General features: G+C 35.1%; 7 protein-coding genes across 9 annotated transcripts; all 7 read left to right on the top strand.

Annotated features, from left to right (window-relative positions):
- The first annotated feature begins 985 nt into the window (after positions 1-985).
- LOC100248934 (receptor-like protein 9a) lies at positions 986-9,446 on the top strand. Its single transcript, XM_002264645.5, has 4 exons — positions 986-1,395; positions 2,097-2,243; positions 5,009-5,155; positions 7,077-9,446. The coding sequence occupies exons 1-4, from the start codon at positions 1,047-1,049 to the stop codon at positions 9,269-9,271; spliced, it is 2,838 nt and encodes a 945-aa protein (XP_002264681.3). The 5' UTR covers positions 986-1,046; the 3' UTR covers positions 9,272-9,446.
- Positions 9,447-31,525: 22,079 nt separating this feature from the next.
- On the top strand, positions 31,526-37,263 carry LOC100264230 (probable glycosyltransferase At5g20260). The gene is made up of 4 exons (XM_002266454.5): positions 31,526-32,118; positions 32,242-32,396; positions 36,012-36,363; positions 36,500-37,263. Exons 1-4 carry the CDS (start codon positions 31,714-31,716, stop codon positions 37,160-37,162), a joined length of 1,575 nt encoding a protein of 524 aa, XP_002266490.3. The 5' UTR covers positions 31,526-31,713; the 3' UTR covers positions 37,163-37,263.
- Positions 37,264-41,007: 3,744 nt separating this feature from the next.
- Positions 41,008-43,793, top strand: LOC100250648 (probable glycosyltransferase At5g20260). The gene is made up of 4 exons (XM_002264844.5): positions 41,008-41,302; positions 41,395-41,549; positions 42,074-42,428; positions 43,002-43,793. The coding sequence occupies exons 1-4, from the start codon at positions 41,072-41,074 to the stop codon at positions 43,662-43,664; spliced, it is 1,404 nt and encodes a 467-aa protein (XP_002264880.4). The 5' UTR covers positions 41,008-41,071; the 3' UTR covers positions 43,665-43,793.
- Positions 43,794-61,525: 17,732 nt separating this feature from the next.
- On the top strand, positions 61,526-66,514 carry LOC100259059 (probable glycosyltransferase At5g20260). Its single transcript, XM_002266610.5, has 4 exons — positions 61,526-61,891; positions 62,015-62,169; positions 65,254-65,605; positions 65,742-66,514. Exons 1-4 carry the CDS (start codon positions 61,529-61,531, stop codon positions 66,402-66,404), a joined length of 1,533 nt encoding a protein of 510 aa, XP_002266646.3. The 5' UTR covers positions 61,526-61,528; the 3' UTR covers positions 66,405-66,514.
- A 3,704-nt stretch (positions 66,515-70,218) lies between these two features.
- Positions 70,219-72,985, top strand: LOC100245529 (probable glycosyltransferase At5g20260). The gene is made up of 4 exons (XM_002264886.5): positions 70,219-70,535; positions 70,630-70,784; positions 71,305-71,659; positions 72,194-72,985. The coding sequence occupies exons 1-4, from the start codon at positions 70,305-70,307 to the stop codon at positions 72,854-72,856; spliced, it is 1,404 nt and encodes a 467-aa protein (XP_002264922.4). The 5' UTR covers positions 70,219-70,304; the 3' UTR covers positions 72,857-72,985.
- Positions 72,986-79,341: 6,356 nt separating this feature from the next.
- LOC100250870 (uncharacterized) lies at positions 79,342-121,406 on the top strand. Its single transcript, XM_059740709.1, has 16 exons — positions 79,342-79,789; positions 80,502-80,569; positions 100,200-100,355; positions 100,435-100,602; positions 101,160-101,310; positions 102,207-102,286; positions 111,476-111,748; positions 111,830-111,973; positions 112,745-112,879; positions 113,192-113,290; positions 118,909-118,965; positions 119,220-119,424; positions 119,943-120,061; positions 120,306-120,374; positions 120,754-120,852; positions 120,949-121,406. Exons 1-16 carry the CDS (start codon positions 79,666-79,668, stop codon positions 121,186-121,188), a joined length of 2,187 nt encoding a protein of 728 aa, XP_059596692.1. The 5' UTR covers positions 79,342-79,665; the 3' UTR covers positions 121,189-121,406.
- Positions 121,407-134,687: 13,281 nt separating this feature from the next.
- LOC100252433 (putative clathrin assembly protein At5g35200) lies at positions 134,688-143,629 on the top strand. Of its 3 annotated transcripts, none has more exons than XM_002285412.5 (17): positions 134,688-134,936; positions 135,476-135,540; positions 135,805-135,926; positions 136,013-136,082; positions 136,271-136,368; positions 138,602-138,743; positions 138,832-138,932; positions 139,504-139,587; positions 139,748-139,798; positions 139,931-139,996; positions 140,079-140,144; positions 140,237-140,317; positions 140,410-140,487; positions 142,024-142,185; positions 142,303-142,378; positions 142,618-142,730; positions 142,988-143,629. In XM_002285412.5, the coding sequence occupies exons 3-17, from the start codon at positions 135,828-135,830 to the stop codon at positions 143,366-143,368; spliced, it is 1,668 nt and encodes a 555-aa protein (XP_002285448.2). In that variant the 5' UTR covers positions 134,688-134,936; positions 135,476-135,540; positions 135,805-135,827; the 3' UTR covers positions 143,369-143,629. The 3 variants fall into 3 exon arrangements, with proteins under 3 accessions (XP_002285448.2, XP_059596690.1, XP_059596691.1); XM_059740708.1 differs by lacking the exon at positions 134,688-134,936 and adding an exon at positions 135,171-135,195; XM_059740707.1 differs by lacking the exon at positions 135,476-135,540 and having other exon boundaries at positions 134,750-134,936.
- The last annotated feature ends 550 nt before the right edge of the window (positions 143,630-144,179 follow it).

Below are 144,179 nucleotides of genomic sequence, written 5' to 3'. Positions count from 1 at the left end.
ATTATCAATTTACCATGGATTATTTACATGTGGAATGAACCTAGTAAGACGTGTAGAAAGTAGAACTTCAATGATAAGATAGGGAAAATAGTAAAGAGGAGAAACATGTTCGCTCCTATGAAGTTAGGTGCAAGGATTTCATGATTGAATTTTATTGAAATATAGAATCTAAATTTTGAAATAAAAATTAAAGCTCACAAAAACATTAAAAAAAAATTATAAAATTATAAAATAAGTAATAAAAATTATAAACCGTTTTTAATACAGTAGTGTTAAAAAATATTTATAATCTTAATTACATATTTGTTTTGTATTTAATCACTACAAGAAGAAATAAATAAATAAAAAAACCAGTTGAATAATAGATAATCAGAATGATTTTTAGATTTCTAATCAATAGTTTAATAGAATTTGACTATAAAATAGCAATAATTTGTTTTATTTATTTCTTTATAGTATAAAGAGTTCTTTTTTGATCTTTGATCATTTTTGTATAAATATAAAATTAGTATTTTAGGAAAGGTAAACTAACCTGATTTTTGTATTTTTGTTGCACTTAAATAACATGATTTCCCTTATTTCTATTACTTTTTTTTTGTTTATTTTACACTTCCATTTACCAATTCATATTTCATTAAAATTTATCTACGTCTTAATTTTTTTTTAAAATGAATATTACTCTTTATGTAAAATAAGTTGATTAGGTAGTCCAACTTTTATTATCCAAATCCAATTTCTTGGTTCCTTAAATTTTTGAATTTGTTAACTCGCTCAATTTATGTGCAATCTAGAAATATGAAATTTTGATTGATCTCAATTTTAACTTGAATTTAAAATTGAAAAGAGATAGAATCAAAATTTTATAATAAGTTAAAGTCTTATACAAATATCTTAAATGGAAGTATCTTAGCCACTCAAAATTTCAAACTCGGCAGCTGCAAAATTTCTAACTTTGAATTGACCGTCATCTGCCATGTACTTAAACCCCATCCCTAAGTATGAGAATATATACATTCGACAGTCAATAGCAAACTGGGAGCTGAAAGATGGAAGTCCCTTCCTGTTTGTATCTTGCAGTACTTTATGGGACTTTCTTAAGTCTACTACTTGGTTATGGAAGTTTAGGGTGCATGGAGGAAGAAAAAGTTGGTCTTTTGCAACTTAAAGCTTCCTTCAATCACCCAAATGGCACAGCCCTTTCTTCTTGGGGAGCAGAGGTTGGTGATTGTTGCAGATGGGAATATGTCACATGTCATAACAAAACAAACCGAGTGACCCGACTTTCTCTCATTGATATCAGACACTTTGAGTTCGGAAAGTGGTCCTTGAATGCCTCCCTACTTCTTCCCTTCCAACAGCTTCAAATTTTAGATCTGTCTTTGAACGAATTGACAGGTTGGTGGCTCTCTCTCATGCCTATGTTTTTTTAATATATTATCATTCCATCTTCCATAAATTAATATGATTGACTTTTGACTACATGGATTGAAAAATCATCATAATTTTTGACAAAATATTTTAGGCTGGTTTAATCTAATGTTGAAGAAAAAAATTATTTATTCGAAAGATGAAAGAAGTTAAAAATAAAAAATAATTTTTTATTAATTTAAAATCCTTTTTTTTTATTCCACTGTACAGTACTACCTCATTTCTATACTCTAAATATATATATTAATGTTATTAATTATTTATAATATTGTATACGAGAGCTAGGGATTAAATCTTTTACTTTAATTCATTAGAAGTAATGAGGAAAATTTTACTTTCTCATCATTATTAATAAAAGAATTAAATAATTACTGTTATTATCCTTTGTCATGGTTTTTCACAATATATATTATCATTTTTTTTTTCTTCTTTTTTTCCACATCCTCATACTCTAGTTTTTATTCATTTTAGTCCTTAATATTCTCAGCTAAAATTTTAAGGTAATCTCAATTACTCTTTGTTTAATTTTGTAGTAACTATTTTGAAATATTTTATTGTCTTGCATATTATCATCAATGTTTCTATTATACCCACTAACTAAAAATTAGTTGGAACTTTCAAATCCACAAGCAATAAGTATAAATATTATTTATTTATTAATATTGCAGGCATTCAAGGCTTACTAAGATTGAAAAAATTACGAGTTCTGAATGTTGGAGTGAATGATTTGACAACAATTCCAAATTTAAGTGCCCTACCTTCACTCAAGGTTTTGGATCTTAGCTTCAATCATATAAATTCTTCCCAATTGCAAGGTGTGTGCATCTTAACTCTAATAAAAGCATGTGGTATATCTTCCGTGCACTCCTAACACTAACCTTTGTATCATTGTTTGATAAAACTAAAATATTTGAGCATGTTGGAGGTGTTGAATCTAATGTTTAATAGTTTAATGGGTAGTATTCCATTGATTATGTGTGAAAAAAGAAATTTCACAGAATAAGAAATGATACACATCTACCTTATAAATAGAATGATACACATATGGATTTTAAGGGAACCCAATGCCCAACCCATTATAAAGAACACAACTATCTGTAGGGGTAGAGGGGTAGAGCTCACCAGCTCCTCAAAAGTCTACAAAAAAAAATTCAAAAGAAAGTGATTACCAATTTACCATAAATTATTTGCGTGTGGAATGGAGAAAATAATTTAGATATGTAGAAAGTAAAATTTCAATGAAAATTGTAAAAAATAATTAACAAGATGGGGAAAATGGTAAAGATAAGGAGGAACAAGTTCAGTTAGTACTTGTATAATAAATGTAGGTGCAAGTATTTCATGATTGAAATATCCAATCAAAATTTTGATTTAAAAAAAGACTAAAATATATATATATATATATATAATAGTCTCTTGATTTTTTTTTTTCATAATAAAATGATGATCTACATAATTTCAATTTATTTAAGAATATAAATGAAATAATTATACATGTATGATTTTTTTTTTAATACGATAGTGTTTAAAAATATTTAAAATTTTATTTAAATATTTGTTTTGTATTTAATTAGTATACAAAGAATTAAAAAAAATAAAAAACAGATCATTAAAATATTATCAATATAATTTTTAGGTTTCCAATCAATAGTTTAATAGAATTTGAAGATAAAATAACAAAAATTTGTTTTATTTATTTATGGTATAAAAAGGTTTATTTTTTATATTTGATTTTTTTTTTGTATAAATTTAAAATTAGTATTTTAGGGAAGGTAAACTAAGCTTTAGTATTTTTGTGGCATTAAATAACATCACTTTCCTTATACCTAAGGCACCTTTCTTCTATGTTTTACACTCCATTTACCACCTTTCTAATTTTTTTCCATCTTTCATTAAAATTTCTCTAATTATTAACTTTTTTAAAAAAATGAATATTAAGTTTATTGGGTAGTAGTCCATCTTTTATTGTCTTCTTTATGGGTTCCTTAATTTTTTGAATATGCTAGCTCAATTTAAGTGAAATCCAAGAATACGAAATTTCAATCGATTTCAATTTTAACTTGGAACAGTAATAATAAGTGGCAATTATAGTATTCTTACAACTATTTGTTATTTCTTCTCTTGGTCTTCTCTCCATCCTTTTTTCATCTCTCTTTAAATACTTTTAATGTAAGATTAGATTGTGTGTTGCCCAGGAAATTAGTGTATTATTATACTTTTTCAACTAGCTTGTTACTTTTTTGAACAATTGGTAAGCAATTTGAGTAGGAGTTGTGGTAACTGGTAAGAAACAAAAGTGCTTTTATGTGCCTTAGGGGGCTTGTTTGTCTGATTTTTAAAAAGTTAAAAAACTCTTTTTCATGCTCAATAAGAGTTTTTATGTCTAAAAATTGTGACGGTTTAAAACAAAAATAAGAAGCCATCGCAAAGACTGTCCGTGCAGTTTCTGTACCCACACCATGTAGGGGTTTGATACCCTGGCCTCTAGGCTATGTAAATGAATCTTTCATTTATATATAGCCGGCCCAAGAGTTGGCAAAAGGCCCACATGCAATCATAAGGCCTCGGCTCTGATAACTAAGCCTGGGCCTTGGGCCAGGAACAATGGATTGGGCGTGGGCTGCATCAAATATTTTTCGCTTGGATGGGAACGCAAGGAACCTAAATTAGAATTTCAAAAATAAATAAATTTCAGGACAAGTCTTATTTAATATCACCAGCTCCCAACTATAAAAATCATAAGCAAGATAGGCTGCCCAGGGAAGCAATAACACCAGCTACAACCTGTTTTCTATAAAATTCCAGATAATGTATTTAAGAACGGAGAATCAGAGGAAGGTGTTGTAGTAGAATGATGGGCTTAAGTAAGCTACAATAGCTTATAATGCCTTCTAACTTGCATACCAAATTTTAGGCATTTTAAGTTTATTTGCAATTGACATAAACTATTTTGTTTTCTAATCAAATTGAATAGAACCAATTTATATAGGCTTTTGGTTGAAAACGTAAATTGTTATGTAAATTCTACATTTTATATTTTTGTTTTCTTATTTTCTCCTTCCTATTATTATTCTTTATTGTAATTTTTCACAATCAAATTGACATAAACTAGTTTTTTTTTTCACAATATATAATTAAGGTAATCTTAATTACCCCTGCTTTGATTCTGCAATAACATTTACAAATATTTGCTTCAGATAATTAAGTTATATTTAAAACTATTTTGAAATATTTTATTGTCTTGGATATTCTTATCCATATTTCTATATGCCCAATAACCTAAAATTAATTACGAGTATAACTTTCAAATCCATAAGCAAAACATATGAATATTATTTATTTATTAATAATGTAGGCTTTCAAGACTTACTAGGATTGAAGAAATTACGGATGTTGGATGGAATGATTTGAGAACAATTCCAATTTTAAGTGCCCTACCTTCACTCGAGGTTCTAAATGTTAAGGCCAATAATATAAATTCTTCCCAATTGCAAAGTGTGTGCATCTAAACTTATATAATATCATGTGGTTTATCTTCAGTTTGCTGGTAATACTAATCTATTTGCCAATTGCTTGATAGGACATAAATATTTGAGCAGACTGGAGGTGTTGAAGCTATATGGGAATGGTTTAATGGGTGGTATTCCACCGATTATTGGCACTTTGGGCTATCTTAAAGCCTTATCTCTTGGCTACAATAATTTAAATGATTCTTTTTCCATGGAAGGTAAGTGGCTAGGATTTTGAATTTTATTATGGATTCCAAACATAGATTTGTTAACTAGTTCCCATGTGAGTGCTATTCTAAGTTGCAAATATACTTATTCCAATTTGTAAAACAAGCTTTATTAGAGTTAGAAAATAAAATTGAAACAATTGAATTTTCTTTAATTACATTTCACATTGCACTTTTTATGATTCATCATATTTTGATTTAAAATTATATTTTTAATCATTTAATTTTTACCCTGTACTTCCTTTATGATTCATCAATTTTTTTTTTAAATCTAAATTGAACTTTTAACCACACACATCATGTTGAGTAACACCTATATACAAAAGTATGACTTATTCACAATTCTAAATTTGATTCATAATTTTAAGTTTGATGATGCATGCACATGTATAGACATCATGTTGAATATCACAAACAAGTATGGTTTATGGAAATTCTGAGTTTGATTGATTGGCGATTTTGAGTTTGATACAAGGAACTCAAAAACACAAATGTGACTTATTTGCAGTTCTATGTTGAACATTTCAAATCTATTTGGTAATAATTCTATGAAGTATTTGTAACATTTTTAATACTTATTTTCTTCTTTTTTTCTTTTATCAAAAAAAGTTGTTTTCAAGTGGTAAAAATGTTTAAAATGTTTTCTAGAATCATTGTCAAACAAGCTTTTAACTAAATTTGAGTCCCTTGATTGGTTGTAGTTACTTGATTTGCATGTCAATTTTAACTCTCAAAACTTGTCCCTCCTGACATGAAGTTACATAGAATCAATGAGTAAAGTCCATTCTATGGTCAATTTAATCATGTTCAAGGTTGTAGTATAGTAAATCTTAGGTTATGTTTGGTTCTTGGAAAGTTCTAAAGAAAATAAAGGAAAATAATTTTGTCATGTTTGATTGTAATGTGAAAAATATCAAAGAAAATTAATAAAATATAATTAAAATTAGTAAAAAACTTATACATTTTCAAAACATTTAATCTTTATATAAAAAGTTATAATAAGTGAATTGAGTTTGAAGTATTATATATAAATAATTTATTAACTTTAATATTATGTTTGGTTACTGGAAAGTATTAAGGAAATAAAAATAAAATGTCAAGAAAAATGATTTTTTTCATATTTAGTTTTACTATGAAAGAAAATTATATATATTTTCATTATTTAATTTTTATATATAAGAGTTAAATAAGTGAAAAGAATTTAAAGTTTTATTAACTTTAAAGCTATTTTTTATTTTGCTTCATTTTTACTTTCCTTTTACCCTTCTCTATTTTTTTGTCTTTACATTTTTAATCAAACTTTCTAGCAACCAAATATAGCATAAATCAATTTTTTATTTTTCTATACTTTTTTCCTCTCTAGTTTATTTCCTAATGGTTTTTTTTTTCTTTTTTTCTTTTTTTCATATTTTAGTATTTCATTTGTATCTCTTTAATTTGTTTTTTACCACTAAAATTTCCCACTTAACTCTATCACACAAGTTTAAAAAATTTAAACAAAATAATAGTGTCAACTAGTGGATGTAATTGACAAACATTATTTTAAAATAAATTTTAAGAATTAAAGGAGAAAATAGTATGAGGAATAATATGTGCAGTAATTATAAATGTAGATTTGAATGATGAAATTTTCTTTGCCATTTTAGATATTAACAGGTACATGTTTGGCTTCTTAAAAATGCTAGGGAATTTTATTTTCTAAAACAGGAAATAAAAAGATTGAGAGGGTAAACATATTTATTATTAATAAAAATAAAAATATAATTACAAAAATATTTAAAATTATCAACAAGTTACCTTAGGAATTGTGGTGACATTTATCAGCCAAGATAATCCAGAATATATTTTTCCCTTAGTAGTTATTGCCACTACTTTTAATTGTAATTATAAATTACATGTTTCACTTTTACAGGCTTGTGCAAACTCAACCTTGAAGAGCTGGATCTTAGTAATAATGGATTTGAGGGTAGTCTTCCTGCGTGCCTCAACAATTTGACATCCCTACGTTTGCTTGACCTATCCAGAAATGATTTTCGTGGAACTATTCCTCCATCTCTCTTCTCCAATCTGAAGTCACTCGAGTACATTTCTCTTTCTTACAATCATTTCGAGGGCTCAATCTATTTTGGTTCACTTTTCAACCACTCCAGACTCGAGGTCTTCGAACTTTCTAGCAATAACAAGTATTTGAAGGTTGAGACTGAAAATCCAACATGGTCATTTCCTCTATTTCAATTGAAAATCCTCCGGTTATCCAATTGCACCCTCAATTGGCCAAGCCAGGTTGTACCAAGCTTTCTTTTGAGTCAATATGATTTGAGAGTGGTCGACTTTGGCTACAACAATATGACAGGAAAAGTCCCAACCTGGTTATTAGCCAATAATACTAAACTAGAATACCTAAGCTTTGAAAGTAACAGCTTGACAGGTGTTCTTGATTTGGGCTCAAATTCAATACATTACTACATGTGTGTGCTTGATTTCTCCTTGAATTGCATTCATGGAGAGCTTCCACCTTTCATCGGCTCTATTTTTCCAAGGTTGGAGGTCTTAAACTTGTCTGGAAATGCATTACAAGGTAATATTCCTTCCTCAATGGGTGACATGGAACAGTTGGGATCTTTAGATTTGTCAAACAATAATCTCTCGGGACAACTACCTGAGCACATGATGATGGGTTGCATCTCATTGGAGGTTTTAAAGCTATCCAACAATAGTTTACATGACACTCTTCCCATAAAATCGAACTTGACACTGTTATCCTCTTTGTCTTTGGATAACAATGACTTCTGGGGAGAGATTTCTCGTGGATTTTTGAATAGCTCTTCCCTACTATTGTTGGATGTCAGCTCCAACTCGTTGATGGGTCAAATTCCAGATTCGATTGGAGACTTCTCAGCCTTGAGGACACTTATCTTGTCTAGAAATTATTTGGATGGTGTTGTGCCAACAGGCTTTTGCAAACTCAATGAACTACGCTTTTTAGACCTTTCTCACAACAAAATTGGCCCAACCCTTCCTCTTTGTGCCAATCTAACAAACATGAAGTTTTTACATTTGGAAAGCAATGAACTAATAGGACCTATACCCCATGTTCTGGCTGAAGCTACCTCTCTTGTGACATTGAATTTGAGGGATAACAAACTATCAAGCCCAATTCCCCCTTGGATTAGTTTACTTTCAAAATTGAGGGTTCTTCTCTTGAAAGGAAATCAACTTGAAGACTCAATTCCTCTTCATTTGTGTCAGCTCAAATCAATCAGCATACTGGATCTTTCTCATAATCATCTTTCCGGATCCATACCTCCTTGCCTAGATAATATAACTTTTGGAAGAGAAGTTGCATTAATGGATGACACATTTTTTATAGAAGGCTTTGAGTCGTGGTGGGGTGCTTCCCCAGAAACATATTCATATGAAAATCAACTTTCTGTGTACGTGGATATGGATTTCAGTTTTGAGACATCCGCTGAAAGTGAAGAAATAGAGTTCATAACAAAGAGTAGGTCCGAATCTTATATGGGAAACATCTTGTACTTCATGTCTGGATTGGATCTTTCAGGGAACAAATTGGCAGGTCCAATTCCTCCAGAAATTGGAAATCTAAGTGGGATTCATACTCTAAACTTATCGTACAACCAGTTGACAGGATCTATTCCACATACATTTTCCAACCTAAAGGAAATAGAAAGCTTGGACCTATCCCACAATAGATTGACAGGTCAAATTCCACCACAGATGGTAATAGAGTTAAACTTCTTGACGATTTTCACTGTCGCTCACAACAATTTATCAGGTAAGACTCCAGAGAGGAAGTTTCAGTTTGCAACATTTGAACAAAGCAGTTACGAGGGCAACCCTCTTCTATGTGGGCTGCCATTAGATCAAAGTTGCACTCCCACTAGTGCCCCACCTGCAGTCAAACCACCAGTTTCAGACAACAGAGAAAATAGCTCTTGGGAAGCCATATTCTTATGGAGTTTTGGAGGATCATACGGAGTGGCATTCTTATGCATCGTTGCTTTTCTCTACTTGAACTCCTATTACCGAGAACTGCTCTTTTATTTCATTGGAGAGCATGTCCCTTTTCTTCGGTTAAGGGGTTGATAAGCTAAGTCCAGTGTCCGAATAAATGAACTTTTGTATGTTTGATTCTACTATTAAAATGTAGTTGCTACTGAATAATTTTATGTTTCATTAGAGTGCCAAGCGTGGTTTCTACTTCACGACTTTATGTTTCAAAATTCTCTTTCAATAAAACTTCCAGGGATGACTTGACTAATGCTGTTATTATCTAATTCATCCCATTAATTTATCCCATTTTGAATATGAGAATTTATGAAAATATGAATACTTGGATTTAGGGAAACAAAGAGAAATATTGGAAACAAGGGACCCAAATTCAAATAAAAAAAGATCAGTAAAACGAAAATTGATCAAACTAAAAAATATTGAAACTTACAGAAAATGATAAAACAACTACTAATGCACATATTGAAGCTAGCTTAGTGAAGAAAATAATGTATATTAACTTATAAAATATGTGACATTTGATAATAATTTAAGGAATTTGAAAACACACATTTAATTCTTAGTTTGGATAAGTTTAAGGATATAAAAAAAAATGATAATGATGATATGTATAATTATTTTTAAAACTATTTATAATTATATTTATAAGTATATTTATTTTGTATGTAATTATTATACAAAATATATAAAGTAAGATTTATTAAAATTGGACCTTGAGTGTCCTCTCTTTCAAATTCAAGCCCCTTAGTGCACTATTTTTTTTTTTTTTTTTTTTTTTTGTGGGGGGGGTGTGGTGGTGTACAAATTTAGTACTTGAGAAAAAAAGGCAACAACCACAAACAACTATGGAATCCACAAGTCTACAAGAAGTTATGCAAAGAGAGCTATTGAGATTAATTTTTTTTTTATTTATAAGTAAATGATAAAATTGTATTAAAAAATTGTCAAAGCAACGACTTAAAGATTACAAAGAAGAACCCACTCCTTAGTTGGATGCTAAGGACGGAGGTGCAGCCCGAACCCCACCCTCAATAGGTTCCCACCCAATCAATAAAATCAACTAAAGTCCAAGGACCATCTTTTATAAATAGTTTCGTCTCTAACCAAAGGAAATATATAAAAGAATTCTTAAGTCTTTGGATTGACAACTCTTCTTCCTCAAAGACAACTTTGTTTCTTGCCGACAGCGCCCACTGCACCCTAAAAAGAGAGCAAAGCAACGCCCAAAGAGTCTTTGCCTTGGCACAGTGGAGAAAAATGTGATCTATTGATTCTTCGTGCCTTTGACAAAGATAACATCTGTTAGCTAAAGGTCATCCTCTCTTTTGAAGTTGATCCAAGGTAAGAGCCTTTCCCCACATTGCTTCCTACCCAAAAAAAAACTCACTCTAGATTGCACATAAACTTTCCAAATGGCCAACGAAGGGAAAAAGGCTGGAAGGCCTGAAACTAATGATTTGTAGAGAGACTTAACAGAAAAATTCCCACATTTAGTCTCTCTCCAAATCACCCTATCTTCCACTGCCTGTCGAACTCTCTTCCCATTAAGGCCCAAAAAGAATCTGCACACCTCATCCATCTCCTAATCTTTAAACGGTTTGGAGAAGTGTGGGCTCCAACTCCCCCCACCCTCATTGGAACACCACACATCTTTTACCCAAGCATCCTTGAAGACAATTAAATCAAATAAAGAGGGAAAAGAAACACAAAGAGGTTCATCCTCACACCATCTATCTTTCCAGAATTTCACCTTTTACCCATTTCCCACTACAAAATAGAGTCTACTACTTACAACACTCCACTCTTTCCTAAATGTTTTCCATAACCCCACACCATATCCACTCTTCACTTAGAACACCAACTCCCTTGCTCCTCCCCATACTTTCCCCTGATCACTTGATTCCAAAAGGCCTCTCTCTCTTTTTCAAATCTCCAGCTCCATTTACACAAAAGTGCCTTATTGAGGGTAGAAAGGTATTTTACCTCCAACCCCTCTTTGCTCTTATCTAGGCAAACCAAACCCCACCGAACAAGTTGAGGTTTCTACTCAAGGGTCTCACCTCCCCACAAAAAATCCCTCTGAATCTGCTGTATCCTCAATCTGACCTTTCTAAGCATAAAAAGCACAAACATGAAGTAAATGGGCATACTCGCCAAAGTGCTCCGAATCAAGGTCATCCTTCCTCCTTTGGAAATGTATTAGCTCTTCCATCTAGCCAATTTCTTCTGCATCCTCCACTCCATCCTAAACAGCCACAGATCTATGAGGCGTACCTAATGGCAATCCCAAATAAGTGGACGGAAGACTTCCAACCTTACACCCAAGATTTGTGGCCAAAGCCTCCGTGTTTTCCACACCACCCATTGATATTAACTCACTTTTATCCAGATTAATTCTCAACCTCGACATGGCCTCAAACCACATTAAAATCCAACTTAAATACAACAATTGATCCTTAGAAGCTCCACAGAAAACCAAAGTATCATCAGCGAAAAGTAAATGAGACACCTGAACCCCCTCACTTCCTCTACTCCTCACCTTAAAGGCTAACAAAAAACCCTCATTTACTGCACACCTTAAGAGACAACTAAGAACCTCCATAATCATCACAAATAGGTACGAAGAGAGGCGATCCCTCTACCTTAAACTCCTAGAACTTTGGAAGAAACCTGAAGAAGACCCATTAACCAGAACATAAAAGTTGGCTGTGGAAATACACCACTGCATCCACCGGATCCATTTCTCCCCAAAACCCATCATACTCATGACTGAAAACAAGATGGACCAGTCCACATGATCATACGCATTTTCTATATCCAACTTACACATCACCGCCCCTTCATTGCTCTTCAATATCGAGTCTATAACTTCATTAACAACAAAGACAACATTCAAAATTTGTCTTCCTTCCACAAAAGCATTTTGAGCCTTAGAGACCACCTTACCCACCACTAGCTTTAACCAGTCACTTATACAACCCTCCCACCAAACTAATAGGCCTGAAGTCCCTTAAGTCTTCTGTTTTTTTTTTTTTTTTTTTAGGATCAAAACAAAGGACGTTGCATTTAGACTTTTAACAAACCGACCATGGTTATGAAACTCCCTACAAAAAATCCATGATCTTCTTCTTCACAAAATCCTAAGAAAATTGCCAAAAAGCCATAGGAAAACCATCAGGCTCAAGCGCTTTGTCCCCACAAAAGCCCTTAAGAGCTTCTAGCACCTCCTGCTCTGAAAACGGCTCATCCAGTCTAGTTGCATCCATAGACTCCAACTTCTCAAAGGACATCCCACTTATATTGGGTCTCCATCATCTTGCAACAGACATCAACAACTTAAACTCATTCACCACACCATTTCTAACCCCATTCTCCTCTAGAAGAAACTAGTGTTCCTATCCCCCTCACTCAGCCAAACTTTCCTTGATTTCTGTCTCCACAAAATTTCTTCCAGAAAAACCCACTTTTTAAAGTCCTCATTTGCTTCTCTCCTTGCTTCCAATTCATGAACAGTAAGAGGCAAGGTTAACTTTACCTTGTCACAGAAATCCACCTGATTCAAAGCCAAAGTCTTATTGACTTCCATTTTACCGAAATCCAACCTATTCCAGTCTCTCAATAATGGCTTCAAAGCTTTCAACTTAGCTACCAACACAAAGCTAGCAGACCCACTAAAACTGAGACCTTCCCACAAAGCCTACACTTTTTCCTTGAAACCTTTCTTCTTCAACCACATATTTTCAAATCTAAAAGGCATCGGGTCTCTTCTCACTCATCCCCCATCTAGAAGAATTGGAAAATAATCTGAAACCGGTTTAGGAAGAACACACTGCACAACCCCTGAAAAGTGACATTCCCACTCATTTGAGACCAAAAACCGATCAAGCATAGAATGAGATTGATTATTCAACCCACCATTCCAAGTGAAAGAGCCTCCCTGCAAAGGTAGGTCCCTTAACTCTAAATCCTCAATAATCTCCAAGAATCTCTTCATTGAGTAGGTTAGTCTGCCTCTCATACTGCTTTCCACAGGGAACCTAACCACATTAAAATCACCTGCCATGCACCAAGGGCCACCCCATAACCCTCTCATAGCATTTAATTCATCCAAAAAATCTTCCCTCTATTTTTTCAACGTAGGACCATAGACCCTAGTGAAGTTCCAACAAAAGTCATCCTCACATATTTTGAACCACTAAAACACTGAGAAAATCCCTACTTCTGCCTCCAATAACTGTAACACCCTATTATCTCAAAACACCAACACTCCACCAGAGGCCCCTCTCGAGTTGACGGCCTCCCAATCTAAACATCTTCCCACACCAAGGCTCCTGACTATCTGTAGACCCTCAATTTTGTCCTCCTAGCACATGTCCTATTAGATACTTATTCGATACTTTATAGTAGTTCCTTGGTGGCCCATAGCTACTCATACTACTTATCTTTCTTGAGCCACCTCAGAGACTTTGGTTGAGGGATTATCTGACCCCTTATTGTGACCTTTGGCAGCCCTAATTTAGAATTAGACTTTTCATTCATTTCTAGGATAGTTTTGAGATGCACTTGGCCCATTAAGCACCATCTTAAGTCCACTTAGGCACCCTGGGCCCACTTAGGCACTTAAGCCCATTTAGGCACCCTAGGTCCATTTAGGCACCCTAGGCCCACCTAGATTCACCTTGACTCGCACCGAGACACCTCCTTATTTACACACGTCACTTGGGTCACTTAGACACCTTTTTCAGAATAGGTCCATTTAGACATTTCATTGAGGCTCAACATTTTATTGTTATTATTTCTTATATATACAATATTATTATTATTATGGCATGTATTTGATAATTACATTTATTTTGTCTATTCATTTTTTACTTTTACTTTTTATTATTTATTTATTCATGTATTTAATTGTCTTTATTTATTTATTTATTTTTATTTATTTACTTAATAAAAAAAATTGCTTGAATTGTTTATACTTTAAATACGCATGTGACCCTATTATTGAAGGAGGAAATGATATTATCTAAGCTCTCATTATTCCTTTGCCTTTTTTTTTGAAATCATATTCTATTTTATTACTAATTTCATTAGTTTCTTTAGTTTCCTTTTAATTTTTTTTTATACTATTATTCTATTATATTTTGCATGGGAAGAGGAATTTTAAAGAAGGATGAAGTTGATGCAGCTGTCACGTGAGCAAGGCATAGGAGGTCAGGCATTTTTGGAGTTTCTCTGGAAGTCTCTGGAGAGGATGATCTGGCGTGAAGAACATGTGGACATGGGGGCATGCATACCACGCCTGAGGGTGAATGACAACTGGAGTTTTAGTGACTTCTGATGCCGATATAAAAAAGAAGCCGCAACAGGACTGCTAGTGCTTCTGGAATTTTGCATTGAAAAAGGGGAAGTTCACAACTGCCGACAGAGTTCGCCACCATCATCGCCTCCACCGCGACCAACATGAAAAGGCTCACCTTCTTGACTAAAACCCAGCGTGGACAGGTATCTCCTCAACGTTGCCAAGAAGAAATCGTCGAACCGGAACTCCACGCTGAACAATAACTACCCAAGCTCGCTCCTCTTCCGGCGACCACTGCTTCTGCGCTGCCTCCACCAACAAACCTCACTTCTCCTGCTCCCTCTCTCTCCTCTTCTTCTCCTCCTCCGGACCCCAAAAAAAAAAAAAAAAAAAAAACCAGCTATCCCCGTCTCTACTGCCGATTACTTGATCAAGCGGCACCAGTTCTCCCAAGAAACCGCTCTAACGGCCGCTTCTGTGATAACATTTGAAAAAGCCCGAGAAGTCTGATTCCATACTAGCATTCCTCAAGGAAAGCGGCTTTTCCCAGACCCATCTCGAGAAAACAGTCAAACGAGTCCCCCGTGTTCTCTCTGCCAACCTTGACAAGACCATCAAGCCCAAAATCAAGATTTTCCAGGATTTGGGCTGTACGCCCACCGACATTGCTTATATTATATCGCAAGACCCGTGGATCTTAAATAGGAGTGCTAATAATGGCTTGCTGCCATCAATTGTAGCATTGCAGAGTGTTATGGGTTCGAACTCGGATGTCTCTAAGGTTTTGAAGATTTGTGCGCGGTTTCTGAAACATGATTTAGGGAAGACCTTGAAACCTAATATTGAATTCATGAAGAGTTGTGGAATCAGCACGACACAGATAAAGAAAGTTGTATTTAGCTTCCCGAGATTTTTGCTGCATAAGCCGGAGAGTATTAAAGATTCTGTGAGGAGGGTTGATGAAATGGGGTGTGATAGAAAGTCTAAGAGGTATCTTTATGCAATTCGAAATTGGAGTTCAATGACACTAGAGAATTTATGGGAAGCTGAATTTTTAATAAGAAAATATTGTGGTTGCATGAGATATTTTTTTGGAGGACAGAATCATGCATTCGGTATATTGGCAATCACATTTTCCATACTAGGAAAAGCCATGCACAATTGGGAGAAGACGAACTTTCCAAATAAAAAGAAGGCAACTCATATATGTATAAAGGAGGAGGCTGCCATATAGGAGGAAGGATTTTTTTTTGGAGATCCACACGGAGAGATATTATTTTTTGGAAGCAACGGAAGGATTTATTTTTTTAGAGATTGACACGGAGAGATATTATTTTTAGGGAACAAAGAGAGGCCGGTGAGAAGGAAGAGGAAGGAGGCAGCCACCACACATTCACCATTGAGCACTAGCAGCCGCACCACCATAGAGGAACTCTAGAGAAGGTAAGTTAGAATTTCTAAGGATTTTAGTTTTAATTTTTTTATTGGATTGAAAGTTAGAGTTTTTATGTATTAATTTTGATTTTTTTTTTTAATCGGATGAAAAAGTTAGGATGTAGTTAGTTTGATTTTGATTTATTGTCATGGTTTCAAAAGTTAGGTTTTGTTTAGTTTAAGTTTAATTCATTATGTTTGTCTCGAAAAATTAGAATTTTTGTTTGATTCAATTTTTTATTCATTGAACTAGATTGAAAGGTTAAAATTTTATTTAATTTATTTTTTATTCCTTGCGTTATTTTTGAAATGTTTGAATTTTGTTTAATCTAGTTTTGATTTTTTTTATATTAGATTGAAAAGTAAATTTTTTTTTGCTTAGTTTTGATTCATTACTTTGGTTTAAAAGGTGAGAATTTTTTGTTTTATTTTAATTTTGATTCATTATATTACATTGAAAAATTAGAATCTTTGTGTAGTTTGGATTTGATTCCTTGCTTAGTTCGAAAAGTTAGAATTTTGCTTAGATCGGTTTTAATAGATTTAATTTTAAAAGTCAGTTTTTTTATGAGTCAGCTTTTTATTTAGTTCAAGTGTTTTATAATTTTTAGTCTATCATTCTAATTGATCCTATGTAATAAAGTTTATGTTTTTAAGTTTATTTTGATCTTGTTTTGGTTCATCTTATTTAGTTTAGATATTTTAGAATTTTAGCTCATTAGTCTATTTGATCCCATCTAATTAAATTTATGTTTTTTAAAAAAAAAAATTGTAAATCATTTTTCTGATTCATCCTTTTTAGGATTTAAGTTGATTAGTTTAAGAAATATTTGGTTAATTCTTGGTTGATCCACTTTTAGTTTGTATGTTTTCCAAAGTTTTAGATAACTAATTTAATTAACCCTAAGTCGTATTATTCATGTTTTGAGTATACTAATCTTCATTCTTGGTTTATCAATATTTAGTTCATGCTTTTTTTTTTTTTCTAATAGGTTAATTAGTTTAACTAATCTTATGTTATTTTGCTCACGTTCTAAAATTGATGATTCTAGTTTTTGATTAGTTAATATGTTTTAGAATTCTATGTGCTTGTGTTACTATATTCACATTATTATAATTACATGTTTAGGTGTTTGGTTGATTTTAAATTAGTTCTAGATTGTTTATCTCAATTTATGTGTTTGATTGATCCTTATAAATTCCCGATTAATATTTCATTAGTTTTATTTGATCTAAAGTCGTTTGGTTTGTTGCTTTGATGAATATTTATTAAATTTGATTTTTAGAGGCCATTGGAAAATCATGAAGATTGGTCTCTACCATCACCATTATCATTTTTGTTAATTACTAAAAAATTTTACTTTGAGGTTTCATTTTTGTTTTGTTTGGTATTTTATTTCTTATATTTTATTTTTTCCAAATTAATTCCTTTTATTTTAAAATAAAATACTTTTCTCAAAAAATCATTTTAAAAATTTATTTCAAAAACTCATTTAGAGTCCTCAGGATCAAAATCTTTTTTTTTATTTTAAAAAATAATATGCAACCATATTTTGTTCGGTTTGCATCCTTCTCGGTTTCTAACAAAAAGTTTGGTTTTGAACAAAAACACGAATCAAAGCTTGTGGTCCCAAATAATGGGATAATTCTGGGCTAAATTTGTGTATATTAATTTGGGGAATTGGTGAAACCCCTACATAAGAAAATCTTTTCAAAAATTATTTTTATTGCCATTTTTGTCACTTGTTGAAATTATGTCTATCTTTTTTTTAGAAATGGTATACAGGATGAGTGTGATAATTATTGTTTTCATATATTTTGACAATTTCTGCTATGATAATTAGATAACGAGCATGCTAGGACTTCTTATTTTATTGTTTGTTATCTAACCTCTCATGTTTTGTGGAAGCGCATTAGGAGTTAAATATGCTATCCAGGTACGTTCCATAATACCCACTTTCTAAACCCTATGAATATGTATGTCCATGCTTGCTATCCTCTTTAATTGCCTTGATATACATTTGATGATTGTTTGATTATCTTTGATAAAACAAATGTTGTGTGATGTATCTCCAAACTAATCTCTTATGTTTTATGATAGCGCTTGGGAAGCCGTCCAGGTACGCATTTTTAACTCTCCTTAATTGTGATTTGATCTTGTTTGATATGTTATGTTTTTTTTTGGAATCACCTAGCCTACTTAGGTATCCAAGATCAACCATTTAATTGCCACGCTTCCCTTAACTTAGTCAGTAGAGACCTCTTTAGGGCTTAGAGGGGTGCTACCTCCTAGAGGTACCTTCCCAATAAGTAACCTGATCCCCGGACTTAGACTCGGGTTTTTCAAAGACACGCTTTTCCAAAAATTATGGAGTCAATTTTTTTAGGGTTTTATTTCTTGTTTTATTTTCCCTTCAAAAATAAAAATAAAATAAGTGGCGACTCCAACTTTTTTTTCAAAAATCAATTTTTCACAAATAAAAAGCGAGTCTCGTCGATCGAGTGGGGACGCACGTGAAAAATGCGGGTCCACACTATCCTTTCTGACATCTCCTGCATCTTAGTCTCCTGCAAGCACACCAAATCCACATTTTGATCTTTAATCAATGCCTTGATCACCTTTCTTTTCTCATAATCATTAGCCTCTCTTACGTTCCACGATAATATTCTTAACTTCATTACACAAACCTAGAAAAACCTCACTTACCTCTCAGCACCAAAAAGACACCAACTTTAGTTAGCAAACTGAAGTATCCCCGCATTTCTCCTAGCACCACTGTAATTCACTGAGCACTTAAGTTTTTTCAATTCCTTCTCTGATCTAGAAACCTTTTGTATTTTCCTTCTTTTTTCGGTCGAAACACCCTTAAGATTTTTCCTCTCTTCCATTTTTCTCAAAAGCAACGAAATTCCCCCTCAAACCCCTCAGTAGGCATACCCAGACAATGACAAAGTTTCACGAAACTACCATTTATCCACAAACCCAAAACACTCATTTTTTCCTCCTCCAAAACTCTTTCCACATCTTTTGCTAGCAACGCTCTCCCATCATATTTTTTGGTTCCCTCTTCCAAATCGATCGAAACTCCCCTCTCCCTCCCATCTACCCGGATTACTCTCAATGGGTCAACCAACCCCTTTCCGTTCACATAGGATGGCCCTTGAATGCCACAAGGTCTTGGTTAGTAACCACCACCTCTTTTTTCCCTCCACAGAAAGAAGAAGAAGAACCTTGACCCTCAAGGCTAAGAAAAGAGCAAGTCTCAAAATGGGAGTACCTAGAAGCTTCCTCCAATAGGGACTCATATGCTCTAAACTTTCCTCTTTCTTTAGCCAACAACACAACACTGAGAATTGCTTCAATGAGCCTCCTTTCCAAACACGAAGACTCAACAATAGGAGCCCTAACCCTATTTAATCTTCCAGTAACAGTCATCTAGGCTAGACCCTCTTGACTAATAGTTGGAAAGTTGGACTGGCTTGAGTCCCCAAGCCCAACGGCTCCTAATATCCCCAAAGAAAAGTCCATCCTAAGAACCTCATGGACTACAGGCCCAAACTTAACAACAACCCGCTGACAGGAATCCTGGGCTCTCAAAAGCTCGTTGTTTCTCACCTTGTCCGACTCGACCCAAAGCACTCTAGGCCAACTTCCTTTCCCCTTTAATCTCACTCCATCATATGAACTAACACTAGTAACCTCAACTACTCTTTTCTCATTCCCCTTCCCCTTCCCATTCCCATCATTTCCTACACCTACCTCGGCACCCTCGACCATACTCATGCCATACTGATTAGAAATAACTCCCATCTGCTAAGCTCTACCTTCACCAACTGGCCCTACTACTCCATCCCTTAGAGTCTGCCCTTGCACCCACGATGGCCCCACGCTGCTCCAAACGTGTGAATCCAAACCTCTTTCATTTCTAACATTCGACCACTCCTTCCCTTGCGTCGGCACCACCACTGACACCCAAGGTGGCACTTCCCACAATAGCTAGATTGCAAAACATAAGGAACCCACCACCAAATGTAACGACCCAAGTAAATCTTCCCTTACGTCCTCACAAATGCCTAGCTCACTGAAGCTGCACAAATTTAGACGTGTCATCATCCACAGCAATCAACCCTTCGCGACTATCCTCCAATTTCCTGAACACCTTCTAGTTTTATAAATTTAGAGGAAGCCCCACCGCCCTCACCCAATAGTGATTTGCATGAACTCCGGGCAAAAACAACCTACCTCGGGTCCCTACCTCTCTAGATGAAACGTCTTATCCTTAAAATGTCGAATCCCTCTTCGTAGCACTCTTTCAGCTTCCTCTACAACCTCAAATTCTGTAAGAAAGAAGTCACCTCCCAAATTCCAAAAACTCACCCCCCCCCCCCCCCCCTCCCCCCCTCCCTTTCAAATTCCAGAGATGCATCCCCCATCTCCTTAACCAAGCTAAAATCGGACACTAAGTTGCCTCCATTTTCCACCGTCCCACAAGATAATGCCCCAATCGCTCATCCCTACTCCTCAAGGCTTCGTCCCCAAGTTGAAGCCACACTACATCTCCTATTCTTCCCGTCTTTGCCTTCGCAACCTCAACAAAAGACCGTTTTTTCTCCTCTTCCTCAGCCTAGACTTCACATCTCCTTCCTTCTTTGACACTTGTAATGCCTGAGCCCACCTTGTCTTTAGTAGTGAGAACAATACCAAGAGAACAAAGCTTGTCAACTAGCAAAACCCACCCTTCTAGAATCCTTCTACCATCCAGAAATACCAAACAGAACCTCTTTGCTTCCAAATTACGACCATAGCAAAGAATGTACCTCCCCACCTCGTTAGCACATTTTTTCAATCTAAATCTCTTTCTCTCATTTTCCCAATTTTTTACAACTTTCCCAAGCCTCTCCTCCCTACAGCAAACTTCCACTCCCTCCAGAAAACACCTCAAACTAGAATCGTCAAACCTTATCCAAGTGGAGAAGCCTCTACTTTTCTCCAAGATGATACCACGAAGCTCCCCCTCCAACAATGTTGATCAAAATCTCGAAAGACTTCGAATCCACAGCAAACTAGCACCTGCCATCTCCCATTCTTTCCATCAGAAGAACATATGTTTTGCACCATTTGAGATTAAAATTATGAAGCAACCCACCTAAATAAAGAAAAATAAATAATAACACCAAAAGAAATGAACGCACACACTCCCTGAAAGCTCCAACTATGTACAAAATGAAGAAGAACTCATTTGGGCTAGTGAGCAACATTAATTTGAAAGGGGATTTGATCCCCAACTTCATTGATTCCCTCCACAAATGGCTTAACCCTATCGCCATTAACCTTAAAGACTTTACTAGTCTTAGGATCTAGCAAATCCATAGCCCCATAAGGGAAATGCCAAAAATGAGAAAATAAAAAAATAAAACAAAACAAGAAATAAAAAAAATTCAAACATAATAATTTAGTAAACTAAATTTCATATCAAAATTTTAGCATGATCTCATATATTTCATAGACATTTTTCAAACCATTACATGACCAATTTGTCGTTAAAATTTGTCAATGTGTGATTCGTCCCCATTACAGTCGTGCCATTTGATTTTGGCCTAGATGGGTGTTATCAACAAAATTTATAAAGCCTAAATCACCTTACACTAAGGTAGCATAGCTAACATAGTATAGTGGCTCTAGGATCGTCCACAGGGATGGGTTTTCATCGTACAGTTGACTCTAGTGAAGGAAATAAAATGGTGTTTTTCCTTATGAAAATTAGCTTTTAAAGAAAATGGAATTGTGGTTGCAAAGATTGATTTTAAGTTAAGCAAAAATAATAAGTGAAGTTAACTACAAAGAAAAAGTCTCTTGGAGCTTTAGGTCACTAGGATCGGGTTCTTTAGGCAAAGGGGGAGATTCCGGATCTTCTCCTTGCGTTGGGGACAATAACATAAAAGATGGTTATTTCCCGAACCGGTTTTGTATTTAGCAATTAAGATTTGATCCAAAAGGTTCATGAAAAATGGTAATTGTTTCCCATTAATGGCTTTAAACACTAAAGACCCTCACCTTAAACCACCTTCCAATGGCTTGTAAATGATAACTAATGGACATCCATGGATCTAGCAATAAACATCTATAGAATCCGAAAAGCTTACCAAGTATTGGCCATTCAAGGTGATTCTCACCTTGAACCACCTTCCAATGTCTCGTAAATGATAACTAATGGACATCCATGGATCTAGCAATAAGCATCCATAGAATCCGAAAAGCTTACCAAGTATTGGTCATTCAAGGTGATTTTAAGGGATTTAAAGCTAAACCTTGAAATAAAAACCACTAATGGTTAACAACTACTTTCATTTAAAGCAAGGACAACTCTCACCTTTGCATTCGGGTCCTTCACCTAGCTTCTATCACTCCAAGAAACATAAAACCTAGCCACTCATCCCTTGAGAAATCATCCTCAGAGGTTGTTTGGCTAAAAAGAAAAGTGAAAATAAAATGAGAAGGAAAGACAGAGCAAAAGTTCTGTATATTTCTTACTACGGGAATTTACAAGTGTTCAATGAATCTCCATCCATCTGTGTGTCTCCCTCTGTGTCTATCTAAGATGTTACCAAAAAAATATAAAAAGATATAAAAGAAAATATCTAGGTTGATTATAAGGAGAAAATAGGAAATTACACCAAATATTTAGAAATAAAAATCTAACGGAGTTGGTGCACAAGAAGATTTCGCATACCATGCGAAATTTCGCATAGTGTACGAAATTCTTTGGCTGCCTCTTATGGTTTCACAGGGTATGCAAAATTTGTCCTTCACTCAGTCCTGCAACTGCTCCTCCTCTAAATTTTCGCATGCTATGCGAAATTTTCGCATAGCCATGCGAAAATGCCGGTTGTTGGATTACTTCATCTGGTTTTCTTTCTTGCATCTCTGATTGTCTTGGCAAAGGGCTATGAAGTGCTCCAAAGCTCGGATTCTTCATGTATTTGAGCTTCAACTTGCATTGCCATGGATTTCACAAAATTCTCCCTCATTCTTGGCTTGTTTCAATGATCAAATAGCTACCAAAAACACCAAAACTTGCTAAAAACTGATTAGTAACCCTTGCTAGGTTCCATAATGTGCCAATTGAGTTAAAATGTATTAACTACTACTCAAAAGTGTTTAAAACAATTAGTTTCAAGCTATAAAAGAGTACTTTTTGAGTAGTAATCAATGTGGGATGTCACAAACCTCTCTCTCTCTCTCTCTCTCTCTCTCATGCAATCACAACGTCTTTGTTGTGTCCCATAAGATTACAGAACCAAACAAACCCCTACACCGTGGTCAAGGATTGGCACTGATACCATTTGTAACAACTCGCACCCAACCGTATAGATATTGTTCGCTCTGGACCCAAATGAGCCCTCACAACTTTAAAATACGTCTACTTACTTAAGAGGAGAGTCCATACATATGTAGTGCCAAAAACTTTCTCCCCTATTTGATGTGGGATGTCACAAACCACCACCATGTATGCATAATGTCCTCATTGTATTCCATGGGATTGCGGAGTTAAACAGACAAACACCTCATAAGGAGTGAAACAAACCCCCACATCATAGTCAGAGATTGACTTTGATACTATTTGTAACAACCCACACCTAACCATGTAGATATTGTCCGTTCTTAACCCAATAGGGCTTTCACAGCTTTAAAATGCGTCTGCAGAGTTAAGAAAAACCTCTATATATATAGCGCTAAGAACTTTCTCCCATATCCAGTGTGGGATGCCATAAACACTCCCTCCCATAAAGACATAATTTCCTCGTTGTGTTCCATGTGATTATTAGACCAAACAAACAAACACCCCCTACGGGACCAAACAAACTCCCACATTGAGGTTGAGGATCGGCTCTGATATCATTTGTAACGACCCGCACCCAACCATGTAGTTATTGTCTACTCTAGACCCAAATGACCCTCACAACTTTAAAATACATCTACAAGGTTAAGAGGAATATATATAGCGTCAAGAACTTTCTCCTCTATCCGATGTGGGATGTCACAAACATTTCCTCATACAAACACAACATCCTTGTTGTGTCCCATAGGATTGCTGGGCCAAACAGACAAACACCCCTTACGGGCTAAACAAACCCCCACAGTGGGGTCAGAGATCGACTCTAATACTATTTGTAACAACCTAATCATGTAGATATTGTCTGCTCTGGACCCAAGGGGGTTCTCATGGCTTTAAAATGTGTCTATAGAGTTAAAATGAGTCTCTACATATATAGCACTAGGAACTTTCTCCCCTATTCGATGTGAGATGTCATAAACACCCCTCATGCAGACATAACGTCCTCGTTGTGTCTTACAGGATTATGGGGCCAAACAAACAAACAAACACCTCCTATAGGACCAAACAAACTCTCACATTAGGGTTGGAAATCGGCTCTGATACGATTTATAATGACCCGCACCAAACCATGTAAATATTGTCCACTTTAGACCCAAAGGGGCCCTTACGGTTTTAAAACACGTTTACAGTGTTAAAAGAGTCCATACATATATAGCGCCAAAAACTTTCCCCCCTATCCAATGTGGGATGTCACAAACCACCCTCTATGTAGACACAACGTCCTCGTTGTGTTCCATAGGATTGTGAAGTCAAACAGACAAACACCTCATATGGGGCCAAACAAACCCCCACATTAGAGTTGGGGATTGACTTTGATACGATTTGTAATGACCCACACCCAACCATGTAGATATTGTCCGTTTTAAACCCAAGGGGGCCCTCACGACTTTAAAACGCATCTACAAAGTTAAGATGAGTTTCTATATATATAGCATCAGAAACTTTCTCCCCTATGCAAACATAACATCCTTGTTGTGTCATACAAGATTATGGGGTGAAACAAACAAACACCCCCTATGGTACCAAACAAACTCCCACATCGGGGTTAGGGATCGGTTTTGATACCATTTGTAATGACCCGCACCCAACCATGTAGATATTGTTCACTCTGGACCCAAATGAACTTTCACGACTTTAAAACAAATCTATAAGGTTAAGAGGAGCCTCTACATATATAGCGTCAGGAACTTTCTCCCATATCCGATATGTGATGTCACCCAAATTAAGACAAAAATTAAAGTTAAAGATTAAAACCATATTAAAATTACTAAAATGAACATTAAAAATAAAATTAAGATTAAACTAAATTTTTCCTTTGTTGGTTTTCTTCAAACTTTTGTTCTCCAATTTGAATTTTAATCATAAAAAACAAATTTTCTTTTCATTTCTAAGATTAAAATTAAAATCAAAATCAAGATCAAAATTATAAGATTAAAATTAAAATTAAGATTAAATTAAAATTAAGATTAAAATTAAAATGAAGATTAAAATAAAAATAAAAATTAAATTCAAAACTAAAATTGATTTCAAAATTGAAATTAAAATTAAGACTAAGATGAGGATTGGAATTTAGTTCAAAAATAAAATTAAAATTAAAGTCAAAACTAAGACTAACATTCAAGTTAACAACTAAAACTATAATTAAAATTACTAAAATTAACATTAAAATCAAAATTGATGTTAGCCTAAGGATTCTCCAAAATACATTTTGATGATAAGAAAACAAGGATAAGTGTACTAACTTGTTTAAATCAAATAAAATTTTAGGTTTTATTGATAAATTCAGAAGAAAGCTTAAGATTGTTCATAAGAAATTTAAACATTATAAAGAGATGGATCCTTGAAGACTCAAGATGTCTAGGAACCAATGTAAAATGAGTCTCATAGGTACGCTTAGTATAAAATTGATTTCTCATGCACTTTCGAATGCATTCATTCATACCTTGATAGTTTAAGAATGATCTTAATTTCTTAAAAATGGATGAATACGCATTTTACCTCAAAACCTTAGGCTAAATTCTTTTAAAAATTTCCTATAAAGGTTTTTAAATGAAATGTTCAAGTTATTGGAATATTAGAGCTAAAATGAGAAGCTTTTTGAGCTAGTTTTTGCTTAACCAATCAAGGGTGGCTTGAACTGATAGAATCAATTAAGGAACCGGTTCAATCGCCTAAGCTTTCTCAATTGATGAGGACTATGATTACTACTCAAAAAGTGCTATTTGATAGCTTATAATTAATCCTTTTAAACACTTTTGAGTAGTAGTTTTGGCCTTTTAACTCAATTGGCATGTTAAGGACCCTTGAAAGCAATTTTAATCACTTTGTGTAAGTTTTGATGTTTTTGTTAGTAATTTGATCACCAAAGCAATTCAAGATTGAGGAGAGTTATGAGGAATCTTGGGAAAAGCTTGGAAGTCATTTGCCAAGAGTAAATCCGGAATGCAATGAGAAAAAGTAAAGAGAATCTGCCATGAAGCATATTCTTGATGACAGTCATGGCAGCCACTTTTGGAGCACTTCTTGAAGTCCAATTTATGCATGCTATATGTCGTTTCGAAGCTCAGGAAGTCAACAATCCAATGCTTCAAACGGTGTGCAATTCGGAGTTGAAACGAAGAAGTTGTAGTCATTGCAAGCCAATCACTCCAAGCTGAAGGAAGCATTTTGCAAAGTGTTGCGAAATCACCCTTTTGTTGCGAAGTGATTTCGCAGCCTTTTTGTACAATAGGGTGTATTTCCTTCTGAAGTTGCCCGATATATGCCGCAAGGAGGAAGCTGGGAACCTCAAGGTGGAAGCCAACTTCGCAGCCCTGCGAGAATGGCCTTTTGCTGCGAAGTGATTTCGCAGCCCTTCTTGAGTGTCTGCGAAATCTCGCAGACACCATTTTCTCTTGCGAAATGGTTCCTGGAGCATCCCGATATTTGCTACCGACATTGGGAGATATTTTACATCAGATTTTTGTTGTCAAAATCCCAAAATACTCCTTGTAAGCCACCAATTACAAGTTTCCTTAGCTTTTAAGTTAGTAAAAAGAGAAAATATCTATGTAATAATTAGTTTTATATTATGTTCATATAAATACCTCTCGGGAGCCTGTTCTCAAGGGGGGATCCTTTGTAAAGTTTTGGGAAAGCAAGTAAAGTTCAGGCCTTTGTTTTGCCTTACCTTCTCACTTTGTATTATTTATTTCTTACTAAGTTATGAACTCTCTGAGGAGTTTTCCCCAGAGGATGAGTAACTAAACCTCTAGTTCCTTGGAGCTAAGGTTGCTGGGGAAGGTTCCAAGTGCAAGAATGCAAAGCTTTGTGGTTTTAGCAAGTAATGAAGAGGAAGTGAAATCCTTTAGTGATTTCTATGTTTTTAGTTAACTTAAAACACCTTAGAGTCACCTGGGCCAACACTTGGTAAGGCAAGTGATTTCCAACCGTGGAAATGCACTAGTTTACCCCTTGCGAGCCTCTAGGAGGTGACTTTAGGGTAGGATTTTCTAGAATAGCCAACACTTGCTAAGCTTTTAGACTCCAAGGAGACATCCATTAGTTATCTCTTGCGAGCTTTTGACGGGTAATCCAAGGTTAAAGATCACCTTGAATGGTTAAGGCTTAGTGAGAGGCTTAAACCATTGCAAGTTGCATCAATGAGAGAATTAAAGTGAAATCTAATTGAAGGATGTATCTGTACAACACCGGTTAAAGAATTGACTATATGTTGAATCTCTAACGCGAGGAAATGAACCATCTGACCGGAACTATGTCTTTTGCACGAGGAACCACCCCAGTAAACCTAACTCTCCAAGGAATGTTTGTCTTCCTAAGTTTTTCCCATTACTTATTGTGTTAGCTAGTTTAAGTCTAAATCTTTACCAATCAAAGTTTATGTTTTATTTCTTAAGCTAACCTTGAAATGAAACAAGCTCAATTCACTTTGAATTGGTATCATTGATAGCTTGCTAATCCTTCCCAGTGAACGATCCTAGAGCCACTATACTATAGTAGCTTTTTCTTTGCTACCCTAGTATATGGTGTTATAGGTTATAAATTTTGTTGATTACTCCCTCAATCAAGGAGCACCAGCTGGACACGAATCAGCTGAGACACCAATTAGGCATGAATCAGACTAAGCAAAGTTGTTAAAAAATCTTTTCTTTTCCAATATCTAGTGTTTAATCGATCAAAGCTAAATCTCACCAATGGTTGCCTATAGAGCATTAAATGCCCCAATTACTATCCAATCGATTGAATTGAAGCTCAACCAATTTAGCACTTTTTGCTAAATTTTGGGTGCCTGAGAAGTTTTTCTATAAATTAGAGAGTTCTTATACATTTATTGACCAAGAGAACACTTGCGTTTATTTGTTACCATTTATTTTCTCTCATGCAAAGCTCTCTACTCAAGTGCATTAATTCTTTCACTTACAAATCCTTTAGTGCACCCAACTCTTTGATAACATCCTAACTATTTTCTTTAGATTGATTCTTACTTGTGGTAGGATTAAGTTTATTAAATCATCATAACTCTGTTTATACAAAAGAGAAAAAAAATCTAAATTTTCTGCCACTTATTTTGGCAGGAGAAATTTCAATTTCATCATGAAAATTTGTCAAAAATTTGGTGTTAGTGACAATATTTGGAATTTTATTAGAAAAATTATTTTTAGTGACAAAAATTTATTTTGTTCCTAAATTTTCACTAGGAAAAGCATGTTTTCTTGTAGTACGAAATTTTAATTTTTCCCTAAATTTAGGCTACTTCTCAATTTGGTCTAAGCTTGCATATATTTCCCACTCTTGAATATGGACTATTAGGCTATGTTTGGTTCCTGGAAAATGCTAAGGAAAGGAAAAAAAATCATGTGGAAAATCATTTTCTTTAGTTTGGATTACATGGAAAATATGATGGAAAAAAAATATAAAGGAAAATATGATGGAAAATATCATAATATTTTTCTTACTATTTTCCTTAAAAGATAACGAGGAAAATAAGAGAAAAAGAGGAAGGAAAATTTATCGGGCTCTTCACCGGTTGCTATGCCCCCTCCGGCCCTCGTCTGTCTCTCTCACCGCAAAACTGAATTCACAAACTCAGTCCTTTGACTGTGCTGCCTTCATGGCCGACGACACACCTTCCACCACCACTCTCATCCGCCCCAGCCGGTGGTGGTTCAGCTCCTTCCGTCTCAAAACCACTCTCTCCGTCGAGCTCGGGGGCTCTGTGGGCGACCTGGGCACCTACATACCCATCGTCCTAACTCTCACACTGGTCAACCATCTGGACCTCTCCACAACCCTCATCTTCACGGCTCTCTACAACATCTCCACCGGCTTTCTCTTCAGCATCCCAATGCCTATCCAACCCATGAAGTCCATCGCTGTCGTCGCCATCTCTGACCCCCTCCTCTCCCTCCCCCAAATCGCTGTCGCGAGTCTCTCCACTGCCGCCACCCTCTTCATCTTCGGCGCCACCAGCCTCATGTCCCTCCTCTACCGCTTCATCCCCCTCCCCGTCGTCCGCGGCGTCCAGCTCTCCCAGGCTTGGTGCTTTGCTTTATTTGAGACCCTTCAATTGTGAAGGATCTTCGATTTGGTCCATCTAGAATCCATCTTGGAAGATTGGAAAATTGGGTCTTCCTCTGATTTTTAGAAAATACGAATATGAAATTTATTTTATTATTCTATAAATTGATAATCATCTTAAACAAATTATTGAATTTATTTTCCTTTCATTTTTTCTTGACTTATTTTTCATAGTTAACCAAACAAAAGAAAATAAATTTTTTTCCCTTGAATTTTTCATGGATAACCAAACAAGTGAAAAAATTTATATTACTTTCCTTACCTTTTTCTTTCCTTCCATTTTTCCTTCCAATTTTCTTTCTCTCGCATTTTCCGGGAACCAAATATAGCCTTAGTATATTTGGTTAGGATTGAGTTGTCTTCTTTTTGGATGTATTTGACTATTCCTTTTAGATATCACGGATTGTGTTCAAATACTCTTTTAATTATATATTGGATGACATAGTTATGCCTTTACAATTCTAGATATGATCAATGATGTTTATTTGATGATGCTTGTGTCTCATTATTGGTTATATTTGTCTTCCTGCTTCTCGATGCTTATTATTTTTTAGCTACATTTTCTACTTTAATAGTTTTGTGACAAAAAATAAAAAATAAAAAAGTTCACTAGTCATTTTTTTTACATGCTTTTCATACACTAATTTTCCTAGCTTTGTTTGAGTGTGTTTAGGTCATAGGTAGTGTGCTAAGAAAGATTCACAAAAATGGAATAATTTTTCGTTTTTATGAAAATAAGCGAGGAGGGAAGGGAATGCATATTATGATTAAGATTCTATTCCATGTGGCAGTAGTAAACATTATTTTAAGAGTTTGAGAGGGTTCATTACAATCTATATTTTGTTATAAAATTATCAAATAGATGAACTATTAGTGCTTCAAACTAGGTTGACAATTTTATTATATTTAAATATTGATTCTAGCGCTAATTAGTTTCTTAGGTCTTTATGATCATGATCAAGTTATTCAGACATTGATTTCAATTGGGGTAAGTGCATGTTTGGAGTATTATTACATTGCAAGGGCTATTAAAACTGGAAAGTAATTAAAACTCTAAGTAAAAAGGCATTTAACACTACCTTAAAAGGCATTTAAAAGTCTCTCTATGAGTGGTTTGAGTGCTTGGCAAACTTGTATAGAAGTTAATTTTTTTTTTAATAGTTTAAATGGTCCTTCTTAATAATATCGTACCTTCTATATATACTTTGAATAAATCATTTAGGATTTTTCTATAAATAATATTCCGTGGTCTTAACTATGAGATGCACAAATTGAGGATATAACTACTGTTCTACTTTTAAACACTAAACTTTGAAAGTTTTCAAGTATTTGTCATGAAAGTCCTTTAAGTGGAAATACATGTGCTATATTGATTCACAACCTTAACACGAAAATGACGTGATCCATTAAGAAGTAGGAGATGTTACATTAGAAATGTGAAAAAAGAGTATAAATATTGATTTGTAAAAGCCCTTTTAAGTGTAGGTGCATGCAAATCATATAAGAGTATTTACATTATGCTAATATTTAGTAAATTTTATCTCCGATGATTAATTGACCTATGATTTTATATCTACAAAATTTCTTGAAAATTCAAATATATAGGTAATTTTTTCATCATGTATACCTCATGTGAATTGATTATTGCCATATTCCCAATTATTGTTAAAATAGAAGGAGCATAGGAATAAATTTAAATTTTGATATTGAAGTATTGTATTATCATTCAACCTCTAGCTAATTCTATTGATAAAGAAGGCACTTTCAACCATTCATATGATCAATCTCAAATTTGGAAAGCTTTACATATCTCTCTACTATACCCATTAAGCTTTCCATCTTCGTCATCATTCTTTGAGACAATATTTTGCTTTTAACTAAAAATGTGTTCAAAGACAATTTCAAACCACAATTTGAATGTAATAAATTTGAATTAAACACAAGAAGAAATTTCTCTACAAGTTATGAAAAGTACAAAAAAGGAATTAAATTCTACAAGATAATTAACCAAAACAAAGATACTAATATTTTGAGTCTTATGTTAGACCCTTACAAAACTCTTACAAGCAAACCTAATTTGAAAAGAGCCCTTGTATTTAATCTTAGGCTGCCTTCATGTTGGCCTTGGTCAGCCTTCCTACAGTCTTTCTATTTTTAATTAAGAATCATGATTTTCTTTTGTTGTTTACCAGATGGTCTGCCATTTGACAAGTCATCAAAAGGTGGTTCCCACTCATATAATTTGGACAGCATTACTCTAAAGGTAAGTCCCGCATATAGAATTTGGACAATAGCAGCAAGAGTGCGTGATGAACCAGAATAAAAAAACCTACAGATATTTGGTTCCATTCTATGCTCTATGTCTGTATCATAACCATATCTATCGCTCATACCCTTTCACGAAAGTGAGTGGAGAAGAAGACAGAAAAAGTGAAGAAGCCATGGCAACATCGAGTCCCACACGGTTCGTAATATTTCCAGCTATTCTCTTCCTCATTGTTCTCATCCCTTTGTACCTGTCACCCATAAATCGAAACCAAAACATCCTCCGCCATTTGCTCCCTACGGATTCAAACCTTTCAGAGACAACTCACCAAACCCTTCAAACCTCATCGTCCCCATCTCTGTTGCCGAAAAATGATTCTGCAGATGGGGTTCCCTCAACTTCCACTGATGGAGCCAGTGCAACTAACGAGATTAGGAAGCGTTTCAGAGTGCGTGATAATCTACCACTTCAGCAATGATTTCTGTTTGGTTTGAAGCTTAATAACAATTTCGTTCATTAACCGTTTGTTTTTCCTTTTCTTTTCTTTTCTTTTTTGGGTGCAATTTTATAGGAGAAAATGAGTCATGTGGAGAGGATTGAAGAAGGTCTGGCGAGAGCCCGAGAGGCAATACGCAGGGCGATTCAGAGGAGGAATTATTCTTCAGAAAAGGAAGAAACCTTCATCCCAAGAGGAGACGTCTACAGAAATCCGTATGCATTTCATCAGTTAAGTTCAAAGCTAATTCATTCTATCGAGGAAGAACAATTTAATTTCTAAACTAGAGACATGCATCATCTTTATTTAGTTATTAATCTTTGGATTAATCTCTTTGGTGGCTTCATTATGCAGGAAAATTTGATTAAATAGGAACCTTACATCTTGAAAGATTTTTGTAAGTAGAATATGATGTTGAAAAACCATGATTTTGTTGACAAAGCAATGTGGCATTTCGTAATGCATGTTTGAAGAAGAAACTATCCCTAACTTATATTCTTAGATTCGGCTCATAATTCAAAATTTATTAAGAAATAATTAAATAAATAAAAAATGCTTCTATTATATGATTTAGAAACTTATCTTAGTTTGATTGTAGTTTCATATGATATTATGATTTTAAAATTAAACATAACAATAAAAAGGACAATTGAAGTAAAAAGTACATTTTAGGAGCCATCTTGAAGATTTAGAAACCTTAGCTACCAGTGACCAAACCAGCAAATGACTTAACAGTGGGCAACATCTAACTCTTGATTTTGGCGGGGCAAAAATGAACAAAAAGCATTTATAATCTAATGATAATTTAAAAAAATAATAATTAAAGGGGCATATGCTTCTTTTGGCATGCATTAGATCTGCCCTGTTAATTAATATTTAAATATATTTTCCTAATAAAAATTGAGTATTTGAAAAAATTTAAATAAATAAATCTTTTAAAGTATCTTTTTTTATTGGTATTCATTAAATGTTTCTTCCAATTTTTTTTTTCTTTTCACAAAAAAAAGTACACCAATTGAATTTATATTTAAATACTCATTAAATTGTCCATGAAAACATTTCTAATAACACTTTTACAATTATCAATTTGGAATGCCTTTCATTTTCTTCTATCAAATAAGAAATAAAAAAAAAATCGATGATAAAATATTAACCTCCACTTTATTTATTTAAAATTTTGAAACATTATTTTGACAAAAGGAGACATCTAGAAAGTCTCAAATTGATGATCCTACCTACCTAGTCTAAGAACAGTTCAATCTTTGTTTCATTAACCCATAAAAGGGTGTTTCTTTCTGATGGCTTGTAATGTAATTTTTTTTTATCAAAATTTAAATTATTTATTTACCAAATTTAATTAAAAAAAACCAATAAAAATATTTAAACTAAAAAGTCTTGTATAATTCGTAGAGGGTATATACAGCTGTTACTTATATATGTTGAGTCAATTGTGTGCATGCAAATTGAGAAAAGCCAAAACCTTGGCAACATTGGAAGAAATCTTAAAATAATTTATGAATATTCTTAATAATTGTGACGTGGCCTACCATTTATATCAGTAACAATAATAAGGATCCTCTTCATTTTCATTTTTTTTTTCCACACGCCTCATTGATGGTGCTATGATAAATTGGTGTAGAGTACAATTCCACGTCTTTTCTATATATGATTTCTAGGACACACTTCCATGTATTGAATTTATAGTAAGTTTAATTTTGGATTTGGATTAAATTGGTCCATTGAATATGATTGAAACTAAGTAGGAACAAATTCATATCGTTTTCATTCTTAATGTAATTATGAAGAATTAAACTTTGCTGATAGTTGCAGTTCATGGTCGATCCCTAGAGTGCAGGTAACATTTCATGTGTGTGAAATAACATATTTTTGGTTATATTTTACCATTTGAATACAAGTAACTTTAAGAGAAAGTATTATTTTTCTTATTTTTACTTTTTAGAATTTCAAATAAGTTATTTCTTATAGCATAGACTGATAATTTTTTGATGTTAATGGTGGGAGAATGCTTGCAAAAAGACTTAAGAAGATTGTCCTAATCAAGTAATGGTATTGAAAAATCTCATAGGAAGACATGAGGCTTTCAAAGGTCAAGAAGGTGATTCAGTTTATTCATAATATTGGATTGTTTGTTGGCTAATCACTTAATGCACTATGGAATCTGTATTTCATGTTCTTTTCTTTTCCATTTTTTTTTGTGTTAATATCTATGTAATTTTCAGTCCATTCCAACAACTTGATTAGTTTTAGTGACATTTTGTTTTTTTTTTTTTTTTGCATATTAGGTATTTATTGTAGGTAATCATATTTTTATTTATTTATTTATTATTATTAGTACTATTATTAAGAAGTCACATATCACCTTTGCTTATGTCAAAATGATTTAGGTTAATTAACAACCTATACTAGTTTTTGTTTTTATAAAAAACATTTACAAAATAATAGACATTTACTTTAAAAAATAATAATTTTTAAAACAGTTTAAAAAATATAAGCACTAAAATTTTTTTATTATCTCAAATTTTTAAAATTTTACTAATGTGCAAGAAAAGAAAGTAAATTCTATTTTTCTACAAGATTTTTACATTTTAATAATAGCTAGTAATATTTTTTTAAAATAAAAATAAATAAAACAGTACGACAAAATAATAATTACATTCTATTAGTTAATTAAATATCATATTTTCTTTATCAATTTTTGCCATCATGAAATTATATACTTCTCTTAGTCTCATAATACACCTACTTTACATGCATGTTCTTTTTATTGAATGAAAATTACATTTACTAAAATCCATCTCTTTTTTTTCTCTGCTTTTTTTTTTTTTTTTTTAAATCTCATTTATCAACTTAAATAACTCCTTTTTATAGGGTGAAATGACGAGTGAAAAGTTATAACTACTTTCTACTTATTGAGGCTCGCTTTTAACAATAAATAAATGATTTTATGTGTAGTGTTCTTATTAATTATATTTTTATTATAAACACTTTTAAAAATAAATTAGTATTATTTGACAATAATTTTAGAAAGTATTTTTAATTTTAGAAAGTGTTTCTAACATTTTTAATAATTAAAAATTTTTATTATTTAAGTGTTAGAAATACTAAAAATGTTTTTTAAAATTATTATCAAACACACTTCTAGAATGCATTTTATAGTAATTTTAGGAAGTGTTTTTACCTTTTCTAACATTTGAAAATTTTTATCTTTTGAAATATTAGAAATATAAGAAATATTTCATAAAATTACTATCAAACACATTCTTACTTGGTGTTTGAGTATAAACTTAAAAACAAATAATTTTCTAATGTTTTTTATTAGAATAAGATCGAATGAATTTTCAAAGAAAATCGTAGTATTAATTGTCAAGTAATCACTTCAACTGATTCTTTAAATTTTTAGTGTGTTCAAAAATTTATTAAACACCACATTTTTGTAAGAAAACACTTTCCATTATTAGAAAATGCTTTGAATCTCTTTTAAAATCATTTTCAAATGGGCTTTTAGTAAGATTTTTTTTTTCCCAAAAATTATACTTTCTTAGTTTATATCTCTCCAAAATAAAAATAAAAAAAACATGCGCGTGTTCTTAATAAGTATTTTTTTTCTAAAAATTATAATTTTATTATGTAAAGTAAGACTAAAAAACACTTTTTTATTATTATATCTAAAGACCAACATGTTCTCCCTAATAAATTTTTTTTTAAAAAAAAGTGCTACTATAGATTGTTATTAACAAAAACAATCTATTATTATTATTATTATTATTATTATTATTATTCAATTAAATCAATTTTCACAATTAATTTTTTCAATTTTATAATAGGAGTCATATAGAGATGGAGAAAAGATTCAAGATATGGGCATACCGAGAAGGAGATCAACCCCTAATGCATGACGGACCATCAAATGACATCTATGCAATCGAAGGGCAATTCATGGATGAGATAGAAAGTGGAAAGAGCCAATTTTTGGCTCGTCATCCCGACGAGGCGAATGCGTTCTACATCCCCATGAGTTTAACTAGAGTAGTTCATTTTATCTACGAGCCTCCACATTACCATGGTAAATGGATTCCACGATTGGTCACAGACTATATCAACTTTGTAGCAGATAAATATCCATATTGGAATAGAAGCAAGGGGGCTGACCATTTCTTGGTTTCTTGTCATGATTGGGTATATACATTTTCCCCATTACGTATGATGAATATTTTGGGATCCCTTGCAATTCTTTCGAATTTAATTAAGATTTATATGAAAAAGAAAAGAAAAATTTTAAATTGACTTAAGATCATATATGTTGAAATCTCAGGCACCAGACGTTTCAGCTCTAAAGCCTGATCTCTACAAGCATTTCATTAGAGCCCTCTGCAATGCCAACACCTCCGAAAGGTTCCACCCCATCAGAGACATCTCAATCCCAGAAATCAACATACCCCGCGGCAAGCTCGGTCCGCCCCACCTCGACCAGCCCCCCAACAAGCGTCCCATCCTTGCCTTCTTCGCCGGGGGCGCTCATGGTTACGTACGGAGTGTCTTGTTCAAGTACTGGAAAGAGAAAGATGACGAAGTCCAGGTTTTTGAGCGCCTTCCCCGTAATCGAAACTATAGTAAATCAATGGGGGACAGCAAGTTTTGCCTGTGTCCCAGTGGATACGAAGTCGCCAGCCCCAGAATAGTAGAAGCCATCGCTGCCGGCTGTGTGCCTATGATAATTTGCGATCACTACTCCTTGCCGTTCAGCGATGTTCTTGATTGGAGCAAGTTCTCCATATATATTACTTCCGATAAGATACCGGAAATCAAGAAGATTTTGAAAGCGGTTCCGACTGAGACGTATTTGGAAATGCAAAAGAGGGTGAAGCAAGTGCAGCGGCATTTCGCGATAAACCGGCCGGCGAGGCCCTACGATATGCTTCATATGATTCTTCATTCGGTGTGGCTGAGGCGCCTTAATGTTAGGTTGCCATCTTGATATTGTTTTTCTTCTGTCTTCAATTTGTTGTTACATGATGTATCCTGGAGTGGCTTAATTGAATTGTGAAATTTTGAATTTATAATTTGAGAATAATTGTTCTGAGGAGTTATCATTAGTTTTGAAATGTTCTTCATTGCAATTTATTGTAGCTCTCTTCCAAATTCTGAGTGTATTGAGTGTGGAACTGGTGTGCTTGAGTGGAGCCCAGTAGTCATAATGTATATATATATATATATATTTTAGATAATAGTTTTCCTCACAATTACCTCCTAAGATAGCTCCATATTTTTTGTTTGATAAGGTGATGTTTGGATACATTATTTTATTTTTTTATTTAAGAATAGAAAGTATCATATTAAAGTCTATAGGAATCCTTATACAAAAACAAGGATTGTTGAAAACACTTCATAAATTTTTTTAAATTGAAGAAATTAAGTAAAATATTTTTACTTCTGTTAAATAGTTGTTAAGAATATAAGATAATTTTTTTTACTTTTTGTACATAAGTTCCTATACTTTTAATAGGAGTATTTTCTATTTCTAAAAGTTACAAAAAAAAAAAAAAAAGGAAAAGGAATTGTATCCAAATGTCACCCAAGTTATTGTTTTCTATGAACAATTCTATTTCTTGAAATTAACTATTAGCATGAGTTTATGAATGTATATATATACATATATATATATATATATATAAATTAACCGATAATGATTCTATTATCAATTTTTATTTTTGTCAATTTTTGTTGGCCAAAAGTAAAGGAGAGACGAAGAAAGTTAAGCAAGAAAAAAATGGAAAGGAGAATAATTTTTTTATATTTGAATATGATAGAAACCTTGCATATGCTTAGTTTTATCATATTTTTCATTACTTCTTGATATGTTTACATATATTTTCATGAATAATGATGATGTTGGAAACTTCTTGGAATATTTGGAATGCAAGAGCATTACTGGAGTATGAGTGGAGTCAAAGGATCAAAGTTGCATGAAATTCAATGGTGTCATCCTCCTTCAACCAATCAAAAGTTTGAGGACAGTTGAGGAGGTTAAAAATGCCCAAATGAATTCAAGTAATTTTTTCTAATTTCTACTCTTTGAAGATCAATCTTACCAATTTTAAGAATATTTCAACGTCTTCTATCTATATATACAAAAAAAAATTATAAAAGATTGATGAAAAATAAGAAAAACGTTGAAGGAGCTAAGGAGCATTCGAAGAAAAATGGAACCACCTTGTAGTTTGGTGTCTTTTTTCATAATGGCGCTGCCAATTTGAGTAGAAGATGTCCACCTTACAACCTAGTGCCATTTTCTCTGTAACTGTCATCATTTTGTTCTAGAACTCGAAGAACATGGGAGACCTACATTTTTGGGCTTATCTGAAGCCACCATTGGATCTCACACTTTATTTTTTATGACTCTATGTGGTATACCACTTAGGGCAACATGGGATCATCTCTAAATAGATTTTGCAATTGGAGAAGGAGGATTTTAGAGGAAGCCCTTTAGTGGGGAGCACTTCTTCATCAACCTCCAACTTTGGGACATGCTATTAAAATTTCAATTTTTTATATTGTTTTGCGCCTTTTAGTTGCTTGTAATCTCTCAAACTTCTTTCCTTTGAGTATATTTAGATGTACTTACTTTTAAGCTTTGGTTTGGTACAATATTGAAGTTGAAGCTCAAGTTTTTAATGATGATTTCCTTATACTTGACTTATGTTCTTCATTTTTCATTCTATTTTTATATTTTGTGAGTAGTGATTTAAGCTTAGGAGATGGGAGTCCTTAGGACCTCCCTTGTGCCCATGAAATGACTCTAAATCTTGGACATTTAATGATATATTCATTTTATGAGTTGGATCATTTGTTTTTAATTAGAAAACCATTATTTGATACTTAGAAATTAGAGCTTAAAGGCCCCCTTGAGGGTATCTCAAGTGCTTAATAATTGAGAATTATTTAACTAGAGATGGTCACTATTGAATCCTTAATGTTATGAGTTTAGCAAGTTAATAAGTAATAAAGGTTTTAAGGATATCACAAGTGATTTATATATCATGCCTAAATGCTTGGAAATTGAAGTTTACAAGCTCTTTTGAGGGTATCTCGAACACTTGATGGTGAAAGCCATTTTGACTTGAGACGTTTATTATTGAGCTTTTAATGCTGCAATAGGACAAACAAATAGGTTGCTAGAAGATTTTAAAGATTTCACATGGTTAACTCATAAGTTTGAAGCATTAGGTTTAATCAAAATGTGTTTGTATTGAAAATTCTTTGGTTGAAAACACTTATAGATAATCTTGGTGGTGTTAACTTAATTAAGGGTCTTTTTATAAAAACAAGAGAGCCTAAGGGACTCTCCTTATTCCAACACTTTTTGCATATCTTATTAAATCAAATTTCAATTTAAGTTCACCTAGTACTCCCTTCTAGTTTTCGGAAAAAATAAAAATAAAAATCATCAACCTCTTTTTTCAAGCATTTATCGAGTGAAAGGGTTTGCCTAAAAAGTTTTTATTTAACTTCTAAACCTCTTCATTTCCTTTATACAACTAAGATCACATCTTTGTAGTTTAACCATGACTTATCATAATTTTAAAATTACAAACGACTCCTTATACTTACAAAATCGTACTTTGACATACATATTTGAGAGTAGTCAGAAGTGATTTTCAAAAGAATATAAATAACTTTGATAATAGTTTAAAAAACACATTAAAAAAAAAGTAACTTTTCAAAAGTATTAACTTTAGAATAATCAAGGTTTTTTATTTAAAATTTTATATTAATTTCCTCTCACAATTTTTTTTTTATATACTTTCCCTCTCTCATTCTCTTCCATTCCAACATTATCTCCTAACTCTCTTCATTTCCCTATTTGAGTATTTCTTTTACATTAATAAATTCTATAAGTACATCAAATCAATCTTAAGTATTGGTCTCAAAAATATTGATGCAGGCTACAAAGAGCACTTTTCTCTAATTGCTAACACTAACTGGTATACACTCAATTCACACTAATTATTAGAATTTGTTTCATATACCTATTGTTGTTGTTGTTTGAATAAAGTGGCCAATTAACGATGATTGAAAGTAACTTAATTACAACAATCTTGTACTACCAAAGTTATCATTTAAACTTACATATCCTTCGAGTAGTGCCTTGCAACAAAAGTACCCTCTAATTAATGTCAAGCATTTCAGTGTATATTTAGTGTGTAAATGCATGTATTTTTAGACATATTTACAATTAGAATATAATTTTAAGACTTTGGGATTGCTTTGGATTTTTTAGGATTTGTAATGTTTAGTGATTATTACTTATTATGAGATGGAAGATTTCATTACAAATTAGTTACACAATACAATTGTCAAGGAGGCTCTACAGAAGTCAATGATAATGGAAAATCTTATTTTAATTATAATAAGAAGAGATTCTATGTTTTTCACAAATTTTTTAAATAGAAAACAATTTTTTGAAAACTAGTTTAAAAAATAAAGTGTTTTTAAAAAAATATGAAATATTTTAAAAATCGATTTCAAAACTATTTTTTGAAAACAATTTTCCAAAATGTATCAAAACAAATCCTAATTTTTGCAATGGCCTTGCTAAACGGTGAACACTCTTTAATTTCTTCTTCATAATCAAGTGAGTGGTATATGGGTGAGTCATAGAACTAAAAAAGGGACCGTGACGCTTCTTAATGTTATACTCACATAAGGTGGAATGATTCCAGACATTAGATTGGACCGCCCAAATGAGTACGTCACTGGATGCGTAACGGACCGAACAAAGGAAAAACCATTCATAAATTTTGTTTTACTCCATGTCTGAACGTGTCTCCACCTCCTTCAACCCTTCAAAGAGGAGTGACAGAACAGAGAGAAAATTGAAATATATATGGCAACATTGAGTTCAACACCATATATAGTATTTCCTGTTCTTCTCTTTCTTCTTCTTCTTTCCATCTTTTTTCTGTCACCCATAAATCAAAACCCTGATCTCCGCTTCCATCCATCTTCTTCTTCAACTCCCAATCATTCACAGACCAAACACCAGACCCCAGAAGCGTCTTCGTTTCTGGGAAATGTTTCCACGCATGGGGTTCCCTCAACTTCCACTACCACTGTGGTGGGTGGACTTACCATAACTTTAATTGCACCCAGTACTGCTGCTGTTCTTCTTAGATTGATTTTATTGTTCTTTTTTTGTGTGTCTTGTAGGAAAAGATGAGTCCTTTGGAGAGAATTGAACGTGGTCTGGCAAGTGCACGAGCGGCAATACGTGAAGCAGTTCGTTCAAGCAATTATACTTCACAAAAGAAAGAAAATTTCATCCCTAGAGGAGCTGTTTACAGAAATCCATACGCATTTCATCAGTTAAGCTCACACTACACTATTTTACTAGTGAAAATCCATATTTCATTTTTAAAAATTGTCTCAAAGTTTCCGGAAAGGCGAATGATTAGTGACATTTTATTCATTTGTAGAAGATGTGAAGTCGATTTCATTGATCTCCCAACCATAAGTTTATCAAAACCTCACCGAAATGTTAGGCCTTTTTTTTTTTTCCTCGTGTTTTTGGCTTTTATAAAAGTTTGATATCATGAGCCACGTGCCCAAATTTAGTTAAGGATGCAGCCCAGCCACGTTGGTGGCTTGTATAGGTGTCGAACTCTCACGTTCAGATTGAGCTCCACTCAGCACTAAGATATTGTTGTTAATTACATTCTTATATTATATACATATAATCTACTTAACCTAAATATCTTTTATATATATATATATATATTTATCAATGTATGAATTGTGTATTTTTTACTCAACTTCTTTTTTTTTTTTTCATTTAGTTTTTCAATCAAAATTAACTTTCATGCAAGTAATTCCTTTGATTGCATAATAGGAGTCACATAGAAATGGAGAAGAGATTCAAGATATGGACCTACAAGGAGGGAGACCAACCCCTAGTGCATGGTGGGCCAAAAAATAGCATCTATGGCATTGAAGGGCAATTTATGGATGAGATGGAAAGTGGAGACAGCCACTTCATGGCGGGTCATCCTGATGTGGCTCATGTCTTTTACATCCCAATAAGTGTAACTCGCATTGCTCACTATATCTACTCTCCTCCTGTTGACTACTCTGGTCACATGCTTCAACGATTGGTCACAGACTACATCTACGTTGTTTCAAATAAATATCCATATTGGAATAGAAGTAATGGAGCTGACCATTTCCTAGTCTCTTGCCATGATTGGGTACGTACGTACTTGCATTTTCTTTTGCTAATATATGTTGGAACTTCGATTTTGTATTAGAAAACATTAGAAAAAATATCAAATTAATTTTAAAATTTCAAGATGTGAGATTTCAAGATTTGAGGAAAATGGACAGGTGTGGGGGAAAATGGGAGATACTTGAGAGAAAACGGGACAGTAGAAGAGATATGAGAGAAGAGGAATCTGGCTTGGAGAGATTCTAGAGAAGAAAAGATGAGGTCTAGATGAAAGTTGGAAAAAGGGGATTGGATGGAAGAGACCTCCAATGTATATATTAGGGTAGTTCCGTAGAATTGTCTGAAGAAATTATGGTAAAAATGTAAACTACTTAATCTATTTAGAAATGAATTCTCCTGCAAATCTTAAAGTTTTCCTAAACCTAAAAATTCCCAACTCTCAAACATTAGCTGCCATGTCTGTAAAATTTAATAAAAGTAGTGAGAAACATTTACGATTTGACGGCCCCCTCCCTCTGAAACTCAAAATCCAGTCATTACTTGTTTCTATAATCAATGTTGTTTTACTAATCAATCATATATCTTGAAATCTCAGGCACCAGAGATTTCGATTGTAACCCCTGACCTCTACAAGCATTTCATCAGAGTCCTTTGCAATGCCAACACCTCCGAAAGGTTCCAGCCCATCAGAGACATCTCTTTGCCAGAAGTCAACATACCCAAAGGCAAGCTCGGCCCACCTCACCTCGACAAACCCCCTAACCAGCGTCACATCCTCGCCTTCTTCTCCGGCCGTGAATCCGGCTACATGCGAACCCTCCTGTTCAGGTCCTGGAAAGAAAATGATGACGAAGTCCAGGTGTACGAGCACCTTCCCAGCAATCGAGACTACGCTAAATCAATGGTTGACAGCAAGTTTTGCCTGTGTCCAAGTGGATGGGAAGTTGCCAGCCCCAGAGTAGTGGAAGCAATCGCTGCTGGGTGTGTGCCTGTAATCATCTGCGATTACTATGTGCTGCCGTTTAGTGAAGTTCTTGATTGGAGCAAGTTTTCCATAAATATCACTTCGGACAAGATACCGGAAATTAAGAAGATATTGAAAGCGGTTCCGAATGAGAGGTATTTGAGGATGCAAAAGAGGGTGAAGCAAGTGCAGAGGCATTTCGTGATAAACCGGCCGGCGCAGCCCTACGATATGCTTCATATGATTCTTCATTCGGTGTGGCTAAGGCGCCTTAATGTTAGGCTGCGGTCTTGACCGGTCCTCATCGCCTTGTGCTTTAGGCTTCGACTTCTTGATTCGTGTTATACTTGTAGTGTGAAGTGACCTGGTGGAAGAATTAAAATTTGATTATGCATTAACAAGATCTTGTTAGATTTTCAGAAATAGTTTGCATTATTTACTTTATTCGTAGCCATATATGTAATTTTCATTTCATCAACCCAACAATAACTTTATTCTCTGAGAAATTTTATTGATACCTTGATGTTTTAAGGATGGAAATCACTGACATCCAAAGGTGTATAAACTAGAGTTTGAAATACAAAGTATTCATATCAAGGGAAAAAGATGGTAACCTGATTATAAGGTAGGTTGTTGTCAGAAATGCATCAACCCAAGATTTCATGGGTAAGTTAGCATGAAGAAGCATTATGAGCCTTCGTTTCCACAATATGCCTATGTTTTATTTCGACTAGGTCATTTGGTTCATGTGTATAAGGAATGAAAGTTGTTGTGCAATGCCACACTAAGCCAAATGAAAAGTGAATTAAAGCAATAGAGATGAATTCACCTTCACCATCACCATCACTTTGAAATGTCTTTATTTTCCTATCAAAATGAAATTTGAGAAAGAAACTAAAAATAAATAAAATTTGGATCATAAAGGATATAGCCACGTGTAGCAATTATAATCAACAATAAAGACCACAAAATATTGGAAATTTTTAGATGATAAAGTTAAGGCAAACTGCCATAAATCATTGTAATTTTTTCAAGAGGAAATTTATTAGTTGAATGAGACTTGTTAAAAGGAAGTTTACACATTTTCAAAGTTGATAATTACCATAGGTGCCATATTTACTTCGCTCACTAGACACACTAAATTTTATTTTATTTTTTTCTAATTCTTGAAGAAATTTGAGATTTGGATGTCTTAATTGTTGATATAAAGTCTAAGAAAGCATGACATGCTATAACAAAATTTAGATTTATTAATAAATTAATTAATTTATTTATGTTTCTAGTTACCTTTATTATCCCTTATGCATCAATTGGTTATCTGAGTACTTATGTTCATATCACTTGCATTGTACTTGACTAAGAGTTGCACAAAATATTCAAGTCATAAATTCCTTGCAAGATGATGAAAAGTTTATATTCAATTCATGCATTTGGGCAACTCAACAAAGACTATAGTGTATTACCTTCTAATTGAAAAGATGACTTGTCTTGGTCGTTGAGATAGAGTTCCCATAGTGAGTGTATTAATGTGTATGGTTATACATTATACAAGACCTACAGTGAATCTATACTGAAGATATTGAGCCTATATTGAAGTCAACAGACTTCGACCTATGAGTGAGACCTTAATGTAATAATATTTCTTTACGAATTGGGTCAATTATAATAAAGGTTCATGGCAAATAGGTATTCTCAAATAGAGACGTTATGATATCTTATGATATTGAGACAGTATCTCTATGGACCCGCATTTTTCACATGCGTCCCCACTCAATGAAACTCTTTTTTTCTTTTTTCTTTTGTGAAAAAACTGATTTTTTCAAAAAAATTTGAGTCGTCACTTATTTTTATTTATTTTTAAATAGAAAATAAAATAAGAAATAAAAACCTAAGTGGTATTCTATCAAAATAAAAATTATACATCATCCTCAATGTATCTACAATACAACCCAAGTGTCAAATCAATTTAATTCACCACCAATTATACCATATTAAAACAAATTCATCATCACTTTTTAGAACATTTAGCAACATGGCATAATAGGTGAACATACAAAATAAATCCAAAAAAAAAAACTTAAATATAGAATTTTATCATGAAACAAAATGATTAACATCCCTTATGTGTCTAGATTACAATCCAAAATGTTAGATAACTAAACTATGTCTCAATTAATACCACATTAAATCACAAGCATATCAATTATAAATAGAGTAGATATCAATAGCATGTAAAGACTAATTTAATTAAATTATTTAAATGTATGATAAAATCACACCAAAATTCATGCAATTTATTCAATACATCTACTTCATAGGAAAAATAACAACATGATTAAATCACACGAGAAGAATTTTTGCATCAAGACAAATAGCCCTTGACTAAGAATAGGGCCAATGTAGTAGGTGCAGAAAGAAGAATTTTTTCTCCCACCTAGGAAATAAATTTTCAACAAAATAGCGATCTAAAGTTAATTTCAAGAAGTCTAGATTAAGTAAAAAATATTGAATAAAATTAAAATTAATTTATTTTTTCAAAACCATCTCAAGCGGAATAGGGCCAAAACAAGACCTATACCAACTTAATTCTTCCAATTGAAAATGATTTTTAAGCCCAAGAAAAATTTAATTGACAAATTTAAGAATATGCTCTAAGCATAGAAAAAATTTAGAAAAACCCTAAGCCATTCACTTCTAATTTTTTAATTTAGTGGTTAGAAATACATCAAACAATAGCATTAACATTTTTTAAAAAATGAATGTATGTGGGTGGGGCCTCACCAAGTCCCCATTTACTATACACAAGTTTAATTCGCATATCCCTATCCTTGTATGATCATTAATGAGTTTATCAAGGCCAACAATCATTCATTTTTATTTGGAATCATGAACTTTGATTCATGTGTCAGAAATAAAAATTTATTTAAAAAAACAATGGAAAGATGTATACCAATTGAAATTGGTTGTATTTTTTTTTTTTTTTTTAAAAAAGACTTTTTTAAACCCTAATGACCTAAGATGATTTTTTTAAGAAAACCTTATGGATTAATTTTCTTTGAAAAAATTTAGGACATTGAGTTTTGTTTTTATATTGATAATTTTGTTTCTTTTTATGTTTGGTCATAGAATTCTTTTTAAATAGTGACTTGTTCTCCATTAATGAAGATTAAGAGTTGTTATTCATCCAACCGAGAAATCACAAGTACATCTAAAAAGGTTTGACTTGTGACAAATTAAGCTACATTGAGGTATTAAGGGGATCAATTTTGTTTTGAACTTAAAAGGTTTTAAAATTGATTTTTGAAACATGGCAGGAGCGCTCAAGCGGCCTAGAGCACTTAAGTACTTAGGACCGCTCAAGCCTGAGGCACTCAAGCAGTGGGTGAGTTGGCTCGAGTGATAATGCAAATTTCACCTAGATTTCTCATGCAAATATGGTTTAAAACTTTTCGAAAACCGAAACTCTTCAAGTTTTTGCATAAAAATACCTCCCTATTAACCCCTTTAAGGGTTAGAGATTAGAGATGGATCATTGAGAGACTTTATATTCCTTAAAGAGGGTCTCCTAAAGAGAAAGTCTAAAGTATCATACAATTCCCAATCTCTTACTCAATGATTAGACCTTTGAATCTTGGTTTGAAGTCCTTCATCCCTTCAACAAGGCTAAAGTGATCCACTAGAGCAATCGAGGGTTGTTGTATCACCAACGTGAATCAAGTTGTAGGTATTGGAAAGTAAAAGTCTTTATGGTAAAACGAATAAATAAATGTGTAACTTGATTTCGTATAATGGATTTAGATTAATATATCTTAAACCCAGTGGTTTTTCATCTCCACAATTAGTGTGGGGTTTTCTACGTAAAAATCTTATGTCTTATCATCTATATATTTTATATTCGATTTGAATTGCCTATAATTGATAGAAAAGTTTATCTCTAACATCTCGCAGGGTAAAAGAATTGAGTATAACATATAAATATTTTTTTTTTTTTTTTAAATCACCTATCCACTCTTCCTATTGGAGTGTTCCCTATTTGACTTTTGGTTTCTTAGAAAATATATATTTTGAAATTTTGACTTTATGGATATTAAAGCATACAAAATACTAAACTCAACAACCCCATGAAAGTGTATGATATTAAGTGGATTGAAATTTAACATCTATGATCATTACTAACAAATAACCACGAAAAGATCCAATAACAATGCAAAACCAAATGGAATAGCCCCATACTACCTATCATTTATAATCATAAAGCCTAAATTGAGTGAGAACTACACAAAGACAACAAACCTAACCCTAATCCTAATAGGCATCAATCAACACATAAAATTAATCAACTTCATGCAATTATCAATAATTTACAAACGAATGTCAAAACATGTTATTATCATAATGCTTAAACTAACAATCATGCGCTTTAAAAAATAAAAAATATTTAGGAACTTACAATTTTTAACAAATCATAAATATTAATCATCATGCAATTATCAAAATACTTAAACTAAAAAATCAAAATACTCTACACTCAAAAATCTTAACAACTCATAAATATTAATCATAATGGAATTATCAAAAAACAACAACTTGTAATCAACTCATGAATAATCAAATTATCATCATAAAAAAGTTTTCAAATAACTAACATCATCGTATGATTTTCAAAAAGAGCAACTTGGAAACATGTCAACTTAAGGATAATCAATAATCAATCAAAGAAAAAAAAAACATCTTAGAAGCAATTCATGAATAATCAATATAGAATCAATCAAAATTATAGTATTTGAAGTCTTTTAATAAAATATTCCTAAAAAAAAATACTACCCACTTAGTAGCAAAAAAAAAAAAAAATGTTTGTTAAGTTGAAAACATGCATGAAAGCAATTTAGGGAATAATTAGGACATCCTGGCAAGAATAAAAGAAGTGAATAAAAACAATCTTGACAAAACTACTTTTGAGAAGTGAAATGGATTCAATTATGTTATAATCTAAAATTCTGAATTCTGCTTAAGAAATCAATTTTGGCAAAGATGAAGTTCTTGATGTTGACTTTCATCGTTGCCCAAATCAAAATTGTGATTTCACCTTTATGAAATCAAAATTTTTAATCTCAAGAAAAGAAGAGTGGTAACATTCATACCTAAAATCTTTCTTTTTGTATTTAAATTATGATTGATTATTTCTCTAACTAGTTTCTCTCAATTTAAGGACAATCAATGCTTACTTTGATTCTAATAATACTATATTGCCTTTTAATCATCGAACAACTTATTTTGATTAATGGTACATGAGATTGAGATGAGTTTCATTGATGAATCTAGGATTTATTGTCGAAATGAGAAACAAGGATTATGGTTAATTTAAAATACTTTTGTGATCTAGGCTTTTTCGTCAAATTAGGGTTTCAAATTTAAACTAATCTTAAGATCTCATTTGATTTTGGATTGACTCTTCAACCATCAAAATAAATAAAAAATTCCACTTTCTTTTGATGAATTTGAAATCAAACTTGTGTTCTTCTTGAATATTTTCTTTTGCATTATTTAGCTTTTATTAGATATTCTAAAAAAATGTCATTCGAATTTTTATTTCTATTTATTTAGATTAGGGTTTAATTTAGTTTCATCCAATATTTAATTTTTCTAATTTAATAGCTAAACATATTAGTATTGGTCACAGAGGATGACAATCCCGATACTATAAGTTATTCTGACCTTATCTTTGATTTTTCTTTACTAGGATTACCATATACTTAGCTTTAGTATTTACATAACAAAAATTAACGATTACATTTATTATTAATAAAACACAATTCCAATTCATATATTATTATTTTTATATAATTTCTTACAAAATTTTTCATATTTTCACGAGTTTTAATCATTTTTCATCCCATCAAAATTCTTTTCTTGAACTTTCATCCAATATTTTCATAAAATCTAATCCTAGTAAAGATTTTATCTTCTTAACAGGTACATGTTTGGCTTCTTAAAAATGCTAGGGAATTTTATTTTCTAAAACAAGAAATAAAAAGATTGGGAGGGTAAACATATTTATTATTAATAAAAATAAAAATATAAGTACAAAAATATTTAAAATTATCAACAAGTTACCTTAGGAATTGTGGTGACATTTATCAACCAAGATAATCCAAAATATATTTTTCCCTTAGTTGTTGCCACTACTTTTAATTGTAATTATAAATTACATGTTTCACTTTCGCAGGCTTGTGCAAACTCAACCTTGAAGAGTTGGATCTTAGTTATAATGGATTTGAGGGTAGTCTTCCTATGTGTCTCAACAATTTGACATCCCTACGTTTGCTTGACCTATCCAGAAATGATTTCCATGGAACTATTCCTTCATCTCTCTTCTCCAATATGAAGTCACTCGAGTACATTTCTCTTTCTTATAATCATTTCGAGGGCTCAATCTATTTTGGTTCACTCTTCAACCACTCCAGACTCGAGGTTTTCGAACTTTCTAGCAATAACAAGTATTTGAAGGTTGAGATTGAAAATCCAACATGGTCAGTTCCTCTATTTCAATTGAAAATCCTCCGGTTATCCAACTTCACTCTCAATTGGCCAAGCCGGGTTGTACCCAGCTTTCTTTTGAGTCAACATGATTTGAGAGTGGTCGACCTTAGCTACAACCATATGACAGGAGATGTCCCAACCTGGTTATTAGACAATAATACGAAACTAGAATACCTAAGCTTTGAAAGTAACAGCTTGACAGGTGTTCTTGATTTGGGCTCAAGTTCAAAACATTCCCACATGCTTTTGCTTGATTTCTCCTCGAATTGCATTCACGGAGAGCTTCCACCTTTCATAGGCTCTATTTTTCCAAGGTTGGAGGTCTTAAACTTGTCTGGAAATGCATTACAAGGTAATATTCCTTCCTCGATGAGTGACATGGAACAATTGCGATCCTTAGATTTGTCAAACAATAATCTCTCGGGACAACTACCTGAGCACATGATGATGGGTTGCATCTCATTGGAGGTTTTAAAGTTATCCAACAACAGTTTACATGACACTCTTCCCACAAAATCTAACTTGACACGGTTATCCTCTTTGTCTTTGGATAACAATGACTTATGGGGAGAGATTTCTCGTGGATTTTTGAATAGCTCTTTCCTACTATTGTTGGATGTCAGCTCCAACTCGTTGATGGGTCAAATTCCAGATTGGATTGGAGACTTCTTAGCCTTGGAGACACTTATCTTGTCTAGAAATTATTTGGATGGTGTTGTGCCAACAGGCTTTTGCAAACTCAATGAACTACGTTTTTTAGACCTTTCTCACAACAAAATTGGCCCGACCCTTCCTCTTTGTGCCAATCTAACAAACATGAAGTTTTTACATTTGGAAAGCAATGAACTAATAGGACCTATACCCCATGTTCTGGTTGAAGCTACCTCTCTTGTGTCATTGAATTTGAGGGATAACAAACTATCAAGCCTAATTCCCCTTTGGATTAGTTTACTTTCAAAATTGAGGGTTCTTCTCTTGAAAGGAAATCAACTTGAAGACTCAATTCCTCTTCATTTGTGTCAGCTCAAATCAATCAGCATACTGGATCTTTCTCATAATCGTCTTTCCGGATCCATACCTCCTTGCCTAGATAATATAACTTTTGGAAGATAAGTTGCATTAATAGATGATACATTTTTTATGGATGGCTTTAGGTCGGGATGGGATGGTCCCATAGAAACATACTCATATGAAAGTCAAATTTCTGAGTACGCGTATATGGAGATCAATTTTAAGACATCCGCTGAAAGTGAAGAAATAGAGTTCATAACAAAGAGTAGGTCCGAATCTTATATGGGAAACATCTTGTACTTCATGTCTGGATTAGATCTTTCAGGGAACGAATTGACAGGTCCAATTCCTCCAAAAATTGGAAACCTAAGTGGGATTCATACTCTAAACTTATCGTACAACCAATTGACAGGATCTATTCCATAAACATTTTCCAACCTAAAGGAAATAGAAAGCTTGGACCTATCCCACAATAGATTGACATGTCAAATTCCACCACAGATGGTAGTAGAGTTAAACTTCTTGACGGTCTTCACTGTTGCTCACAACAATTTATCAGGTAAGACTCCAGAGAGGAAGTTTCAATTTGCAACATTTGAACAAAGCAGTTACGAGGGCAACCCTCTTCTATGTGGACTGCCATTAGAGCGAAGTTGCACTCCCACTAGTGCCCCACCTGCAGTCAAACCACCAGTTTCAGACAACAAAGAAAATAGCTCTTGGGAAACCATATTCTTATGGAGTTTTGGAGGATCATACGGAGTGGCATTCTTAGGCATCATTGTTTTTCTCTACTTGAACTCCTATTACCGAGAACTGTTCTTTTATTTCATTGGAGAGCATGTCCCTTTTCTTCGGTTGAGGGGTTGATAAGCTAAGTCTAGTGTTTGAATAAATGAACTTTGGTATGTTTGATTCTGCTCTTAAAATGTAGTTGCTACTAAATAATTTTATGTTTCATTAGAGTGCCAAGGTGTGGTTTCTACTTCACAATTTTATGTTTCAAAATTCTCTTCCAATAACACTCCCAGGGATGATCGACTTGACTAATGTTGTTATTATCTAATTTATCCCATTTTGAATATTAAAATTTATGAAATATGAATACTTGGATTTAGGGAAACAAGGGGAAATATTGGAAACAAAGGACCTAAATTCAAATAAAAAAGTACCGGCAAAACGAAAATTGATCAAACTAAAAAATGTGGGAACTTAAAAAAAATGATAAAACAACTACTAATGCACATATTGAAGCAATCTTATTGAAGAAAATAATGTGTATTAACTTATAAAATATGTGACATTTGATAATAATTTAAGGAATTTGAAAACACATTTAATTCTTAATTTGGATAAGTTTAAGGATATAAAGAAAATGATAATGATGATATGTATAATTATTTTTAAAAATATTTATAATTATATTTGAAGGGGGATTTGATCCCCAACTTCATTGATTCCCTCCACAAATGCCCTAACCCTCTCGCCATTAACCTTAAAGACTTTACTAGTCTTAGGATCTAGCAATCCATAGCCCCATAAGGAAAATGCTAAAAATAAGAAAATAAAAAAAAATAAAACAAAACAAGAAATAAAAAAAGATTCAAACATAATAATTTAGTAAACTAAATTTTAAATCAAAATTTTAGCATGATCTCCCATATTTCATAGACATTTTTCAAGTCATCACATGACCAATTTGTCATTAAAATTTGTTAATGTGACATGTCACAAACCTTCCCCTCTCATGCAAACACAACGTCCTTGTTGTGTCCCACAAGATTGTGGGACCAAACAGACAAACACCCCTAAAGGGGCCAAACAAACCCTAACACCGGAGTCAGGGATTGACATTGATACCATTTGTAACAACTTGCACCCAATCGTGTAGATATTGTTCGCTTTGGACCTAAAGGAGCTCTCACGACTTTAAAACGCATCTACTTAATTAAGAGGAGTCCATACATGTGTAGTGTCAAGAACTTTTTCTTCTATTTGATGTGGGATGTCACAAAACACCCCCCCATGTATACACAACGTCTTCGTTCTGTTTTACGGGATTGTGGAATTAAACAAACAAACACCCCATACGGGGCAAAACAAACCCCCACACCAGAGTCGAGGATTGACTTTAATACTATTTATAACAACCCACACCTAACCATGTAGATATTGTTCGCTTTGAACCCAATAAGTCCCTCACGACTTTAAAATGCGTCTGCAAAGTTAAGAAAAACCTTTACATATATAACGTTAAGAACTTTTCCCCCTATCCAGTGTGGGATGTCATAAACACCCCCTCCCTATGAAGACATAATGTCTTCATTGTGTTCCATGTGATTATGAGACCAAACAAACAAACACCCCTTACGAGATCAAACAAACTCTCACATCGTGGTTGAGGATCAGCTCTGATATCATTTATAATGACCCGCACCCAACCATTTAGATATTGTTCGCTCTAGACCCAAATGGGCCCTCATAGCTTTAAAACATGTCTATAGGGTTAAGAGGAACCTCTACATATATAGCGTTAAGAACTTTCCCCCCTATCTGATGGGGATGTCATAAACACCCCCTCATGCAAACACAACGTCTTTGCTGTGTCCTATAGGATTGCGGGGCCAAACAAATAAACCTTCTTACGGGGCCAAACAAATACCCACAACGGGGTTAAAGATCGACTCTAATACTATTTGTAACGACCTGCACCCAATCATGTCAATATTGTCTGCTTTGGACCCAAGGGTCCTCACGGCTTTAAAACGTGTTTACAGAATTAAGATGAGCCTCTACATATATAGTGTTAGGAACTTTCTCCCATATCTGGTATGGGATGTCACAAACACCCCCCATGCAGATATAACATCCTCATTGTATCCTATAGGATTATGGGGTCAAACAAACAAACACCCCCTATAGGACCAAACAAATTCCCATGCAGACATAACATCCTCGTTGTGTCCTATAGGATTATGGGGTCAAACAAACAAACACCCCCTACAGGACAAAACAATTCTCACATCAAGGTCGAAGATTGACTCTGATACCATTTGTAATAACCAACACCCAACCATGTAGATATTGTCCGCTCTAGACCCAAAAAGGCCCTCATGGTTTTAAAATGTATTTACAGAGTTAAGAGGAGTCCATACATATATAGCACCAAAAAATTTCTCCCCTATCCAATGTGGGATGTCACAAACCATCCCCCATGTAAACACAACATCCTTGTTGTGTTCCATAAGATTGTGAAGTCAAATAGACAAACACCCCCTACAGGGCCAAACAAACCCCCACATTGGAGTCGGGAATTGGCTCTGATACGATTTGTAATGACCTACACTCAACCATGTAGATATTGTCTGCTTTAGACTTAAGGGGATCCTCATGGCTTTAAAACACGTCCACAAAGTTAAGATGAGCCTCTACATATATAACGTTAGGAACTTTCTCCCATATCCGGTGTGGGATGTCACAAACACTTTCCCATGTAGACATACGTCCTCATTGTGTCATATGGGATTATGGGGTCAAACAAACAAACACCCCCTATGGGACCAAACAAACTCCCACATCGGGATCGAGGATCGGCTTTGATACCATTTGTAACAAACCACATCCAACCATGTAGATATTGTCTACTTTGGACTCAAAGGAGTCCTTACGGCTTTAAAACTCATCTACAGGATTAAGAGGAGCCTCTACATATATAGCGTCAGGAGCTTTCTCCCCTATCCGATATGTGATGTCACACAAATGAAGACTAAAGTTAAAGTTAAATATTAAAACCATATTAAAATTACTAAAATGAACATTAAAAATAAAATTAAGATTAAACTAAATTTTTCCTTTTTGGTTTTCTTCAAACTTTTGTTCTCCAATTTGAATTTTAATCATAAAAAACAATTTTTCTTTTCATTTCCAAGATTAAAATAAAAATAAAAATTATAATATTAAAATTAAAATGAAGATTAAAATAAAATAAAAATTAAATTCAAAACTAAAATTGATTTCAAAATTAAAATTAAAATTAAGACTAAGATGATGATTGAAATTTAGGTCAAAAATAAAATTAAAATTAAAGTCAAAACTAAGATTAACATTCAAGTTAACAACTAAAACTATAATTAAAATTACTAAAATTAACATTAAAATCAAAATTGATGTTAGCCTAAGGATTCTCGTAAATACGTTTTGATGATAAGAAAACAAGGTTAAGTGTACAAACTTGTTTAAATCAAGTAAAATTTTAGGTTTTATTGATAAATTCAGAAGAAAGCTTAAGATCATTCAAAAGAGATTTAAACATTATAAAGAAATGGATCCTTGAAGACTCAAGATATCTAGGAACCAATGTAAAATGAATCTCATAGGTACACTTAGTATAAAATTGATTCTCATGCACTTTCTAATGCATTCATTCATACATTGATAGTTTAAGAATGATCTTAATTTCTTAAAAATGGATGAATACACATTTTACCTCAAAACCTTAGGCTAAATTCTTTTAAAAATTTCCTATAAAGGTTTTTAAATGACATGTTCAAGTTATTGGAATATTAAAGCTAAAATCAGAAGCTTTTTGAGCTAATTTTTGCCTAACCAATCAATGGTGGCTTGAACTGATAAAATCAATTAAGGAACCGATTCAATTGCCTAAGTTTTCTCAGTTGATGAGGACCAAGCAAAGTTGTTAAAAAATATTTTATTTTCCAATATCTAGTGTTTAATCGATCAAAGCTAAATCTCATCAATGGTTGCCTATAGAGCATTAAATGCCCTAACTACTACCCAATCGATCGAATTGAAGCTCGACTAATTGAGCACTTTTTGCTAAATTTTGGGCGTCTAAGAGGTTTTTCTATAAATTAGAGAGCTCTTATGCATTTATTGACTAAGAGAACACTTGCACTTATTTGTTACCATTGATTTTCTCTCATGCAGAGCTCTCTACTCAAGTGGATTAATTCTTTCACTTACAAATCCTTTAGTGCACCTGACCCTTTGATAGCATCCTAACTATTTTCTTTAGATTGATTCTTACTTGTGGTAGGATTAAGTTTATTAAAGCCTCATATCACTGTTTAAAATTGAATGTTTGAGACTTAAAGTTGGTAAAGAACTCAAAAAGAGTGTAGTGCCCATTGTAGCCATAAATCCAAATGTACAAGATTGAAGGCTTGCTTTGAAACCTTAATTACTAGAACTCACTTAGAATGAAGATTGAGGAGAGTGGACATAGGTAGGATTGTTAAACCACTATAAAAATGTTCACATGTCTCTCCCCTCTATTATTGTTTTAATTGTTGTTTGTTTATTGATTTATTGAATCATTTTTGAGAAATTTTTAATCCTCCCTCTTGGGTGTTTTCTTCAATTAATTAGTCTTATTTCACAACTAAAATTAAGATTAAAAAATCTAATTAAATTAAAGTTGGAATTAAGATCAAATCTAAGATTGAAGTTAAAATTAAAAGTAAAATTATGAAAGAATATACATATATGCTTTAGGAAATCCAAGCATCATGTTTATAGATTAAAATAATTATAGTATAATGAAGAAAGAAAATTAGAGTTTAAAATTAAAATGAAAATTAAGATTTAAAATATGAAATAAAATCACAATACCTAAAGTAAGAATTGAAGTATGCACAAGAGTGGATCACATTATAAATTCAATGTTACTCATGCTTTACACTTGTATAAACAACCTTTACCAAATAGAATAAAAATCATAAAGTAGTATTTTTTTTTTTACATCTTGTTATATAACAAAACATTGAAATTAATTTGCATATCTTTAATAATAACATCAATAACATACTATACTACAAATATTAATTATCCAATAATATGCATTTTACTATTTAATAACATTTATAACAAAATATTTAAATTTGAATAAACTTATATTTTGGTACTTAATCTTATGTAATTCTAATTATTTTTTTCATTATTATGTATATAAAGTAATATTGATAAAACAATATTATACTATAAATATTAATTCCTCAAATAATACATATTATATTATTTCATATTAATGTTACTATTATATAAATATTAATAGCATACTAATTAATAATTAAATAAATCATCTAGCAATTTATTAATGTTATTAATATTATAACTTAATAACACTATTTAGAATCACTCAATTTATAATTAGGAAGTAATACAATCATCAATGAAAATTTTTCATCAAGAATATAGATAAAAACTTGTCATTTTCAGTAAGGAAATTAATTTCATCACACAAAAAGTTATGGTTAGTGATGCATGTTTTTGTTAGTCTATTTTCATCAAAAAAGTTTTTATGCAAAAGAGAAAAAGAATCTAAATTTTCTTCCACTTATTTTGGCAGGAGAAATTTCAATTTCACCATGAAAATTTGTCAAAAATTTGGTGTTAGTGACAATATTTGGAATTTTATTAGAAAAATTATTTTTAGTGACAAAAATTTATTTTGTTCCTAAATTTTCACTAGGAAAAGCATGTTTTCTTGTAGTATGAAATTTTAATTTTTCCCTAAATTTAGGCTACTTCTCAATTTGGTCTAAGCTTGCATATATATTCCACTCTTGAATATGGACTATTAGTATATTTGGTTAGGATTGAGTTGTCTTCTTTTTGGATGTATTTGACTATTCCTTTTAGATATCATGGATTGTGTTCAAATACTCTTTTAATTATATATTGGATGATATAGTTATGCCTTTACAATTCTAGATATGATTAATGATGTTTATTTGATGATGCTTGTGTCTCATTATTGGTTATATTTGTCCTCTTGCTTCTCGATGCTTATTATTTTTTAGCTACATTTTCTACTTTAATAGTTTTATGACAAAAAATAAAAAATGTCACTAGTCATTTTTTTTACATGCTTTTCATACACTAATTTTCCTAGGTTTGTTTGAGTGTGTTTAGGTCATAGGTAGTGTGCTAAGAAAGATTCACAAAAATGGAATAATTTTTCGTTTTTATGAAAATAAGCGAGGAGGGAAGGGAATGCATATTATGATTAAGATTCTATTCCATGTGGCAATAGAAAACATTATTTTAAGAGTTTGAGAGGGTTCATTACAATCTATATTTTGTTATAAAATTATCAAATAGATGAACTATTAGTGCTTCAAACTAGGTTGACAATTTTATTATATTTAAGCATTGATTCTAGCGCTAATTACTTTCTTAGGTCTTTATGATCATGATCAAGTTATTCAGACATTGATTTCAATTGGGGTAAGTGCATGTTTGGAGTATTATTACATTGCAAGGGCTATTAAAACTGGAAAGTAATTAAAACCCTAAGTTAAAAAATAAAAAATAAAAAAACAACAACAAAATGTGGGAAATCACATGGACATCCTTTCCAGCATTCAAACATCTTCTAGTTTTTTAACACAACCTTAAAAGGCATTTAAAAGTCTCTCCATGAGTGGTTTGAGTGCTTGGCAAACTTGTATAGAAGTTAAATTTTTTTTAATACTTTAAATAGTCCTTCTTAATAATCTTGTACCTTTTATATCTACTTTGAATAAATCATTTAGGATTTTTCTATAAATAATATTCCATGGTCTTAACTATGAGATGCACATATTGAGGATATAACTACTGTTCTACTTTTAAACACTAAACTTTGAAAGTTTTCAAGTATTTGTCATGAAAGTCCTTTAAGTGGAAATACATGTGCTATATTGATTCACAACCTTATCACGAAAATGATGTGATCCATTAAGAAGTATGAGATGTTACATTAGAAATGTGAAAAAAGAGTATAAATATTGATTTGTAAAAGCCCTTTTAAGTGTAGGTGCTGATTACTACTCAAAAAGTGCTATTTTGTAGCTTGTAATTAATCCTTTTAAACACTTTTGAGTAGTAGTTATTGCCTTTTAACTCAATTAACATGTTAAGGACCCTTGCAATCATTTCTAATCAAATTGTGTAAGTTTTGGTGTTTTTGTTAGTAATTTGATCACCAAAACAATCCAAGATTGAGGAGAGTTATTTGGAATCCATGGCAAAGCAATGAAGAGCTCAAATTCATGAAAAACCAAGATTTGGAGCTCCATAGCCCTTTGCCAAAGTCGTTCAAAGTATGCAAGGAGAGAAGCAAGGAGAGAGAAAAAACAGAGTGAAGAAAACAGAGGACAGCAATTATAGTCTTTTTTCGCACTTTTGGAGCACTTCCCGAAGTCCATTTTCTACATGCTATATACCATTTCAAAGCTCAGGAAGTCAAGAATCCAACGCTTCAAACCGTGTATGATTTGGAGTTGAAACGAAGGAGTTACAGCCATTGCAAGCAGATCACTCCAAAGTGTTGCGAAATCAGCCTTTTGTTGCGAGAATTTCGCAGCCTTTTTGTACAGTGCTATGGAATTCCTCCTGAAGCTACCCGATACATGCCGCAAGCTGGAACGCTGAGAACCTCAAGGTGGAAGCCAATTTCACAGCCCTGCGAGTTTAACTTGTTGTTGCGAAAATATTTCGCAGCCCTCTTGAGTGTCTGCGAAATCTCGCAGACACCATTTTCACCTGCGAAATGTCCTTAGTGCTTCCTGATATTTGTGCACCGACTCTTTTAGATCTTTTCTTCAGATATTTTTGTATAAATTTCCATTCTTCTCCTTGTAATCCACCAACCATAAGATTTCTTAGCTTGGAAGGTTGGAAAAACGTCTCTATATATACCCTTGCATCCACTATAAATGAAAAATAATATATCATGTAATCCATCGATCAATATATAGAATTTACAGAGCCTTGCTCTGTTTTTCCTTCATTTTCATTTTTATTTTCTTGCTAGCCAAACATTTTCTGAGGATTTTTCCTTAGAAGATGAGAGGCTAGGCTTTTTGTCTCTTGGAGTAAGGAAAGCCGGGTAAGTTTCCACATGCATAATTTGGAAGTTTTGTTGTTTTAGTTTTTAATGAAGAGAAAGTGTGACCCGTTAATGGTTTTTATCTTTTTAGTTAACTTAAAACGCCTTTAAATCACCTGGGCCAACACTTGGTAAGGCAAGTGATTTCCAACCATGGAAATGCACTAGTTTACCCCTTGCGAGCCTTTGGGAGGTGGTTTGAAGGTAGGATTTTCTAGAATAGCCAACACTTGGTAAGCTTTTGGACTCCAAGGAGACATCCATTAGTTATCTCTTGCGAGCTTGAGAAGGGAAGTCCAAGGTTAAAGATCATCTTGAATGGCAAGTGCTAGGTGAGAGGCATGAGCCATTGCAAGGTGCATCAGTGAGAGGGATTTAGTGTTTGAACCCATTAATGGGAAGCATCTGTACAACACCGGTTAGAGAATTAACTATATGTTAATTCTCTAATGCGAGGAAAAGAAACAAGTGACCGGAACTCCCTTTTTGTATGAGGAATCTGAGTCTAGTGATCTGAACTCCAAGAAACATCTTTTCTTTGTAGTTAAAATCAGTTACTATTTTTGGTTAGTTTAAATCTAAACCTTTTTCATTCAAACATCTTTATGTTTTCTTTTAAAGCTAACCTTGAAATGAAAAGACACCAATTCAGCTTTGAATTAATATCATTTGCAAAGTGAAAACCCATCCCAGTGAACGATCCTAGAGCCACTATACTATAATAGCTTTGTCTTTGCTACCCTAGTATATGGTGTAATAGGTTATAAATTTTGTTGATTAATCCCTCAATCAAGGAGCACCAGCTGGACACGAATCAGCTGAGACACCAATTGGGCACGAATCAGGTGCATGCAAATCATATAAGAGTATTTACATTATGCTAATATTTAGTAAATTTTATCTTCGATGATTAATTGACCTATGATTTTGTATCTACAAAATTTCTTGAAAATTCAAATATATAGGTAATTTTTTCATCATGTATACCTCATGTGAATTGATTATTGCCATATTCCCAATTATTGTTAAAATAGAAGGAGAATGGGAATAAATTTAAATTTTGATATTGAAGTATTGTATTATCATTCAACCCTCTAGCTAATTCTATTGATAAAGAAGGCACTTTCAACCATTCATATGATCAATCTCAAATTTGGAAAGCTTTACATATATCTCTCTACTATACCCATTAAGCTTTCCATCTTCGTCATCATTCTTTGAGACAATATTTTGCTTTTAACTAAAAATGTGTTCAAAGACAATTTCAAACCACAATTTGAATGTAATAAATTTGAATTAAACACAAGAAGAAATTTCTCTACAAGTTATGAAAAGTACAAAAAAGGAATTAAATTCTACAAGATAATTAACCAAAACAAAGATACTAATATTTTGAGTCTTTTGTTAGACCCTTACAAAACTCTTACAAGCAAACCTAATTTGAAAAGAGCCCTTGTATTTAATCTTAGGCTGCCTTCATGTTGGCCTTGGTCAGCCTTCCTACAGTCTTTCTATTTTTAATTAAGAATCATGATTTTCTTTTGTTGTTTACCAGATGGTCTGCCATTTGACAAGTCATCAAAAGGAGGTTCCCACTCATATAATTTGGACAGCATTACTCTAAAGGTAGGTCCCGCATATAGAATTTGGACAATAGCAGCAAGACTGCGTGATGAACAAAAATAAAAAACCTACAGACATTTGGTTCCATTCTATGCTCTATGTCTATCTAAAACCATATCTATCTCTCATACCCTTTCACGAAAGTGAGTGGAGCAGAAGACACAGAAAAAGTGAAGAAGCCATGGCAACATCGAGTCCCACACGGTTCGTAATATTTCCAGCTATTCTCTTCCTCATTGTTCTCATCCCTTTGTACCTGTCACCCATAAATCGAAACCAAAGCATCCTCCTCCATTTGCTCCCTACGCATTCAAACCTTTCAGAGACAACTCACCAAACCCTTCAAACCTCATCGTCCCCATCTCTGTGGCCGAAAAATGATTCCGCAGATGGGGTTCCCTCAACTTCCAGTGATGGAGCGAGAACAACTAACGAGATAAGGAAGCGTTTGAGAGTGCGTGATAATCTACCACTTCAGCATTGATTTCTGTTTGGTTTGAAGCTTAAATGGTAATTTCGTTCATTAACCGTTTGTTTTTTCATTTCCCTTTTTTTCTTTTTGGGTGCCACTTTATAGGAGAAAATGAGTCGTCTGGAGAGGATTGAAGAAGGTCTGGCGAGAGCCCGAGCGGAAATACGCAGGGCGATTCGGACGAGGAATTATACTTCAGAAAAGGACGAAGCCTTCATCCCAAGAGGAGACGTCTACAGAAATCCATACGCATTTCATCAGTTAAGTTCAAAGCTAATTCATTCTATTGAGGAAGAATAATTTAATTTCTAAACTAGAGACATGCATCACCTTTATTTAGTTATTAATCTTTGGATTAATCTCTTTTGTGGCTTCATTATGAAAGAAAATTTGATTAAATAGGAACCTTACATCTTGAAAGATTTTTGTAAGAAGAATATGATGTTGAAAAACCATGATTTTGTAGACAAAGCAATGTAGCATTTCATAATGCATGTTTGAAGAAGAAACTATCCCTAACTTATATTCTTAGATTCGGCTCATAATTCAAAAATTATTAAGAAATAAATAAATAAATAAAAATACTTCTAATATATGATTTAAAAACTTATCTTAGTTTGATTGTAGTTTCATATGATATTATGATTTTAAAATTAAACATAACAATAAAAAGGACAATTGAAGTAAAAAGTACATTTTAGGAGCGATCTTGAAGATTTAGAAACCTTAGCTACCAGTGACCGAGCCAGTAAATGACTTAACAGTGGGCAACATCTAACTCTTAACTTTGGCAGGGCAAAAACTGAACAAAAAACATTTATAATCTAATGATAATTTTTTTTTTTAAAAAGTTCAAGGGGCATATACTCCTTTTGGGCATGCATTAGATCTGCCCTGTTAGCTAATATTTAAATATATTTTCCTAATAAAAATTGGGTATTTGATAAAATTTAAATAAATAAATAAATAAATCTTTTAAAGTATCTTTTTTTTATTGGTATTCATTAAATGTTTCTTCCATTTTTTTTCTTTTCACCAAAAAAGTACACCTTTTGAATTTATATTTTTTAACTCATTAAAATATTGTCCATGAAAACATTTCTAATAGCACTTTTACAATAATCAATTTGGAATGCCTTTCATTTTCTTCTATCAAATGAGAAAAAAAAAATGATGATAAAATATTAACCTTCACTTTATTTATTTAAAATTTTGAAACATTATTTTGACAAAAGGAGACATCTAGAAAGTCTCAAACTGATGATCCTACCTACCTAATCTAAGAACAGTTCAATCTTTGTTTCATTAACCCATAAAAGGGTGTTTCCTTCTGATGGCTTGTAATTTAATTATTATTTTTTTTATCAAAATTTAAATTATTTATTTACAAAATTTAATTAAAAAAAACCAATAAAAATATTTAAACTAAAAAGTCTTGTATAATTCGTAGAGGGTATATACAGCTATTACTTATATATGTTGAGTCAATTGTGTGCATGCAAATTGAGAAAAACAAACCTTGGCAACATTGGAAGAAATCTTAAAATAATTTATGAATATTCTTAATAATTGTGATGCAAAATATCATGGCCTAGACTCATACCATTTATATCAGTAACAATAATAAGGATCCTCTTCATTTTCATTTTTTTTCCACACGCCTCATTGATGGTGCTATGATAAATTGGTGTGGACTACAATTCCATGTCTTTTCTATATATGATTTCTAGGACACACTTCCAGGTATTGAATTTATAGTAAGTTTAATTTTGGATTTGGATTAAATTGGTCCATTGAATATGATTGAAAATAATTAGGAACAAACTCATTTCATTTTCATTCTTAATGTAATTATCAAGAATTAAACTTTGCTGATAGTTGCAGTTCATGGTCGATCCCTAGTGTGCAAATAACATTTATGTGTGTGAAATAACATATTTTTAGTCATATTTTACAATTTGAATACAAGTAACTTCAAGAGAAAGTATTATTTTTCTTATTTTTACTTTTTTGAATTTCAAAGGAATGTAAATTTCAAATAAATTATTTCTTGTCGTATGGACTAATAATTTTCCTGATGTTAATGGTGGGAGAATGCTAGCAAAAAGACTTAAGAAGAATTGTCCTAATCAAGTAATGGTATTGAAAAATCTCATAGGAAGACATGAGGCTTTCGAAGGTCAAGAAGGTGATTCAATTTATTCATAATATTGGATTGTTTGTTGGCTAATCACTTAATGCACTATCGAATTTGTATTTCATGTTCTTTTCTTTTCCATTTTTTGTGTTAATATCTATGTAATTTTCAGTCCATTCCAACAACTTGATTAGACTTGATTAGTTTTACTGACATTTTGTTTTGTTTTGCGTTTTTTTTTTTTGCATATTAGGTATTTATTGTATGTATTCATATATTTATTTATTTACTATTATTATTATTATTAGTACTATTATTAAGAAGTCACATATCACCTTTATTTATGTCAAAATGATTCAGGTTAATTAACAACGAATACTAGTTTTTGTTTTTATAAAAAACATTAAAATTCTTACACAAACTTTTTAACATTTAAAAAATTTTATTATTCAAGTATTAAAAATATTAAAAATATTTTCTAAAATCACTATCAAACATATTTTTAGAATACATTTAATAGTAATTTTATGAAGTATTTTTACCTTTTCTAACATTTAAAAATTTTTATCTTTCAAATATTAGAAAAATTAAAAATACTTCATAAAATCATTGTCAAATGCATTCTTAATTAGTATTTAAGTATAAACTTAAAAACAAATACTTTTCTAGTGTTTTTTATTAGAATAAGAACGAATGAATTTTGAAAGAAATATGTACTATTAATTGTCAAATAATCAGTTCAAGTTATTCTTTAAATTTTTAATGTGTTCAAAAATTTATTAAACACCAATTTTTTTTGTAAGAAAACACTTCCATTATTAGAAAATGTTTTGAATCTCTTTTAAAATCATTTTCAAATGGGCTTCTAGTAAGGTTTTTTTTTTTTTTTTTTCCAAAAATTATACTTTCTTAGTTTATATCCAAATACCAATAGGTTCTCCATAAAAAATAAAATAAAAATAAAAAAATAAAAAATGTGTGTGTTCTTAATAAGTATTTTTTTTTCTAAAAATTATAATTTTATTGTCTAAAGTAAGACTAAAAAACACTTTTTTATTATTATATCTAAAGACCAACATGTTCTCCCTAATAAATTAAAAAAACAAAAAGTGCTACTATAGATTGTTATTAACAAAAACAATCTATTATTATTATTATTATTCAATTAAATCAATTTTCACAATTAATTTTTTCTGTTATATAATAGGAGTCATATAGAGATGGAGAAAAGATTTAAGATATGGGCATACCGAGAAGGAGATCAACCCCTAATGCATGACGGACCATCAAATGGCATCTATGCAATCGAAGGGCAATTCATGGATGATATAGAAAGTGGAAAGAGCCACTTTTTGGCTCGTCGTCCCGACGAGGCGAATGCGTTCTACATCCCCATGAGTTTAACTAAAATAGTTCATTTTATCTACGAGCCTCCACATTACTATGGTAAATGGATTCCACGATTGGTCACAGACTATATCAACTTTGTAGCAGATAAATATCCATATTGGAATAGAAGCAAGGGGGCTGACCATTTCTTGGTTTCTTGTCATGATTGGGTATATACATTTTCCCCATTACGTATGATGAATATTTTGTTCTCCCTTGCAATTCTTTCGAATTTAATTAAGGTTTATATGAAAAATAAAAGAAAATTTTTAAATTGACTCAAGATCATATATGTTGAAATCTCAGGCACCAGACGTTTCAGCTCTAAAGCCTGATCTCTACAAGCATTTCATTAGAGCCCTCTGCAATGCCAACACCTCCGAAAGGTTCCACCCCATCAGAGACATCTCAATCCCAGAAATCAACATACCCCGCGGCAAGCTCGGTCCGCCCCACCTCGACCAGCCCCCCAACAAGCGTCCCATCCTTGCCTTCTTCGCCGGGGGCGCCCATGGTTACGTACGGAGTGTCTTGTTCAAGTACTGGAAAGAGAAAGATGACGAAGTCCAGGTTTTTGAGCGTCTTCCCGGTAATCGAAACTATAGTAAATCAATGGGGGACAGCAAGTTTTGCCTGTGTCCCAGTGGATACGAAGTTGCCAGCCCCAGAATAGTAGAAGCCATCGCTGCCGGCTGTGTGCCTATGATAATTTGCGATCACTACTCCTTGCCGTTCAGCGATGTTCTTGATTGGAGCAAGTTCTCCATATATATTACTTCCGATAAGATACCGGAAATCAAGAAGATTTTGAAAGCGGTTCCGACTGAGACGTATTTGGAAATGCAAAAGAGGGTGAAGCAAGTGCAGCGGCATTTCGCGATAAACCGGCCGGCGAGGCCCTACGATATGCTTCATATGATTCTTCATTCGGTGTGGCTGAGGCGCCTTAATGTTAGGTTGCCATCTTGATATTGTTTTTCCTCTTGTCTTCAATTTGTTGTTACATGATGTATCCTGGAGTGGCTTAATTGAATTGTGAAAATTTGAATTTATAATTTGAGAATAATTGTTTTGAGGAATTATCATTAGTTTTGAAATGTTCTTCATTGCAATTTTGTGTAGCTCTCTTCCAAATTCTGAGTGTATTGAGTGTGGAGTGGGGCCCAGTAGTCATAATGTATATATATATATATTAGATAATAGTTTTCCTCACAATTACCTCCTAAGATAGCTCCATAAATTTGTTTGATAAGGTGATGTTTGGATACATTATTTTATTTATTTATTTATTTATTTAATAATAGAAAGTATCGTATTAAAGTCTATAGGAATCCTTATACAAAAACAAGGATAGTTGAAAACACTTTATAAAATTTTTTAAATTGAAGAAAGTAAAATATTTTTACTTCTGTGAAAGAGTTTAAGAATATAAGATAATTTTATTACTTTTTGTACATAAGTTCCCATACTTTTAATAGGAGTGTTTTCTATTTCTAAAAGTTACAAAAAAAAAAAAAAAAGGAAAAGGAATTGTATCCAAGTTTATTGTTTTCTATGAATAATTCTATTTATATATATATATATATATATATATATATATATATATATATATATATATATATATATATATATATATATGTATATATTAACCGATAATGATTCTATCGTCAATTTTTATTTTTGTCGGTTTTTGTTGGCCAAAAGTAAAGGAGAGACAAAGAAAGTTAAGCAAGAAAAAAAATGGAAAGGAAAATAATTTTCTTATATTTGAATATGATAGAAACCTTGCATATGCTTAGTTTTATTATATTTTTCATTACTTCTCGATGTTTACATATATTTTCATAAATAATGATGATATTGGAAACTTCTTGGAATATTTGGAATGTAAGAGCATTAATGGAGTATGAGTGGAGTCAAAGGATCAAAGTTGCATGAAATTCAATGGTGTCGTCCTCCGTCAACCAATCAAAAGTTTGAGAACAGTTGAGGAGGTTAAAAATGCCCAAATGAATTCAAGTAATTTTTTCTAATTTCTAGACTCTTTGAAGATCAATCTTACCAATTTTAAGAATATTTCAACGTCTTCTATCTATATATACAAAAAAAAAATTATAAAAGATTGATGAAAAATAAGAAAAATGTTAAAGGAGCTAAGGGGCATTCGAAGAAAAATGGCACCACCTTGTCGTTTGGTGCCTTTTTTCATAATGGTGCTGCCAATTTGAGTAGAAGATGTCCACCTTACAACCTAGTGCCATTTTCTCCATAACTATCATCATTTTGCTCTAAAACTCGAAGAACATGGGAGACCTACATTTTTGGCCTTATCTGAAGCCACCATTGGATCTCACACCTTATTTTTTATGACTCTATGTGGTATACCACTTAGGGCAACATGGGATCATCTATAAAGAGATTTTGCAATTGGAGAAGGAGGATTTTAGAGGAAACCCTTTAGTGGGGAGCACGTCTTCATTAACCTCCAACTTTGGGACATGCTATTAAAATTTCAAATTTTTATATTGTTTTGTGCCTTTTAGTTGCTTGTAATTTCTCAAACTTATTTCCTTTGAGTATATGTAGATGCACTTACTTTTAACCTTTGGTTTGGTACAATATTGAAGTTGAAGCTCGAGTTTTTAATGATGATTTCCTTATACTCAACTTATGTTCTTCATTTTTCATTCTATTTTTATATTTTGTGAGTAGTGATTTAAGCTTAGGAGATGGGAGTCCTTAGGACCTCCCTTGTGCCCATGAAATGACTCTAAAATCTTGGATATTTAATAATATATTCATTTTATAAGTTGGATCATTTGTTTTTAATTAGAAAATCATTATTTGATACTTAGAAATTAGAGCTTAAAGGCCTCCTTGAGGGTATCTCAAGTGCTTAATAATGGAGAATTATTTTAACTAGAGATGGTCACTATTGAATCCTTAATGTTATGAGTTTAGCAAGTAAATAAGTAATAGAGGTTTTAAGGATATCACAAGTGATTTATATATCATGCCTAAATGCTTGGAAATTGGAGTTTACAAGCTCTTTTGAGGGTATCTCGAACACTTGATGGTGAAAGCCATTTTTGACTTGAGATAGTTATCATTGAGCTTTTAATGCTACAATAGGACAAACAAATAGGTTGCTAGAAGATTTAAAGATTTCACATGATGATATAACTCATAAGTTTGAAGCATTAAGGTTAATCAAAATGTGTTTGTATTGAAAATTCTTTGGTTGAAAACACTTATAGATAATCTTGGTGGTGTTAATTTAATTAAGGGTCTTTTTATAAAAACAAGAGAGCCTAAGGGACTCTACTTATCCCAACACTTTTGCAGATCTTATTAAATCAATTTTCAATTTAAATTCACCTAGTACTCTCTTCTATTTTTCAAGAAAAAAAAAATTCATCAACCTCCTTTTTCAAGCATTAATCGGGTGAAAGGGTTTGCCTAAAAAGTTTTTATTTAACTTCTAAACCTCTTCATTTCCTCTATACAACTAAGATAACATCTTTGTAGTTTAACCATGACTTACCAGAATTTTAAAATTACAAACAACTCCTTATACTCACATAATCGTATTTTGACATACATACTTGGGAGTAGTCAGAAGATTTTCAAAAGAATATAAATAACTTTGATAATAGTTTGAAAAACACATTAAAAAAAAAAGTAACTTTTCAAAAGTATTAACTTTGGAATAATCAAGGCTTTTTATTTAAAAAATTTTATTAAATTTTATATTAATTTCCTCTCACAATTTTTTTTTATATACTTTCCCTCTCTCATTCTCTTCCATTCCAACATTATCTCCTAACTCTCTTCATTTCTCTATTTTAGTATTTGTTTTACATTAATAAATTCAATAAGTACATCAAATCAATCTTAAGTATTGGTCTCAAAAATATTGATGCAGACGACAAAGAGCACTTTTCTCTAATTGCTAACACTAACTGGTATACACTCAATTCATACTAATTTTTAGAATTTGTTTCATATACCTATTATTGTTGTTTAAATAAAGTGGCCAATTATCGATGATTGAAAGTAACTTATAACAATCTTGTACTACCAAAGTTGTCATTCAAACTTACATATCCTTCAAGTAGTGCCTTGCAACAAAAGTATCCTCTAATTAATGGCAAGCATTTCAATGTATATTTAGTGTGTAAATGCATGTATTTTTAGACATATTTACAATTAGAATATAATTTTCAGACTTTGGGATTGCTTTGGATTTTTTAGGATTTGTAATGTTTAGTGATTATTACTTATTATGAGATGGAAGATTTCATTACAAATTAGTTACACAATACAATTGTGCTCTAAGGAGGCTCTACAGAAGTCAATGATAATGGAAAATCTTATATTAATTATAATAAGAAGAGATTCTATGTTTTTCACAAATTTTTTAAATAGAAAACAATTTTTTGAAAACTAGTTTAAAAAATAAAATGTTTTTAAAAAATAAGAAATATTTTAAAAATCGTTTTCAAAAACTATTTTTTGATAATAATTTTCCAAAATGTATCAAAACAAATCCTAATTTTTGCAATGGCCTTGCTAAACGGTGAACACTTTTTAATTTCTTTATAATCAAGTGAGTGATATATGGGTGAGTCATAGAACTAAAAAAGGGACCGTGACGCTTCTTAATGTTATACTCACATAAGGTGGAATGATTCCAGACATTAGATTGGACCGCCCAAATGAGTACGTCACTGCGTAACGGACCGAACAAAGGAAAAACCATTCATAAATTTTGTTTTACTCCATGGCTGAACGTGTCTCCGTCTCCACCTCCACCTCCTTCAACCCTTCAAAGAGGAGTGACAGAACAGAGAGAAAATTGAAATATATATGGCAACACTGAGTTCCACACCATATATAGTATTTCCTGTTCTTCTCTTTCTTCTTCTTCTTTCCATATCTTTTCTGTCACCCATAAATCAAAACCCTGATCTCCGCTTCCATCCATCTTCTTCTTCAACTCCCAATCATTCACAGACCAAACACCAGACCCCAGAAGCGTCTTCGTTTCTGGGAAATGTTTCCACGCATGGGGTTCCCTCAACTTCCACTACCACTGGGGTGGGTGGACTTACCAATAACTTTAATTTGCACCCAGTACTGCCGCTGTTCTTCTTAGATTGATTTTATTGTTCTTTTCTTGTGTGTCTTGTAGGAAAAGATGAGTCCTTTGGAGAGAATTGAAGGTGGTCTGGCAAGTGCACGAGCGGCAATACGTGAAGCAGTTCGTTCAAGCAATTATACTTCACAAAAGAAAGAAAATTTCATCCCTAGAGGAGCTGTTTACAGAAATCCATACGCATTTCATCAGTTAAGCTTACACTACACTATTTTACTAGTGAAAATCCATATTTCATTTTTAAAAATTGTCTCAAAGTTTCCGGAAAGGCGAATGATTAGTGACATTTCATTCATTTGTGGAAGATGTGAAGTCGATTTCATTGATCTCCCAACCATAAGTTTATCAAAACCTCACCGAAATGTTAGGCCTTTTTTTTTTTCCTCGTGTTTTTGGCTTTTATAAAAGTTTGATATCATGAGCCACGTGCCCAAATTTAGTTAAGGATGCAGCCCAGCCACGTTGGTGGCTTGTATAGGTGTCGAACTCTCACGTTCAGATTGAGTTCCACTCAGCACTAAGATATTTTTGTTAATTACATTCTTATATTATATACATATAATCTACTTAACCTAAATATCTTTTATATATATATATATATTTATCAATGTATGAATTGTGTATTTTTTACTCAACTTCTTTTTTTTTTTTCATTTAGTTTTTCAATCAAAATTAACTTTCATGCATGTAATTCCTTTAATTGCATAATAGGAGTCACATAGAAATGGAGAAGAGATTCAAGATATGGACCTACAAGGAGGGAGACCAACCCCTAGTGCATGGTGGGCCAAAAAATAGCATCTATGGCATTGAAGGGCAATTTATGGATGAGATGGAAAGTGGAGACAGCCACTTCGTGGCGGGTCATCCTGATGAGGCTCATGTCTTTTACATCCCAATAAGTGTAACTCGCATTGCTCACTATATCTACTCTCCTCCTGTTGACTACTCTGGTCACATGCTTCAACGATTGGTCACAGACTACATCTACGTTGTTTCAGATAAATATCCATATTGGAATAGAAGTAATGGAGCTGACCATTTCCTAGTCTCTTGCCATGATTGGGTACGTACGTACGTGCATTTTCTTTTGCTAATATATGTTGGAACTTCGATTTTGTATTAGAAAACATTAGAAAAAATATCAAATTAATTTTAAAATTTCAAGATGTGAGATTTCAAGATTTGAGGAAAATGGACAGGTGTGGGGGGAAATGGGAGATATTTGAGAGAAAACGGGACGGTAGAAGAGATATGAGAGAAGAGGAATCTGGCTTGGAGAGATTCTAGAGAAGAAAAGATCAGGTCTAGATGAAAGTTGGAAAAAGGGGATTGGATGGAAGAGACCTCCAATGTATATATTAGGTAGTTCCGTAGAATTGTCTGAAGAAATTATGGTAAAAATGTAAACTACTTAATCTATTTAGGAATGAATTCTCCTTCAAATCTTAAAGTTTTCCTAAACCTAAAATTTTAATAAAAGTAGTGAGAAACATTTACGATTTGGCGGCCCCCTCCCTCTGAAACTCAAAATACAGTCATTACTCGTTTCTATAATCAATGTTGTTTTACTAATCAATCATATATCTTGAAATCTCAGGCACCAGAGATTTCGATTGTAACCCCTGACCTCTACAAGCATTTCATCAGAGTCCTTTGCAATGCCAACACCTCCGAAAGGTTCCAGCCCATCAGAGACATCTCTTTGCCAGAAGTCAACATACCCAAAGGCAAGCTCGGCCCACCTCACCTCGACAAACCCCCTAACCAGCGTCACATCCTCGCCTTCTTCGCCGGCCGTGAATCCGGCTACATGCGAACCCTCCTGTTCAGGTCCTGGAAAGAAAATGATGACGAAGTCCAGGTGTACGAGCACCTTCCCAGCAATCGAGACTACGCTAAATCAATGGGTGACAGCAAGTTTTGCCTGTGTCCAAGTGGATGGGAAGTTGCCAGCCCCAGAGTAGTGGAAGCAATCGCTGCTGGGTGTGTGCCTGTAATCATCTGCGATTACTATGTGCTGCCGTTTAGTGAAGTTCTTGTTTGGAGCAAGTTTTCCATAAATATCACTTCGGACAAGATACCGGAAATTAAGAAGATATTGAAAGCGGTTCCGAACGAGAGGTATTTGCGGATGCAAAAGAGGGTGAAGCAAGTGCAGAGGCATTTCGTGATAAACCGGCCGGCGCAGCCCTACGATATGCTTCATATGATTCTTCATTCGGTGTGGCTAAGGCGCCTTAATGTTAGGCTGCGGTCTTGACCAGTCCTCATCGCCTTGTGTTCTAGGCTTCAACTTCTTGATTCGTGTTATACTTGTAGTGTGAAGTGACCTGGTGAAAGAATTAAAATTTGATTATGCATTAACAAGATCTTGTTAGATTTTCAGAAATAGTTTGCATTATTTACTTTATTCATAGCCATGTATGTAATTTTCATTTCATCAACCCAACAATAACTTTATTCTCTGAGAAATTTTATTGATACCTTGATGTTTTAAGGATGGAAATCACTGACATCCAAAGGTGTATAAACTAGAGTTTGAAATACAAAGTATTCATATCAAGGGAAAAAGATGGTATAACCTGCTTATTAGATTTCATAGGTAAGTTAGCATGAAGAAGCATTATGAGCCTTGTTTCCACAATATGCCTATGTTTTATTTCAACTAGGTCATTTGGTTCATGTGTATAAGGAATGAAAGTTGTTGTGCAATGCCACCATCACTTTGAAATGTCTTTATTTTCCAATCAAAATGATTTTCAACAAAGACTTGAAATTTGAGAAAGAAACTAAAAATAAATAAAATTTGGATCATAAAGGATATAATCACGTGTAGCAATTATAATCAACAATAAAGACCACAAAATATTGGAATTTTTTAGATGATAAAGTTAAGGCAAACTGCCATAAATCATTGTAATTTTTTCAAGTGGAAATTTATTAGTTGAATGAGACTTATTAAAAGGAAGTTTACACATTTTCAAAGTTGACAATTACCATAGGTGCCATATTTACTTAGCTCAGTAGACATACTAATTTTTATTTTATTTTTTTCTAATTCTTGGAGAAATTTGAGATTTGGATGTCTTAATTGTTGATATAAAGTCTTAGAAAGCATGACATGCTATAACAAAATTTAGATTTATTAATAAATTAATTAATTTATTTATGTTTCTAGTTACCTTTATTATCCCTTATGCATCAATTGGTTATTTGAGTACTCATGTTCATATCACTTGCATTATACTTGACTAAGAGTTGCACAAAATATTCAAGTCATAAATTCCTTGCAAGATGATGAAAAGTTTATATTCAATTCATGCATTTGAGCAACTCAACAAAGACTATAGTGTATTATCTTCTAATTGAAAAGATGACTTGTCTTGGTCGTTGAGATAGAGTTCCCATGGTGAGTGTATTAATGTATATAGTTATACATTATACAAGACCTACAGTGAATCTATATTGAAGATATTAAGCCTATATTGAAGTCAACAGACTTCGACCTATGAGTGAGACCTTAATGTAATAATATATCTTTACGAATTGGGTCAATTATAATAAAGGTTCATGGTAAATAGGTATTCTCAAATAGAGACATTATGATATCTTATGATATTGAGACAGTGTCTCTGTGGACCCGCATTTTTCACATGCATCCCCACTCAATGAAACTCTTTTTTTCTTTTTTCTTTTGTGAAAAAACTGATTTTTGCAAAAAAAATTGAGTCGTCACTTATTTTTATTTATTTTTAAATAGGAAATAAAATAAGAAATAAAAACCTAAGAGCGATCCCCTATTTAGAAAAACATGTCTTTGAAAATTTGAGTTTAAGTCTGATGGTCAAGTTACCTATCAAGAAGGTTCCATAAGGTAACACATTTCTAAGCCCTAAATAAATGTCTCCACTAATGAGTTGAGGTAACTATGACAATTAATCAGTAAATTAATGAATACCATGGAATGAAAATGACAATGGTGATGATAAACTAGAACATAGTAAAAGATTATTTAAATAAAGCATGCATACCATATGAAAGAAAATAAATGAAGGAGAGAAAGGAGTGTACCTCAAAAGCAAGTTAAGAGCTATCACAAAACAAATAAGGTTAGTTCATTAGTATATTATAGTAACAACACATATAAAAAAAATTAAAGAATCTCAACAATAGGTGAAAAGAAGTCAAATTAATGAAAGCATACATATTACACAACAACAAGATCATAATTGAGGCACGAAAAAAAAAATCAAAAAAAAAAAAAAAACTTAGAAGTGGTATTCTATCAAAATAAAAATTATACATGATCCTCAGTGTATCTACAATACAACCCAAGTGTCAAATCAATTTAATTCACCACCAGTTATACCAGATTAAAACAAATTCATCATCACTTTTTAGAACATTTAGCAACATGGCATAATAGGTGAACATACAAAATAAATCCAAAAAAAAAAAACTTAAATATAGAATTTTATCATGAAACAAAATGATTAACATCCCTTATGTGTCTAGATTACAATCCAAAATGTTAGATCACTAAACTATGTCTCAATTAATACCACATTAAATCACAAGCATATCAATTATAAATAGAGTAGATATCAATAGCATGTAAAGACTAATTAAATTAAATTATTTAAATGTATGATAAAATCACACCAAAATTCATGCAATTTATTCAATACATCTACTTCATAGGAAAAATAACAACATGATTAAATCACACAAGAAGAATTTTTGAATCAAGACAAATAGCCCTTGACTAAGAATAGGGCCAATGTAGTAGGTGCAGAAAGAAGAATTTTTTCTCCCACCTAGGAAATAAATTTTCAACAAAATAGCGATCTAAAGTTAATTTCAAGAAGTCTAGATTAAGTAAAAAATATTGAATAAAATTAAAAGAAATGGAAAATAATTTATTTTTTCAAAACCATCTCAAGTGTCCAGAATAGGGCCAAAACAATACCTATACCAACTTAATTCTTCCAATTGAAAATGATTTTTAAGCCCAAGAAAAATTTAATTGACAAATTTAAGAATATGCTCTAAGCATAGAAAAAATTTAGAAAAACCCTAAGCCATTCACTTCTAATTTTTTAATTTAGTGGTTAGAAATACATCAAACAGTAGCATTAACATTTTTTTAAAAATGAATGTATGTGGGTGGGGCCTCACCAAGTCCCCATTTACTATACACAAGTTTAATTCACATATCCCTAACCTTGTATGATCATTAATGAGTTTATCAGGGCCAACAATCATTCATTTTTATTTGGAATCATGAACTTTGATTCATGTATCAGAAATAAAAATTTATTTAAAAAAACAGTGGAAAGATGTATACCAATTGAAATTGGTTGCATTTTTTTTTTTTAAAAAAAAAAAAGACTTTTTTAAACCCTAATGACCTAAGATGATTTTTTTAAGAAAACCTTATGGATTAATTTTCTTTGGAAAATTTTAGGACATTGAGTTTTGTTTTTATATTGATAATTTTGTTTCTTTTTATGTTTGGTCATAGAATTCTTTTTAAATAGTGACTTGTTCTCCATTAATGAAGATTAAGAGTTGTTATTCATCCAATCGAGAAATCACAAGTACATCTAAAAATGTTTGACTTGTGGCAAATTAAGCTACATTGAGGTATTAAGAGGATCAGTTATGTTTTGAACTTAAAAGGTTTTAAAATTGATTTTTGAAACATGGTAGGAGCGCTCAAGCGGCCTAGAGCGCTTAAGTACTTAGGACCGCTCAAGCCTGAGGCACTCAAGCAGTGGGTGAGTTGGCTCGAGTGATAATGCAAATTTTACCTAGATTTCTCACGCAAATATGGTTTAAAACTTTTCGAAAACCGAAACTCTTCAAGCTTTTGCATAAAAATACCTCCCTATTAACCCCTTTAAGGGTTAGAGATTAGAGATGGATCATTGAGAGACTTTATATTCCTTAAAGAGGGTCTCCTAAAGAGAAAGTCTAAAGTATCATACAATTCCCAATCTCTTACTCAAGGATTAGACCTTTGAATCTTGGTTTGAAGACCTTCATCCCTTCAGCAAGGCTAAAGTGATCCATTGGAGCAATCGAGGGTTGTTGTATCACCAACGTGAATCAAGTTGTAGGTATTGGAAAGTAAAAGTCTTTATGGTAAAACGAATAAATAAATATATGTAACTTGATTTCGTATAATGGATTTAGATTAATATATCTTAAACCCAGAGGTTTTTCATCTCCACAATTAGTGTGGGGTTTTCTACGTAAAAATCTTATGCCTTATTATCTATATATTTTATATTCAATTTGAATTGCCTATAATTAATAGAAAAGTTTATCTCTAACATCTCACATGGTAAAAGAATTGAGTATAACATATAAATATTTATTGATTTTTTTTTTAAAAAATCACCTATCCACTCTTCCTATTGGAGTGTTCCCTATTTGACTTTTGGTTTCTTAGAAAATATTTTGAAAATTTGACTTTATGGATATTAAAGCATACAAAATACTAAACTCAACAACCCCATGAAAGTGTATGATATTAAGTGGATTGAAATTTAACATCTATGATCATTACTAACAAATAACCACGAAAAGATCCAATAACAATGCAAAACCAAATGAAATAGCCCCATACCATCTATCATTTATAATCATAAGGCCTAAATTGAGTGAGAACTACACAAAGACAACAAACCTAACCCTAATCCTAATAGGCATCAATCAACACAAAATTAATCAACTTCATGCAATTATCAATAATTTACAAAAGAATGTCAAAGCATGTTATTATCATAATGCTTAAACTAACAATCATGCGCTTTAAAAAATAAAAAATATTTAGGAACTTACAATTTTTAACAAATCATAAATATTAATCATCATGCAATTATCAAAATACTCTACACTCAAAAATCTTAACAACTCATAAATATTAATCATAATGGAATTATCAAAAAACAACAACTTGTAATCAATTCATGAATAATCAAATTATCATCATAAAAAAGTTTTCAAATAACTAACATCATCATATGATTTTCAAAAAGAGCAACTTGGAAATATGTCAACTTAAGGATAATCAATAATCAATCAAAGAAAAAAAAACATCTTAGAAGCAATTCATGAATAATCAATATAGAATCAATCAAAATTATAGTATTTGAAGTCTTTTAATCAAATATTCCTAAAAAAAATACTACCCACTTAGTAGCAAAAAAAAAAATATGTTTGTTAAGTTGAAAACATGAAAGCAATTTAGGGAATAATTAGGACATCCTGGCAAGAATAAAAGAAGTGAATAAAAACAATCTTGACAAAACTACTTTTGAGAAGTGAAATGGATTCAACTATGTTATAATCTAAAATTCTGAATTCTGTTTAAGAAATCAATTTTGGCAGAGATGAAGTTCCTGATGTTGACTGTTATCGTTGCCCGAATCGAAATTGTGATTTCACCTTTATGAAATCAAAATTTTTAATCTCAAGAAAAGAAGGGTGGTAACATTCATACCTAAAATCTTTCTTTTTGTATTTAAATTATGATTGATCATTTCTCTAACTAGTTTCTCTCAATTTAAGGACAATCAATGCTTACTTTGATTCTAATAATACTATATTGCCTTTTAATCATCGAACAACTTATTTTGATTAATGGTACATGAGATTGAGATGAGTTTCATTGATGAATCTAAGATTTATTGTCGAAATGAGAAACAAGGATTATGGTTAATTTAAAATACTTTTGTGATCTAGACTTTTTCATCAAATTAGGGTTTCAAATTTAAACTAATCTTAAGATCTCATTTGATTTTGGATTGACTCTTCAACCATCAAAAAAAAAAAAAAAAATTCCACTTTCTTTTGATGAATTTGAAATCAAACTTGTGTTCTTCTTGAATATTTTCTTTTGCATTATTTAGCTTTTATTAGATATTCTAAAAAATTTCATTCGAGAATTTTTATTTCTATTTATTTAGATTAGGGTTTAATTTAGTTTCATCCAATATTTAATTTTTCTAATTTAATAGCTAAACATATTAGTATTGGTCACAGAGGATGACAATCCTGATACTATAAGTTATTCTGACCTTATCTTTGATTTTTCTTTACTAGGATTACCATATACTTAGCTTTAGTATTTACATAACAAAGATTAACGATTACATTTATTATTAATAAAACACAATTCCAATTCATATATTATTATTTTTATATAATTTCTTAGAAAATTTTTCATATTTTCACGAGTTTTAATCATTTTTCATCCCATCAAAATTCTTTTCTTGAACTTTCATCCAAAGATACATATTTTTGTTATTTATGTTCTTTGGTGATAATAAGTTATATTACTAACGGATGTTTGAATTGACTTTACTTAAAATTTGAAAGCTTAATAAGAGCACATGTATCTATTTGATTAATTTATTAAAAAAGCTTAAAACTTAAGTGTTTTTAAATTTTTTATGAAATAAAAAAAATTAAAATATTTAATTTTTTCTATCAAACTAGAAATTAATTAATATTAATGAGTTATTTTTAATTAAATAAAAAAATCAAATATTTTAATTTTTTTTTATTCGATAAAAAATAAACATCACTTTAAAAAAATGCTAAATATAAAAATTAAAAAATAATTAATTTTATTATAAATAATAATTAAACTTGTATGAAATCAACCTCATCTTTCATAAATTAAAATTTTGGGTTTTTCATTTTCAGCTCCAGCAAGAAGTTGAAGTGAGAAACTGAAAGGAATCAAAACAGAAATTATGATAATAATAATAAGAGAGAGAGAACAGGTAAAACTTTCATCTCCCTGTTGCTCCAAGCCCTGGGGGCTCAGCTGATGCCCGGGCTCTCACTACAGATCCGCCTAATTCGACCCACAGAGACCGCCAATCCAAAACCCGACCCGTTCCATGCCCTAAACGGCTAAACCTTCGTTGACACGCACTCTCTCTCTCTCTCTCTGACTCCACTCTTCAAAGCTACTACCCTCTGCAATCGAACGCTCCTCTGCAACAACGCCACTCTCCAAGGCTTCCAACAGCGCAGACCCTGGTTCAACAAATGGCCCACAAACCCATAGAATCCGAAGCCAGAGACCCTCACGTGCCTGTAACCAGCTCCATTTCCTCCGGCGAAAACACTGTCTGGGCCGATGTTACATCTCTTCTCCAAGCAGCCTCTCAAGGTCGATCCTTTTTTCCTCTACTCGATTCTAACTCCCTCAAACTTATTTTCATTTTCCTTTTTCCAAGAAATTCCAAGAAAAGAAAGCAAATCGAAAGCAAAGTAATGGACTTGGAATTTTATTGGTTATTTTATTTTATTTTATTTTTATTGTTATTTCCCGATTTTCTTTTTGGATTAGTTGAATTTCAGTTTGGGTTTTCGCTTTTGTTTGAAGCTGAGCTGTGAAAGATGTATGTTTTTGAGTGTTTTTAATTTTTTCTTTTTTTACCCTTGGGTTTCTCGGCAACCTAACAGAAGGTAATCGTTTGTGTTGTGATTACTACTGAGTGCTTTTTCGACGTTGCTTTGACATACATTGTTATTTCGAAATCAGATTCAGATAATTTTTCCTAATTTTCGTTGTAGATTGGCAAAGAGCCAAACAAAACCTTGGAGAAAAATCCATTTTTTTCCTCAAAAATTTCCCAGAAGCTATTTCCACCCCCCACAAAAAGAAAAAAAAGACAAGAAAAAGAAAAACAGACCCTACATGATAATCATTGTATAACGATTATTTTACATTTGTTACTTTTTCTGGTTCTCTTGGATAAGTTTATTGATTTTCCTTTTTGAATAATGCTGAGATAATTTATACAATGTATATGGTTGGTGTGATGTGTTGTACTTGAAGTTTGCCTGATTTAGCTTTCTTTCCTTCTGTCTGGTTACAGGGCTTCAAGAGGGTGAGCTCATTCATGGAGATAATTTTAATCTTTTTGCTGCAATGTCTGCTTTAGAGGTATTGCTACATCTTGATAATATGTGCATATTGTTTGGTTACCATCTTGATTATACTGCTATAGGGTGAGCTCCTATAATCAAGCACCTCAGAAATGCTAACTAAATTATACCTTACTGTCTTTCTCGCTTGATATATACTTAGGCCACATTTTGTTTTCTGGATTAGGGACTTTGGATCCTTAGATATGTAAAAGGCCTTGGTATCCTGATTTGCTTTTTAGATTGTGGGCTGAAATAAGATCACAGATTGGAAAACATATCCAATTCCCCTGTTTGGCTCACATGACTAGGTATGAGTGAAAATTTTCTGTCCAGAAAATGCTTACATATTCATAATGCTCCCGGTTAAATGGCTAACACAGGGAAGCCACAGTTCACAGCTGTCCTTCTATAACTTGCCATTCAACCCAAGAAAAGAAGATAGGCATTCGGACATGGAACCAAACCTAGTGGTGTCTTTTTACGACAACAATATGAAAAAACTAATAAATATTTATAAGTTTTTGTTCTTAATGATGGTTTCATAATTTTGGTGCACATATTGCACCAAAGTATGGGTGTTGCTATCATGGAGATGATGCAAAGATATTGGAACTGTTACCATACATGAAAATGGGAAATTACATTGCAACAACTACTAGTGATAGAAGTTAAAACTAGCTGAAATTGTAAATCGAACAGTTGAAGTCCCAAGCACTGTCCTAAGAACAAGCAATATAAAGAGTGCTAATCAATGTCAAAATGGATGATGCCAATGCCCTTACTAATTCCACAATCAAATATACACTAAGACTAAGTAACTACACCTATTTCAACATGAGGGAAGAAAAAGCAATCATGTGGCTCCATCCAAATAAAAAGTTCACTGAAAAAGGATTAATGTAGCTTAACATGTTAGATGACATGATGATCTGCATCTTTTTGCCAAAGTCATATGAAGTATTCACAAAAGTTGAATCATGAGAGGAGGAAGGAGTTGGTCTATTGAATTGAAATTTTTGAAATCTCTTTAGAGGAGGTTGGAGGGAAGCTCTCTGGGAGAATCTTGGAGAGAAGCACAGGATTTTCTTTGTGCATTAGGTTTGGGGTGCTCAATTTGTGTCATCTTGTGGTGGGTGTGGAAGTCTATTGCAATGATGAAGATGGGAAGCAGTGCAGAAAAGTCTGGGTGGAAAATGCCAGAATTTTTTAAGATAAGGCGAGGACTTTAAGGGCTCTTTGGGATACTATTCATTTCCTTACTTCCTTTTAGGCATCTTGCACCACAACTTTCAAGGGCATTCCCGTTAATGTAATCCAACTTGATTGGGTGTTGGTGTGTAGGTCCAAAGGTGTGGGCTAGTATAGAGAGGTTGTTTTGTGTGATTGCCTTACGGGGTATATGTTTTTTTTAATATTTTGGAGATGCCATTTGTAGTTCTTTGTTTTTGGGAGGATTTCTCATCATTCCTTTGTACCTTGTAATCCTTATTTAATATATTACTTTGTTGTTTCTCATAAAAAAAAAAGTCTGGGTGGAAAATGGTAGAGTTCGAGATGAAGCGTCATTTGAATAGAGCAAATAGATTCATTTTCTATGTGGTTAGCTTTGTGGAGGCTTAGAGATTTTCATTGTGTCTTCAAGAAGGAAGAGGCTTACATGAGGGGTGGTTTATTTTGGCCGAGAAATTTTGCCATCTTAGTGTAGGCCTTTTTATTTTTTTTGATAAGTAAAGCAAGATATATTAATGAAGAGGCAGAAAGTTACAAGTATACAGGGGGTATACAAAGCAACAACCCCCTCTCAAAGCAAAAAATAAGAACAACAAGGCTCACCACCCCTTAGTTGGACGCCAACCATTCCAAGAACCCTATAAGGGACACACGCTCCTCACCAATATACAATCTAGCCCAGCTCCACAAACTACAAATAAAAGAATTCTTAAGCTTTTGGATATCTAACACTCCCCCCCTAAAAGCTAGCCTATTTCTTTCCTTCCAAACCGTCCAAAAAATACACAACGGTATGGATTTCCATATCTTTTTCCTTTTCTTTCCCACAAAAGGGCCCCTCCAGCTAGTTAAAACCTCCTTTACAGTTTCTGGAAAGACCCACTGCACACCTGATAACCTAAGAACAATATCCCACAGAACTCTGACCACTATACAATGAATAAGAATATGATTTACAGTTTCTTCTTCACAACCACATAGAAAACAACAATTAGGAAACTGCCATCCTCTTTTCTGAAGTCTATCAAGAGTGAGCACCCTCCCCCAAGTAGCCTCCCAAGCATAGAATGCAACCTTGGTTGGTACTGAATCCACCCAAATGCATCTAGAAGGAAAAACAATATCATTGGGTCTGGCCACCAATCTATAAGCTTCTTTGACCCTAAATTTGCCATTCCTTCCTCCCTTCCAACAGACTGAATCTTCCTCCATAGAGGGCTTGTAATCCCTCAGAACATGTAGCAAGTTCCCTATCATATCCATCTCCCAATCATTAAAGTCCCTCAAAAATCTTAGGTTCCACCCCCCTTAACCAAAATTCTGATCCCACATCTCCTCCACCGTCGCACTCCTATGAGAAGCCATAGCAAATAGGTGGGGGAAATTTTGGGACAACCTTGTACCATTACACCAAACATCAGTCCAAAAATTGATTTTGCTTCCCTTCCTAACTATGAACCCCATGTTTTTTTTTTTGATAAGTAAACACAATTCATTAAAGAGGCTAAAAACCCCAACGTATACAGGACGTATACCAGGCAGCAAAGGCCAAAAACAAGCAAAAACCAAAAAACAAACCACCCCTCAACTGGAGGCAATCCACTCCAGGAAATCTAAAAGGGAGAGCGGCTTCTCATCCATATACAATTTAGCCCAACCCCAGATATAACAAACAAAAGAATATTTGAGCCTCTGAATTGCTAAGACCCCCCCCCCCCCCTAAAGGCTAATCTATTCCTTTCCTTCCAAACCATTCAAAAAATGAATAATGGAATGGAACTCCAGAATTTTTTCTTTTTTTTCCCCACAAAAGAATCCCCCCAACTATATAAGACCTCCTTTACAGTTTTAGGGAACACCCACTTGACCCCAACTAATCCCAACACTAAATCCCAAAGCCCTCTAGCCACTGTACAATGAATAAGTAGGTGATCCACGCTTTCCGCTTCGCAAGCACACAAAAAAACCTATTCGGGAGCTGCCAACCTCTTTTTTGGAGCCTATCAAGAGTCAAGAGCTTTCCCCAAGTCGCTTCCCACGTGAAGAACATGATTTTAGTTGGGACTCTCTACCCACCCAAATCCTGTTTTTCGGAAAATTGACATCCATAGGCCTATCCAACCAGCTGTACGCATCTTTCACTCTAAACTGCCCACTTCCCCCTCCTTTCCAAAAAACAGAGTCATCCTCCCAAGAAATCCTAACACCCTCAACGCTTGGAGCAACTCACCTACCAACACCACCTCCGAATCATTGAAATCCCTTATAAAACGCAGATTCCAACCTCCTTCCCCAACATTCTGGTCCCACAGCTCTTCAATCTTTGCATTTCTGTTGGCTGCCAAGATATAGAGATGCGGGAACCTTTGGGACAGCGCTGAATCCCCGCACCACACATCAGTCCAGAAGCTGATTTTATTACCTTTCCCCACCTTGAACCCCATTTTGTTCCAGCACCAACCGGCTTCCTTTAAAATCTCTTTCCACACCCCCACACCACACGCACCCACAGCCTTCTTGGTCCTCCAACCATGATCCTCCTGACCATACTTTGCTTCCAGCACATGCTTCCAAAGGGCCTCCTTATCCGAAGCGAATCTCCAAGTCCACTTACCAAGAAGCGCTTTATTCATGATAGTAAACTTCCTTATTCCCAACCCCCCATTCTCTTTATCCCCACACACCACCCCCCACTTAACCAGATGAGTTTTCCTCTCCATGAGACCCCCCCCATAAGAAGTCTCTTTGCAATTTTTCTAATCTTCTAGCCACAGACATGGGCATACGGAATAACGACATCTGGTAAACTGGCATACTACCCATAGTGCTTTTAATTAGCGTGATTCTCCCACCCTTTGAGATATATTGGCTCTTCCAAAGAGCAAGCCTCCTTCTCATTTTCTCTTCTACCCCATCCTATCCATAGGCCGCCTTATTAGGCACCCCCGGCGGCAGCCCCAAATACACGGACGGAAGCTTTCCCACCCTACAACCTAACTCCACAACCATCTCCTCTATCCTTTGAACCTCTCCTACTAGAATAACCTCGCTTTTAGCCAAGTTAATTTTCAACCCAGACGCGGCTTCAAACCAGAACAAGATCCAACTTAAATTCATTAAGTACTCCTTCTTTGCCTCGCAAAAGACTATAGTATCATCGGCAAAGAGCAAATGCGCAATGTGGACGACCCGACCTCTATTACGCTGAATTTTGCACCCTGAGATGAAACCCCCCTCCATAGCCCTTCTGATTAGGACACTTAGCACCTCCATCCCCATGACAAAAAGATAAGGGGACAGGGGATCTCCTTGATGCAGCCCTTTGGAACTCGAAAAGAAACCAGCTGGCGTTCCGTTCACAATAACTGAAAATTTGGCTGTGGATATACACCACCACATCCACCTCAGCCACTTAGCGCCAAATCCCATTTTATCCATAACTTTCAAGAGGAATTGCCAATTAATACTATCATAGGCCTTCTCTATATCTAACTTGCAGATAACCCCCTTGTCCCCCTTCTTATTCCAGTTGTCAATCACTTCATTTGCTATCAGAGAAGCGTCAAGAATCTGCCTACCCTTAACAAACGCGTTCTGATCATGGGAGACAACCTTATCTATAACCTTCTTAAGCCTATTGGCCAACACCTTTGCCAACAGCTTATAGAGACCCCCCAAAAGGCTGATGGGCCTGAAATCACCAAAATCCTCAGCCCCTCCTTTCTTAGGAATCAGCACCAGAAATGTGTTGTTAAGACTCTTGAGGAACGTATTCTGGTCGTGGAACTCCTTAAACATCTCCAGAATTTCCTCCTTAACGAACTCCCAACAACATTGCCAAAAGAAAACCGAGAACCCGTCAGGACCTGGGGCTTTATCCCCATTCATTTCCATCAGGGCCGTCAGGACTTCACCCTCAGAGAAGGGAGCCTCCAGCATCTCAGCCTCTTGCACACAAATTTGATTAAAAGAGAGACTTCCAATGTTCGCCTTCCATCTCGAACTTTTGGAAAATTGCTGCTTAAAAGCATTTACTACCCCCTCTCTGATTTCCCTCTCCTCTGACAATCTAATCCCATTAATTTTGATTCTGTCCATGTGGTTAACTCTTCTATGGGCAGACGCCATTATGTGGAAATACCTCGTATTCCTATCACCTGCCTTCAACCAGAGTTCCCTAGACGCCTGCCTCCAGTGAGTTTCTTCCAGTTCAACCCACTTGGCATAAACCTCCTTAGCCTCCTTCTTACAAGCTAATTCCTCCATTGACAAGCTCCTTTCATCCTCTACTCTGTCCCAATATTCCACTTGCTGAATCGCAGCCTCCTTGTTACTTTCCAGATTCCCAAACTCCTCCCTATTCCAAACTTTAAGCTTCTGCTTCAGCTCCTTCAATTTCGCCGATAATCTAAAACCGGCACTTCCCCTGACCTCTATTCCCTGCCACCAACTCCGGATTAAATCCTTAAACCCCTCGACTTTGAACCACATATTTTCGAATCTGAAGGGGGCAGGCCCTCTCCTCCAGCTACCCCCCTCAAGTAACACTGGAAAGTGGTCCGAAATCGGCCTGGGAAGCCTCCGCTGGCTCACCCTGCTGAACTGATCAAGCCAGCAAGGAGAAACCAGAAATCTATCTAAACGAGCCCTTGACATGTTATTCAGACCCCCAGTCCACGTGAATGCACCCCCTTGCAAATGGAGGTCCACAAGGCCAAGATCATCTACAACTTCCGCAAACCTCCTTATAGCTGAAGTAATTCTCCCTTGCCTGTTTCTCTCCCCTTGAGCCAAAGTAATGTTGAAATCACCACCTAGACACCAGGGCCCCTCCCAGATTCCTCTGATTGCCCCTACTTCTTCCCACAACCACTCCCTTTCAAGCCTAGTAAACGGTCTATAAACCCCCGTAAAAGCCCAAATCACCCCATTCTCCATTGTCCTAAATCTGCAGGATAAAGAGAACTGACCCACCTCCCACTCCAGCAACTCCAGAACTCTTTTATCCCAGCAGATCAGGATACCCCCAGCCGAGCCACACACATTCAGGACCTTCCACTCTAAAAATCTGCCCGTCCCTAGGCTTCTCACCACCCTCTCAGTCATAATCTGAATTTTTGTCTCCTGGATACAAAAGAGATCCACCTTCTGCTTTCTAAAAACCGACTTAATAACCTTCCTTTTCCTACTTTCATTCACCCCCCTTACATTCCAACTTAACAATTTAAGATTCATTAAGCAATCATCATCTGCATCCCTTTGCCCTGAATAGAGCCCTTCTTTTTGCCATCCCCCTCATAATTCACTGAGCATTCCAACCTCTTTAGCTCCCTTTCAAACCTCGATTTTTCCAATAATCCTTTACTATGAATCTTTTCCCTTCTTTTCCTGATTTTAGTCAGAAAATTTAAAATCTCCTTCTCCAGCCCATCAGTCGAAAAGCCCAGGAAATGACTAAACCTTGCTAGGCTACTTTCTTGCCAATCCAGGTCCTCTTCCCCCCTTTCATCCTGAATCTCATTTTGTGAAGACCCCCCCTCCTGCTCCCTTGCCGTTGCTAGGGAACCTTTAAATTCAACCAGCTCCCAGCAAGCACTTCCATACGCCCTGTTACCCTCTGCCTCTTGCCCTTGAGAAGCTTTGTCAATTTGACAAACTCCCTAACTTCCCCAGAATGGTCAAAGAACTCCCCCTCTGGAGTCCGACCAAGAGTAATCATAGAAGAAGAAGAAGAATTCCCGGATACCCGTAATCCCCCTAAGGATGATAGGGCCTCATACCTCATAACTTCTTTATGGAGAGCACTGTCTACCAACTCCTCGAGTGAATTGGCCTTCTGAACGATCTCAGTTTCCATCTCCCTTACCCTTAGGAATTCTAGCTCGATATTGGCATCAACCAGCAGCCCAGACTGAGCCGAGACCCCCAACGGGCCTGAATTAGACTCCTTCGAGCCTGATCGCTGAGGCGGCCCACCTCGCTGAGCCCCCTTCTCCTGTAGCCCGCTCGAAGACGGCCCACTGCACACTCTTTGATCCATAGAAAGCCTAGCTCGTGGCCCATAACTCTCCTCTAGGGCTTTCTCTTTGCCTTTTGGCCCTTTCTGTCTGCCCATCGGCCCAAGCCCACCACTGCTAGCTAGTTTTGACGCACCTGATCCAAATATTGGAATTGGGCTAGGCCCCCCTTCCCTCCTAAAGCTACATCTCACGATGGGTCCGTTAGGCCCACTCGGGTTCGACCCCTCATCTGCCCTATTCTCTGACTCCCGGATCAACGACCCGAATTGGATCCGGCCCCCCGACAAGACCCTACCCTTCCCATCCGGCAGCCCATCCATCACATCATCTGATCGAAGCTGAGCCTTGATGCCTGCGCTGCTCCACTCTTCCACTCGCCTGCCCGCGCGTGCGTCTCCGTCGTCCCCCTCCTCACAGCCTTCTGCACTCCGACAGACCTCCGATTTCTTTCTGATCAGCGACATTGCTTCCCACCACATCGGGAGGAGAAATGTGGTCTTTTCAACCTCGATTTCTATCGAGCTTGGCCACATCCCCCTTTTCGTCTTCACCAAAAGCCTCGCCCATCGGAGATCTTCCATTCTCTCCGTCGGCCCATCCATGGCTACAAAGCCCCCGCACTCATCTCCTACCCTTCGCAAGATACTAGGGGTCCATAACGACAGTGGGAGACCTTTTACCCTCACCCATGCTTCCTCTTCTAAATCCCCTTCTTCCAAACACCCATAGCACGGGCTCTACACCTTCAGATCAACTTGAATCCCCCCCACCAACCTTGCTCCACCATCGAAGATTTTCCTAGCTTCTGCTGCCTTTTCAAACTCCAATAGGGCCCGACCCTCATCCATCCAGGCCAACCCTAACTTCCCTTTTAACCCCCAAACACTCGCCATCAGCCATCCCATTCTCTCTAAGTCCCCTCCTCCTGCTGCTTTAGGATCCCATTTTCCAATCAGTTTCCTTCCAGATTTCCTTCCACACCCCCACGCCGAACGCCCCATAAGCTCTCTTTGCTCTCCAACCATGACCTTCTTGCCCATATTTCGCTGTTATCACTTGCTTCCAAAGATTATCTTTATCATAAGCAAATCTCTAGATCCATTTACCAAGCAAAGCTTTTTTCAAGAGCACTAGCTTCCTTAAGCCTAGTACTCCCTTGCTCTTATCCTCACAAATCGCCTCCCACTTGATTTGATGAGCTTTCCTTTCCATACTTCCCCCTCCCCAAAGGAAATCTCTTTGAACTTTATCTAATCTCCTAGCCATTGACTTAGGCATCCGGAACAAAGACATGTGATAGATTGGCATGCTAGCCAAAGTGCTTCTTATGAGAGTGATTCTCCCCCCTTTTGAGATATATTGTCGTTTCCACCGCGCTAGTCTCCTCCTCACTTTCTCTTCCACCCCATTCCAAACTGAAGGGGCTTTGTTAGGAGCCCCTAATGGCAAGCCCAAGTATTGAGAAGGCAGTGAGCCCACCCTACATCCTAATTCCACTGCCATCTCCTCAATCTCCTCCAGCACACCAATTGGGATAATTTCACTTTTGTCCAAGTTAATCCTTAGGCCTAAAGCTGCTTCAAACCACAAAAGAATCCAGCTCAAATGTGTTAGATGCTCTTTGTTAGCCTCACAGAACACGATTGTATCATCAGCAAAGAAGAGATGGGAGATTTTTAGATTGTGTCTCCTATCACCCTGAATACTGCAATCGCCCTCCTAATTAGGGCATCTAGCACTTCCATTCCCAAGACGAAGAGGTAAGGAGATAATGGATCCCCTTGACGAAGCCCTTTAGAACTCGGGAAGAAACCAGCTGGAACCCCATTAACTAGAACTGAAAACTTGGCTGAAGATATACAACTCCACATCCACCCCAACCACTTTGAGTCAAATCCCATTTTGTGTAGTGTCTTCAACAAGAACTGCCAATTGATGCTATCATACGCTTTCTCAATATCCAACTTACAAATGAGCCCTTTCTCTTTTCTTTTCTGCCACGAGTCTATCACCTCATTCGCAATTAAAGAAGCATCAAAGATTTGTCTTCCCATCACAAATGCATTCTGAGTTGGGGCTACCACTTTGTTTAACACTCTCTTGAGTCTATTAGCTAACACTTTAGCCATCAATTTGTATAGCCCCCCCAGGAGACTAATGGGTCTAAAATCTCCCAAATCAGCCGCTCTCCCTTTCTTAGGAATCAGAACCAAAAAAGTGTTATTGAGACTTTTGAGAAAGGAGCTTTGCTCATGAAACTCCTTAAACATCTCCAAGATCTCCCCTTTCACAAAATCCCAACAACTTTGCCAAAACGCCATAGTAAAGCCATCCGGCCCAGGGGCTTTATCCCCACTCATCTCCATTAAAGCTGAATGAATCTCATTTTCAGAGAACGGAATCTCAAGATTCTCTGCTTCTTGCTGGCTAATTTGATCTAATTGGATCCTCTCAATATCCGCCTTCCACCCCAAGTCTTCTGAGAGCCTCTGTTGATAAGCATTTGCAATCCCTTCCCTTACCTCCTGTTCCTCTACCAGCCAAACCCCATCAATTTTAATTCTGTCCAAAGAATTATTGTTACGGTGGGCATTCGCCATCCGATGAAAAAATCCCGTATTTTTATCCCCTTCCTTAAGCCAAACCTCCCTTGAGAGTTGTCTCCAATGACTTTCTTCCAAAAGGACCCATTTTTTATAGCTTTCCTTTGCTTCCTTTTTTAATTCTGTCTCTTTCAAAGACAATCTTCTTTCGCTTTCCACACGGTCCCAATAATCCACTTGCTGCAGGGCTGCACTTTTGTTACCTTTTAGATTTCCAAAGACCTCTCTATTCCAAGCTTTTAGTTTCTGTTTAAGCTCCTTCATCTTTGCTGCCAATCTATAACTAGCAGTGCCTCTGACCTCAATTTCCCTCCACCAATTCCGGATAAGGTCTAGAAAACCCTCAACTTTTAACCACATGTTTTCGAACCTAAAGGGAGATGGACCTCTCCTTAGCCCGCCTCCTTCAAGAAGAATGGGAAAGTGGTCAGAAACAGGACGAGGCAACCTTCTTTGAATCACCCCACTGAACTGATCTAGCCAGCTAGGAGACACCAAGAACCTGTCCAATCTTGCCCAAGTCTGGTTATTAAGGCCCCCGCTCCAAGTGAACACTCCCCCTTGCAACGGGAGATCTACTAGCCCTAAATCATCAATAATATGAGCAAACCTCCTCATGGTCGGGGTTATTCTCCCTTGGCGGCTTCTTTCTCTTTGAAAGAGGGTACTATTAAAGTCACCCCCTAGGCACCACGACTCGTCCCAGATTCCTCTTACAGCCCCAAGCTCTTCCCACAGGCATTCTCTTTCCTCTTTGGTGAATGGGCCATAGACTCCCGTAAACACCCAAACAGCCCCATCTTCCACATTCTTGAATCTACATGAAAGGGAGTACTGTCCCTCCTCCCAATCCACAATTTCCAATGACCTTTTATCCCAGCAAATCAACAACCCTCCCGCTGCCCCATCCGCATCCAAAGCCCTCCAATCTAAGAATCTTCCCGAGCCTAAACTTCTCACCACCCCCTCCGACATTGGCTGAATTTTTGTCTCCTGAATACACAGTAAGTCAACCTTTTGATTCCTTATAAATGTCTTGATAATTTTCCCCTTGGACCTGTCATTTGCCCCCCTCACATTCCAACTTAACAGCTTTAGCTTCATTAATCTACTGCAAGCTGATCCCCTTTGCCCTGTGAAAGGCTTTTTTGCTTACACCCCTTCTCATAATTAACTGAGCACTTCAGTCTCTTCAATTCCCTTTCAAATTTTGACTTCTCCATCAATTCTTTGCTGTGAATTCTCTCTCGTCTCTTTCTTATTTTGATCAAGAAGTTCAAAATTTCCTTTTCCAACCCTTCTGTCGAAAAGCCCAAAAAGTGACTAAACTTGGCCAAGCTGCTTTCTTCCCATCTATCCTCTTTCTCAGTTCTGACCTCTTGAAGTTCTGTCCTCTCTGAATTCCACTCCACCCCCCTAGCCAAATTAGGGTCCTTATTGAATTCTACCAAGTCCTAGCATCCATTGCCATCCATTCCGAGGCCAACTTCATTACTTTCCCCTAGCACCCCAAAGTGATCGAAAGGCTCCCCCTCCGGAGTCCGATCAAAAGAATACAAGATGAGATGAGAAGACCCATAACCCCTTTCCCTTTCTATCCTTAGTCCAGAATACCTCATGGCTTCCTCTGCCAGCGCCTTGTGCTGAAAGTATGACTTTCTCCCTTTTCTTCCTTGCTTCCTCTGTCTCCCAGATGACTAGGTGCTCTCCCTCTAAAGAACTCCCGTTGCTAGCAATTCTGCAGTCCAGAAGACTTCCTTTCTCCAGGGGTCTTTTACCTTTGTTTTGGGCCATGGACTGACTTGGTCTGGCCTCTTCCATCTCAACCATTGGGCCTCTCCCATCATGAGCCCATCTTTTGGGCTGGCTAGCCTCTGGTCCAACAGGGATGGTCCCCCTTTCCTTTAATGTCAGGCCCCTCCCTGCACTCAGCCCACATGGGCTCTTCTCTACCCCCCTTATCATTGACGCCTGGGCCTAGTCTGCTTTTCCTTTCCAGCCCGAGTTGCTCTCCTGCCCGCCCAGCCTCTTATCTGAATTTATCATCTCCTCGGGCCGTTCAAAGATTGACTCTTGGGTCGTGGGCTTAATTGGTCTGGCCCCATTCATCAAACAACCATCCCCGTCAAAAGCCCAGCTCTTGGATGGCCCAGCCTCTGGCCCCGCCCCTTCTTCCACCACTCCCTTTAACTTTAGGCCCGTAGGTTTCGGCCCACAGACCTTTCTCTCATAACCCATGGGCACTGATTGTTGGGCCTGGTCAACTATCCCCTCCCAGCCCATAACCCTCTTTTGTCTCCCTGTCTCCTCATCTGACGATAGCAGCTCCTCGGGCTTTTCAATGGCCGATTCCACCTCCATGCGCGAACCGGAGCGTGAGATGTTGTCATCCCTAACCTCCCCCCATTTTCGGCTGTCAACCCTAACCTTCTTGACTGACGACCTGAGCTCCCACCAGAGGGCGAGGGTGAAAGCTTCTTCCTCGATCCCAATCTCCAGCGTACTCGGTTTAGCTCCACCGTCCGTCTTAACCAGAATCCTAGCCCATTGGAGCTCTTCCAGCTTCTCCGTCTGCGAATCGATGTCAATGAAACCACCGCATTCATCCCCCACCCTGCTCAATACAGTCGGGTTCCACAACGACACTGGTAGTCCAAAGATTCTAACCCAAACTTCATTAGTTTGTTCCTCCTCCTCCCTGCATCCACTCCTTGGGCTCCATTTCTCAAAACTTAGCCTTAGCTCTCCTATCATTCTTTCTCCTGATAGGGAAACCCGTTGAGCTTCTTCCAAAGATTCAAATTCCAACAAGATTCTGCTTCTCTCCAATTTTGCCAGCCCTAAACTTCCTTTCAATCCCCAAGAGCTCGCCAGAAATCTCCCCCATTTCTCCAAATCTTCTTCATTGCCTGACCTAGGGTTCCAACTCTCGACAACACAATACTCCAATTTTTCCAGATTTCTTTGGATTTCCTCCCTCCATACCTTCACCTGAACTGAATTTATAACTCTACAGATCGGTCTCTTCACCACTTCCGCGAACGTTCTCTTCACATCCATGTTTCCACCTACCATTTCTTCTTGCATATTGTTCTTTCTATCGATTGACCTACGCAGAATCTGTAGATTTTCCGCCATTGCAGCCCATCCCTTTTTTCCTCCTTTACCTTTTGAAATGTAGATACAGTATTGTTTTCGTTCCAAATCAGTTACCCTTAGCCGGAGGAAGCATCCCACTTTATTTACGCTTCGCCACAGAGAGTAGGATCTCCCCTGTTCCTTCCATTCCTTCACCCATATGTCTTCCTTCTCGTCCCTTATATAGTGGTTTAGGCCCTCTATTAGGAACCCTAAACTCTCTGCTCCCACTCTGACCCAAGACGAGACTACCCCTTTACTTTCCTCTATAAATATTTGGGGTTTTCCTCTTCTCTCTATAATCTCCAACTCAAACACCTTGGATTCTACTGCAAACCTGCTCCCCCTTAGCCTTCTTCGAGACCCCTCCTTATCTTCATCTCCCTCGCCGGCTTAATCTCGCCTTTTTCCTTCCTCACGTGCTCACTCGCTACCGCGCTCACTCTCTCTCTCTCGCTTTCTCTCTCCCATTCATTCACTAATACCAAATATGAATCGGAATCAAAAATTATTTTAAGTGTTTTACAAAACTATTAGGAAAGGGAAAGGGAATTAGTGTAGGCCTTTTTATTGAGGCAAGGTTGCCTCTTGCCCCAGCCAACTTTAGGAGTGTGGATGTTGGCTTCAACTCAAAGGAAGGGACGAAATGTTTGTATGTAGATGCTATTAGGAAGGTTCATAATAGGGTAGGTGAAGCAATCTAGATCCGGGTGGGACCGAAGATGTTCAAGATAGAAAGGAGCAATTGAGGAGTTGTCTGGTTGGGAGGTGGGGTGAGGGTTCTGATCCTAGCCCAGTTTTAAGCTTGTTAAACAGTTGGGTAGCCATTAATTGGCCAATGAGAAGGGGAGTGAAGATTTCTCTACTGGGGGGAGCTCTTCTGTTGTTTGACTTTGAGGATTTCTTGGACTTTGAAAGAGTGCTCTTAAGGGGTTTAAGAAGGTTTAACGAGAAGGTGTTACATCTGGAGAGGTGGAGCCCAGAGGTAGGTTGCTTCCAGAAAGATGGTTAGGCTAAGGAAGTGTGGGTGAGAGTGGTGGGATTACCTCATCACCTTTGGAGTCAGAATATTTTCAAAAAGATAGGAGATTGTTGTGGGTCTTTGTGGTAGTGGATGAGGGAACTACTAGTTGGCACTTACAATGAGCTTGAGTATTGGTATGTTCAAATAGGAGTGTCACACCAAGGACGTTATAGGTAGTAGAAGGTTTGGTTGTTTTTGCTATATAGCTATGGTAAGAAGTACCACCTTGATTTTGTCTAGTGGAGCCAAAGGGCAAAATTAGTGTCTAGAAGGGAAGGGTAGAGGGTGAGAATTAAACGTGTGTTGCTAAGTGCTGAGGAGCCAATATTGACGAGGCAAAAGGAGGTTATGGGCATGTCACTTGTTGATTGCAAGAGTGGTTTGGTAGGGTGGGAGGTGGCCAACACCTCTAAAAAGGGGTTTACAGAGGTGTTAGGGGCAATGGTGACAAGGGAAGTGCTTCAAGAAGTGGAATGTCTTAAGGTTCCTTAAATAGAGGCTGGTAGTGGAAGAGTGGGGGTGAGCCAGGATGTGAAGTGGGCAACTAGAGGTCCAACGGGTAGTAGTGGGAAAGAGGCCTAGTTTAGTAGGGACCCAAAGTCTAGTTCTTTTAAGTGTGGGCGGAGTGGGATGGCCCAGGCACATTTAGGCCTTAAGTTCTCTCATGGGGAGGGCTTTAAAAATGGGGAGAGGGCTCCTTCGAAGTCCTTAGTTGCAGATGGAGTCTTCGTGAATGGTGGTAGGGTTGGTTCTTCCCCATAGTTGGCGCCTCCATTGTCACTTGGCGGAAGCAGCAAGATTCCTGGGTTCGTCATTTCTTTATGTTGCCTCTGTGGGGGGTGGGACTTCTTCTACTTTTTCTCCTTCTTTTGAGTTAGATGGTGATTCTCAAAGTCAGACAAAGGGGGCAAGGGGGGAGTTTTCCCATCTTGAGCACTTGGCACCGCTGAGGATGATTTTGGTAGATGGGAGATTGGTGGAGTTTTCAGCAAACAAGGGAAAGGAGGTGGTGGTTAGGGGGAGGTTGGGTGAGACAGTGAGGAGGAGAGGGTCTCGGTGGCGGGTGAGGGGGATGTTGCGCTTGAGGAGAGGGCTTTTAGTAGTTTGGTTGCCTTGAGTAATTTCTTAGGCATGCCAATAGAAGGTTTTGAGGAGGAGATCTTGACGCTTCTTAATAAGATCAAGAAAAGGAAAGGACGAGAGGGTCAAGCATCGAGTAAGAGAACAAGTAAATTTGTTTCCTCTTATTTTGAAAGAGAGCTTAAGAAGTTAGAGTGGTTTGTAAAATACTAAGGGATAAAATTAAAAGGAGAAAGGGATTAGAGGAAGTGGGGTGTGTTCGTTAGGTGGTTTATGAAGTTAAGGATTTTTCTCTTGAAACATGAGAGGGGCCAATGACAACAATAAAAGAATGGTTTTAAAATCTTTCATCAGGTTGCAAAGGGTAGATTTGGTCTACCTTCAGGAAACCAAAATTCAAAAGGTGTTAGTAGGGTTGGTGCAAGGTCTAGGAAAAGACAAATTCTTAAAATGGGGTGAGCTAAAGGCAAAGGGGGCAATATGCAAGGTCTTGGTTTTTTGGGACAAATAGGGTGTTAGAGCTAGTGGGTATAGAAGTTGGGATTTCTTGCCGTTTTAAGAATTGTGAAGATGGGTTTGTCTAGGTTTTCATGGGGAGTGTATGGTAACTCAGATGGGGGTGATGGAGAGGGTTTCTAGGTAGAATTAGGGGCCATTAAGGGTCTGTGGAGTGACCCATGGTGCATTGGAGGTGATTTTAGCATTGTCCATTTTCCAAGGGAGCGTACTAGTAGGCTGTCTATGGCCATGAGAAGATTTTTTGAGGTAATTGAGGACCTTCAGTTGAGAGATCTTCCTTTGCTAGGAGGGTCTTTTACTTAGAGCGGAGGCTTGAATAACCTTACCTAATCAAGGTTAAATCATTTGCTTGTCTCAGAGGGGTGGGAAGGCCATTTTAGCGGAGTATTGCAAAATATCTTACCTAGACCTATGTTAGACCATTCTTGATTGTGGAGTGACTTGGTGTATCACTACGGACTTTAATGTGGTCAGATTTCTTGGAGAAAGGACAAATTACTCAAAGATGCCATTAGTAATGAGGTGATTTTTGGAGACAATAGAAGAGCTTCGATTGAGGGGTTTGCCTCTCACAAGGGGCTCTTTCACTTGGTGTGGTGGCTCGAATAATTTGATCATCTTCTAGGCTAGATCACTTCCTTGTATTTGATGAGTGGAGAGCCATTTTAGTGGCTATATTAGAGTGTGTTGTCTAAGCAGTAAGCCCACTTCTGATCATGCTCTTATTTCGATGGATGGAGTAGGGATTAGAAGTGGAAAAACTCCTTTTCTGTTTTGAAAATGTATGGCTGACAGTGGCAGGTTTCCAAGATCTAGTTGGGAATTAGTGGCCAAGCTATAATTTTAGTGGCTCTTGTAGTTGCATCATTGCTAGCAAGCTAAAGGCTCTAAAGCAATATATCATAGTTTGGAATAGAGAGGTGATTTGGAATGTCTCCACGAACAAAAAGGTCACGCTTAATCATATTGGTCTTTGGCATGCCAAAGGAAGAGATTCTAGTCTTTCCCTTGAGGAAACTGAGGCTAGCAGAAGGGTAGTGGAGGATTTCAACAAGTGGGCAAACATAGATAATTATGGTTGAAAAAAGGAGATAATAACTCAAAGTTCTTTCACAAATAGCTAATGCTCAAAGAAGAAGGAATTTTTTGTTTCTATCAAAGTGGACAGAAGAAAATTAATCGAGGAAGCTGAGATAATGAATAGGGTGATTAATGTGTTCAAGCACATTTGTTCAAAGCCAGGGGATTAGAGATCAAACATAGTAAGTTTTCTTTTCCTTCTTTGGAAAACGAAGATTTGGGGTTTCTTAAGAAACCTTTTTTTTGAGGAAGAAGTTCTTTAAGCTCTCTCCAATTGGTGTGGGGATAATGCTTCTAGTTTGGATGGGTTCACATTTGGAAATTTTGGTGGGACATTGTCAAGAATGAATTAATGGACTTTTTGCGAAGATTCATGACTTGGGTCACTTTGAGAGAAGTTTAGACACCACTTTTATAGTGCTTATTCCTAAGAAAGTGAGAGCAAAGGATTTGAAGGACTTTCACCTTATTAGTTTGGTGAGGAGTCTTTATAAGCTCCTAGCTAAAATTTTGGCTAACACATTGAAAAGAGTGGTGGGGAAAGTGGTATTGAACTCCTAACATTCTTTTGTTGAGGATAGATAAATTTTGGACATAGTCCTTATAGCAAATGAAGCCATAGACTCGGGGCTAAAAGGCTCTAAAAGTGGGGTGATATGCAAAATGAATATTGAAAAGGTTTATGACCATGTGAATTGGGGCTTATTGTTTGCAATCATGAAAAAATGGGTTTTGGGGTGGGTAAGTTGGATGAGGTGGTGCATTTTTTCAGCTTGCTTTTCGGTTTTGATTAATGGGACCTAGGTAGGCTTCTTCCAAAGTTCTAAAGGCCTAAAACAAGGAGACCCTCTTTTCCCTTTCCTTTTCATTATGGCAATGGAGGTGCTTTCTTATATTTTGAAGAGGGTAATGGAAGGGGGCTATCTAGGGCTTCTTGGCTAGTGGTAAAGGAAGTGTGAGTATGGTAGTGTCTCATCTTTTATTTGTTGATGATACCTTGATTCTTTATGACTCTAATAAGGAGCATTTGGAGTTTATGAGTTAGGCCTTCATGTAGTTTGAGGTGATTTCTAATTTAAAAATTAATTTGAATAAAAGAAAATTGATCCCAATAAGGGAGGTTTCTAATTTTGAGGATTTCACTAGGGTAGTGGGGTATAAAGTGGGCACTGTCCCTTCCTCTTATTTAGGCCTCTTTTTGGGAGCCTCTTTTAAATCTTTGCGAACTTGGAAAATAATGGAAGAAAGATTTCAGAAATGGTTCAAAATGTGGAAGAGGCAGTACTTATCGAAAGGAATGAGACTAACTTTGGTAAAGAGTACTCTTTCTAGCTTACCAATCTACTACATGTCTTTATTTATAATCCATTGTAAGGTAAGTTTAAGATTGGAGAAGATCCAAAGGGACTTCATTTGGGGGAGGAGAGCTCCAAAGTGGGTCTCACTTAGTGAACTGATTAATAGTCTACATGAATAAGAAGGATGGGGCTTAGGTATTAGAAATTTGTCTACTCTAGATAAGGCCCTTCTTGGAAAATGGTGTTGGAGATGCGCTTTTGAGAATGAGTCTCTTGGGAAAATAGGTGATTGTTGGGAAGTATGGGGAGGAAGGGGGGAGTTGGTGTTCTAGAGTTTCAAGGGAAGGTTATGTCGTGGGTCTTTAGAAGGCTATTAGGAGCAGTTGGAAGGAGTTTGATAAAATGGTTGAATTTAGGTTAGAAAATGGTAGGAACATGCAATTTTGGAACAACAGGTGGTGTGGTGTGGATTCCCTAGACAACGCTTTCCCCAAGTTACTCTCAATAGCCTCCACCAAAGATGCCTAGGTATATCAAATGTGGGAGCAGTTAGGGGAAGCAGGTTATTGGAATCTAGTGTTCACAAGATAGAATTATGATTGAGAGATGTGAGAGGTGGAAGCTTTTTTCATAAAGTTGCAAGGGCACGTGATTAGAAAGGGTTTTGGGGATGTCATGGTTTGATGGGCCATCTTTACTGTTAAACCCTATTATTTATTCCTAGCAATTTGCAAACTGAAGGTGTTCCCTTCAGGCTTGTGTGGAACCCTTGGGTCCCAAAGTGGGTTAACTGTTTTGCATGGGAAACTTTATGGGAAATAATTCTAACTCTGGATTAGCTAAAAAGGAGAGGTTGGTGTTTATCGAGCAGGTGTTTTTTGTGTAAAGGAGAGGGGGGAATCAACAAATTATTCCTCCTTCACTGCCTTAAAGCAGCCATGCTTTGGCAGCTTATTCAAGCTCTGTTTGGTGTTCAATGGGTGATGTTGCCTTCAGCCAATGATGCTCTTTTTAGTTAGCATGGAGCTTTTGTAGGGAAGAAAAGGAAGAAGGCGTGGAGAGCAGCTCCTTTATGCTCATTTTAGGAAGGAGAGAAATCAAAGAGCCTTTGACAATTCCAACATGGTGAACCAATCAATCGCATGGTCCTTTATGTATGTTTTTGGATTGGGTTAGTGTGCATTTAGGTTTATCTCATTTTCATTGTTTGATTTTATTGTTTGGTTAGGTTGTAAGTGAGGCGAGGGTGTTGTTTTTTGTGTATCCCTCTTCTTTTTTGGCCTTTGGTGCATTGTATACATTGTATATACTTTTGTTTGCCCTATGTTAGGCACTTTTATTATAACTGCTTTTACCAATAAAAGTTATTTTTCGTATTCATTTAAGACACCCAACATGTAGACACAGTGCATTTCTTATCTAACTGCTTTGAGTTTGGAGGGAGTGATAATTGTAGGGACTAATTTTTGGTTTGAGTTAAAGTGTGGAGCAGAATGCCTTTTGAGTTTTTAGTTTTGAACTCAAAACAATTCTCATCAAGTATGGTCTGCAAGAATTGATATGTTCCTATTTTTGTGAAGTTGTTTGTTCTTTTGAGGCGTATTCTTAATATCTTTTGACCTTCCTTATGTGTTGTATTTGCTTCTCATTTTAGATAATGGACCCAAAGATGGATTCTGGTATTGTTTGTAAATATTATTCTGTTGATGAAGCCATCGAGAATGGTGCTGCTCCAGTTCCTCTTAGCTTTGATAAAACTATTGATGTCCAATGCACTATTGACATCATGGACCATCTTCTATCATGCGAGGTATTTTCAACATTACGTTTCAGTCAGTCCAACTGGTTTCCTTGTGTTCTTCCTTCTAAATTATAATCTCACATGGCAGGCAACATGGCACAAGGGTCATTCATTGGCACAAACTGTCTTTTCATGCATCTATCTTCTGAGGCTTGATAGAACTTCTTCACATGCTATATTGCATTCATATTGCAGACTCATACGTGCAACCTGCAAGGCAGTTATTTCAGTTGTCTCAGACGCAAGAACACATGAAGTAAAGTATTCCAACAGTTCTTTTATCCTCCCCTTTTTGTAATTTAATGGTTCTTTCTTGTTTTCTCTCCCCCTACTCCCTGCCAAAAAAAAAAAAAAAAAAAAAAAAACAAAAAATACACTTCTTTGCGTATGCTATTTATCTTTGTTCAGAGTGACTATTTGATATAGATAATTAGTTATTCTGAAATTAAATTATGTAGACAATTTGTCTAGTTCTGGCATTGAGGAGTTAGCTTCTCAAAACTAAAACGATGTTTTATTTATGCTCCCTGGATGGATATAAGGAACAAATGGAAGAATGTTTAGGGTATGGCTTCCTGGATGGATGTTTGGGGCAAAGAGAAGAATAAAGCAAAACAAGGTTTGGGGTACTTATACATCACTCCATTTGTACAAAATGTTTTCACACATCCTCATAGAAGAAAAATTCATTTTTGTCTACATACATATTTTCTGAATTGCAGAGTTACAATATTTATTCATTTTTTATGAGCAACTTTTCTTGAATGCTTTTTGTTTCAAATTCACTTCTGATTCCATTGGTTTCCTTGGTAGGAAGAGGATCTTTTTACAATGACATATGGTCTACCTTTGAATGGGGATGGAGATGGAAAATGTTTATCAATGCTAAATGCAGTAGAAGAAACAATCTCTCGCCAATTGCGTGCTTGTAAAGCCCCATCATCTAAAAAAAGGGTGTTGGAAGGTAATGACATGATCATTTGCGCAAATTTAGTTTCTTTTCTATTAGTAAAGCACCATATATTGAGACTGTAAAGACTTGAAACATGGTTAATTTGATGGGTCTCAGAAAAGGAGGAACTATGTGAGCAGGTATTATAATGAGTCATCAAGGCAGGGTCCTAGCTGATCAGTTTTCCCATTTTGATAACACTCCAGTAGTATCAGCATAGCTAGGTGGCTCTTAGGGATTGGTTATGCCAAAAAATCCATCTTGGATATTATAATATTCAAATAGAGAGGAACCTATAAAAAAACTACTCAAATAGAGAGGGACTCACCAGATGTTATTAATTCAATCACAGGTAATTCCTCTAGGCTCAGATTTTGGCCTCTTATTCAGGAGTATAGAAATATCCTTACGCAAACCTTCTCTAGTGATGAGGCATCAATAGAGAAGCAAATGAAGATACAGACTCTATGGAAAATTTAACCAGTGAATAAATAGACAAATTTTTGTGTTGATAATTTTCCAAGGGAGATCATCTGTATCGTGATGAAAATTTTACAGATAGGTTGAAGCCCTGGATTGGTGTTGCTTAGACTCTCTTGCTGAATCAATTTCAGCAGTTACTGGAAGAGAAAAGAGAAAAAGAAAAGAAAAAGAGCTTCCTGTGATAAATGGAGGTGGAAGTTGGCTATTGGCAATGAACTCTGATGTAATCAATAAATCTGCTTTCTAGGTTATTGTTGTTCATTAGTCCCACATAGTACCACCAGTTGTTTATGCAATTAATGATGTCTGTTATTGTTTTGAGTTGCAGTTTTACCATCTATTTTCCATTACTACCCTTTTTCCTTATGCAAACAGTATTTTTCAGAGGATTTCTCTTGATTATTGTACTACCTATTTTACTGCAGATATAGAGCCATTACAACCTAATCTTGATTTGGAAGAAGGTTATTGCAAAGCTTTGCTATGTCGCTTACGCTTTCGTAAGGTCTTACCCTGTGTTTACTCTCTCTTTATTGCTCATGATTGCTCCCAGTCTATTTCATTATATTTTTTCCTTTGAAAATAATATTGCCCTGGCCTGCCCTATCCAAAGTGGCAGGGGCTTTTACGATTACCAGCACTGTTTCTTCATAATCATGTGTTCATGATTACCAGTCCTTTTCCTACATCAACATATGCGTCTCTAGATGTGCTTCTACTATTTTGTTTCTCCCTGTTTAACTTTATTCTTCCTACCGCCCATCCTTTCAGGGCATTAGGAATACTTTAGTATGTTGAACTCTAGAGGAAATCTAGAAAATAATTGCATGCATTATTCTTTAAAATTTAATAGACTTCTAAAATAATTTCAAGAATTTGTTTTACCCCTGTAGTGGCTTATTTGTGTGAGCCTCAGTTTATTTATTTGGAGCTATGATTTTATCCATAAACAAGCTTTTGCTATGAAGTTGAGTTGAGATGGAGTATTTCCTATCTTGTGACATATTGTGCATTTTAAGAGTATGACGAAGAATGGCAAGGGTTAGTGGGTTTATGCCCCCAAAACTGCATATCATATTAGCACTTGGAAGTGAAGCACCAGCAATGTTCAGATACAGTAAGAAATAGGCAAACTGACAAGGTTTCTCACACTTAAATGGAGGGTCAGTGGATTTTGATGGGTGTACCGTGAGACACCCAGGTCAAACGGGCATTGGAGCAGTGATCAAAGACCATAATGAGATTGTGGTTAGAGATTTTTCAAAACCGACAGGAGAAACTTTAGTCATCAAGGCAGAGATTTTAGCCTTTCTAGAGGGCTTGCTACAAGCTAGGGCTTTAAGCCTTTCTAACCTACAAGTGGTAGGGACCCTATCGTGTTGTTATCTTGGGTGGCTAAGTTAGAAAGGCCTTTGAGGTACAATGGGTTGCTCTGTCAAATATTTAGATGTTGCACACATCCTGAACTGCTCTTTCTCTTGGTCTCCTCACTCAACTAATAATTTTGTGGATCTTTTAGCAAAAAAGGAGCAATGATTCGGTTTCATTTTGCAGGAGATTATTTACCCCCTTAATGAATGTCTAGTTGCTTCTCCTTGTACAGTTGCATGTGGTACTCCAGCGATGTATAGATCTCTTTCTTCTCTGGGAGAAGATTTCTCCACCACTTCTTTTGATCAGATTTTGTAAATTTTGGAAGGATTCCTCATCCTTCACTTGTATTTTTAAATTCATATCAATGAATATGTTTGTTTCTTATTTAACAAAAGGAATATGGTAGTCTGGTAGAGTCATCAACTTGGAAAATAAGGATACTAACAAGCAAAATTGTGGATCAGTATATGTCAATGATTAAAAGAAGTAAGGTAGTCTTCTATAAAACACAAGGTGGAAAGGGTACAAATCTAGGGACACTGAACATGGGTTATAAACTTTGATATACTCTGAAAGACATAGGACAAAGTAAGGATAGTTGTAGATAAAAATCTACGAGGAACTTGAAGACTTTATGAATGGAGGTGATAGAATAATATCAATAACCTATATATATATATCAATAATACTTGTCTTAGGAGAAGAGATGGTATGATTTGCACCTGAAGTAGGAGTCGATGAAATCATCAAACGAAGATTTGGGAGAATATGTATGAACTAGTTCAAGAGAATAGATAATGGAGAGATTTTCTTGGAGGAGACATAAGTGACCTCAAAAAGGGAGGGTTTGAAGAGCTGCATATGGGTTATGGATTTGAAGAGAATGAGGATGGAGATATCATCATAAAGTATCTTAGATTTTTGTAATTCTTTTTAGTTTGTTCAGCTTGTATGACTTCTTGTTGAGGAGTTTCTTCTTTTGTTCTGATCAGACTTGTATATGTGGAAGGATGTCTCATCCTTCTTGATTTTTTTTTAACTAATAAAAAAACTCTAGTGTGTTTCTAATTGAAAAAAAAAAAAAAAAATGACATCGTTAGCAACCCTTTATAAAAGGGGATCAACAATTACTAACATTTAAAAGTAGATCAAATACTAGTCAAATAAAACTTTGCTTCTTGCTACTATGATTGGTGGAGGCTATGGAAAGATTGTAAAGTAGTACCCAGGAGAGATTTTAACCACATTATAGACAGTTGATAGAAGGTAAGATGTACTGCAAGATGGAGAAAGAATAGGGGACATATACACACAAGAGCTAGGTGGTGGAATGTAGGTGGAAAAAATCCATAACATAAAGATATGATCATAAAGTAGGAAAGTGAAGCTTGAAGAAGTTTAGAATGTTGCTGGGGAATGTAATAAAGAATTTGCTGCCATTTTTTCCTTTTCCTGGTTGATCTGTGGAACCATTCTAGCGTATCTTGATGTTTCTCTTTCTAACTGTTTGCCATAATCAGAAGTCTGATCGAGGATGCAATGGAAGAGAGAGAAAGACCTAGAGAGAGAGTGTGTGAAAGCGAGGGAGATGAAAGCTGGTCCCAGGGTGGGATCGGGGACTCAGTGAGCCATTTCCAGTCAGGGGGTAGGAAAAGGAGTTTTGGGATAGAATCCAAGAATTTTCTGGTCGAGACAGAGCAGAAGAAGGGCAGGATGCAAATCCTCATAGTGGAAAGAAAGGGAGACGTTTCTTCTTGGATCAAGTTGGGGCCGGCAAGTTTAGGGCCACTCATTGAAGGCTTGGTCTCTTGTTCAAAGGACATGAGAACTGGCTACTGGGAGAAACGCTGGCAAGAGAAGGGGAGATTTTTCTCCCTAGTGCGAGGCGAAAATAAGGGGGGATGGTTCCTTCGATTGGGGGTTATTGATAGGGCAAAGAAGAGGTTCAGTATCTTTGTCCCCAAAGGCAGAGGAGCAAAAGGAGGTTGGATCCTATTGGCGGAGGCGCTGCGTGAGATGGAGCCTAGACCAGGCGGGCAAGCGGGACAAGAGGACAAGGGCAAACTTTGGATACCCATGTGGGGAAAATCCTTTGCGGAGGTGGTCAAGCAAAAATGCAGCACCGGAGACGAGGTGGTTAGGGTAAAAGTGGATAGCAGAGCTATAAGGGCGAATTTGGAGAAGCTGAACCAATGCCTTGTCGGTAGCTGGAACCCAAGGCGTGGAGAGGGGGAAGATTTAAGGAGCTGGGGGACCCAAATGTCAAAAGCGTGGGGGCTAAGGGGCAATTTAGGCTTGGCCAAAATGAACGAAGGAAAGGTATTATTGGAATTTGAGTTGGTAAATGAAGCTGAAAAAGCCCTAGTTGATGGGGAAATAGAGGTCGGGGGCTTCGTCATGCGACTGGAAAAATGGAGCCAAAGAACGGGATGTTTGTCGGAGGAAGAGAAAGAAGGAGAGGCCTGGGTAAGGATTGTGGGTCTTCCCATTTCCCTATGGAATCGAGACATTCTGAGTAAGATAGGAGAGGGGTGCGGGGGCTTTGTGGATATAGATGAGAAAACGGAGAGGAAGGAGGAGATACAGTGGGCTAGAATTCGGGTTAGGATAAATGGAGGGAAAATCCCTAAAATGGTGGAAATATGCATTGAGAATCTGTGCTATTCACTCTCTCTGTGGTGGGAGACGAGACCGACGATGCGTGTGACGTCGACCGTCGAGAAAGGAAAATCCATCGGAGCAGATGAAGAGGACGAGGGTGGCGGAGCAGAGGGAGAGGTTGAGGGTGAGGTCCAGCCACGCGAGGGCAAGCGCGTGAGGAAGGTTGGGGGAGGCTCGAGGCTCGAGGAGCAGTTGCAGAAGGTGGATGGGACGCGGAAAGTGACTCATGGGTCGGGGCGATCCACGGAGTGCTCTCGTGGGTTGGGTGCGCTGCAACTAAGGCCCAAGGGAAAGGGGATTATGCAGAGTGGGCCTACTGAGATGGGCTTTGTGGTGGAGCCTAGTGGGTCTAAGGGTTTAAGCCCATCTTCTTCCTTTGTGGTCTCTATTGGACAAAAGGGGAAGGCGGATTCCAGACGAATTAAGGCTTGGAAGCCCACGGTGGATATAGGGCTGGTAGAAGATGGTCAAAGGCCAATGAGGGAGCCAAGCGACCATCTTGTTGAGGCCCAAAGTCGCGGCCCAAGCTCGGGAAGCCCAATCTACGAATGCTCTCTGTTTTGGGAGAAGGATGAGCTGAGGAGGCTGAGAGAGGCAGAGGCTTTCCACACAGAGCAAACGAAGACTGATCTTGCCTTGGTAGAGGAAGCGAAGAGGTACGTCCAGTTCGATTGCTTAAGCCCTGAGCCTCCTCTCTCCCCTTCTTTTCTTTTTGGTCGGATTCCAGTGGGGGAATTTTGCGACCTTTCTGGGCCTGGAAAGAAGTGTGATGAGGATGAAAATCCGCTCCAAATGATCATGGGATCGGAATCCCCCTTGAGAAAAAATGGAGAATGTTGGGATTTGGTGGAGGTTAGCAAGAGCAGCACTGACGATGTTGGAAAGGATGTGAGCTCTGATCAAATAGTGCCACGAGTAAGTAAGGCAGGGGAGGAGATTAGCTGGGAGAACAGTGATTTAGCCAAGTTCAGTAATTTTCTGGGGTTCTCGACAGAAGGATTGGAGAAGGATATTATGGAATTTCTGGTTAAAATTCGGAAGAGAAGGGAAAGAGTTCATAGCAAGAGCATTTTGGAGAAATCCAAATTTGAGAGGGAGTTGAAAAGATTAGAGTGCTCCATTAATTATGAAGGGGGGAAGAAGCAAAATGTTGGTGGGCAAGTGAGGGGGTGCCAAATTATGGAGTTTAAATGAAGATAAGAATACTGAGTTGGAATGTCCGGGGGGCCAATGACAGCGCCAAAAGAAGGGTCATTAAGGCAGTGATCAGAAGTCAGAGGGTGGATCTTTTTTGTCTTCAGGAGACCAAAATTGAGACATTGTCGGAGGGAGTGGTGAGAAGCTTGGGTTCTGGTAGGTGGTCTAATTGGACGGCTTTAGATGCTCTGGGCACTGCAGGAGGGATTCTGGTGTGTTGGGATAAGAGGTCTCTGGAGGTGATGGAGACGGAGGTGGGGAAATTCTCAGTCTCGTGTAGGATTAGGAATGTGGAAAATGGGATGATATGGATATTTACTGGGGTGTACGGTCCTTTCCCCAAAGAAGACAGGGATTGTCTTTGGGAAGAGCTAGGGGCGATTAGAGGCTTGTGGGAGGAGCCATGGTGTATTGGGGGGGACTTCAATGTCATCTTGTCCCAGCGAGAAAGGAGTAGACAGGGAAGATTGTCTGGGGCCATGAGAAATTTCGCCCAAACTGTGGATGATTTAGAGCTAATTGATCTTCCTATGCAAGGGGGCATTGCCACTTGGAGTGGGGGAAGGAATAACCAATCCTGGCAAGGCTAGACAGGTTTTTGGTGACCCAGCAGTGGCTAGATATGTTCAGTGGGGTAGCCCAATGCAGAATGCATAGACCTACGTCCGACCACTTTCCTATTTTGTTGATGGGTGGGGGGGGTTAAGGAGAGGCCCAACTCCGTTTAGATTCGAGAATATGTGGCTGAAAATGGACGACTTTAAGGGTCTTCTCCGGGGGTGGTGGCAAGGGATTGAGGCAAGAGGTAGGGCCAGCTTCAGATTGGCCTACAAGATGAAGGTTGTGAAACAAAATATTAAAGTCTGGAATAGGGAGGTGTTTGGAAGGGTGGAAGTCAATAAAAATTCTGCCCTTCAGCAGCTGGAACATTGGGATGGAGTGGAAAGTGAGAGGAGGCTGTCCATGGCTGAAGCTGAGCAGAAAAAAGAAGCCAAGGATGCTTTTTATAAATGGGTGCTAATGGAGGAAATTCAGTGGAGGCAGAAATCTAGGGAGCTGTGGCTAAAGGAAGGGGATAGGAATACCGGTTATTTTCATCGTATGGCCAATGCTCATCGCAGGAATAATTCTTTGGATAGGATTACAATTAATGGGGAGATGCTGACTGAGGATCAAGAGGTGAGGGAGGGGATAGTGAATGCTTTCCAGAATTTACTTTCAGAAGAGACGGGGTGGAGAGCAGATATTGAGGGCCTGCAGCTCAAACAGCTTAATTCCCGGGAAGCTGAAAATTTGGAGGTGCCCTTCTCTGAGGAGGAAATTCATTTTGCACTAATGGAGATGAGGGGTGACAAAGCTCCAGGTCCGGATGGGTTCACAATGGCCTTTTGGCAAGATTGCTGGGATGTGGTGAAGGAGGAGGTGATGGAACTGTTTAAGGAATTCTTTGAGTATGGATCCTTTGCCAAGTCTCTTAATACCACCTTTTTGACCCTTATTCCCAAGAAAGGAGGAGCTGATGACTTGGGGGACTTTAGGCCAATTAGTTTGCTTGGGAGTTTGTATAAACTTTTAGCCAAAGTCCTAGCAAATAGGCTAAAGAAAGTGCTGGACAGAGTGGTCTCAGTTGACCAAAATGCCTTTGTGAGAGGGAGACAGATTTTGGATGCGTCTCTAGTAGCTAATGAGGTGATTGATTATTGGTATAAAAGAAAAGAGAAAGGGTTGATATGTAAGTTGGACATTGAAAAAGCTTATAATAGTATCAATTGGAACTTCCTTATGAAGGTTCTTCGGAAGATGGGATTTGGGTCTCGGTGGGAGGAATGGATGAGGTGGTGTATTTCTACCGCCAAATTCTCTATATTAATCAATGGGGTTCCAGCCGGTTTCTTTTCGAACTCAAAGGGGCTACGGCAAGGAGATCCCCTCTCTCCTTATCTTTTTGTTTTGGGTATGGAAGTGCTTAGCACCATGATTAGCCGGGCTGGTGAAGGGGGCTTTATTTCAGGCTGTAGGATGCGGGGGAGAGGGGGGGATGAGCTGACTGTTTCGCACCTCCTCTTTGCTGACGACACTCTAATTTTCTGCAAAGCTAGAAGAGAGCAACTGACCAATCTAAGCTGGATTTTGGCGTGGTTTGAGGCTGCCTTCGGCTTGAGAATTAACCTGGCTAAGAGTGTCCTTATTCCGGTGGGGGAAGTGGATGGGATGGAGGAGTTGGCGGCTGAGCTGGGTTGTAAATTGGGGGCGTTACCCGCTGTTTACTTGGGGCTGCCCCTTGGAGCCAATCATAAAAACGCCTCTTCTTGGGATGGGGTGGAAGAGAGAATGAGAAGAAGATTGGCCCAGTGGAAAAGGCAATATATCTCCAAGGGGGGAAGAATTACTCTTATTAAGAGCACTTTGGCCAGCATACCCATCTACCTCCTTTCACTTATTCGAATTCCTAAGGTGGTGGCAAAAAGGATTGAAAAAATCCAAAGAGATTTCTTGTGGGGGGGAGGAAGTTTGGAGGGGAAAGTTCATTTGATTAATTGGCAAGTGGTTTGCAGCCCTAAGGAGGAGGGGGGATTAGGCATCCGAAAGATAGATTTGTTGAACAAAACATTGTTGGGCAAATGGGTATGGAGATATGTCTATGAGAAGGATAACCTATGGAAAAAGGCGATAGGGGTGAAATATGGGCAAGAGGGATGTGGGTGGAGGACTAAGGAAGTTTGTGGGCCTTATGGGGTGGGGTTGTGGAAGGAGATAATGAAAGAGGCGGAGTGGTGTTGGGAGAGCATGGACCTTAAGGTTGGGAAGGGGAATAGAGTTTTGTTTTGGATGGATAAGTGGTGTGGCAATGAGGCGCTTTCTCAAACTTTTCCTCAGTTGTTTACCTTGGCGGGTCATAAGAATGCCAAAGTTTGTGAAGTGTGGGATTCTAGTTTGGGGCAAGGAGGGTGGAATCTCAGTTTGGCTAGAGATTTCAATGATTGGGAGATAGATCAGATAGGAGAAATGCTGAATCTTCTGAAGGATTTCAGGATTTCTCAGGAGGAGGACTCAGTGAGATGGAAGCGGGAAGGCAACGGCGTTTTTGGGGCCAAGGGGGCCTACAGAAGTTTGAGCGGCCACTCAGTTGGTGCTTTTCCGAATAGACGCATTTGGATGGATAGGGTTCCAACAAAAGTGTCTTTTTTTGCTTGGGAGGCAGCGTGGGGGAAGATCCTCACTTTGGATAAGCTTCAAAGAAGGGGATGGCAGCTACCTAATCGGTGTTACTTATGTGGATGCGAAGAGGAAAATGTGAATCATATTCTCTTACATTGTACAGTGGTTAAAACTATTTGGGAGATTACCCTTGTCATTTTCGGAGTTCAATGGGTGTTCCCAGAGTCGGTTATAGAGGTGCTTCATAGTTGGAGGGGTTCTTTTGTGGGAAAAAAAAGAAAAAAAATATGGAATTCCATACCGCTGTGCATTTTTTGGACGGTTTGGAAGGAAAGGAATAGGATAGTGTTCAGGGGAGGGTCTTTAGATATTCAGAAATTCAAGAATTCTTTTGTTTGTAACTTGTGGGGTTGGGCTAAGGTGTACATTGGTGAGGAAACCTACTCTCTGTTAGGTTTTTTGGAGTGGCTTGGGACCACTTGAGGGTGGGTGAGGTTTTTACCCTTGTTTTTGTTGTTTTTCCAGCCTCTTTTGGGGCTGTTTAGTATACCCCCTGTATACATGCGGCTTTTTTAGCCTTTTCTAATATATTTGACTGTTTATCTATCAAAAAAAAAAAAAACTGTTTGCCATAATCAGATTATCTCAGTTACATTGATGAACAAGTAAGATTTCTTTGTCCTTATAAGCGTGAAGTCCTTGAAAATGCCACATCAATTCAGTTGTAAGCTTAACAGACTGAAGCAACAATTTATGGTATTGAATATGATATTCTGTTCCTTTTTTATGTATGGTCAGATAAGAGCTGGAGGATTTATATGTCAGCCTCCAAAACAAAAGCTCTGAAAGATTTTTGTACATTTTGTTTAGTTCTGCTTGTGGGTGGAGCTTTCACCTTTCTTTTTTTCTTTTTTTCTGAATTCCATGTCACTTAAACATATGTATAGTTTTCATGTTTTTGCCTTGGGACCTTAAAACTATAATCTGTAACGAACTTCCATCACTTTTCTGCGACTAATGAGTAGAAATGATTGTTCAACTTTTGTCCAATCTGTTGCAATGTTGTTGCGTGAGGTTCCAGCAAGGACACTTCATCACAAATATGTTTTTCTGTGACTTAGGTTTATTTGGTGTCTTTTTCTAGTATTTATGGTTATGCTTTTCAGAACAAATATGCATAACCATTATTTCAACCATTTTCTATTTTAATAGTAGCCTTTACTATCTTTTGCTTTGTGTTCAGCAATTTTACCATGTCTTGCTTTGTGTTCAGCATTTTTACCATGTTTTGCTTTGTGTTCAGCATTTTTACCATGTTCTTATGTGCATGCGACGACCTCAAGGAAGAGGTTTGGAGTTAGCAAGAAAGCATATTGCCTCCTGCTTATCAGAGCTAGAATGCATTTATAAATCAGCTGAATTCCTTAGGTCTAGTGCATGTGGAAATTGTGAAGATGGTATAGAAGATAAAACGACAGCCTCTGGTTGTGAACCAATTGGATTCGATGCAAGTTTAAACAGTAGGTTATCTGCTCCTACCCCACCACGTGCCATTAGAATTCTTAACTGGAAAAAGGTGAGAGTGTATAGAATTAAAACTAATGATTCTAGTAATTTACTTTTGTTATAAAAATTTTGTTTGCTTTTATTCTTATAGGCAATTGAATACTTCAAGAAACTTCTTCATCATTTAGACATTATTTGTTCCTATTCTTTGGACCCCTCGTTAGAAGCTGTTTTGCGCTTTGTGGTGCAATTCCAGAAGCCTCAGCCTGATTTGGTTGCAAGAGCTCATCTCCAGGTTGGTTTTTATTAGTCCTTCATCTCTAGTCACATTTCTATTTCTCTTAGTGATTATTGATAAAGTTCCTGCTTTATTTTATAATTTTTATTTGATTAGCTACAAGTTCTCTGTCATTTCAATTATCTGTATGATGTCCTTTCTTTCCAAAAATATTCTCTGCTTTTATTGACCATGAGCAGTTAATGTTTCTTAAATCTTTATTAATCATGTCTCCTATAACGAGTTGATTTTGTATTGACCTCATTTTTTATGGATTAGATTCAAGTTGGATGGTTACAACTCAAACAAAATTTACCCATTTTGAGGATTTCTCATCCTTTTCATGTTTTTTATTCTTATTTAATACATATGTCTGTTTCTGATTAAAAAAAAAGGAAAAAAGAAAAAAATTGCACATTTTGAGGTCTGGAGATATGTGTGTGTAGGATAAGCATTGTTAAGTTACAATGAGGTTGGGAGATGTATACTAGTACTGGTTATTCTCATGCATAGTAGCATGTGCAAAATTAGTATTCTTGTGCTTTAGGTTTTGTTTTTTATTTTTTCCAATAATGAAAAAAATTCACGTTACTAGTGATTTTGTAGTCCTGTTAAAAGGATTTTCATTCTATCTTTTATGCCATATGCTATGCTTAGTGATTGCCATTTTTAGGTTTACACTAGTCAAGCTTGTTGTTTGGTTTTGCTCCCTAGTTTTGTAAGAGTTTTTTTATGACTACCTCTCTATTATCATAGTTTTCGATTCTCACCCTGATAATTTATAAACAGCTTCTTTTGGTTCAAGATGGAAAACTATACGGACGAGATCCTATCTTTGCTGTGATTTGTAGAGCTGCAGCATTGCCTGAAGTTGTGAAGAACCATGATATTCAAAAGAATGAATTTGTTGTGCAATTAGGGCAGGTGAGTATCCTTATCTTTTGTTCAATTGTGGTTGCTGTTCATTGTTGCTTTTCTTAGGATATTAAGAGGGTTTGGTTGAAACTTTTTGAGCTGCTGTATTCTCCAAGTTGTTTGGGAAATCTGGGGAATGTTCCAGTCAAAGATACCGGGTGTTTATTTTATCATGCTTGGTTAATATTCGGCCTTTGAGATATCATTGTTCAAATGCATCTTATGTTGGGTCTGTGTGCAGAAGACGTGGGAAAGTACCCTTCTTCCAGTTTCTTGAGCAAGATGATTCTAATATCTGCAGTTTGTTCTTTTTTCCTGCAGTTAGTGATCAATTTGCTTAAAATCCTGTGTACAAATGCTGCATGGCAAAGGCGTAAGCTTGGGAAAATTTTACAAGATTGGCGTGTTATCTATGTACAGGTTTGTCCTATATATCTTTGAAACTTAATGCAAATTATTTCTGTTGATTGTTTCCTCTATTTCTCAAACATCTTTAATCGTCTTCTATTTGCTCTTCTTTCTGAATCTACTGAGTACGTTTCATCATTCTCTTTTAAGGCAATGTATCTCATGCTTTACTTATTTTAAAATTTTTTAAAAATAAAAATAAATGCATTCCATCCTTCCCTTACATCAAACTTTCCCATCCTAATTTAAGTGAGTTGTTTTAAAGGCTGACTAGCTCATGTTAACCATGGCTAGATCTAGGGGTCTTTTTTCGCCTTTCTTTGGTGTGCATGTGCATGCAGATGCATGTATTTGTTTGAAGGGTCTCTTATCCTACCTTATTTTTCATTTGTCTTTCAGTATATTTCTGTTTCCTATTAAAGAAACAATCATAGTCACAGATTGTCTCCACATATTAGCAGACTCTTGATAATGATGACATGCTTTGCCCCATAGAAACATGCTTTTTCATGTGAGAATATATTTTCAGTATCTGATAATATAAGGAAATAGTTTGATGTTATTTTTTTTTTTTGATAAGTAAAAAAGAAGTGCATTAAAGAAGAGGCATAAAGCCACAAAGCATACAGGGGGTATACAAGGCAGCTTAGGCCTCTAAAAACAACAAAACCAGAAAAAGATCACCTTCCCTTACGTGGATGTTATCCACTCCAAAAAGCCTATAAGGGAGAGAGACTCTTCACCTAAATACAATTTGGCCTAGCTCCATAAATTACAAACAAAAAAATTCTTTAGTTTCTGGATATTCAACATACCCCCCCTAAAAGCTAATCTATTCCTCTTCTTCCAAACTGTCCAAAAAATACACAACGGGATGGATTTCCAAACTTTTTTCCTTTTCTTCCCCACAAAGGGGCCCTTACAACTAGTTAAGACCTCCTTTACAGTTTTTGGAAAGACCCATTTTACATCTACTAACCCAAGAACAATATCCCACAAAGCTCTAACCACTATACAGTGTATAAGAATATGATTTACATTTTCTTCTTCACAACCACACAAAAAATAGCAATTAGGAAGTTGCAACCCTCTTATCTGAAGCCTATCCAGAATAAGAACCTTCCCCCATGTCGCCTCCCAAGCAAAGAAAGCGACTTTAGTTGGCACCCAATCCACCCAATACACCCTGAAGGAAAAACGGTATCATTAGGATTGGCCAGTAGACTATAAGCTTCCTTGACCCTGAACTGACCATTTCTTCCTCGCCTCCAAAGAACAGAATCTTCCTCCAAAGAAGGCCTATGACCCCTTAAAGCATGGAGCAAATCCCCAACCATGTCCAACTCCCAATTATTAAAGTCCCTCAAAAAATTGAGATTCCAACCTCCTTGACCAGAATTTTGATCCCACATTTCCTCAACCGTTGCATTCCTATGAATAGCCATAACAAAGAGATGAGGGAAACAATGGGACAGCGCTGTATCAGTACACCAAATATCTGTACAAAATCTGATTTTGGTGCCCTTCCCAACTAGCAACACCATGTTATCCCAACACTAACTAGATTCTTTCAAGATCTCCTTCCAAACCCCTATTCCAATTGCCCCATTAGCCTTCTTTGACCTCCATCCAAGACCCTCTTGCCCATACTTCGTTGTGATCACTTGTTTCCAAAGATTATCTTCGTCACAAGCATACCTCCATATCCACTTACCAAGCAAGACTTTGTTCAACAGGGCTAGCTTCCTTAGGCCTAGCCCACCCTTGTTCTTGTCTGTACAAACCACCTCCCATTTAACTAGATGAATTTTCCCCTCCAAGTTTCCCTCCCCCCACAAGAAGTCCCTTTGCACTTTCTCTAGCCTTCTAGCAAAAATCTTGGGCATTCGGAAAATAGACATTTGGTAGATTGGCATACTAGCCAAAGTGCTTTTTATGAAAGTGATTCTCCCCCCTTTTGAAATATACTGCCATTTCCAAAGCGCCCCCATCCCACATAGAAAGAGCCCTATTAGGAGCCCCTAGAGGAAGACCCAAATATTGAGAAGGCAAGGATCCCACCCTGCAGCCTAACTCTACTGCCAACTCTTCAATCTCATCCACCTCACCAACTGGGATAATTTCACTTTTGGCTAAGTTAATCCTTAGACTTGAAGCAGCTTCAAACCAGAAGAGAATCCAACTTAAGTGAGTTAGGTGTTCTTTGCTTGCCTCACAGAACACAAATGTGTCATCAGCAAAGAATAAATGGGAGATGTTCAAAGTGGATCTACTACCACCCCGAATACTACACCCTGATAAGAATCCCCCCTCCACAACTCTCCTGATGAGAACATCCAACACTTCCATTCCCATAACAAAGAGGTAGGGAGAAAGGGGGTTTCCTTGTCTAAGCCCCTTAGTGCTTGAGAAAAAGCCAGTTGGCACCCCATTAACCAAAACTGAGAATTTGGCTGAAGACAAGCAACTCCACATCCACCCCAACCACTTAGACCCAAAGCCCATTTTTTGCAACACCTTCAGCAAAAACTTCCAATTGATGCTGTCATAAGCTTTCTCGATGTCCAATTTGCAGATAAGCCCCTTCTCTTTTCTTTTCTGCCACGAATCTATCACCTCATTTGCAATTAAGGAAGCATCAAGAATTTGTCTTCTCGTCACAAAGGCATTCTGGGCAGTGGAAACCACTTTTCCAACCACTTTCTTAAGTCTGTTAGCTAGCACTTTAGCCAACAATTTATAAAGCCCCCCCAAAAGGCTAATAAGTCTAAAATCTCCAAGATCCTTAGCCCCACTTCTCTTAGGAATCAAAACCAGAAAAGTATTGTTGAGGCTCTTAAGAAAAGAGCTATGCTCATGGAACTCCCTAAACATTTCCAAAATCTCCTTTTTAGCAAATTCCCAACAGCTTTGCCAAAAGGCCACAGTAAAACCATCCGAACCAGGGGCTTTGTCCCCATTCATCTCCATCAAAGCTGAATGTACCTCAGTCTTTGAAAAAGGAGTCTCCAAATTCTCCGCTTCTTGTTGACTGATCTGATCAAGTTGAATCCTCCCAATATCCTCCTTCCATCCCATGTCTTCTAAAAGCAACTGCTGGAAAGCGTTAACAATTCCTTCCCTCACTTTCTGCTCCTCTGAAAGCCACTCCCCATTAATTTTAACTCTGTCCAAGGAATTGTTTCTACGATGGGCACTTATCATACGATGGAAAAAGCTCGTGTTTCTGTCCCCCTCCCTTAACCAGATTTCCCTTGAAAGTTGTCTCCAATGAATTTCCTCCAGAAGCACCCACTTTTTATAACTTTCTTTAGCTTCTTTTTTTAACTCTGTTTCCTCCACAATCAGGCTTCTCTCGCTTTCCACCCGGTCCCAAAACTCCACTTGTTGTAGGGCTAAATTTTTGTTACAGTCCAGCCTCCCAAACACCTCTCTATTCCATACTTTCAATTTCTATTTGATTTCCTTCATCTTAGTAGCCGATCTAAAGCTAGCACTGGCTTTGATCTCGATCCTCCTCCACCATCTTCGAATAAGGTCTTTGAATCCCTCAACCTTAAGGCACATGTTTTCGAACCTGAACGGAGAAGGGCCTCTTCTTATCCCACCCCCCACTAGAAGGACTGGGAAGTGATCAGAAACTGGCCAAGGCAACTTGCTCTGGATAACTCCACTAAATTGGTCTAACCAGCTAGGGGACACAAGAAATCTATCCAATCTAGCCCATGACTGGTTATTGTGCAGAAACCGGCCTAGTTTGATGTTATTATTAATTAGTAAATTTTAGACATCATTAATTGTTAAAAAAATTAGACACTGTTGATGATATGGGGATTGATTAGTTTGTTAGTGCTATAAGCTTTCTTTTTCTTTTCTATTTGTGCACTACTTGTATACTTCATTTGTACATGGGCTGCACCCCTTTTTTTTTGTTATGTGCCCATTCTAATGAAATTATCCTATCTATTAAAAGAAATTAATTATTGAACAACTATCCAAGACGATGTGAGGGATTATCTGCAGGGTTGTCATTCTTTTGGGACTTCTGAGAGGAGTTTGAATGCCGCCTTTCTTGTTTTGATCCTTAAGAATGATGGGGTGGAGGACTTTAGATATTTTAGGTCTATTAACTTGGTGGTCTGTTTGAATGAGGTTTTGGCTTAAGAAAGTCGATGGAAAGTTGGCTTGAAAGCATCAGAATGTTTTCATGGAAGGTAGCTAGGTTTTGGATGTTGCTCTCATTGTTAAGGAGGCTATTGTCTCTAGGTCCAAAAGCTTAAGGTCAGGGGTAGTGTGTGAATTAGATACTGAGAAAGCTTATGACCATACGAATTGGGTTTTTTTGCTTTCACTTGAGTCATTGGATCAAATTTTAGATTGAGACCTTGTTGCATTATTGAGTCCTTTAAAAGTGGTAGATGGTTATAGGACCAATTGATTTAGGTGGTCTATGAAAAAGGGTTGTTCTCAGTGATCATAAATATTTTTTCAAGTGGGTCATTTTTTTTTTTTTTTTAAATGGCTAAAGAGATTTTGATACCAGGGTATGGTTTATGATTGAGCTTTTTCATTTAGGAGGCAACGTGGGAAAAGATTCTTATAAGATATCAACTTATGAAAAGAGGTTGGAGTTTTATTTGTAAGTTTTGCCTCTGCAAAAGGATGTAGAATCAGTTACAGATGTTCTCATCTATTACAAGTTCCTAGCTGTTGAGAGTCCTAGGTCCTTGGTCAATTAGAGATTTGTGTGCAGTTAGCATATTGTTTTTGTTTATGTCTGTTTTTGACAATTTGGAAGGATCTCAGTGAAAGCACATTCAAATGTTTTGAATTGTAACTAGTGATGAAATTTATTTTCTTTTTTTCTTTTTTTTAAGGCATTATTTATGTGTTCTAGTGGGGTCATGGGGTTTCCCAATCTTTCTTTGATTTTGTAGATAGTTTGGGTTATGGAAGGTAACCTCCTTATGAATCCCTTTTATTTTTATTTTATTTTATTTTTTCCATTTTGGCCCTTTGGAAAGTGTTTCAAATTCCCATTTGGTACATGATTCTTTTTAGTAAAAAGTATTGTGAAGGGTATTTTATTTATTGATATTTCTATATAAATATTCAAAGTCATGATGGGAAAAAGTTATGGGATTGAGATTAGTTTATAAAGACTATACTGGATAGGTAGCAATGTGGGAAAGATTGGAAAACACTCAATGGAGCAGAGTATATGGTTATGGTTGTAGATACTGAAAGTGAGAAAAATATGAGATGTTTTGAAGCTTGAGAGTTGCACCTGCTTGTTTGACTGCATCCTGCTTGTAGTTCATAGCCATCTAAGCTAAAAAAAAATATTTTGTAATGCGCCAACTTTCTTTTACCCATTCAACATTGTTGTAGACCAAATAGTGTCTGTCTATGTTCCTTCGATGTAAACATTCAATTCTTTGATGTCAGAACTTTCTGCACTTGTTATATGTTCCAGTGGTGCAGTGTCTGGATGCTCCCTTCATTTTGTTAAATTGATATTATGTTGTTTTATGTTTATATCAATCCAGGTGAACTTTTTGTTGGTAATGAAGAAAATATCAAGACTTATACAATTCATGCATTTTGTTCTTGTAACTGATGTTTAACAGTTAGAACTAGCTTTCAAAACGGAGTTTGGAGAAATGTCAAGCATTACAAATGAAGAGGTATGCTCACTGTGTCTCCTAACTCTTTAAGTCCTTGAAATAATTTAAAACTGAATTGACCTCCACTCCTTGTATTCATTTCTAAAATACAGGATGAGAACAATGTTGTAAATGAGGAAAAATGTATATATAGCATTAATTTTTTATGATTGGTCTAGAATAATCGCTGATATAAAAAAAAAGATCTTTTGTTTCTTTTTTAATGGTTTGGTCAAAAAGATATGTGTTCTATTACAGTTTGTTTGCTTTTGCAGAATGTGTGCGTAAAATTATCCAAACACATCCTCATTTGGGTAGAGGAGCAAACATATTGGATAGCTTCTCGTTTTCTCATGTTGGGGTTTGAACTGGAACTGTATTCCCCCAGTGAATATTGCATGGTATACTGGTATATTTATGTGGTCTTGATCAAGCTTGCAGAGAAACATCATCTTAAGATGGTGATGAGCAATGACACTGGTGAGTGTTAATTCATCTCTGTTTTACATGTATGGTATTTTATAAAAAGTACATAACATTATCCATTTTTCAGTTGTACATAATAATATCCATTTTTCAGTTGTACTCATGCACAGATGTGAGCTGGATCACCATTATATGTTGTCATCTAGAGGCCTGTGCCTAGAAACTATGGAGATAAAATGAAAAGGGGAGAAAATTAAATAAATTTTTTTAAAAAAATGAATGAATTTTTCTTAACATTCTATATATTGCATTCTCTTTGGATGATGAGAATTTTAACTAGTGAAGGCATTTGCCTTGATTAGTTATCTGGTCTGTGCAACTTTGGGTGACGCGATCAAACTAGATTGAATATCCTGGATGGTATATCAGGAAAAAAGAAAGGTAGAATACCCTGGATGGTGGTTCTGGTTCCTTGTGCCTGCAAGCAAAAATTATGTTTAGGAATAGTCCACAGAGATTTTTTTGGTGCAGAAGTTTCATCCAGCTTACAATACTTTGTACTTGTTACATAGGTAAACGGAAAGGGAAGAAAAAGAGGGATTCCCCAAAAGATGTGGCGAGGGATTACCAGATCCCACCTGCGGTCTTGTTTCTCCAGTGCCATATATCTCTTGCTGAAGGGCTCACAATGGTATGGCTTTAAATTTTTTTTTTTAAATACTTAGGGCATATACGATGCTCTTAAGGAAATACTATTAGGAAATGAATGAGGAAAGAATTTCCCTCCCTGCCTTAGCAAGTGTGTATGAAAGAAGACCTTTCAAACTTGGTCACATATAAATTATAGTTGTGAGAACAGATCCTACCCGCTCTCAGCTTTTTGTTTTGCGTCATTATTGCCAATTCGAATATCTTATTAATCAATTGTCTTCCAGTTGCTTGCTGCTCTGAGGAATGAAAACAGGGTTTTTCAAAGTTTGGGCCCTTTCAATACTGAGCATGAGGTAACTTTTATTTTATTGACTTTGTGTATATATCTCTAAATTGTATATGTTTAACCATGATGAGAAATCATGCTAATACATCCATTATCCAGCTGGTTGATGCCAATTTCAATTTTCTTCCCATTTCAAGTAATTCACTTGGCTTGACAGAACAAAACGTGTTCTTGCCTAAGGGTATATTGAACAACAGCACTTTCAGAAACCCTCCCCCAACATTATGTTACTTTCTTAAGAATTAAATATTTCACTAACATTCCACCCCCAGAAGCTGGTTGCTCTGTATTTCAGTAGCTAGTTATCTGCTTAGTGACATTATTTTTTCAAAGAAAAGCGTCATTGTTTGTTTTCATCTAGTTTATTACCTTTTCCCTTTCGTCAGATATTCATTCAACACTTTGAGCTTCTACAGCAAGCCTGCATTCCTGATCACATTTCATACCTCTCATTCAAGGATACTACAGCCTATGCTCAATTCTCTGTAAGTCTTCAATGGCAGAAAATATTGTATTCATTGTTTCCACTTTTCATGACCCTCTGTTGCATAAACTCTAACCACCTCTCTTTCCATGCCCAGACCCTAGTCATGTACAATTACTTCAAAGATGCTCTGAGGCTTGCAAAGGAGCTTAGAAGTAGTTTCTCCAATGACCCAGACAGAATGGCTGAACTCCGAAAGATAGAGCAGGTTGCAGAACACAATGGCATAGCTCTAAACGTCATCTGCCGGGTAGGAGCCCTCGACCCATCCCTGAAAGTCTCCTTTGAGTTCAACCACCATCCTTACTTTGCTACCGCCGTTGTGAGGAGGTCTTGAAGGTGCTTTTTCATCATCTCCCATCAATTTTGAAAACCCTTATAGGTTCCCAAAGCATTTGTAACATTCTATTTTTATCCGATTAATTTTCCCAAGCTATTTATTGAATGAATGTGTAATTCGCAGAGGAAGAAATAAGCAATGTTGTTGATGTGAACTCAGAATCATTTATTGAGAAAGAATATATTAAAAACTGAGTTATAGAGAAAGTTGAAGAACCCTAGGGCCATTCTAAAGTTATGATTGATGAACAGAACTTTCATTGCAGGAAGAAGGCAAGGAACACCCCCCAACCCTATATACTTCATCAACTTCCTTCAAATCATTGATGTCAAATTCTCAAAACAGGTTTTTTTCTGAAAAAAATATCATAAAATTGTTCTTAAATTTTGTTTTAGAAATTGTCATAAAAATGTTTTTGAAAAATGTTCTCGGTTGTTCTCAAAAAACTATTTTTGATAATTGTTTTCAAAAATGTTCCTAAACAGGCCCTAAATCCTCCAAAATCAGTGGGGGTGCCACAGTTCAAAGTGCTGATCTCAGCAGTTGATTAGGACAGCAAGTATGATAATACAACAGACCAATGCGCCTCCATTGCTTATAAGAAGCTCTAAGGAGATGGAAGAGAAGATAATTTTGACTTATTCAAAGAATATCGGTTGTCAAGTAGTGAATGTGGTTCAACTTTCTCTGACAACTACATGCGAATTTTGTATTAGGTTCTTAGGGTGTGCTCACGGCAGTGAGATGGTCTCATTTCATTTGTCCATAACATACATGCTTTGCCTTGGAGCTTCTCTAACCACACCCAAAGTCAAACGTTGAATACATTCAATAAAAATTTGGTAGTTTGTAGTTATTAATTGAAACTTGAGGAATAATTTGGTTGATTATGACCATAATTCAGCTAGTGAATCATACAATTTGTTGGATTTTTTCTCAGCCATATTTAGGTTTTATTTAGCAAAACACTATAAATAATTTTTAAAATTTTTAAAAAACATTTCTTAATTTTTTTAAACATTTAATTCTTTAAAAAAAAAAAAAAAAAACTAAAAGCATTTTCAAAAAGTGGACTCTGAACACGGGGAAATGCTCGTAGAAAAAAAAAACTTTTTGATTTCTTTCGAAAGAGGTCTTGCTAAAATTTTCTTCATTTTCAACTTTTTTTTATTCAATGAAATTTAAAATGTATTTAATAATAATTTTAAATATTAAAAAAGTTAAAAGCCGTTGCTAAACGGAATCTTAAATATAAAAGGTTGAAATGACTTAAATCTTCTTTATTCCTATGACATCTTAACCCCATCCTCCCCATTTTCTTTCCTTTTCCTTCTTTTTCTTCCTTTCCTTATAAAATGGAGATTAGTGAGTCCCCATTCCCATAAAATATGGTACACGTCCACCCACCTGGACACATGCATTTGCTTAGCCACGCCACGTGCAGGCTCCACAATCCCCTTTCAACCATCAAACTTAGAATTGACAATATGACTAGACTTCCCAATTCGACATTGTGGATATCACACAGCTGTTTTCAATTATTTGTTTTTATTTTAATTTCCAAGGGCACTATTGGAATATATTCGGAAGATGTCACGTGGTCTAAACAAGATCCAGCTGGCAGGTCAGGCCTGTTCCACGTGGAGCATTTCTGTAATATGCTGTCTCTTCTTGAAATACCCCTTGGATCCAGCATATATTACTACAAAAAATAGGAAAAATGCTACTTGACGGTTAACTTGGCCGTGCAATGGTACAATTATTATTATTGAAATTGAGAGCTTATTTGAAAACATGATAAAAGAGAAAAAAAAAATATTCAAAGTAAAATTATATATATTATAGAACATCCTCCTTATCTATAAAAATAAACATTTACATGATTAAATATTTTTAATGGTTCATTTATAATATCAGGTGTATTTTATTGGATAGATATATAAAAAAAATACAATTAATAAGATGACGTTATTAAGCTCAATTTTATTTTTTATTATTTTATTATTTTTTATTTTTTTACTTTGATAGTTGATTTAGATCTTATCGTATATATTCAAGTTTGGAATTTGATATGTATTTAAGGATGGTATCTAGGGATGACATCAACTACACCTCATTTATTCAAAATAATTTTCATCATTATCTTATTAAAAAAAATTAAATAAGACGGGATATGTATGAGAAATTCTCAGATCTATCCCATCATGTTTTACTTTTTTTTAAAAAAAATACTTTAATATTTTTTAATTACATTAAAATAAATATATTTTATAAATAATTAAATTATTAATTTTTTATAACTTATTTTATTGAAAAATATTTTATTTATTATTATTATTATTATTATTATTATTATTATCTCTATATTAAAAATAAAAAAATAAAATTTAAATTAAATTAATTTTATATATAATCTGGGTGAGACAAGTCAATGTCCAAACTCATCTCGAGTTTTCAAAAAAATCCAAAACTCGTTTATTTAAATTTCAAACATGTTCCATTATGAGTGGACCAAACGAGTATTAAAAAAACTCATCTCATTGTCATCTCAATACGTATCCCTGATATCTTAGGTTAATAACTCTTTAAATATTACTATAAATTCACTTCTTCCTTTTCTTTCTTAAATAAGTGTGTATAATTTTGAAGGGTATAAATGGATTAATGGAATTAGTTAGCTACTTTATCCCATTCATCAATAACAATTTTGAATATTATTTTTTTCAATTTTAATGCGCCTCGAATTGCTAAAAAATGGGTGACATGTGACATGTCATATAAATGAAGGATAGCTTCGTGACTGGGACAAAATGGGACTTTTCTCAATAGTATAGTAATTTAAAAAAGTTATGCTTAAATTATTGTAGTAGAAGAAGTTATTACAAATATATGGTAGTTTTTGCCACATAGGAGAGAGAAGAGAGGGTGAGAGAGGAGAGAGGAGAGAGGAGATAGGAGAGAGGATGAGAGAGGAGAGAGGAGAGAGGGTGAACGGATAAATTTTTTTAAAAAAGGGAACTCGTCTCTTCAAGAGACGAGTTCCATGAAAAAAATATATATATATATATTTTTTTAAAAATATATATTTTTTTTAAAAAATTCCTATTTACTCAAGGGAACTCGTCTCTTCAAGAGACGAGTTTCATGAAAAAAGACAAGGGAAAGACGAGTTCCCAGGGAAAAAAAAATATTTTTTTTTAAATATATTTTTTTATTTAAAAAAAATCCTAAATTAAATTTTAAAAAAAAAATTTCCTAAAGGAACTCGTCTCTTTGGGAATTTTTTTTTTAAATATATTTTTTATTTAAAAAAAATCCCAAATTAAAAAAAAAATTCCTAAAGAGACGAGTAAAAAAAAATTTTTTAAAAAAAATATATATATATTTAAAAAAAAAAAAATTTCCTAAAGGGAACTCATCTCTTGAAGAGTCAAAAGACGAGTTCCATGGGAAAAAATATATATTTTTTTTAAATATATTTTTTGTTTAAAAAAAAATCCCAAAAAAAAAATTTTCCTTTTTTTTTTAATTTGGGATTTTTTTTAAATAAAAAATATATTTAAAAAAAAATATTTTTTTTCCCACGGGAACTCGTCTCTTCAAGAGACGAGTTCCCTTTAGGAATTTTTTTTTTTTTTAAATATATATATATATATATTTTTACATGAGAACTCGTCTCTTCAAGAGACAAGTTCCCTTTAGCAATTTTGAGAAATTGTTTTTTTATTTTTATTTTTTTTAATATATATATATTTAAAAAAGAACTCGTCTCTTGAAGAGACGAGTTCCCTTTGGAATTGTTTTTTTTTTTTTAAATAAAAAATATATTTTAAAAAAAAATATTTTTTTCCCATGGGAACTCGTCTCTTGAGTTCCCTTTAGGAATTTTTTTTTTTTAAATATATATATTTTAAAAAAAAATATATTTTTTTTTACATGGGAACTCGTCTCTTCAAGAGACGAGTTACCTTTAGGAATTTTGAGGAATTTTTTTTTTTTTTTAATTTGAGATTTTTTTAAATAAAAAATATATTTAAAAAAAAAAATATTTTTTCCCCAAAGGGAACTCGTCTCTTCAAGAGACGAGTTCCCTTTGGAATTGTTTTGTTTTTTATTTTATTTTATTTTATTTTATTTGGGATTTTTTTTAAATAAAAAATATATTTAAAAAAAATATTTTTTTTTTCCGAACTCGTCTGAAGTAGGAATTTTTTTTTTAAATATATATATTTTTAAAAAAAAAATATTTTTTTTTACATGGGAACTCGTCTCTTGAAGAGACGAGTTCCTTTTAGGAATTTTGAGGAATTGTTTTTTTTTTTTAATATATATATTTTAAAAAAAATATTTTTTTTTTACATGGGAACTCGTCTTTTTTTAAATATATATATTTTTAAAAAAATTTTTTTTTTTTACATGGGAACTCGTCTCTTGAAGAGACGAGTTCCCTTTGGAATTGTTTTTTTTTTTTTTTTTTTTTTTTAAATTTGGGATTTTTTTAAATAAAAAATATATTTTTTTAAAAAAATATTTTTTCCCCAAAGGGAACTCGTCTCTTCAAGAGACGAGTTCCCTTTGGAATTGTTTTTTTTTTTTTTTTTTTTTTTAATTTGGAATTTTTTTAAATAAAAAATATATTTTTTAAAAAAAAATATTTTTTCCCCAAAGGGAACTCGTCTCTTGAAGAGACGAGTTCCCTTTGGAATTGTTTTTTTTTTTTTTTTTAATTTGGGATTTTTTTTAAATAAAAAATATATTTTAAAAAAATATATTTTTTTTCCCATGGGAACTCGTCTGAAGTAGGAATTTTTTTTAAAATATATATATTTTTAAAAAAAAAATATTTTTTTTTACATGGGAACTCGTCTCTTGAAGAGTTCCCTTTATGAATTTTTTTTTTTTTTTAATTTGGGATTTTTTTTTAAATAAAAAATATATTTTAAAAAAAATATTTTTTTTTTCCCATGGGAACTCATCTCTTAAAGAGACGAGTTCCCTTTAAGAAAATTTTTTTTTATGGGATTATTTTTAAATGAAGAAACGAGTTCTCTTTAGTTAGTTCTGTTTTTTTTTTTTTTTTTAATTTGTGAATTTTTTAAAAATATATATATTTTTTTTAATGGGAACTGTCTCTTGAAGAGACGAGTTTCCTTGAAGAATTGTCTTTTTTTTTTTTTTAATTTGAGAATTTTTTTACAAATATATATATATATTTTTTCATGGAACTCGTCTCTTGAAGAGACGAGTTCCTTTTTTAAAAAAAATTTATCCCTTCACGCTCTTTCCTCTCTCCTCTCTCCTCTTTCCTATCTCCTCTCTCCTCTCTCCTCTCTCCTATCTCCTTTCTCCTCTCTCCTATGTGGCAAAAACTATCATATATTTGTAATAACTTCTTCTACTACAATAATTTAAGCATATCTTTTTTAAATTACTATACTATTGAGAAAAGTCCGACAAAATGGGGGAGAAAAAGGAGGAATAATGGAGGAAGAGAGGCCATTAAATGTGGGGATCCTGGCCATTCCTTGGCAAAAGCGGTAACCACATCCATCCTGCTTTGCTATTAATACCACATATGCACGTCAAGAGCCCACCTTACTGTTTCTATTCACCTATGAAGTGTGATGTGATAAGTCTCTATTTCCATCTCGTCCAAAAGCTGTAAGCTATTTTTATGGAAGAAGAGATGTCGGATTCTCACCTTTGAAGGAATTCAAACTTTGGAGTTATAGGTTATCGGAAAAATACTAAGAAAAGAAAAAAAAATGAAAAAGAAAATGATTTTTTCATATTTGGTTGTCTTATAAAAAATATCATAGAAAATCAAATATAATTAAAATTAATTAAAAACTTATGTATTTTTAAATTATTTAATTTTTATATTAATGAGTTAAAATAAATAAAATAAGTTTGAAATAACAAAAAAATAATTTATCAACTTTTAATCTATCTTTTTATTTTCTTTCACTTTTTTTTTTCCTTTTATTTTTCCTTTGTATTTTCTTTCCGTTGTATTTTTCTTCAAATTTTCTAGGAACCAAACAGAACCATAATAATCACAATTAAGAAAAATCCTAAGAATTTAGAACGGTCAGTAAGGAGCTAAGAAATGAAAGGAAGGAAGGCATGATATTGAAATATACATGAATAAACTTCTCATGTTTCTAGGTGGTAATTAAGGAGCTCTTTTAAACTTTCTTTGAGAAAGGTGGTTCAAATATCCTTTATGTCGAATATGCCCCACTCCCCATGGCATTACGTGCTTGCACCATTGATAGGGACTACAATCTCATAAATGAAATCATATAAGTCTTTGCTATTGTTAATTGTAAAACCACCGGTATAATGAGGAATTAAGGGTGTAGTTGATGGGATGACAGGATGCTATGCTAGAGCTATGCCAACTCCCCATTTTTCATGTGACTGCATTCAACATATTTTTCATGTTTCAAAAGTTCAAGTTGGTAGAATTTTTATGGCTTGAAATCTATTTCCATGATGGTAGAGAACCTTCTAAAGGTTTTGGATTAAGACCTTATGATGGGAGTCAGGGAAAGATTCTTATGAGTACCTTGTTGATTTTTTGGATGTTGATATGGATACTTGTTGATATGTGAATATTTGATTTTTGAATATTGAAGATCTTTCTGACACTTGATTCTTATTGATTTGAATATTAGATATTATGTTGATGAATGATTTTCCTTCTTTTTTTTGGGGGGGACAAAAGGGGAGAAGGATGTTTTGTTGATATTGGATAGTGGTACATGAGTACCTATTTTTCATGTGTTGATGCAAATCATTTGTTTGACTATTTTGTTAAGAATTTTTTGTGAGGTGTATTGATATCATCTTATGAATACTTGTTGCTTCTAATGATTTTATTCATAATATAAAGGTGTTACTAATCATTATTATTTTTTAGTTTATTTATAGGATTTGTAGTACCTAAGGTATGAGGTTGAGTGGGTAAGTATGAGACTAGGTGGGACTTGCTTGTACTCATTCATGTTGTGAAATGATTTATCCCAAAATTGTCAAAGGGGGAGATTGTGAATGATTTAGCCGGTCGGCAATTTCGAGTTAAAACTCCTTAAGTGTTCTCCTAACTCGGTTTTCCCAAATCCTTTCTCAGATTACTTACCTAATAAAGAACTTCAAGGTGTTAAAAACACTTTGAGGTTACGGAATGTAGTTGAGGTAGTGGATGGATGAAATCAAATTAATTGGATTTTTTAAATGAATGAAAATCTATTAAGGCTTTAGGAGACTTAGGTAGCGATTTTTTTGGCTAAATATTTTTGCACCTTGTTTCAAGGTTGATCTAAATTTATGTATGATTAATCTATCTTCAATTGGAACAATTTCCAATCGTTGGATTAAGGGTTTTCCTTCCTATTTAAATCCAAAATTTTCATTATAGGGTTGGAAAGGATGCCAACAATCGTCACACACATCCATCATGCTCTTCTTCCATTCTTCCATTCTAAGTGTGGGTGTGGTTGTTACCTAAGAGAATCCAACCCATTTTGAAGTTCAAAAACAATTTTTGATTAGATATTTTTTTTCTTAAAGCATGGATTGATTCATTTGTTTCTTCCATCCACTCTCTTTATGGTTATTAGGTTGATGTAAAACTCATTTTCTTTTTGTGTGGATTCAAGCAGTTGAGATCAAATTTGATATGAATTCCAAGTATGCTCTAAAAGAAGAAGATGAGTAGTTGAAGTGGAAAGGTGTTAGGCAAGTGGTTTGAGCATCATTGGTAGACTTGAGTTAGGAAAACCTAGTTCTCAATTGTTGTTCTTTATAGTGGATGTTTTGGTTCTCTCATTGGCCCATGGTTTTTTTTTTAAAAAAAAAGATTTTTCGTGTTAAATCTTAATGTCATTACTTTATTCTCTTTATCTCTTCATTAGTTAATTTTCTTTGTGTTTATCTTGGCCAAGAAAATTACTAAGTAGATTAGTAGAGAATTTGAGCTAAAATTTGATTGTGTAATCCTTGAAATGGTTTAATAATTTTCAGCTTGGTTTTATTTGAAGTTAAGGGTATTTGGATTTGTATTTAAAGTATTGGAAGTTGATGAAAATTTTAATTGAGGAGTATTGTTAAATTTACATGTAAATTGTATTATTTTACTTGTTGGGAGAGTGTTGATGCATCTATTCTTTCATCTGAATTAACTTGTTTGTTAATAAAGAATTGAAAAGGAAAAATATAAACAATGAAAATTTCTAAGAGGAGAGAATCATTTTTAGAGAATTTTTTCAAATCGTTAATAACACTTATCCCTCCTCCCCCTCTTCCTTTAAGTGTAATCCATAATTGAGATTCACTCCCTTTTTGGATTCTTCCTTAGTTATTCTCCTCTTAAGCCTTCTCAAAATATTGTTGGGCCTCTTGTTTGCCATTAAAGAAAGCAAAAATTGATCCATTTCAATAAAATCCATGTCCATGAGGACTTTTAAATGGCCAAAAGATTTAAGGCCTTAAATTTGGAAGTAGGTACTTACTATTGCATGGAGGCTCTGTTTATTATAATCATATTCGTAAGAAGTTCAACTTCATGCCAACGCTCCCTAGCAATTTTATATAAAACCTTCAAGCGATTATTACCTATTAGGAAGAATAACTAACTATTAGAATAGAGCCCTCAAAAGCATAACATGATATAACAACAAATAGATTTCATTATTATTTATATAATGATTTCAATTTTCTCTTTCTCTATCCCATCTATGCATTGTGTATGATGAGCATCTAGGCTTGCATCACTTGCATTGTACATATTATGGGTGCATTAAAAGTTGCATAAAAGATCCAAGTCGTAAGTTTCTTACAAGTTGATGACTCATTCATAATTGGTTCATAGACTTAAATAATCCATTTAAGATTGTAATGTACTATATCCTAATTAAAGGGATAACTTGTTTTGGTTATTAGAATGAATTTCTCATTATGAATACACTAGTATATATGGTTACATATTGAATAAGATCTACAGTAAGTCATGATACAGGCTATTGGGTAGTCATGACTTCACCAAACTACTGTATTGCTTGAGCTCTCAACCTTGACAAGATATTGAGTTAGTGTTAAGGTTTTCACTAACTTTGACAAAAAAATAAGACCCTAAGGCAGTCATATATTCCTTATGGATTGGATCACTATTAATTAAGGTATGTGGCAATAAGTATTCTTAAGATAAGAACCATGATATTTTATGAGTTTGAGACAACATGTTCCCTTGGGTGATCCTAAGGATATATGATTATGTGAAATCTATGGTCATAGTAATTCCTTAAGTAGAATTTGATAGATAATCTAAGTTAAAATTATATTAGTTTATCACATTATAGGATGGTTTGAAACTCAAGGATGATAGAGGTAATTTTAAAAAGTTAAAAGCATTCACCTTATAAGATTATGAACATCAATTCATAGAGAGCTTATATGAAATTATTAGTAGGTCATGAATTTGAGTTTTCTATCTCGATCTACTATCATAGGATATTGAAGTATAGTTGATTTTCTTTAGTGAGATATTGATGTTGGGAATCCAAATCATTCTATTCCTAAGCCTTAGATCAATTAGGTACATGCAAAAACTTTCTAGGACTATCTAGATCATAGCAATGAAAGCAAAACAATATTCAAACAATTTCAAGATCTAGATCTTTAGATTAGAAGTGCTTACCAAGATTTAGATGTTCCTATATCGATTCTTTATGGTGAAAAATGTTGTTGAATGTGATCGTAGTCTGTGGAAATCTCACAAACCCACTTATTTTCCACCCAATGACTTGTCCTTGAGTCTAAGCAATGAGATGATGGAAATCTCTAGACGTTGGAAGCTAAGGTTCTCTTTTTAAACGTGTAAAAGCGAATGAAAAGAGTAAAAGTTAGAACCCTAAACACTAAGGGGTTTTTATAGGCTTCCCATTAGACTTAAGTGACTTGATCTTATTTTAGGTTTGGGTTACTTAATTTAGCCCAAAAAGGGTCTTAATTAATTAATTAATTAATTGAATAAGGCTCTAATAATCAATTAACCCAATTTAGAAATATTGTTCACTTATTCTTGTCCAACCTTACATATTTATTAAAACATCCTTATACACATAAGTGAACCAAAAACCAATCTAACCTTCATAAAGCATGTCATTAGGTATATGAGCTCGAGTGAGGACTACTATAACCCATAGGACAATATTAGCTCTCTCATAATCCAAATCTGAAGTTGACTTAACATCTCACTATGAAGAGTCAATTGCACTCTAATACCTATGTATATTACAACGAGATACAAAGTGTTTTGGTCTATAATCTAACAAGGTAAAAGTTATCAACCTCTTAAGATTATCTCTTCCATCTTTGAGTTATAAATAATCATATTGTGTAATCAATTGATATGTCTTAGCTCACAAAGAGCTAATGTCAAGTTCTACTTAAGGAACTACTATGATTATAATTTATTTGAACACGCTTCCTTATTATTACCTAAGAGGATATATTATCTCAAAGTCCATGAGATATCATAGTGTCTCTATTGAGAATACTTATTGTTGTCGATTTCCATCAATAGTGAGCTTAATCCATAGTGAATATATAATCACTTTAGAATTTCATCTATAAGTTAAAGTTATTATAAACTTGGGGTGAAAGCTTAATATAATCTTAAAGTTGAAAGACAATATAGTATAGTAGTTTGACAAAGTTATAACTACTAAATAGTTTTATATCATGACTCATCGTAGGTTTTATTTAATATATATACCCATACATATTAGTGCATTCATGATGGGAATCTCATTCCAATGGCTAAAACCAATCACCCCTCCAATTAGGAGGTAATATACTATAACCTCAAATGGATTGTTTAAGTTCATAAATTAGCTATGAACAAATTATCAACTTGCAAAGGAACTTATGACTTTGATTTTCCATATAACTTCTAATGCACCTAAGTCATGTATAATGTAAAAGATATTAATTTAAATGTTTATAAGATATAATATATGAAATAAAGATAGATAAAAGTAAAATTAAAATATTATTAAATAAATAATAATTTCAAATATGTCATATCATGTGATGTTTTTAAGGATTCTATCATAATAATTAAAGTCAACTTCATATATATGCAGCTAAATTCTTTATTCATATGTATGTATAAGGACGCTTCGATAAATACGTAATATTATATAAGAGCTTCTAAATTATCTTTCAGAATGATGTAAGAGAATTGAAAAGAGACAAAAATAAAAAATAAAATAAAATTATATAAAGCACCTAGTACCCTTCGGAATAATAAATAGAACAAAAGATTCCTGCAAAAGAATTTTCATGTCAACCAGTTTAGGCTATGAGCCAAACACGACCCATGACAGCCCTCTCCTTTGAAAAGTAAAAGTCATGTTGGGTATTGGCTATGGGATTTCATTCATAACTTTTACTTTTTTTTTAAAAAAAAGAGAAAATTAAGCAAAGCACAATCTTAGGGTTTGTGTGATCATCATTCTTACAAATAGTTTTATCTATTTCGTAGAACACAAAACAATTTTTTTTTGGGTATATTTAATAATTTTTAAAAAATAATTTTTAATTTGTTTTAAAAATATATATATTTTTTTGATGAAAATGAGTTTTGATCCATTAATTTTAAAATAATTTTACTTTCATTTGTTTAAAAATATTTTAAAATATATATATTCTTTCATCAGTCAAATAATTATTTCTCAAAATTACCTTTTTATTTGTCAATTTAACAACACGGTAATTTTTTTAAAATTTAAAATACAATTAAAATTAAAAATACTTCAATGAGCTATCGGCTAAACAATGGACTTGGAAAACCTTCAATTATAAAGGTTTTATTTATCTACAAGGACTTTGAAATTAAATAATTATGATTGTGTTCTTCAAATATTTAATTTTAAATAAATTACTCGTTTCTGGTACTCTCAAACCATCCATGCACGCCACTGCTTAACCAGATAACCTCCCCTCCCGCCAGCGCCAATCCAACTGCCCAACCACCCACTTATCAATTCTCATCAACTTCCACATATTCTTATTTCTTTTTCAACTTTCACAAGCCACCTAACATCAAACCAAATTTTTTTTTTCTTTTTCTTCCTATTTCTTTCCTCTTTATTTCATTATAAGGAAAAAAAAAATATTAATGAAATTTTTTTGAATTATTGGAATCAAAAGGGGGCGTTTGGAAATTTTTTGAGGTAAGGATTGATCAAAGTGGTGATCTACCAAACGAGTGGTCCAGATCGAGGATATGGCCCACCATTTGGCTAGTGAAATAGCCACATCATTGTTAGTAGCGTTTCATAAAAATTAAAATTAAAATAAAATAAAATAAAAATAAAATACCCACGACCAGCGACAATATTAATATTATTTTTAACAAAAGATGATACCTTAAATGTCTTAAAATGTTGTCATATAAGCCGACTAAGTTGACTAATTATTCTCACTACCATCGCCCAATGCCCTTTTTATTTCTTTCCTAAACTACAACATTATCCCTATGATTTTGACGGGCAAAAAAAATAAAATAAATTATTTTCTATATTTAGCTAAAGGAAATATTATAAATAATTTTTAATTAAAAATTACGCTTTAAAATTATTTCTTAATATAAGAAAAAAACAATTTCTAAAATAAAAAAAATCAATAAAAAAAAAAAGATTCGAACGTTTGAAATTTAAATCAAACGGAAAAAAATTGGGTCAAACACTCAAACTTCAAAACTTGAAATTGCAGGGGATTCCGTAAGTCATGAATGCCAGCAATCATTGAATGCGCAGGGAGGTGGAACCCACCATCTCCACTGTCAATAGGTTAAAAATATAAAAAAAATCCACAAATTGGTAAGGGCGTTTTGGTAATAAAATGGAAATGAAAGGGCAATGTGGTAAATAATATTAAAAAATCAGTGGCTTTATCTAGCTGGCAACTTTTCTTGTTCTAAAACAAGATCCATCGCTACTCACTAGAGTGGTTTTAAAGCCACTTGCCATTTAGAGGATCTGGTCCTCTACAACCACCACCGTCCTTTTTTCACTACAACCCTTTCCTCCTTCAACATCATCCCTCCGATCAGAATCATCGACTTGTATTATGATCATCATGATTCCCATATCAGAAGGCCATCATTTGACCATCCTTTCATTTCTTATTTGGATAAAAATTTTAAATTTTCAATTCGATTATCTGGAATTTTACTTATTTTTTAAATAGAAAGTTATAAAAATATTTCATTTTATAGAAATGAAATATAAAATATTAATTCTTCTAGAAATGATTTTTTTTTAAATTAATAAAATTTTATAATATTACTATTATTCTTTAAAAATTATAATTATGATTTTAAAATCACCTTATATTTCTACACAAAATCCAAAAAAAAAAGGAAAAAAGTGGAAGGAAGAAGGAAGCAGAGAAGCAGAGAAGCAGAGCCCAAGCTGCTTTGGAGTGGGGGCAGTACAAGTTCTTACAAAGCCGTAGTCTGACATAATGCGGAGTGAGAAACTAAATATAAATCATTTAAGAAATTGTTTATTATAGAAATATAATGAAAATAATGTTTAGAGACGCCGACGACTCAACCAAACCATACTTACATTTGCCGACTTTTCTTGGTCGCACAACCAGAAGCTCTCAACTTCTGCTCTCTCTTTCTCTCTCTTCTTTTTCTCTCCTCCTCCTTTAGGGTTTTGTTTTGGGTGAGTCTCGTCTCTCTCTGATCTCGTTCTGGTGTCGTGTTTTTGTGTGGGGGAATGCGTTTGTTGTTCGATGCATTTTATCGGGTTTGGTTGGGTAGATCTTTGATGACTGGTTCCTGATGTTTCTGTTACATTTTAGTCTTAATTGGTTGTTTTGGTCGATGAGAGATTAGGGGAGGCGAAGGGAAAGTTTGTTTTTGAATTTTTCTGCTGTTTTTCAGCAGCCAAACGAGGGGTTCGTGTTTGGCTGAATTTTGATGTGGGTGCATGAGATTCTGTGCTTTTTGTTTTTATTGTTGATGGGTTTTGTGTTTTGAGGTTTTTAATTTTCGAATTGAAGTTGATACGGTGTTTCGTTGATTTTCTTTTTCATGATAATTCAGAGTCAGCTTCTGAATATTGATGTCAATTTTCTGAATTTTTGGTCATTTCTGTGGTGATTAATAGATCTGAATTGAGTTAATATGAGCTCCAATTAGAAGATTGAGATTCTGGGTTATACTGATTTGAATTGAACTTCGATTCACGTTTGCTTTTAGGCTGTGATTAATTACATGGAATTGGGCGCTGGGGAACAAGAATTGGAGGCTCAAATTTCAAATTGGTATTTTTTTTTTTTTTTTGCTCTAAATAGAGCTGAATTTAAAATTCATAGGTCTCATATTGACAAAAACAATTCCACGGTTAAAAGAAAGATTTTCAAGTTAACAGGGAATTTGAGATCCAAATGAAATCCAATTTTATGCAAGCCAACAGTGTCTTAATCTCATGTTTCTCGATTTTGATTGCTTCCTTGTATCTTTGACAGTGATGAAGACTGTTATGGGGGATCTAATATGATATAATTCTTGGATTTTTTTTCCTCTAGAATTTTAGAACTGAGGAGAGGGAATGTCTGGAGGAGGGACACAGAAGAGCTTGAGGAAGGCACTTGGAGCCATCAAGGACAGCACTACTGTCGGATTGGCTAAAGTAAATAGTGATTACAAGGTACTACTAGTTGTATATAATTTTGTTAATGACTATTGCAATCATTGATGTCTATCGCCTTTTTAGTTGGGCATTGTCTTTTGCAGGAATTGGACATTGCCATTGTTAAGGCCACAAATCATGTTGAGCGCCCAGCAAAAGAAAAACACATTAGAGGTAGGTCCAACTGACCCAAAATGGAATTATGGAAATGACATGTTGTATAGTAGAAATATTGTCAGCTGTGCATCTTTGTTCATTTTTTTTTTGTTTAATTTTTTTAATATACACTAGTTGTAACGGCTTTCAAAGAGAAAAAAAATCGATAAACATGGGCTTGATTATCAATTTATTCCTTTTTGCAGCTATCTTTTCTGCAATTTCAGCTACAAGGCCTCGGGCTGATGTTGCATACTGCATCCATGCTCTTGCCAGACGGTTATCCAAGACACATAATTGGGCGGTAGGTCCTTGAAGCCAATAGTATTTTGTGATGGGATCATTGATTTCAGGGGAAGAACCTCTATGATCTGAAGGAAACAAGAATTACAGTGTGAGATTAAACACAATTAAAATAATTTTCAGGTTTTAATCTAAGAAGTAGAAAATGTTGATGAGATTTATGAGTGGCCCCTGATATGTATTGGCATTCTTGTATATGTTGAAGTAAACAAGACATGTACACAGGGAAAAGTTGGTGGGTAGCTTCATTTCTGGCCACAAGTCAGTTCAAGTGAACCTCTACAAAATAGAGGTTGGAGATAAATATACAGAATGTGTCAGTGAAGTAACTTCTATAAATTGATGAGCCTTCTCCAAACTGCTAATGAGCCTGCTTAGTATTTTGGACTTCATACTGTTCATAATGCAAGTTCTGCACAGGCTAAAGTCATCTTTGATTTTTCTCATTAACTTCCTTGCTTAGAGTGGGAAGCAGACACCACACGCCTATGAATAAGGTAGCGATACAGGTTAAGAAAGATACAAGGGCTATTTATTTTCTTACCATAATGCCTCCTTATCTATAATGGTCAATTGAGGTCTTCATTAAACATAGGTTCTCTAATGATCAGAAAACAGGATCGCCCCATCCAGATTAGGCCCTAAGTGAGTGATGGAGGTGTGAGATTGATGACAATGACCAGGCAAGCGGTGGCAACAGAGTAATAGGTGCTTGGGTAATTGTGATCATGTGACAGATTTTCAGTGCAAACTGATGTTTAGATGTTCCTTGCTATAGAGATCGTGTGGGTGAAAACCTGACATGATAACATAAGTCTAGACCATCTGATTTGTAAGGTTTTTCAAAGCACTATTCTTTCTGAATAAAATCCACCTTGTGATGCAACACGGGTAATCAGATGGTTCAGAATCCATTTAATCGCCCTAATCATTTAAAATATATATATTTCTCTGCTGCAAGTAGTTAAACTCTTGGTCCCAACTTTTCGATAATTAATGTGTAGTATATATCTAGAAAAGAGTAGTGTGAAGGATGTGTGCATAAGATTATACATCAATATCTGTGTGGTTAACCCTTACATTGCATCTGGGTTGTAAGCCAAACAAAGGCACTGCATTGGTTTCTCTAACTTGCAATTTGGCATCTTAATATGTCAATGTTAAGATTTGAAGTAAATTTTGTATTTCCCTTTCATAGCTAATATTTATGATATCGTAATGGTTTCAATAGTTAGATCTGCTGGCAGTCACGTCATGATGCAAGATATGTTATTTTCACTACTTCACACCTTATATTAACTATTATTTCTGCAAAATGTATAAATGTTTTAACAATTAGAAGTATTGGGAGCAATCAACAATATAATTTCATGGCCTTGAACTTGACTTTACCGATGATGGGACTAGGCTAAAATGGAGACCTTTGATATGATATTGATTCACAGAGCTAGTCACGTTGACAATGCCCTTCTTTATTACTGGGGGAAGTTTCTGGACGTGATTGTAAACTATAACTAGTTTCATTCATCTTAATTCCTTAAAGATACCAGTAAGTTTGATTGTCAAGGAACAATGGCTGCAAGAGTAGTTCAGGTGTTAATGTGCTAGTTGCTCATAGCAAGAGTTTCTCTTGCTATTGTTTGTTCTGCTCCACAACTACTCTTTTTTTGGTTGGTGTTGTTCTGTACATTTTGTTTGCATTGATCTTGGCCTATTATTCGCAATATAATGATCTCCTTATCTGGAAACATAACGGTTTCTCATGTTATTGTCATTTCTGTTCCTACACCTTTTACTCTTTTTTTTGTTCAGACTGTATTCTATAACTTTTGTCTGTGTCGGTTGTGTGGCCTGTTGTTTTAACGATATGGTGATTTCTTTATTGTATGCCAAGATGATAAATGGAATTTTTAACTAATCGAATCATTATTGAAATGAGGAGGAAATTTTATGATATTGCCTTATCTGGAAACATAGCGGTTTCTCATGTTATTGTCTTTTTTGTTCCTACACCTTTTTGTCATGAGTGGTCAGTATTTGACGTCTGTGGTGGCCGTGATACATTCCCCTGTATTAGTTAACCCTGTGGTTAACTTGATATCACCTATTCATCATTGTATAGACAGTGACTTGTGGGCTCATGAATAAATGTTTTAACATTTGATGCTTCAAGGGCAATTTGTATTTTTCACTCATCTTGAAATGGGTGACTGACCTTTATTCTTGATGTTTAGGTTGCATTGAAAACTCTAGTTGTTATTCATCGTGCTTTGAGGGAAGTGGATCCCACATTCCATGAAGAACTCATTAATTATGGCAGGAGTAGAAGCCATATGCTAAACTTGGCTCATTTCAAAGATGATTCTAGTCCAAATGGTACTCTTTCTTTGTCCATTCTTGAACATTTTGATGCTTAAAAGGTCAATTCTTTTGTACATGAAATTTATTTTAACCTGCTGCTCAGCATGGGATTATTCTGCATGGGTACGCACTTATGCCTTATTCTTGGAGGAGAGGCTGGAATGCTTTCGTGTGCTGAAGTATGATATTGAGACAGATCGTCCTGTAAGAAATTTTTTTTTTTTTTTTTGTCAAAATTTTTTTATGATCTTTCCTTCCTTTTCTTTTGGCAAGAATTAATTGCTATTTTCTACCTTATTATGCCTTGTCATTTCCCAAATTGAGTAATTATAGAATTTTCATCTATTTCCGAAAATGTTAAGTTTTTGTTGCAGCCCTAAAAATATTTAATGGAGAAGATTTTATGTCAGACTGAGTTTAGTTAGAAATTATATGGGTGCATGATTTCCTTTGAATCCTGTCACTTTTTCTTGATGACAATGGAAACAGTATTAACTGCTGGCATGCTAATGTTTTGGGTTGAGATGTAGCATGACATACTGTCATAAAGTTGTTCCACGGGCTCTTCAACTTGCATTTTTAATGCCTTATCTCTACTGAAGCTGTGGACCTTTTTTTCCTTCTACTCCAGGCTCTGTTTTTAGTTATTTTTCCCCTATGCTTTGTCCTTGGTTCTAGGCATTGCATGTGGTTTTATGTTACTTTAGACATAACTATGTACTCCGTTAAGTACAAAGATCATCAGGATAATTCTTAGATGTAAATTGTGATGCAGAGAACCAAAGAGCTGGACACTGTTGAGTTGCTTGAGCAGCTACCAGCTTTGCAACAGCTTCTATTTCGTGTTCTTGGTTGCCAGGTAATTTTATGATTTACATAGTTCAGCGTATAATATGGATTTGGCATTACATGTAATACTGTTGGGGTTTCAAATTCAAATGGCAGGTGACAGATATTTTCATCATTTCTTATTATTATTATTTTTTTTATGGGGGGATATTTTTGAAATTTATATGCAGCCACACGGAGCAGCAGTTCATAATATTGTGATTCAGTTGGCACTCTCAATGGTGAGTGGAATTTGTAAAAGTTTTGCTTATTCATGACTTAAACTGAATTGACTTAAGATTTTTTTTTTCTTTTGGCAGAAAATTGACTTAGAGTTGACTGTTGTCTTTTTTTTTTTAATTTTATTTAAATAGGTCGCTTTGGAAAGCATTAAGATATACAGTGCCATAAGCGATGGTACAGTTAATTTGGTTGACAAGGTAGGGCATGACTTTTGCTTTCTAAATGCGAAGTTTGGCTATTCAGCAATTCTTGTATATATGATGATGTTGATCATGACAGTTCTTTGAGATGCAACGAAATGATGCTGTGAAGGCTTTGGAGATATACCGAAGAGCAGGGAGTCAGGTACTTTGCTCTCAAATATCTATACTGTTACCTGGTGTATGTGGGGACAATTTCTGTCTCTATATGTTTCCTAACTCATCTCCATATTTCAGGCGGAGAAACTATCAGAATTTTATGAAATATGTAAGAGTCTTGACATTGCACGTGGAGAAAGGTTTATTAAGATCGAGCAGGTTTGGAATTTCTCTTGGGAAGCTTTCGAGAATGTATCTTAAGTCCTTTTTCCCCCAATTTTTATTGAGTCATTTAATTATTGATGATGAAGCCCCCTGCATCATTTTTACAAGCCATGGAAGAGTATGTGAGGGATGCTCCACGAGCTTCAACAGTTCGCAAGGATCAGGTACGAAAGTACTGTCTGTTAAACAGAACAAACTTGGACAGAGAGATCTTATAAAGACACCATATATATGCGCTACTATTTGTCTGCTAACAAAAAGATAAGCCAAAGAAATATTTTGTCATACGAGGAGCTATGAAAAGCGGTCCTGATTTAACTTATGGATGCAATTGAAAATTTTTAATTAGATGGATGTGTTGACTATGGGTCAGGGTATCTCAAAGTTTTCACATGTGATCTTGTCAGTGAGCACATTTTAAGGCATCAACACATTTAGTCAATAATTTTTTTTTGATAAATAAAGAGATTGTATTAAAAACCACCGAAGCAGTGGCAAAAAGTACAAGAAGGAGAAAAGAAAAAGAAAGAAAAACACCCCACGCTCCCTAGCAGCCTGCCAAGGAACGAAGAGCCACCCTATCCACACCCTTAACGGGAAGCCACCCACCCAACAAAATCAACTAAGGTCGAGGGACCATCTTTTATAGACCTCTTCGTCTCCGACCAAAGAAAATAAACAAAAGAAGCCTTGAGTCTTTGGATTGACAACTCCTTTTCCTCAAAAGCAACTTTGTTCCTTGTCTTCCAAACCGTCCAAAAAAGGCACAAAGGACTTGCTTTCCAAACACCCTTCCTCTTCTTCCCCACAAAAGACCCATTCCACCCCGAAAGCGTCTCCTTAACCGTGGCAGGCAGCACCCACTGCACCCCGAACATTGAGTAGAGCAGCACCCAAAGAGTTCTAACCTTTTCACAATGAAGAAGAATGTGATCAATTGATTCTTCATGTTTTTGACAAAGATAGCATCTGTTCGCTAGAGCCCAACCTCTCCTTTGAAGTTGATCCAATGTGAGAGCCTTTCCCCATGTTGCTACCCACCCAAAAAAACTCACTTTAGGCTGCACCGTAACTTTCCAAATAGCCGACGATGGAAAGGAGATTGGATGTCCTGATACTAATGATTTGTAGAGAGACTTAACCGAAAACATCCCACATTTAGTCTCTCTCCAAATCACCCTATCATCCACCCCTTGCTGAATTTGCTTCCTATTTAAGGCCACAAAAAAACTGCACACCTCTTCCAACTCCCAATCATTAAACGGTCTAGAAAACAACGGGCTCCAACTTCCCCCACCCTCATTGCACCTCCAAACATCCTTAAATTAAGGATAACCAACAACACACCAAGCTGCGCAGATGAGACAAGTGGATAAATTAGTGTTTGCATATTTGCAGGCTATAGGGCAATGTAGAATATGAAATCACACTTTGTTTTGAATCATGATTGTTTTGTTTCCCATTGTGTTTTCCAATGGGTTCATTGGATTACTGTCGTGAAAGCTTTCATATTACTCTTTTTTACCTTACATCTTTCATATTGCTCTTTTTCTATGTATCCTTCTGTAGAATTTGTTACAATCTTGTAAACAGTCATTTCAAAATCTAATATTTCCTGAACTTTTTCTTTGAAATTGTTTAGGATCTTATTTAATATTTTCACTTAAAACAAGCCACAATTTCCTTTTAATTGTTACTAGGAAACAAAGCAGGTGGTTAGTGAGAAACTTGCTGCTCCTAAAGTAGTCTTATCCATAGAATACAACAAAGCCCCAGAAGTGCAGGAGGAGCATCCTCCATCTCCGCCTCCACCTGAACCAGTAAAAGTGGAAATGCCTGTTGTTGAACCACCGGATCTGTTGGTAATCCTCGGTTTCTTCTTTTGTTCCTTGTGTTGAGAGTATTCTTATTTTGAGAAATTTACAGTTTGCCAGTTTGGCTGGGAGCACTCCTAAAGCACTGGATTTCTTTGTTGCCAGGGCTTAGATGATCCCATTCCAAATACTGCAGAATTAGATGAGAAGAATGCCATGGCTTTGGCTATTGTTCCTGTTGGTAAGTTGACTTTAATAATGTAATAATATATGCATTGAACCACGGGCTAGTATAATGATTATTAATTCAACCAGGACTCTAATGGTTGAAAACTTATGTTGGCCTTGGAATTTATAACCAGTTGAAATTGAGATCATGTTAGTTGGTTTATGCAACTGAGATTAAGTTCCTATCAAATTCAATATTTGGTTCTATAGTGTGGAAACCATTCCCATGTTTCTTTGTCATTGTTGCTGCAGCTGAAACACCACCTTCTGCTGGTCCTAACCCAGCCAATGGAACTACAGGCTGGGAATTGGCACTTGTTACCGCTCCAAGCTCAAATGAGAACGCCACAGCTGCTAGCAAGCTGGTATTTCTCGTGATATCATTTCAGCCCATATGTCATTGATGGTTATCTATTCACTAGTTGATAGATTTTCTGGATCTTAGGAATGCCATTTTTCTTGCCTGAATATTATCCATTTCAGAAAACAAGAATGATCTTCTCTTTCTCTCAGCATTAGGAATGAAAGTTTTACCTATCAAAAAAAAGAAAAGCATTGGGAATGAAAGTTTTAACAGTTGATGCTGTATACTGATATTTTGTTGCTTATATGAAAAAAAAAGGCTGGAGGACTAGACATGCTTACGCTAGATAGCCTATACGATGATGCAATAAGAAGAAACAACCAGAATGTAAGCTACAACCCATGGCAACCAGTCCCAATGGGTGGCCCCATGATGCAGCAAACAGCACACGACCCATTCTTTGCCTCCAATGCAGTGGCTGCACCACCAAATGTGCAGATGGCAGCAATGGGCAACCAGCAGCAGGCTTTTATGTTGCAGCAGCAGCAGCAGCAACAGCAACAGCAGATGATGATGATGATGGGTCAACAGCAACAACAGCCTTTAAATCCTTTTGGAAATCCATATGGAGCCACTGCCCACCCCTATGGCTCAGGTATGCCTGTTCAAACCCACAATCCTTATTCAGGCTTTATTTAAACAGATGCCATGGAAAGAGAGCTGTTCACTTTCTGGAAACACAAGAAAAAGGAAAAACACAGGAGAAGAGCCGGTTTTTGATTTCAAAGATTGGAGACACATGTGAAGGATAAACTGATGTGTACCATATGTTGTGTATGTTCATTAGCTAGAACGAAATTTGTTGTGTAATAAGCAGCGAGAAGGAGCGTTTTGGATCATTGATTATTTACATTGAACAAGATTGGTAATAATGATTTTTGCGACACAAATTTTTTTGAACTCTTATTTTTTCATCTTTGTGCTTGGGCAGGAACCCAGTTTCTTTTTTACATTTTCTTTTGCATATATTTCATGAATATTTAGTCAGATAAACAGGATTTGTAAGCTGTGATTGCTGTTATACATTGATGATGTACACCTTGTTGTCATAAAGTGAGGAGGAGAGATGCTTTCTTCTCAGATTCGCCCTTCTGTTTGATTGTTCACAACTGCTAATACTGGCAAACAATTTCAACAGTCTGAGACAACCCAGTAATCCAGATTTTTATAATTGAGGTAGGGACAAAAGAGTGGTTTGTTGGTGAGAAAATGAAAACTATTTTCTTAGTGCTCCATCCCGTCAAATTGATATGAGATCAAGCTTCAATATGGGCGTCCACCTCAGGCCTCAGAAGGCTAAATATAAGCGATGATTGAGAAGTTGAGGGTTGAGATTTGAGATGGGAGAAGAATCCAAATTTACAATGGTTAGTTCCTCGGGTGTGGACCTCTCTGAACTGGACAGCCCAACTCCCCTTGTAACCTTAAGCAATGTGATTTTGAAGGCAAC

The sequence above is a fragment of the Vitis vinifera genome, chromosome 11, assembly GCF_030704535.1.
Source record: "Vitis vinifera cultivar Pinot Noir 40024 chromosome 11, ASM3070453v1".
NCBI lineage: Eukaryota > Viridiplantae > Streptophyta > Magnoliopsida > Vitales > Vitaceae > Vitis > Vitis vinifera.
Note: the sequence above shows the minus strand (reverse complement) of the source record. Positions and strands in the feature narration are given on the sequence as shown.

What these genes read in the sequence shown, in the direction of transcription:
- LOC100248934 (XM_002264645.5), top strand. Translation starts at nt 1,047, where the DNA reads ATGGAAGTCCCTTCCTGTTTGTATCTTGCAGTACTTTATGGGACTTTC. An exon ending in GTCTTTGAACGAATTGACAG is followed by an intron (nt 1,396 to 2,096) that starts GTTGGTGGCTCT and finishes TTAATATTGCAG; the next exon opens with GCATTCAAGGCTTACTAAGA. An exon ending in AAATTCTTCCCAATTGCAAG is followed by an intron (nt 2,244 to 5,008) that starts GTGTGTGCATCT and finishes ATTGCTTGATAG; the next exon opens with GACATAAATATTTGAGCAGA.
- LOC100264230 (XM_002266454.5), top strand. Translation starts at nt 31,714, where the DNA reads ATGAACCAGAATAAAAAAACCTACAGATATTTGGTTCCATTCTATGCT. An exon ending in AATCCGTATGCATTTCATCA is followed by an intron (nt 32,397 to 36,011) that starts GTTAAGTTCAAA and finishes ATTTTATAATAG; the next exon opens with GAGTCATATAGAGATGGAGA. An exon ending in TGGTTTCTTGTCATGATTGG is followed by an intron (nt 36,364 to 36,499) that starts GTATATACATTT and finishes TTGAAATCTCAG; the next exon opens with GCACCAGACGTTTCAGCTCT.
- LOC100250648 (XM_002264844.5), top strand. Translation starts at nt 41,072, where the DNA reads ATGGCAACATTGAGTTCAACACCATATATAGTATTTCCTGTTCTTCTC. An exon ending in CAACTTCCACTACCACTGTG is followed by an intron (nt 41,303 to 41,394) that starts GTGGGTGGACTT and finishes TGTGTCTTGTAG; the next exon opens with GAAAAGATGAGTCCTTTGGA. An exon ending in TAGTCTCTTGCCATGATTGG is followed by an intron (nt 42,429 to 43,001) that starts GTACGTACGTAC and finishes TTGAAATCTCAG; the next exon opens with GCACCAGAGATTTCGATTGT.
- LOC100259059 (XM_002266610.5), top strand. Translation starts at nt 61,529, where the DNA reads ATGCTCTATGTCTATCTAAAACCATATCTATCTCTCATACCCTTTCAC. An exon ending in AGATAAGGAAGCGTTTGAGA is followed by an intron (nt 61,892 to 62,014) that starts GTGCGTGATAAT and finishes GCCACTTTATAG; the next exon opens with GAGAAAATGAGTCGTCTGGA. An exon ending in AATCCATACGCATTTCATCA is followed by an intron (nt 62,170 to 65,253) that starts GTTAAGTTCAAA and finishes GTTATATAATAG; the next exon opens with GAGTCATATAGAGATGGAGA.
- LOC100245529 (XM_002264886.5), top strand. Translation starts at nt 70,305, where the DNA reads ATGGCAACACTGAGTTCCACACCATATATAGTATTTCCTGTTCTTCTC. An exon ending in CAACTTCCACTACCACTGGG is followed by an intron (nt 70,536 to 70,629) that starts GTGGGTGGACTT and finishes TGTGTCTTGTAG; the next exon opens with GAAAAGATGAGTCCTTTGGA. An exon ending in AATCCATACGCATTTCATCA is followed by an intron (nt 70,785 to 71,304) that starts GTTAAGCTTACA and finishes ATTGCATAATAG; the next exon opens with GAGTCACATAGAAATGGAGA.
- LOC100250870 (XM_059740709.1), top strand. Translation starts at nt 79,666, where the DNA reads ATGGCCCACAAACCCATAGAATCCGAAGCCAGAGACCCTCACGTGCCT. An exon ending in CTGCAATGTCTGCTTTAGAG is followed by an intron (nt 80,570 to 100,199) that starts GTATTGCTACAT and finishes TTCTCATTTTAG; the next exon opens with ATAATGGACCCAAAGATGGA. An exon ending in CAAGCATTACAAATGAAGAG is followed by an intron (nt 118,966 to 119,219) that starts GTATGCTCACTG and finishes TTGCTTTTGCAG; the next exon opens with AATGTGTGCGTAAAATTATC.
- LOC100252433 (XM_002285412.5), top strand. Translation starts at nt 135,828, where the DNA reads ATGTCTGGAGGAGGGACACAGAAGAGCTTGAGGAAGGCACTTGGAGCC. An exon ending in ACCGAAGAGCAGGGAGTCAG is followed by an intron (nt 140,145 to 140,236) that starts GTACTTTGCTCT and finishes TCCATATTTCAG; the next exon opens with GCGGAGAAACTATCAGAATT. An exon ending in CAACAGTTCGCAAGGATCAG is followed by an intron (nt 140,488 to 142,023) that starts GTACGAAAGTAC and finishes AATTGTTACTAG; the next exon opens with GAAACAAAGCAGGTGGTTAG.